Raw genomic sequence first — 144,179 nt, 5'->3', positions numbered from 1 at the left:
TGGGCTCCTAGGGGGGGTTCTTTACAGGCATGGACGGGGACGGGGGTGGAACTGAAGATGGCGGGGTGGGGTGTGGCAGGGCGAAAGCGCGGGCTTTCCTCTGTTTTCCCGCGCGCGGGGCAGAGGAGGGGGGAGGGGAGGAGTGCGGGGCGTGGCTAGCAATGGCGACCTTTCCCGCGCTGGAGCGGGGCCAGGGAGGAGTGGCAAGGGGGGGGAGGCCCCCCCCCCCCGAGCCGGGGGGAGTCGGAGTGTGGCAGGAGCAGCCGGGTCAGCGTGAACCAGCTGACTTACGGGAGTACAATGGAGGGTACATCGCGGCTAGGGGGGGTCCTAGCCTGGGGGGGGAGGGGGGTTAGGGAGGGACACCGGGTTGCTGCTGAAAAGACCAGAAACGAGAAGTGGAGGACTGGAGAGGTGGGGGGAGGGGGACATCGCCATGGGGAGCGGGTCAGAAGGGGAGGGTCGACCCGGGGCGAGCAGGGAACAGGACATGGCTAATCGGCAGGGGAGGGGGGCGGGTCGTCCCGCGACCCGGCTGATCACTTGGAACGTGAGGGGGTTGAATGGGCCGGTCAAGAGATCAAGGGTATTCTCACACCTGAAGGGACTGAAGGCTGATGTAGCAATGTTACAGGAGACCCATTTGAAGGTAGTGGACCAGGTTCGCCTGAGAAGGGGGTGGGTGGGACAGGTGTTCCACTCTGGATTGGACGCAAAGAACCGGGGGGTGGCGATTCTGGTGGGAAAGAGGGTGTCGTTCGTGGCGGAGGAGGTGGTGGCGGATAAGGAGGGTAGGTATGTGATGGTGAAGGGTAAGCTGCAGGGGGAGAAAGTGGTGATGGTCAACGTATATGCCCCGAACTGGGATGACGCGGGTTTTATGAGGCGCCTATTGGGCCTCATTCCGGGACTGGAGGCAGGGGGCTTGATCATGGGGGGGGACTTTAACACAGTGCTGGACCCCGGGCTAGACAGATCGAGCTCAAGGACCAATAGGAGGCCGGCAGCGGCAGAAGTGCTGAGGGGGTACATGGAGCAGATGGGAGGAGTAGACCCATGGAGGTTTGGTAGGCCGAGGGCGAGGGAGTATTCCTTTTTCTCCCACGTCCATAGAGTGTACTCCAGAATCGATTTCTTCGTGTTGAGCAGGGGGCTGATCCCGAGGGTACGGGAAGCTGAGTACTCGGCCATTGCGATCTCTGATCATGCACCACATTGGGTGGATGTGGAAATGGGGGAGGCGCGGGACCAGCGCCCGCTGTGGCGGCTGGATGTGGGGCTGTTAGCGGACGACGAGGTGTGTAAAAGGGTCCGGAAGAGCATTGAGAGCTATCTGGACTTGAATGACACGGGTGAGGTGCAGGTGGGGATGGTCTGGGAGGCCCTGAAGGCAGTGATCAGGGGAGAGCTGATCTCCATAAGGGCGCACAGAGAAAGAAAGGAGAGGCAGGAGAGGGAGAGGCTGGTGGGGGAGCTATTGGAAGTGGATAGGAGATATGCGGAGGCACCAGAGGAGGGGCTGCTGGGAGAACGGCGCAGCCTGCAGGTCAAGTTCGACCTGCTGACCACCAGGAAGGCAGAGACGCAGTGGAGAAGGGCACAGGGCGCGGTTTATGAGTATGGGGAAAAGGCGAGCAGGATGCTGGCACACCAGCTTCGCAAACGAGATGCGGCTAGGGAGATTGGGGGAGTGAAGGAGAGGGGCGGGAAGGTAGTGCAGAAGGGGCAAGAAGTGAACGGGGTCTTCAGGGATTTTTACAAGGAGTTGTATCGGTCTGAGCCGCCGACGAGGAGAGGGGGAATGGAGGACTTCCTAAACAAATTGAGGTTCCCAAGGGTCCAGGAGGGGCTGGTAGAAGGGCTGGGGGCGCCAATAGGGCTAGAGGAGCTAGTCAAGGGAATAGGTCAGATGCAGGCGGGGAAGGCGCCGGGGCCAGATGGGTTCCCGGTGGAATTCTATAAGAAAAATGTGGACTTGGTGGGACCGGTACTGGTACGAGCCTTTAATGAGGCGCGAGAGGGGGGGGTTCTGCCCCCGACAATGTCGCAGGCTCTGATCTCCCTGATATTGAAGCGGGATAAAGACCCCGTGCAGTGCGGGTCCTACAGGCCTATCTCGCTTCTGAACGTGGATGCCAAGTTGCTGGCAAAGATCCTGGCAGCTAGAATAGAGGATTGTGTGCCAGGGGTAATCCATGAGGACCAGACGGGGTTCGTGAAGGGGCGGCAGCTCAACACGAACGTGCGGAGATTGCTGAATGTAATTATGATGCCGGCAGTGGAGGGGGAGGCTGAGATAGTGGTAGCGCTGGACGCGGAGAAGGCGTTCGATAGGGTGGAGTGGGAGTACCTGTGGGAGACGTTGGAACGGTTTGGGTTTGGGGAAGGCTTTATTAAGTGGGTGAAGCTGCTCTACTCGGCCCCGACGGCAAGTGTAGTGACAAACGGGAGGAGGTCGGAGTATTTCGGGCTCCACCGAGGGACCAGGCAGGGATGTCCCCTATCCCCCCTACTTTTCGCACTGGCGATTGAACCGTTGGCGATGGCACTGAGGGGTTCAGGGGGGTGGAGAGGACTGACTAGGGGAGGGGAGGAACATCGAGTATCGCTGTATGCGGATGATCTACTGCTGTACGTGGCAGACCCAGAAGGGGGAATGCCGGAGATAATGGAACTATTAGCAGAGTTTGGGGACTTTTCGGGGTACAAACTAAATTTGGGCAAAAGCGAGGTTTTTGTGATACACCCGGGGGACCAGGGAGAGGGTATTGGGAGACTCCCCTTCAAGCGAGCAGGAAAGAGCTTTAGGTACTTAGGGGTGCAGGTGGCAAGGAACTGGGGGACCCTCCACAAGTTGAACTTTTCCAGGCTGGTGGAACAGATGGAGGAGGAATTTAAGAGGTGGGACATGGTACCGTTGTCGCTGGCGGGGAGGGTGCAGTCAATCAAAATGACGGTCCTCCCAAGGTTCTTGTTTTTATTTCAGTGCTTGCCCATCTTCCTCCCTAGGGCCTTCTTCAAAAAGGTGACGAGTAGCATCATGAGCTACGTGTGGGCGCATGGCACCCCAAGGGTGAGGAGGGTCTTTTTGGAGCGGAGTAGGGACAGTGGAGGGCTGGCACTACCCAATCTTTCGGGGTACTACTGGGCGGCAAATGTGTCAATGGTGCGCAAGTGGATGATGGAAGGGGAGGGGGCAGCTTGGAAACGAATGGAGAGGGCGTCCTGTGGCAACACAAGCCTGGGGGCCCTAGTAACGGCACCATGGCCGCTCCCCCCCACGAGGTACACCACGAGCCCGGTGGTGGCGGCCACCCTCAAGATATGGGGGCAGTGGAGGCGACATAGGGGGGAAATGGGAGGTCTGTTGGCGGCGCCAATAAGAGGGAACCATAGATTCATCCCGGGGAACATCGACGGGGGATTTCAGAGCTGGTACAGGGTGGGCATACGGCAGCTGAAGGACCTGTTTATAGAGGGGAGGTTTGCGAGCCTGGGAGGGCTGGAGGAGAAGTTTGAGCTCCCCCCGGGAAACATGTTCAGATATTTACAAGTGAAGGCATTTGCTAGACGGCAGGTGGAGGGGTTCCCCCTGCTCCCCAGTAAGGGGGCGAGTGATAGGGTGCTCTCGGGGGTCTGGGTCGGAGGGGGGAAGATATCAGACATCTACAAGATAATGCAGGAGGCGGAAGAAGCATCAGGGGAGGAGCTGAAAGCCAAGTGGGAAGGGGAGCTGGGAGAGCAGATAGAAGACGGGACGTGGGCGGATGCACTGGAGAAGGTCAATTCTTCCTCCTCGTGTGCGAGGCTGAGCCTCATTCAATTTAAGGTGCTGCATAGAGCTCACATGACGGGGACAAGGATGAGCCGGTTCTTTGGGGGTGAGGACAGGTGTGTCAGATGTCTGGGAAGCCCAGCGAACCATGTGCATATGTTCTGGGCATGTCCGGTGCTGGAAGGGTTCTGGAAGGGGGTGGCAAGGACGGTGTCGAAGGTGGTGGGGTCCAGGGTCAAACCAGGATGGGGGCTTGCGATCTTTGGGGTCGGGGTAGAACCGGGGGTACAGGAGGCTAGGGAGGCCGGAATACTGGCCTTTGCATCCCTAGTGGCTCGACGAAGGATATTAATTCAATGGAAGGACGCGAGGCCTCCAAGCGTTGAAACTTGGATTAACGATATGGCTAGCTATATTCAGCTAGAAAGGATCAAATTTGCCCTGAGAGGGTCGGTACAGGGATTCTCCAGGCGGTGGCAACCTTTCCTTGACTTTTTAGATCAGAGATAGACGTTCGGGGTCGTGGCAGCAGCAACCCGGGGGGGGGGGGGGGAGGGGGGGAGGGAGGGAGGGGGGGGTGGGGGGAGGGGGGGGGCAGCAAGGGTCGTGGGGGGACATGCACGACTGTAACGCGGGCAAGTCTGCTCGCTGCTCATGTCTGAAACTGTAGGCTGCCTTGTTTGTTAAGGTTGCCTGGGGGGGGGGGGGGGGGAGGACTGGTGCGCGCGAGAGGGCGGGCGAGGGAGGGACATTTGCCTAGAGGGATTGTGTTGTAAATAATTTAAAAATTAGTAGGGGTAAATGTTTGTATGGAAAAACTCTTTCAATAAAAATTATTTAAAAAAAAAAAAAAACAGAATGCACTAACTGCTCACTTCAAAAGTTCTCTACTAAACCAAAATATAAAATCCATATCTAACACTATCCTCACAGCCATTTAGTACTTTGAATGCCATACGCAGGTGACTCTTTCCCTCCACTTTTATTGAGACACTGACCTGTGCTTTAGGCCTGTAGTGCTGTTGAAGAACCTCAGCCACATTGTTTTCAAATGCTCGTAGTTGCTGATAAATATTCTGATGGAAAGCATCCAAGTTGTTTCGATCCAATAAACAGCCTTGAACTAGAACCTACAATGTACAGACACTCAGGAAGATTAGAAGGGTCAGCAAATACATAAGCAGCTCAGATGAGAGACACATCTGCAGGAACAGACTAAACAATGATTTTTGAGAACATGTTATGTCCATAAAAAAATATGAAATTCTGCAGACTCGATGCATGGTCCATGCCTGCTTATTCTATCCAATGGCAATCTCACAGACTCCCAGTTTAAATATAAAAGATAGAAAATAGGTTAAAGATCAATTTACATCAATTCGAACCAATAGATCCAAACCCAAATAATATAAAAGCAAAATACTGCAAATGCTGGAAATCTGAATTGAACAGAACATGCTGGAAAAATTCAGTAGGTCTGGCAGCATCTGTGGAGGGAGAAACAGAGTTAACGTTTTGAGACTCTGACTTTTCCTCAGAGCTCTGAAGGAGAGTCATGCAAACCTAAAATGTTAGCTGTTTTCCCTCTCCATAGAAACTGCCAGGCCTACTGAATTTTTCCAGCAATTTCTGTATTTATTTTAGGCCTAAACACAATGCTCGCTTACTTAGTCGGCACTTGAATGGTGATGATTCATTCATGACAAAAACAAATACATTTGGTATCATTTATGAATTGAAAATTTTCATCCTGTTCATCTGCACTGGATTTGAACTTGGGTCCAAATGGAAAAAAGAAGATGCACCTGCAGTGTCATCAAGTATCCAAAAACACCCTCATCCAGACTGATTCAATCTTAGAACTATGCTTTAGCTATCTGGCTCGCTGCTGTCCTGGGTCAAGTTCTATTTTTGTCTGTTAATCAAAGTAACAGTGACAATGGACAATATTAAGAATAGCCAGAGTCAGACTCCCCACTTGTAGAAAGAATAAATAGTAGCAGGAGAAAGAGATAAACAAAATAAAAGGATCTGATGCATATGTTGGATAAAATAATTTCCTTGAACTGCGTGGAGAGAAAATAATAATTAGTCCACATATGCAAACTTGATGCAGCACAGGTATGAAATCCGACTTCTCTATGAAATATATAGATCTCAACTTTAACAATAAGACCATTGGGACTTCCAGTGGCTGTCATGCAGTGAGTGATCGTACATAAGGTGGCTCCTGCCGGAGGTCGCATTCTTTGGCCCTTTCTGCCCATTTTGCAGGGATTTTGCTGGTGGAAAATGTGAGAATATATAAGACTATGGAATTCTCCTTCTGAATCGGAGGATCGTGGGACTGCCTGAAGGGATCGAGAGAACGCAGGCCATGAAGTATGTAGCCAAGATGTTTGAGAAGTTGGTGGTGGAGGGGGCCTTTGAGCATCCTCCTGGAGTGATTCGGACACAGAGGTAATTGAGGAAGAAGCCGAAAGCGGGAGAGCTGCTGAGAGCAATCATTGTGAGGCTGCATCTGTACTTGGATGAGGAGAGGATTCTGCAGTGGGCAATAGGTGAATACACTTGGGAAGGCCATACGGTCCATATCTACCAAAGCTTGGGAGTGGATCTGGCCAAGGTGCGAGCCAGGTTTAATAGGGCCAAGGCTCTATTTAGAATCAAGGTGTGGTTTGATGGAGACGTTTAACGAGTCGGCTGGCAAGCAGGAGCTTCCATGCATTGACATAGGCAGCAATTTCACTTATTTTGAAGAAGGATAAGGACCCAGAGGAGTGTGGATCATATCATCAGATATCATTGTTAAATGTGGATGCAAAGCTATTGGCGAAGTACATGGAGGATTGTGTGCCAGGGGTGATAGATAAAGACCAAGTGGGGTTTGTGAAGGGGCGGCAGCTGTCGGCTAACATTTGGAGGCTGTTAAATGTGATTATGATACCCTCGGGGTAGGGTCAGGAATCGGAGGTGATAGTGTCTATGGACATGGAGAATGTGTTTGACCAGGTTGAGTGGGATTATTCGTCAAGGTGTTGGGACAGTTTGATTTGGGCATTGGATTGGTTGTTCTACAGGGCCCCCAGGTGAGTGTTCACGCAAATAATGTTAGCTTGGGGTATTTCCATCTGCACCTGGGAACGAGACAAGGGTGTCTGTTGTCTCTGTTGCCTTTTCGTTGGCGATTGAGCAATGACACTTAGGGCTTCGGGAGGGGTGGCGGGGATGTCATGTGAGAGTACCCTTAAGAAATGGGTGTTTAAGGTGCCTTTAAGAAATGTTACTGCAGTGATGTCAGTGTGTGGGTGGAGCTGAGCTCTGGTTCTGCTTTTTAGTTTCACTTTGAGAAAAGCTTGGGTGTGTCTCTGTCTTTGTGGTTTCGTTTTTCAGTGTGTTGCAGCTGAAGTCAGACAAAGCAGCTGTACTGTTGATCTCTGCCATGAAGGACTATCTCTTGATCATTTGGTGAATTCAGAAGAATTATAAATGTTTCCAGTAGTGAATGTAAACTCTGACGTGCTTTAAATGTTTGTTAAGTCTTCTGGGTATTAAAAGAACAGCATACAGATTACTTAGTGTTGTATTCTTTGGGTGGTGTATTTGATTTATTGGTTGCTAAGATGTTCAGTGTCTGTTTTAAAAAGGGTAACTTGAGTTCATAGAATAAACATTGTTTTTTTTTAAATACTGGTCCATTTCTGCTTTACCACACCTGTAGAGTGGGCCGTGTGCTCCCCATACCACAATCTATTAAAAGTTGTGGGTCAGGTGAACTCCATGATATACTTTGGGATTCTCTAAACCCTGACCCATAACAGGGTATTGAAGGGGGGGAATGTAGCATTGGGTTTCCCCGTATATATATATATATTCCCTGTTGTTGTACGTCACGGACTCGGTGGAGAGTATGGATAGGGATATTGATGGAGTTTGGGTCACTTTCAGGGTATAATGTAGGAAAGAGTAAGGTGTTCCCAGTCAATGCTTGGATGCAGGGAAGGGGCTTGGAGACATTGCTGTTTCAGCTGGTCAAGTGAATTGTCGGTATTTGGGTATACGAGTATTTTGGTATTTGGGCCCAATTGCATAAGCTCAACCTGGCAAACATGGTGGAAGGTGTGAGGTAAGGATTTTACGGGTGGGATGTTCTACCATTTTAGCAGGCTGGGGGGGGGGGGGGGGGGGGGGGGGGTAACCCTTGGTTAGGATGGTATTTTGGAGAGGGGCAGGTGGAGAGGGGGTTGGCACTGACAAGCTTGCTGAATGATTACTGGATGGCAAACGTTGAAATGTTCAGTAGTGGGATATGGAAGAGAGGTCGGTGTGGGGCAGATGGAGGAGGCCTTGTGTCAAGGGACAAGCTTGAGGGCATTGTTATTGGCACCTCTTCCGTTCTCACTGGCTAGGTACTCCACGGGCCCAGTGGTGTGGAATCAGTGCAGGTAGCATTTTAAGATGGAGAGTATGTCCATCTGTGGCTGGACTCTACATTCAGGCTGTGGGAGTATGTGGGGATAGAGTGCTTTAGGGACCAGTTCGAGGGGGGTAGTTTTGTGCAGATGGGAGAGTTGGAGGAGGAGTTCCTGTTGCTGGGTTCTGGTACCTGCAAGTCAGGGATTTTGTGGGAAAGGAATTGACCATATTTCTGAGGTTGCCGCCCCCTGCATTGCATGAAAAAATTCTATCTGAGAACGAGATGGGGAAAGAGTAGGATCTTGGATAAATGCGGGAAGTTGATGAAAAGGGAGAGCTCCTCAGTGGACTTGCTATTAGGGCGCCAGAGAATGGGTTTGTTTTGAGGCAGAGGTTGGTCATTGCCTTCTTTAAGGAATGGTAAACATCAGCTGGGTGGGGGGGGATTGTTTTTTAGGATAATTTGAAAGTGGATTGGGCTGGGACATGGGGGGTTTGTATTAGCACTATGGTTTGTGGATCATGGCTATTTTTGTTCTGTGCTTTGAAAATGATTTGATAATGCCTTGAATAAAAATATTACTAAAAAAATAAATAAGATCTGGAGACATTTGTGGGGGGGCATGGCTGGCGGTGCATAAGTTTTTTTAAAAACTCTTTGTTTGTTGACTAACCTAATGTTGGTAACAATATAGTAATCAGCTGCATCAGACAGATAAATTCTTACAGCTAACCAAGTGCTCACCTGATGAGATTGGAGTCCTATGATAGAAGAATATGCAAGAATAGTTATGTAGATCTCTGGTTGAAACACTATATCTGTACCCGGGACTTTGAATGCTCGCAATAATTCCATTAAACATTTTGAGAGTGCATGAAACACTTCATCGAAAATCAGCTCCCCAGTAGAATCGTCCTGTGGAACAGTAGCAAAAAATCACTGAGGTGGACAAGAAATAGATACCCACATCAGCCCAATATCTAATTTCAAAGAAGTAATGTTCTTGTGACTGACAGTGGGACAGCAGGCGCAGCTACAGAAAAAGGGAACTTCCATTTATAAAGCACCATTCCTCTGCTCAGAACACCCCAAGATGTTGACAACCAAATTAGTTATTTTTGAAGCATTGGCAGTTATTGTTTTATTGGCAAAACCAGCAACTGATCTGCACATGGAAAGATCCCATAAACAAGACAAGCTATTTTTGGTTTTGATGGTCGAGGAAAATGTGGAATTTTCCCTCTTCTGCATTTCATCTGATCAGGCAGCCCTCAGTTTAATTTGTCATCTGAAAGACAGCACATTGGCGGTGCAGCACCACGTCAGTACTGGAATGAATCTTGAAAATCGCGTATTGTCACGATTAGGCTTCAAATGAAGTTACTGTGAAAAGCCCCTAGTCGCCACATTCCGGCGCCTGTTCGGAGAGGCTGTTACGGGAATCGAACCGTGCTGCTGACCTGCTTGGTCTGCTTTCAAAGCCAGCAATTTAGCCCTGTGCTAAACAGCAGTGCTACCAAAGTGACACTTAACCCAACCACGAGCAAACCCACAACAAAGCAAACCTACCCAGCAGAATGATTACCGCTCAATACATGCTTACTACATGGACATTACCTTTCAAAGGTGGGAATTCTCAATACCAGTTCTTTCCAATTCACCAGTTACGTGTGCGCCACATAGTGAGCCATCACACATGTGCCAGCCAATGACCAGCTCCAACAGGGGAGAATCCAACCAACTTCCCTTGACATTCAATAGCATAATCACCACTGAATACACCACTACCAACATGTTGGGGGTTACCATTGAGCAGAAACTGAACTAGAACGAGTCATATAAATGCTGCCATAGCAGGTCAGAGGCTGAGAATTCGGTGATGATTAACTCACTTCCTGATTCCCAAAGCCTGTCTACCATCTATGCGGCACAAGTCAGGAGTATGATAGAATACTCTCCACTTGCTTGATGAATGCAGCTCCAACAACACTCAAGAGACTTGATACTGTACCATCCAGGACAAAGCAGCCCGCTTGATTGGCACATTATCCAACACCTTCAGCATTCAATCTCTCCACCACCAACACACAGTGGCAGCAGTGTGTACCATCTATGAAATACATTGCAGCATCTCACCAAAGCTCTTTCAACAGCACCTTCCAAATCCGCAACCTCTAACAAGAAGGACAAAGGCAGCAGATACATGGGAACACCACTGCCTGAAGGTTACCCTCCACGTCACTCACCATTCTGACTTGGAAATATATCAGCGCTCCTTCACTGTTGTTGAGTCAAAATCTTGGAACTCCCTCTCTGACAGCACAGTGGGTGTACCTACATCACATGAACTGTAGCAATTCAATGTGGCTCACCGCCGCTTTCTCAAGGGCAATTAGGGATGGGCAATAAATGCTGGCCTCGCCAGCGATGCCCACATTCCATGAAATTATTTTTTTAAACCCACACAAATTTCTTCAACAAAACATTCTTTGCTGTCAAACCAAGTTTTCTATCACAATGGCCCACTGCATTTTATATCTTTCCTATATTTTTGATATTATTGAAAGTTTTGTATTTTAACATAGAAGGGAGCAGTAAAACCTATGCACATTTTACAAGTTTTGAACGTTTTAGCTGACGTTTGGTTACTTTAATTTCCCCTGTGCAACATTTTAATATTCTACTCCTGTGATATCAAGAGTGGAACAGTGGGCTGAGGGTAACACTATCAGTCCATAACAACACCAGTAGGATTTCACGAAGCCACAACAGGAGAACTTACAAAGGTAAAGGTAAAATCGCCATAGTCTCAGATGACCGTAGGCTGCTTTCCCCTTCTGAGGGAGAGAGCTGACTGGTGATGATTTAACCTGAGGATCACCACACCTCAGGCAAGGGGCAAGGTTGAGAAGGCGCAGCCTTCACCAATAACCTCAGTCAGTACGGGAGTTGAACTCGCGTTGCTGGCCTTACTCTTAAGCAAAGTTTCACAGCTGCATTTATATAGTGCCTTTAATGTCACAAAACATTTCAGCGCTCTTCGCAGGAGCGATAACATAAAAACTTGACATTGAGCCATGAGGTAATTAATATTAGCACATGGTTTAGTCAAAGAGGTAGGTTTTAAGCAATGCCTGTAAGAAGTAGTGAAGTGATAAGGACTCAGCAGCAAAAAGACATGAAGGTCTCCAGCAAGTTTTATGATCTCCCTTTATATTGTTGAAGGATATGCGCTAAAGCAATAGTGTAAATAGTGATATATACTAATGTGTGTAAAGCATCGGTAGGACATCTGCGAATGAGGAATGTGATATGCTGGCTCGGAATGGAACTTGGAAAATACCGGGCAGTTAATGTTGGAAATCCACATGACCCAGACATTATTCACACAGACTGAGACCAACTACAAAGAGCCAAAGTGGATTTAACAAATGATAATGACCACATGCGGAGGATCATTCTCGATATACCTGAATCAACTAAATTTCACAAACTGTCATTAAATTGTACAGCCCCTCAACTATATGAATGAACTTCTGTCTCAAGAAGAATTAATATAGACATTGCACAATAAATTAAATTGTTAGCCAAAGTTGCTAATGAAATCCACAATATTTATTCAAATGTTTGGATTCAATAGTGTTAAATTTAACACTCTCTCCACCAAATGTAACAATTACTCACCACAATCCCTGTCGACGGACTGAGGTCCAATTCAATAACAAAGCGATATCGTTGAGCAAGGAAGGTAATGTGGGTCGATGGTACCAGTTGGTAGTAATGAGCAGCAGCTGGTTCATCTGGTTGCCAGCCCTTCGGTAGGACACTGAGAATATCCAGTTCATTTTTGGAGTTGCGCTGTAATAAGAGGAAACATTGTCAAAGAACATAGAATGTACAGTGCAGAAGGAGGCCATTCGGCCCATTGAGTCTGCACCGATCCACTTATGCGCTCACTTCCACCCTATCCCCGTAACCCAATAACCCCTCCTAACCGTTTTGTCATTGTAAGATGGGGGAGGCAGGGAGTACTGGTACTGTCACTGGGCTAGTAATCCAGAGACCAACTGTTCAGGGGAACCGGACTCGAATCCCACCACGGCAGATGGTGAAATTTGAAATTGATGAAAATCTGGAACACAAAGTGCAATTGTCATAGAAACCCATCTAATTCACTAATGTCCTTTAGGGAAGGAAATCTTCCATCCCTACCTGGTCTGGCTAGCAAGCCACTCAAGAGTATTTCAGGGTAGGCAATAAATGCTGGCCCTATTACCAAGAATGAATTTTAAAAATCAAAGTCCAGTTACAACACCAACTGGAATTGTAAAAAATCTACATCATTCTTCCAGCACTACCACCCTAATACATCAAATTTCTCTCATTAATAGAGAACCCGGGCAGCACGGTGGCACAGTGGTTAGCATTGCTGCCTACGACGCTGAGGACCCGGGTTCGAATCCCGGCCCTGGGTCACTGTCTGTGCGGAGTTTGCACGTTCTCCCCGTGTTTGCGTGGGTTTCACCCCCACAACCCAAACAATGTGCAGGGTAGGTGGATTGGCCACGCTAAATTGCCCCTTAATTGGAAAAAATTGGGCACTCCAAATGTATTAAAAAAAGAGAAAAAAAAAAAGAACCCCTTTGGAGAAATAAGGCAAAGAGAGTGAAGAGTTTGATAATAGCTGTTGTATAACTCACTCAGAGCTTTAGTAAAAAGATCTGCCACAGAAACAGCTATTCCATCAGTTCATTTTTTGGTACATATCCAAATCAAATATTACTACGGAGATAATATCTAGAGACTCTGCCTGTTGGCTCAACGGCTACACACTCTATAATGTTAAACTGAGCCAACAAACCAAAGAGATCCCAAGTTCAATCTATGTATAATTGTACCAGTTAACCTCAGGAGCAGAACAATAGACATCAGTACCTCTGGGGTGGAGAACAACAGAAAAGTGAGAAGATTCACATTCTTGATTGGAAAGGAAATGTAAGAAGGTATGTCAATTAGTGAAATAATCTATGTCAACAAATCCTGAAACAACCTGCGTTCACAATAAATGTTCAGTGACAACAAGATTCATGGCCACCTTATTTTCCCCAATGTACAAAGAGTGCAATTTACATTTTACATGAAGATTAATATGGCAGGTTAGGTTCCCATTATTCCAGCAGAGCCCTCTATTCACCCATGCACCCACAAACAGGACTTAGAAAAATTCCCCAAACCCTTTCACTCACAAGCTCTGACTCTGACATTGGTCGAATGCTTTGATTGAGCTTGCTGAGAAACCATGCTAATCTCACATTGCGAGAAATCCGATACTCCTTCTTCATAAGCAGGAAAACTTGGCCTGCTTCTTCCACCTGTCAAAAAATATATATAAGTAAATACTGTGGAACTCGCGAAATTCCTTTAAATCATCAGAAGCTCTATTAGTGTTATCATAAGGGAACATGCCTTAATAAGACTAACAGTACTAAGTACCCCATCAGTTTGCAACAATGAGATTTGAGTAATTTTCTTTTTATAATTTCTCTTTATTTCACTTTCTTACTTTGGTCTTTGTATTAAATTATTGTAAAATTAAGGTCCCAGAAAGCCCATGTTATACATCACCAGTTGGAAGAGGACGAGGAAACCAAATGTCTATTTCCATCAAAATGCTGATATGTTCTCATATGCCGTCCCCTTATTTGTTATAAGAGTTCATTTCAAACCAAACAGGGAGCAGGCATCTTTCTTTAGCACAACACAATCATTTTGTGAAATGTCTCATGCTCCAGCATAGGCCAAGGTATATCTTAAAAGCTATCCTGCAGGTCTTCTGTGACACAAAGTTAATCAGTGTTAGGTGCTGGGAGCATTTCACCATCATAAGAATTATATTATTATTAACAGGGAAAATGTAACTCTATTTGAAATAAACCTTTAACATCCAGTTAGGAATTTCCAAACATATAACAGCCCAGGCCCACCAGCTATATAACCCTAGCATTATTTTTTTATTAATTCATGGGCTGTGCACCAGCATTTATTGCCCATCCCAATTGCCCTTGACCCGAGTGGCTTGCTAGACCATTTCAGAGGGCATATAAAGAGTCAACCACATTGCTGTGGGTCTGGAGTCACATGTAGGCCAGAGCAGCTAAGGATGGTAGATTTTCTTCCCTAAAGGACATTAGTGAACCAGTTAGTTTTTTTACAACAATCATCAGACTTTTAATTCCAGATTTCTATTGAATTCAAAGTTCACCATCACCCATGATTTGAACCCAGGTCCCCAGAGCAATAGCTGGGTCCCTGGATTACTAGTCCAATGACAATACCACTGGCTCTCTTGATCCTAAGCAATACATTTTTGACCGCATGCCCACTTACAGTACTTATGTAGTTTATAATCCTGTGCTGCAGATATTAATGCCTGCTCTTGCTATACAACCTATTCTATTTCAATCTGATGTATAGTTTGATGCATTAGTATCTACATGCTATATAGTCATCTCACTATAAAAATCATGATATTAGAGTTAAACCCCATAATTATTAAGATTGGTTTAAAGCTTCTAAAACCCAAAAATGTCAGTCAAAGATACTGCAGTGTGATACATGTAGCTAACTTTGGCTTGTGCAGGAAGCAATTCATATTTTGTCTGTACTGATAGGTAGCATTCACAGGGAAGCACAGTAGCTAGCACAGTTGCTTCACAGCTCCAGGGTGCCAGGTTCGATTCACGGTTTGGGTCACTGTCTGTGTGGAGTCTGCACGTTCTCCCCGTGTCTGCATGGGTTTCCTCCAGATGCTCCGGTTTCCTCCCACAGTTCAAATATGTGCAGGTTAGGTGGATTGGCTATGCTAAATTGCCCTTAGTGTCCAAAACATTAGGTGGGGTAACGGGGATAGGAACGAAGTGTGGGCTTAAGTGGGGTGGTCTTTCCAAGGGCTGGTACAGATTCAATGGGCCGAATGGCCTCCTTCTGCACAGTACATTCTATGAAATGTTGAGGAGGCACTTTTTTTTTTCTTTCATAGGATCCCACTGGACAGGCCAACATTTGTTGCCCATGCCCAAGGCAGCAACTTTTAGCAATGTACTTGAAGACATTAAAATAAAACAAAAACAGAAAGCGCTGGCAAAAGTGCAGCCTGTCTGGCAGCATCTGTGGAGAGAGAGACTGAATCAACATTTCAAGTTCAATATGACTCTTCTCTTGGGAACTGAAGGAGTCATATTGGACTGGAAAGGTTAACCTGGTTTCTCTCTCCACAGGTGCTGCTGGACTGGCTGAGTTGAACCAGCACTTTCTGACTTTACTTCGTGAAGACAGCCTGGAGTGATTTTTAAAAAAATATAATATATATATATATATATATATACACATACATACATATATATTTTTTTAAGTGTGTGGCACAGGTTCCCCTAACGTTGGTTTGCTGATGGAACCCCAGTTTACTGATGACACAGCACCTCTCCCATTACAAATAAACATTGCGTTGCAATTTTGATCCTCAAAACGAGGAGCATACTTTGCCTCTCCAAAACTCAGAGAGGGAGAAAGTGACTCCTGTGCAGGTGGAGTTGGCCAGGAGCAGGACGGAGTGTGTCTTGTGGCAGGTTGGGGGGCGGGCGGGGGGGAAGAGAGGGTGCCCACCCACACCTCTGCTGCCCATGCAGCCAGGAGCAGCTCCCTCAGCCTGTGCCCCCTGGCAGACTCCCTGTTTATACACACACACTGACCCAATCCCTCCCTCCTGCAGTTACCTCGGAGTCTCTCTCGCCCCCGGACATGCTCGCTGGCCGCTCTCATGCCCCTCCCGCCCCCGCCGACACCACCTTATCGATCAGAGCCGCCGCTTTGGCTCCCTGCGCATCTCCCGGCCCCGCCCTCCGGCTCTCTGACCTCCGGTCCCGGTCCACCCGGAACCGGAAGTGAGGGGGAGGAGAGCGGGAGCTCAAGCTGGAGATGCAGGTAAGCAACAGGAGAGGTAATTAATGGAGAGTGATAGGAAAAGAAGAGGGAGAAAGAGAGTCAGGAAGAAAGAGTGAACTGAGACAATAAATAGTGGATAGAGAGCAGAAGAAATAGAGTGGAGAGAGAGTGAAAACAATAGACAGTGGAGAGAGAGAGATGGAAAGCAATAGAGAGTGGAGAGAGAGTGAGCGAAAGCAATAGAGAGCGGAGAGAGAGCAAAAGAAAAGCAATAGCGAGCAGAGAGAGAGCAAAAGAAAAGCAATAGAGAGCGGAGAGAGCAAAAGAAAAGCAATAGAGAGCGGAGAGAGCAAAAGAAAAGCAATAGAGAGCGGACAGAGCAAAAGAAAAGCAATAGAGAGTGGAGAGAGCGGATGAATTAAAGACAGGTGGGGAAAGATGGAAAGGGATTGATTAATGGAGAAGTGGGGGAGAAAAACAGAGAGATGATGTGGCGATGCCGGCGTTGGACTGGGGTGAGCACAGTAAGAACTCTTACAACACCAGGTTAAAGTCTAACATGTTTGTTTCAAACACTAGCTTTCAGAGCACTGCTCCTTCCTCACCTGAGGTAACAGAGCTAACGTTTTGAGTCTGGATGACTATGTCTGAGCTCCATCAGCAAACATGATCTGATCATTATCACATTGCTGCACCCTCTTGCACAAATTGGCAGCTTCATTTTCTACATTGATTGAGGTACATAAGATTGAGGGCGAGATAGGAAGCAGCTGGGCTCCTTAGTAAGGGGGCATAACATTAAAATGAGGGGCAACAGTGCTAACCACTGTGCTACCGCACTGCCCACACCTCTCTTCCACCCCTCCAAAAAGCCTGCTCATCCTATGTGCCTTGTGGACCACCTTGCACTGGATAAGGGTAAGCCTAGCACACAACGAAGATGCATTCACCCTCCTCAGGGCCTCCAACTCCCTACTCAACACTTCCTCCCACTTACCCTTCACTACCCCTATCGGGGCTTCCTCCCAATCCATCAGTTCCTTGTAAATTTCTGACACTTTCCCCTCCCCTGCCCCTGTTCTTGATACCACTTTGTCCTGTAGCCTCTGGGACGGCAGGTGAGGAAAGGACGGTACCTGCCTCCGAACAAAGTCCCTCACCCGTAAATACCAGAACCCATTCCCGACGGGCAGCTCAAATTCCTCCTCCAAGCTCGGAAAGAAGCAATCAATGAACAGATCTCCAAACTTCTCCATCCCCGCCCGATGCCACCCCGAAACTCCCATCCATCATCCCCCCCCCCCCCCCCTTCCTGGAACAAACCGATGATTTCCACAAATCGGTGCCTAAACCGAGATCCCCTCCAGCCCCGGGTGCTGCCGCCACTATCCCCACACCCTCTGGGCCGTCGCCACCATTACCGGGCTTGTGGAGTACCTGACCGGTGAGAACGGCAGAGGCGTCGTCAACAATGCCCCCAAAAGGGGTGGCATGTGGCGCAGTGGCTAGCACTGGGACTGCAGCACTGAGAACCCGGGTTCAAGTCACTGTCCGTGTGGAGTTTGCACATTCTCCCCATGTCTGCGTGGGTTTCACCCCCACAACCCAAAGATGTGCAGGTTAGGTGGATTGGCCAAGCTAAATTGCCTCTTAATTGGAAAAAAAAATAATTGGGGTACTCTAAAAAAATTTTAAAACGATGCCCCAAAAGGGGAACCCTGCAAGAGGTTGCCTCCATCTGCTCCCACACCAACCCCTCCCCCACTACCCACTTCCGAATCATAGCTATTTTCGCCGCCCAATAATGATTCACGAGGTTCGGGAGACCAATTCCCCCCCCACTCCCCCCCGGAACCCGCTCCAGCAGCACCTTCCTTGCCTGCCCAAACTAACCCTGAAATCATCACGCTCACCCTCCTCAAGAAAGCCTTAGAAAGAAAAATCGGGAGATTCTGGAACACAAAGAAGAACCTCGGGAGGACCATCATTGGGCTGCTGCATTTCTGACATTGCAACAGTAACTACTTCACTTCTATTTCCAGCGCCCTGCAGTATATTTTGCTTTTGACATAAAATACCTGTGAGGGTGCTCTGGAAGGCCTTGGGAGAATGAAACGGGGTCTATATAAATGCAAGTCTCTTTCTTCTAAGGGAAAAAAAACTGTCTTTTATGCAGCACCGTTTCACTCCCTCAGGATGCTCCAAAACACTTGTTGCAGTACTTTATGGCAGAAGCAAAAAACTGCAGATGCTGAATATCAGAAACAAAAAAATGAAATGCAGCCCCTATTGCCAAACAGTACCGAAGAGGCCCATCAAGCCTACATCAATAAAACTACACAAAATCTACACTAATGCCACTTTCCAGCACTCAGCCTATAGTCTTGAATGTTCTGACATTTCAAGTGCTCACCCACGTACTTTTTAAAGGTTGTGAGGTTGCCAAGTGTAAATATGTGGGTTGTTAGTAAACATCAGGGAGTTGTCAGGAATGAGGCTCATCAGACACAAATTGATCCATTTCAACATAAAGTTGTTTCCTTGTGAGTGCAAAATTCAACACGTTTCACACTTTCTAAACAAAAACATCTCATCTCATTGATTTTCCAAGATTTGACAGAGGATGTCAAAAATTTTATCATCATTATTAATGGTATAGAGGGGAAACATTTCTCTTCAGTAGTTTATATTCTGTGAAATTTCTAAAATGTTTTATACAATGAGAGTCTGGCAGTGAAGTGAACCTTTATAGCATTATCTTTAGAAACCATATCAGTGAAGTTTGTCTGTGTTTGGGCTACGAACTATGGAAGTATCATCAGCCGTGTTGGACACACTTTAACTGATAGTAAACAACAGCATCTAAAATATATATGGCCATTGGCTGGAATAGAAAACCATTAGATGTATTAGCACAGCGATGTTTCTGGAAGTCAGAATGTTGCATCTGAGCTTTAAGTTTAGATATTCTGGTTGCATTGGTAAATAGATCCACAAGCACCAACACTATGGTGATTCCTGTCCTTCCAGATACTTTGGAGTGGGAAGTATGGAGGCTGTATTTCGGGTATCAACTTTAAAACCAATTTGACAAAAGGATCAGAGTATTGAAGTTGTAGTGGAGCAGATGTTAATAGTTTTACAATTTAAAATAATTCACTGACTCCTAATTGGGTCAGTTTGTAAAGACATTGTGTAACTGACCCATACTGAGCATTTCATATTTCAGGTTTAATTTTGGTTTGGTTCTGTGCTAACCAAGTTGGCAGTTGTCATAATTGAGCTGAGGGAGAGAATGTTAGCCATGGTTCCCAGTTCTTATCGCTGTCAGCAACTTGTATTGGTCATGTATTGACCACTTAGTGCCTCCATAGTCAAAGAGCTTGCCAGCATTTCCTGATCAAACAAGTGAAGCCGGGGTCACTTGCATAAGGCAAGGAGCGCCTCTGTAATCATATCCAAGAATATGTTAACATTGTCAGAAGAGAAAGAGGGAAAGAATTTGGCAAAAAAAAATGTTTAATCTGTGACTTTTCTATTTCTTGAGCAGTCTTTGTTTATTAAGATTTTTCATTGATGAGAGTCCGAATTTATGCTTTGAGCATACTTCCTGCAGATGCCTTGACAGTGATCAGTATAACTGGAGGAAGTTCTGTTCACACTAAATTTTTTTGTAGAAATACTATATCTTATTAAAATTCAATGGTGACTTCCCGTAGCCACAAGAAGAAAAACAATTGGAGGCATCTGTGGACGCCATTATCAGCCGGGTGGCTGACCTGAAAAGCTCTTTGGCAGCTTTCATCCTCAAGTTAGAGAATGAATTCGAACGAATGAACTGGTAAGGTGCCTCGCTTTAAAGAAAATACTTCCTTCTGTTCATACTATGCTGTGCAGTTGGATCACCCATCTCCTTGCAGTTGTCTGTATGTAAGGGTACATGGGAGATGTATTGACTACTGATGTTGGTTGAGTGGGCGGCACAGTGGTTAGCACTGCTGCCTCACAGCTCCAGGGAGCCGGGTTCAAATCCGGCCTCGGGTGACTATCTATGTGGAGTTTGCACTTTCTCCCCGTGTCTGCGTGGGTTTCCTCCCACAGTCCAAAAATCTGCAGGTTAGGTGGATTGGCCGAGCTAAAATTGCTCCTTAGTTTCCGACGGTTAGGTGGGCTAACGGGGATAGTTAGCTGGAGATATGGGCTTAAGTAAGGTGCTCTTTCAAGGACTGGTGTAGACTCAATGGGCTGGTTTAGCTCACTGGGCTAAATTGCTGGCTTTTAAAGCAGACCAGGCAGGCCAGCAGCACGGTTCAATTCCTGTACCAGCCTCCCCGGACAGGCGCCGGAATGTGGCGACTAGGGGCTTTTCACAGTAATTTCATTGAAGCCTACTCGTGACAATAAGCGATTTTCATTTGATTTTTCATTTTTCAAATGGCCTCCTTACAAAAAGAGGGCCGGCACGTTGGCAAAGTGGACAGCATTGCTGCATCACAGCGCCAGGGAACCGGGGTCAATTAAGAAAGTGACGGCTTTCGGTCACTTTGTGGAGTTTGTACGTTCTCCCCATGTCTGTATAGTTTCCTCCGGGTGCTCTGATTTCCTTCCACAATACAAAGATGTGCGCATTAGGTGGATTGTCCATGTTAAATTGCCCCTTAATGTCCAGCGATATGCAGTTTAGGTTATGGGGTTACGGGTGGATGGGGGAGTGTAAATGGGTCGGGTGCTCATTTGAAGGGTCAGTGCAGGCTCAGTGGGCCAAATGGCCTCCTTCTGCACTGTAGGGATTCTGTGACTCTGAATTACTGTTGAAACAAAACTGTGCATATGAGTTTTACACTTGGAACCAGTTATGCTGAGCACATTTAGTATATGGAAGTCATTGGTTGGCAAAAAGAGGATGAATCTCTGCTGGTTTCATGGGTTAACATTTCACAATGGGTTAACATTTTTAAAAAAACAGCGCACACGTGAGTGCACTGCACTAAAATACCAAAGAAGAATTTCAATCCCAGCATGTTACAGCTGGACTCGCACACATCTCGACTCAGGACATCTGTTCACATCTAATAGTGCCAAAACTACTTGCATGCAATGTTTTCTCAATGCACTATATTTCTCATTCAGTGGCATTGCCTCAGTTACTTTCTCAATTTGTCATAAGAATAAAGTCTGGCACATTTGTAATTATTTTCACAAGATATGTACATTCCAAATCTTTCACCTCTCACACCTGAGTTGGACTCCAGCCTCGGGACATGGATGATTATCTCATTGTGTTCCGCCATGTTACAATGTTAACACAATTTCACAAATTGGTGATCCGGTTGAGTTCTGGGGTGGTTTGCGTGAGAAAATTAAATGCCAAACTACAGCTACAGGGGGCCTTGGAGAGTGAGGTTATAGCTTTTTGTTGGGGTACAATAAAAGGTGTTTCCCCAGCTCCTAAACCAAACTATACTACTGTTGTGGCATTTAAGGAACTTTGGAATGTTGGCCTTTATTTTAAATGGAATGGACTATGAAAATATGGATGTCTTGCTAAAACAAGGCACTGCAATATTGTGAAAAGTTTTGGTCCCCTTATCTAAGGAAAGATATGCTGTCATTGGAGGCAGTCCAGAGAAGGTTCACTAGGTTGATCCCAGGTATGGCAGGATTTTCTTATGAGGAGAGGTCGAGTAGGTCGGGTCTGTACTCATTGGAGTTTAGAAGAATGAGAGGCGACCTTATTGAGACATATAGGATTCTCGGGGGCTTGACATGGTAGATGCTGAGAGGTTATTTCCCCTTGTGGGAGAGTCTAGGACCAGAGGGCATAATCTCAGAGTGAGGGGTCACCCATCAAGTCAGAGATGAGGTGGAATTTCTTCTCTCAATAGATAGTGAATCTGCAGAATTCTTTACTGCTGAGGGGCTGCATTTTTAAATATGTTCAAGGCTGAGATAGGTGTTTAATCAGTAAAGGAATCACGGGTTATGGGGGATAAGGCATGAAAGTGAGTTGAAGATTATCAGATCAGATCTGCCATGATCTCATTGAATGGTGGAAGACCCGATGGGCCGAATGGTCTTTTGTCTTCTGGTCTTACTAAAAAGTCACCAAATAAACTGATCTAAAAATTGGATAAAACCCCAAAAGTTTGGTGGTAGGGCCAGGGCACACTGGATTTTCTGGCCTTATTGCTTTTATTACTGGCAACTTGACATCTTGTCTACAACTAGCCAGTTGCACAGGGCCAACAAAATCAATTTGTGTCCACCTTAAGTGAGTCTGGAAGCTAGCTATGTGATGTCCAGTCATGGCCTGCTCCTTCCAGCACCAATTCAAGCTAGTATATTTTTGCTTTAAACCTACATTTTTTGTGATGGCCTACAACTTTATAGTTAGGTCATGGATCAACCTCAATCCCGAAAGCCTGCTGCATTCATTGTCTGCCAACCACTGCTCAGTTCGCAGCATGCTCACCTCTGAGTCAGAAGTGCTGCTCCAGACGGTCAGCACAAAAATCAAAGCTGACACACTGGTGCAGTACTGAGGGGGCGCTGTCTTTTAGATGAGGTGTTAACCAAATCCCCATCCGCCCTCTCAAGCAGATGTAAAAAACCCAATCGCACCATTTTGAAGAAGAGCAGGTGAGTTATCCTCAATGTCCTGGCCTACATTTATCCCTCAATCAACATCACAAATAGTTCATCTGGTCATTAACCCATTGCTGATTGTGGGAGCTTGCTGTCTGAAAATTCGCTGCCATGTTCAACAGTTGCTGCACTTCAACAGTGCTTTATTAGCTGTAACGCACTTTCAGATGTCCAATGTTTGTGAAAGATGCTATGTAAATGCAAGGATTTTATTATTTATGGCCCAGAACTTCCATGGAGTGGCGGCCATGATCTTGTTAAATAGTGGAGCAGGCTCGATGGGCCGGATGGTCTACTCCTGTTTCTTGTTCGTGTATAACTATATATGGCTTCTTTTTTCATATGAACAAATTTAGGGCAGCACGGTAGCATTGTAGTTAGCACAATTGCTTCACAGCTCCAGGGTCCTAGGTTCGATTCCTGGCTTGGGTCACTGTCTGCGGAGTCTGCACGTTCTCCCCGTGTGTGCATGGGTTTCCTCCGGGTGCTTCGGGTTTCCTCCCACAGTCCAAACATGTGCAGGTTAGGTGGATTGACCATGATAAATTGCCCTTAGTGTCCATAAAGGTGAGGTGGGGTTACTGGGATAGGGTGGAGGCGTGGGCTTAAGTAGGGTGCTCTTTCCGAGAGTCGGTGCAGACTCGATGGGCCGAATCTGCACTGTAAATTCTATGGAGAAAAAAATTTGAACTATCGCAGTTGCTTGACCCCCTTCTGAGCCTAGTCAATCAGACAGCCACTTTTTGTACTTCTACAAGAATCTGCATGGATGACCTTTGTCTTTCCATCTCTCTTCATTGTGTTTAGTCCGATAAAGGGGTGGTATAAGTATATTTTACTTCAGAGTACCAAATGAGACCAAGAGAAGTTTTAGTCCATTTGCTGTAGCTTGAGGCTAAGCCTCATAAAGCTTTTCCAAGTATCATCCGTACTGCCTTGATCTTCAACTTCCGGTTTCCAGTTCTGACTAATGGTTTACACAAAAACATTAACCCAAGTTTTCTTTTGGATTTACAGTACTTCCAACATTTTCTGCTTTTATTGCCATCCTGTCCCATCTACTGTAAGGTCTTGCCTAACCTCTGCTGCATTCACTTCCAGGCCTTCCGTATTGGATAACTTCGCCCTGGTATCTGGGCAATTGAACACCCTGAACAAGCTCTTGAAAAATGATAAAACACCACTCCTAAGAAATCAGGTCATCATTCCATTGCTGCTTTCTCCTGACCGTGATGATGAATTAATGGTACGTTATGATTTACTTCAGCCCGCTACATTAAAACAGAAATTACTGGAAATATGCAGCAGCCCAGGCAGCATCTGTGTAGGGAACCAGAGTTAATTTCCTTCCATCAGAACTGAAATGTTAATTCTGCTTCTATCTCCGCTGTGCCTCCAGACCTAAAGAGTATTTCCAGCGTTTTCTGTTTCAATTGCAGATTTTCAGCACCCACAATATTTTTCTCTTGCATTAGAGTGTATTGTATTACTTCACTGAGATCTAGGACTTCTCAAACCTTCACCTTCTCCAGCTCCAAAGTCTAAAACTAACGGTTGCAATTCAATCATATAGGCCTGAGATGAGGCAAAATTTCTTCACTCGAGGGTTGTGGATCTTCTGAGGATTATTGGTACTCAGTCATAGAATCCCTGTACTGCAGAAGGTGGGCATTCAGTCCATTGAGTCTGCTCTGACCCTCCAAAAGAACATCCTGTCCTATCCCCACAACCCCTCCTAATCTTTGGGCATTGAGGGGCAATTTAGCATGACCAATCCACCTAACCTGCACATCTTTGGACTGTGGGAGGAAACCGGTGTCCCTGAAAGAAACCTATGCAGCAAGGGGAGAATGCAAATTCCACACAGTCACCCAAGGCCGGAATTGAACCTGGGCCCCGGTGAGGCAGCGGTGCTAACCACTGTGCCACCATGCTGCCCAGCCAATGAAGATCAATAATTATTTGGCTACTAAAGAATTCAACAGATATGGGCATAGTTCAGGAAGGTGGAGATGTGGTATTGAAGCATAAAAAAATAAGAACAGGAGCCTGCTCTGCCGATCATTGCGATCATGGCTGAATTTTCTACCCGAATGCCATACTCCTGCGCTCTCCCCATACCCTTTGATGCCTTTAGTGCCTAGAAATCTATTTTTCTTAAATACATAGTGACTAGGCATCCACAGCCTTCTGTGGTAGAAAATTCCACAGGTTTGCCACCCTCTGAATGAAGAAAGTTCTCGTCATCTCAGTCCTAAATGACCTACTCCTTATCCTGAGACAGTGCCCCCCCCCCCCCACCCAGAGGAAAAATCACCTCTGCATCCAGTCATCCAGCCCTGTTAGAATTTTACATGTTGGGCAGCACGGTGATGCAGGGGTAGCACTGCTGCCTCACAGCGCAGAGATCCCAGATTAGAACCCGGCTCTGGGTCACTGTCCGTGTGGACTTTGCACGTTCACAGTGTGTTTGCGTGGGTTTCGCCCCACACAACCGATTGTGGTAGGTGGATTGGCCACGCTAAATTGCCCCTTAATTGGAAAAAATGAATTGGGTACTATAAATGGGAAGCACAAGTGGCTAGCACTGTGGCTTCTCAGCACCAGGGTCCCAGGTTCGATTCCCCGCAGGGTAACTGTGCGGAGTCTGCACGTTCTCCGTGTCTGCGTGGGTTTCCTCCCAAAAAGGTTAGATGGGGTTATTGGGTTACGGGGATAGGGTGGAAGTGGGGGCTTACGTGGGTCGGCGCAGACTCGATGGGCCGAATAGCCTCCTTCTGCACTGTATGTTCTAAAAAAAAATTTTTTAATTTACAAACATTTTACATGTTGCAGTGAGATCCCCTCTCATTCTTCTAATCTCCAGCCATAATCATACTAAATGCCAGGGACCACACGGCTCACAATTTTCATGTTCACCTGCCAGATTCAATAGCCTTTCACAAAATATCAACAGAGAATATTTGCAGTGAGTTGAGTGCTCCAGGTGCAGTTGGATTCCCTGTGTGCCCTTGGGTTTACAAGCAGGATGCTTTGATGCTGAGCACCTGTTTTGCAGGAATGGGTTGTGTACTCCATTTCTTTTTTAAAAATAAGCAGCACAGTGGAAAACTATGTGATAATATTCCAGCGAGCCTGATGATGAAGTATAGGACAGGAGCCCATCTTTACATGTTTTTATAGGCTTTTATTTACAGAGACCAAACCACAAGTCAGCCTGTCCCTATTTATCAAATTTTGTGGAGCTGATGGTGTCATGCACCATGTTAGTAATTTTGCCCACTGGTCTGTCCTATTTGCATATTCCCATTTTTAGTTCAAGTAAAAATACCATTTTGGAGATGTAATAATAATATTCTTTATTATTGTCACAAGTAGGCTTATATTAACACTGCAATGAAGTTACTGTGAAAATCCCCTAGTCGCTGCACTCCGGCGCCTGTTCGGGTACATTGAGGGAGAATTCAGAATGTCCAAATCAGCTAACAATCACGTCTTTCAGAACTTGTGGGAGGAAACCGGAGCACCAGGAGGAAACCCCCGCAGACACAGGGAGAACGTGCAGACTCCACACTAATGACCAAGATAAAGAAATCACTAAAATACAGTAATGATGTACAGTTAAATGCAAATTCAGCATTAAAAAATAGTGCTGTATACTACGCTTTTAAACTTGGGAGTTTGAATAATACAATTCGGTTTGAATGCCAATCAAAGGGTCATCATATTCATGTTCCATCACAACACTCTGGTCATATTTATTAGGAGCGGTTGTAGCTAGATAGGGTAGATGGAGGAGTCCAGCAGCGCGGATTCAATTCCCATACCGCCTGAGGTTATTCATGAAGACCCTGTCTTCTCAACCTTGTCCCTTGCCCGAGGTGCGATGATCCTCAGGTTAAACCATCGCCAGTCAGCTCTCCCCCTCCAAGCAACCTATGGTCACCTGGGACCATGGCAACTTTACTGTACCTAGTTAGAGAAACAAGTGAATCCCCGCTTAATGCCCACCACCTGTATTAAAATTAAGTGCACTTAATATATAATTAGCATAACAAATTAGGAGATTGGACAATCAGATGGACTAATGACAAGAGTGAAACTCTCTTTATTTGCATTCATGACAGCAACGATAGCTGATCCAAATTCAAACATGAAAGGGGAGATTTGATTATGCTTGATCTCCAGATGCCTTCAAGACCTGGCTCAGTTTGGTTGTTGGGTCTGGTTGGGGGGACGGATAAGGGAATGTTTGCTGGTGACCACCTGTTGTGCGCAAAGTTCAGAAGTAAACCATTAGTGGGCGGCAGGGTGGCTCACTGCTTAGCACAGCTGCCTCACTGCGCCAGGGACCCAGATTCAGTTCCAGCCTTGGGTGACTGTCTGTGTGGAGTTTGTATTTTCTCCCCGTGGATTTCCTCCGGGTGCTCCGGTTTCCTCCCAGTGTCCAAAATGGTTTGGTGCAGTTATGAGGATAGGGTGGAAGCATGGGCCTGGGTAGGGTGCTCTTTCGGAGGCTCAGTGCAGACTCGGTCTGAATGGCCTCCTTCTACACTGTAAGGATTCTCTGATTCACTGCCTGAGCATGCGGGCAGTGTTGCATTGTAGGTTTTCACATTCAGTCAAGCTGATGATAGCTTCCATAAATGACTGCATTTGATATTTATCTCTTTAGCTTTTAGTCTTGCTCACTAATACAGTCCAGGGCAGATAATTCATTCTGATTGCAGTAAAGTGCTTTTTGTAAATTATAAAGGGCTATATATTGTTTTGAAAGATGGAAATATGAAGTGCCAGGCCAACTTCACGTAGATTAAATTAATTATTTACTGACAACTGTTATGATTTGTAGAGGCAAACAATAAACATTGGGTAATAATTTATAATACATGTAAATATAGCAGCTCCTTAAAATCCACCACTTTCCCCCTCAGTGAGAGGTACTTTGGCACACGTTCCTGTGCTTGAGCAGAACCACAGAAATATTAGTAGTCATTATGAAGAGTTACCTGGTCTCAGTTCTTCCATGTAGATCCCCCTAATGGCATAACTCCTTGTGGTAAGACATGATAATTGCTTGTTATAATATACAACATTTCCTGTTTTAATGTGAGGGCAAATGCTTATTAAGTGGAATCTAAATTCTCCTCCCATGCCTAGAGACGCATGAAGCAAATGGAGCACATGCTTATGGGGGCAGCACCGTGGTTAGCACAGTTGGTTCACAGCTCCAGGGTCACAGGTTCGATTCCCGGACTGGGTCACTGTCTGTGCAGAGTCTGCACGTTCTCCCCGTGTCAGTGTGGGTTTTCTCCGAGTGCTCTGGTTTGCTCCCACAATCCGAACATGTGCAGGTTAGGTGGATTGGCCATGATAAGTTACCGTTGGGTGGAGTTACTGAGTTACGGGGATAGGGTGGAAGTGAGGGCTGAAGTAGGGTGCTCTTTCCAAGAGCCGGTGCAATCTTGATGGGCCAAATGGCCTCCTTCTGCACTGCAAAATCTGTGATTCTATGATGTCTGTTCCCATAGCTAGTTTTTCCTGGAACAGACCACTAGCCTGTTGCCAGAGGCTGTAGCTTGAGGGGATACCACTCCACAGCAAGCATGGCTGACTCTTACCACCTACCAAAAGCATATTCAAAGGAATTACAGGTTGATAATCAACCTGCTTGGCCATGTTATAAATATACCTTCCATGGCCATCAAGTCCGGGAGTGGGACTCAAACCCGGAGCTTCTGACTCAGGCACTGTGCTAGAAGACGTCCTTGTTAATAGCGTTTCAATCCCATTAGAACTGCTGAACACTGAAAGATCCTGTTGCAGAGAAGAACAAAGAACAATACAGCACAGGAACAGGCCCTTCGGCCCTCCAAGCCTGTACCGGTCACAATACCACCCTTGGCCAAAACCCACAGCACTTCTACTGCCGTATCCCTCTATACCCATCCTATCCATATATTTGTCGAGATGCCTTTTGAACACTGTTAATGTATCTGTTTCCACAACCTCCCCTGGCAGCGCGTTCCAGGCACTTGCCCGTCTGTGTAAAATTCTGCCTCGCACATCTCTAAACCTATGCCCTCTGGTGACTGACCCCTCCACCCTGGGAAAGAGTGCCTGCTCATCCATTCTATCCATGCCCCTCATAATCTTTTAGTCCTCTATCAGGTCGCTCCTCAACCTCCATCGTTCTAATGAAAACAGTCCGAGTCTATTCAGCCTCTCCACATAGCTAACACCCTCCAGACCAGGCAACATTCTCAGAAGCCTCCTCTGCACCCTCTCCAAAGCTTCCACATCCTTCTGGTAGTGTGGAGGCTTTGGAGAGGGTGCTGCCTCCCATTGTAATTCCTTTGTGGCACTTTCAATGAATTTAATAAAAGCAATCTTAGCACAGATTTCATAATATTAGATCACAGCATGGAAAAGTCCTATTGTAGGGCTGAGAAAGTTAACTGGCAATCTTGGCTCCATTTCCACATTGAAATCGCCATCTTTCATGGATTATTTGGAACATATCACCAAACTACGACAGAGGTTAGCACTATTGCTTCACAGCGCCAGAGTCTCAGGTTCGATTCCCGGCTTGGGTAACTGTCTGTGCGGAGTCTGCACGTTCTCCCTGTGTCTGCGTGGGTTTCCTCCAGGTGCTCGGTTTCCTCCCACAAGTCCTGAAAGATTGCTGTTAGGTCATTTGGACATTCTGAATTCTCCCTCTGTGTACCCGAACAGGTGCTGGAATATGGCAACTAGGGGCTTTTCACAGTAACTTCATTGCAGTGTTAATGTAAGCCTACTTGTGACAATAAAGATTATTATTACTTTCACACACAACATTGACTTGAACCAAGGCAAGGAAGAGATTTTCAGCTGACAATGTATTACTGGAGTCCTAAAACTATAACTCCATATAGTTAAAAGGCTGTGATGGCTACACCGTTTTATCTTCCCTTCAGAAGAAGTTGACGAATTGTGTACAGTTTAGTTCAATTGCATCAGTCTCCTTTGAATCAAAAAGTCTCAGGTTCAAGCCCAAGTCCAAGATTTGAACATAAAGTGCAAACTGATCATTCATATTGAGGAAGTACTACAGTGTCAGGGATGCTGTGTTCCTGATATGTTATGAAAGGCCCTGATCAACTACTCAGGACAACTTAAAAAATTCCGTGACACTACAGTGAGAATACCATGACAGTAGTCGACGAAGGCCAGGGAGGTTCTGAATTTTTCAACACTAGTCATTCAGCTCTTTGTCATTTGGGACCTGCAGTATGAATATTGGCTGCCGTATTTGCCTACAAAACAACAGTGATCAAACTTTATTCATTTACCGCAAATCGATTTGCAACATCTTGAGGATGAGAAAAGCACTACATAAATGTGCAATCTTTCTTTGTGTTAATTCAGGTTGGAGCAATTGGGAACTCTTTGAAAGATAGACCAAAAGTCCAAAATTAAGCTTCTGAACAAATTACCGTTTGTGGAGGGAAGAGGAGGTTACATTATACAGTTAGCTAGCAGGTTTGCAGTTCACATATCTGGTTGGAGTGAAGTAATTGAATTTTAAAATGAAATTGCACCTTTTACCCAAGGGCACTGGGGGAGATGTCAAAAATTTTACCACGTCTATGATCTTGTTTCTGCATCATTGTCTTCTTTTCATAGAAACTAACAGAGGGTCGAGTTCCTGTTTTCAGTCACGAGGTGGTTCCGGACCATCTCCGGACTAAACCAGATCCAGAGGTAGAAGAACAGGAGAAGCAACTGAGTACAGAGGCAGCACGCCTAGCACCTGATGTAGCTCAGGTATGGCTTATTTTCTGTTTAGAGGCATTGTTATTTGCTTGTAATCATAACAAATCCAAACAGAAGTTGCTAGCTGCAAGCAGGAAATGAGAGCTGACAACCTGAAGAATTCATAGGCTGTTGTGATGATAATCATATCTAATTTTATCAAAGAACCAGCGCTACATGATGAGCACAGAAACACCACTGCAGATAATTTGATACAAATGCAATTTGAAAAGGCCCTCGTCTGTCCCCAAATTGTAAAGGAGAGGAGTTGTTGAATCAGACAGTAAGTGTACTAAGCAGCCAGAAATATTAACGGTTGGAACATTGTTGATCAACTGCAGGTAAATAGAGGAAAGATTCTGACAATTGCAGTGTTTACGTTTTTTTTAAACTAGATTTAAGCTTTGCAGAGTGGGGTCTCTTGCTTTTCCAGATGTACATTAATGGTCTAGACCTTGGTGTACAGGGCACATTTTCAAAGTTTGCAGATTACACCAAACCTGGAAGCATTGAGAAGGGTAGTCTGGAGCTTCAATGGGACATTGGCAAGTTGCTGGAATGGGAGGGCAGGTTGCAGATGTTCAGTGCAGAGAAGTGTGAGGAAGAACAAGAAGAGACGATATATAATAAAGGGAAGAACTCCAAAAACAAGGGGGAGGAAACAGAGTGATCCGGTTGTATAAATCATTGAAGGTGGCAGGACAGGTTGAAAAAGAGCAGTTAATAAAACATTCAGGTTTATTAATAGGGGGCATAGAGTCCAAGAACAAGGAGGTTATGTTGAATTTCTATATGTCACTAGTTCAGCCTCAGCTGGAGTATTGTGTTCAGTTCTGGGCACCGCACTTTAAGAAGGAAGTGAAGTCATTGGAGAGAGTTCAGAAAAGATTCACAAGAACTTCAGTTATGAAGATCGATTGGAGAATTTAGTACTGTTTACCTAGGATTAAAGAAAGTTGAGAGGAGATTTGATAGAGGTATTCAAAATCATTAGGGGACCTGGACAGAGTGCGCCTGTGAAAGGATCAGAGGGCACAGATTTAAAAGTAAAAGAAGCAGAAGTGATAGGAGGAGAAAACTTTTTACTCAACGAATGGTTACGGTTTGGAATGCACTGCCTGAGAGTGTGGAATTAGATTTGTCTATCACAGGGAGAAGGCAAGGAACTGAGACCAGATAAATTGCTCATTCGGAGCTCTAGTGCAGACACGATGCATCTAACAACCACCTTCTGCACCATAACCATTGTGATTGAGTGTATTTAATTTGTTCAGTTAACATTCACCCATTTTCTGCATCTTAAATCGAATCAAGCCTGAAAGGGTGGTGGAATCAAATCCAATAGTGACTTGCAAAAGGGAATTAGATAAGTATACTTGAAAATGAAAGATTTGCAGGGCTATGGAAAAGGAACAAAGGACTGGGGCTAATTAGATTACTCTTTCATCGAACCAGCACAAACAATGGGCTGAATGACCTTCTGTTGCTCTGATTTGACCTCAATAACTACCACAAAGGAAGCAATAAACAACTTTTTCTGCTAAACTAAAACCACTTTCTTCCATCAGTCTTATCCATCTTCTTTTCCACTGCTGAAATCCACCTCAATGTCTTAAATCTGGCGGCACAGTGGTTAGCACTGCTGCCTCACCACTACAGAGACCTGGGTTAGATTCCAGCCACAGGTGAATGTCTGTATTGCGTTTCCATGTTCTCATGTCTGCATGGGTTTCCTTCGGTGGTCCGGTTTCCTCCCACAGTCCGAAGATGTGCAGTATAGGGCGGGGGAGTGGACCGATGTAGGTTGCTCTTTGTAGGGAGGTAGATGCGATGGGCTGAATGGCCTCCTTCTGCACCGTAGGGATTCTATGAATTCTATAATCATTAAAGGCCTGCCTTCTTCATAGAATTTACGGTGCAGAAGGAGGCCATTCGGCCCATCGAGTCTGCACCGGCTCATGGAAAGAGCACCCTACCTAAGCCCACACCTCCACCCTAACTCAGTAACCCCACCTCACCTTTTTGGACACTAAGGGCAATTAATCATGGCCAATCCACCTAACCTGCACATGTTTGGACTGTGGGAGGAAACCGGAGCACCCGGAGAAAACCCACGCGGACACAGGGAGAACGTGCATTCTCCACACAGACAGTGACCCAAGCCGGGAAACGAACCTAGGACCCTGGAGCTGTGAAGCAACTGTGCTACCGTGCTGCCCCAATTTATCTAAACTGGCCCTATCTACCGTAAACTGATGTTTAAACCTGGCCAAAGCATTCACGTTCTCTCTTATAAAAAGTTACATAATTCCAACGTTTCAAGACAATTCAAGATGAACTAGCTCCTTGTGTCACAGCAGGTGCCCCTGTTCAATCTTTGTACTCCACTTGCCTTGATGAGTGCAGTACCTACACCACGTGGACTGCAGCAGTGGCTCATCACAACCTTCTCACAGGTAATTAAGGATAGGCAATAAATGCTGGCTGGAAAAGCTCAAAATCATCCAGGACAAAGCAGCCAGCTTGATTGGCACCCCATCCACAAATATTCACTCCTTCCACCACAGGCGTGCACGGCCATCAGTGTGTACCATCTACAAGATCCACAGACGCACAAAAGATTCATAGAATTTACAGTGCAGAAGGAGGCCATTCGGCCCATCAAGTCTGCACCAGCTCTTGGAAAGAGCTCCCTATCCGACCCCACACCTCCACCCTAACCCCATAACCCAGTAACCCCACCCAACACTAAGGGCAATTTAGCATGGCCAATCCACCTAACCTGCACATCTTTGGACTGTGGGAGGAAACTGGAGCACCCGGAGGAAACCCACACACACATGGGGAGAACGTGCAGACTCCGCACAGACAGTGACCCAAGCCGGGAATCGAACCTGGGATCCTGGAGCTGTGAAGCAATTGTGCTAACCGCGATGCTACCGTGCTGCCCTATGCTACCGTGCTGCCCAATGCCAGCAGTGTACCATCTACAAGATCCACAGACGCATAGTGCCAGCAGTGTGTACCATCTACAAGATATACAGACGCACAGTGCCAGCAGTGTGCCATTTACAAGATCCACAGACGCAGTGCCAGCAGTGTGTACCATCTACAAGATCCACAGACGCACAGTGCCAGCACTGTGTACCATCTACAAGAGCCACAGATTTTACTGATGTTGGGTTCAACGTGTACTTTTCCTCATTGCAAAGCATTCAGATATCATCTTGCAAAGCATTCAGATATCATCGTGCAAACGAGGGACATAAGCTAAAGGCATTCTACCTTGGTTACTACAGTATAGAGTCAACTCAAGACATCTGATGAAAAAGTAATTGTTTCAAATAATTCTCAAAGATGCTTATTTTCTCCCACTACAGAAACACATCCAGGCATTGAACAAAATGTGTGGCAACCTACTTGACAAACTTAACAACGCTCGGGAGGAGCGGGAATCTGAGAGTGGAGGTACACTGCAGCTTGTTTGCTGTCGCCAGGGGAATAACGGGGAAGGAAAAGGCAACTTTGTAATTGTTTCTGTGATTTCATAATAGTGTCTGAAAAATTGTCGGAAATCCTCTTGCGTAGCAAAAATATAGCAAGGGATCTAAATATTAGTGAGTAGAATTATACCTTATTCAAAGTTTCCCCACTGGATTTTAATAATTTAATTTATCTATCAAAATATTAGTAATGAAGCCAGCCAGTATGGTGAAAACATTGAAACTGTGTCAATGGTGACCTACTATATATCCTGGTATCTCTGGAGGAAAACCAGTTACTAGCTGTTGACTAAAATAATGTTCCTAAACTGACCTACAATAGAGATTTATGTTCATGTTATTCAAATATTTAAGAACCTCTGAGGACTTGTCAGTGGAAAACAAGAGGATGCTTCCTCTTGGAAGGGGGGGTGGTGGGAGTCTAGAACTAGGGGACACAGTTTAAGACTGAGATTAGGAGAATTTTTTTCTGAATGTCATTAGCCTGTGTAATTCTTCACCAGAGTGCGGTGGAGGCTTGGTCTTGATTAATAAGGGGATCAGAGGTTATGGGGATGAGAAACATATTAGCCATGATTGAATGGCAGAGCAGACTCGATGGGCCGAATGGCCTAATTCTGCTCCTGACTTGTGGTCTTTAGACTCAGTTGGACAGATTTTTGATGGGGTAGTCTAGGTTTATGAGAGGGACAGACAGGAAAGTGAAGTTGAGACCACAACCAGATCAGTCCCGATCCTATCGGGTAGAGCAGGCTCACAGGGCTGGGTGCAATGCAACACCCTCAACAGAAAAGATGAATGCGACCAGTTCATGAGCCAATAAGGCAATGCAACAAATATACTCACTTGCTAGGTAACTATGACTATCCCACTGTTGACTCAGACAGTACCTATTTGTTAATATGAGATGAACTCATTGTTAACAAACAGTAAAAGGCTTTTAGGTGTTTGTGACTCCAAGTTAGACTGGTAACCAGTGTTCTCTCGAAATTTGTTTTTGGCATATGGCGTGCTAATTTCATATTTTTAACCATTTTGCATATGCATGCTACCTTACATGGAACTACTTCAAATGGCCTGTGTTACACTTTTCACATGGCTGTGTACCTCCATAGTTTAGCGGGAACATTGGTGAAAAAACCCATGTACCATATCTGCAATCAACGTTTTGCACATTTACCTTAGACTATTGGCCTTACTAACTCGCCTGCATTGAATAAAAATTTAATGAAGTAATTTTTTTAAATGGCAAGTTTAATTATTAAAAGGAAATCTGTAAAAGTGTAATAATGAGTCTGGATATGGCAGTTGAATAAAATAAGCCGTTTTAACATCAACTCCAGCAAGAGGCAATAATATATCTGAAAAATGGTGAGCTGGCACTAGAATTTGTGTAATAGCATACTTAATCTTAGAATAAGGATTCTAAAACTCATAGTTCATCCAGAGTGCATAGTCTAACTTTGACAAATCTAACATTGGAAGGCAAGATATCAATATGAAGAAGAGGCACTTTTAGTAAACATTAAAAATATTGTGATCAAGTTCAGCAAACAATGAAGTGTATTTATTGTGTAATGCTGGAGCCTTATACACTAGGAAAATTCAAGTTCATAGAATCCCTGCAGTGCACATGGAGGCCATTTGGCCAATAGTGTCTGCACCGACCTAGGCCCACTCCCCCGTAACCCCATCTAACCTTTGAACACTAATGGGACAATTTAACATGGCCAATCCACCTAACCTGCACAACTTTAGACTGTGGGAGGAAACCAGAGCACTCGGAGGAAACACACACAGGCACGGGGAGAAAGTACAAACTCCACACAGACAGTCACAGGCCAGAATTGGACCCATGTCCCTGGTGCTGTGATGCAGCAGTGCTAACCCAGTTGTGAAACATTGCATTGAACATTCTCTTGCGAAGGAGGGGAATGCGGACCAGTGTTCAATTCCTGATTTCTGACTAGTGATCACTCTGGAAATGCTTGTGCATGGACAGTGGGTGAGGAAAGGCGCAGGCCTGGCTTCGAGAAACCATGAGCAGATTTAACCCACTGATATAAACAATGGCCAGTTGGACCACACAATGGAGAGTAACCACTGTCCGTATTTCCTTACCCCAATATAAGCTCAGACTTCAAAATTAATGGGTTAGGAGAGGATTGGGAGAAAAATTATAATCAATTTACAAATAACTTCAGAAGGTCAATGGAACAGTAATTGACATTTTTATTAGAGGACCATTTCTATTAATGCTATAGAGTCAAGATTAAAATGTCTTGTCATCTAAAAGCAACAATACCGTTTAAAAACAAAAATAATTCAGTGTAAAGAAACCTAATGGCAATAAGAACCTTCCCTTTTTTCTTTCCCTCTAGCTTTGCGACAGAATAAGCAGACCTTTAACCCAGCAGATACTAATGCTTTATTAGCAGCAATTGGATTTGGGAAAGGATTGTCCAAACCAATCAGACCGCCCCAAGGTGGACCAGTCTCATCGGGTCAGTCTGTACCAGTTCCTGGTCTACAGGGGGGTCCAAGCATGGCACAGGTGTCAATTCAAAGTGGGACTAACCCACAGGGAATGCAAGGTCAGGTTCCACCACAACAAGGTCAGCCAGGTAAGTGGAAGACCTACTGTATCGATATTCTATTTTATAGCCGCACAATTCACAATTGTCATTTCTGTATATGTAGCCATGGTAATGCATATAAAAATTTGGCTTTTGAGACATGCGTAAGTTGCTGGAGAGAAGTCCAATTTCAGTTTAACACACCTGACTGCGTATTTGGCTGATACTTCCCACGTTTTCTTCTGTCAGTCATTTTTACGGGATGTAGGCATCACTGGTTAGGCCAGAATCCATTGCCCATTCCTAATTGCCCTTCAGAAGGTGGTGATGAGTTGCCTTCTTGAACCGCTACAGTCCTCGAGATGTAGGTACACCCACTGGGCTGTTAGAGAGGGTGTTCCAGGATGTTGCTCTGGCAACAATGAAGAAAAAGCGATATATTTCCAAGTCAGGGTGGTGAGTGACTTGGAGGGGAACTTCCAGGTGGTGGGGTTCCCAGGTATCTGCTACTCTTGTCCTAGATGGTAGTGGTCGTGGATTTGGAAGGTGCTGTCCAAGGAATCTTGGTGAGTTACTGCGTCTAGCACATGATGCAGTTCTGCAGGTTTTAACAGTAACTTTAACATTGATTTCAGAGAAAGTTTTTTTGAAAACATCTTTGTAAAGTCTTACTCGTTGAGCACTGAATAAACAACAACAAATGTCCCTTTAATGCCTTTTTGTAGGTATTGTATTGTAGGCAGGCTGGTAGTACTTGGAGTCAAAAGAGTGTGTGTCCAGTTCAGGTCTTGCTCCAGAAACTGGAGTAGTTGATTGCAGAGCACGAGAGATTGCTGGGTTTTCAGAGTTCATCTTTTGCATGAGATATTAAATCAATACCCACTTCCCAGCACTAATAAAGACTAACTGATTGTATACCTTATTAGGAGGGATCATGCAGTGTGAAAATTAGCTATTGGGTATATTCCAAGGGTTAGGAAATTTAAAAATTAATCCTTCACAGGAAAGAATGGAAATGGAGTGAAAAATGTTCACACTTGTGGGGCTAAATTTTATGGGCAAGACCTTCCCTTCGATAAAAAGTCAGGGGAGCCTGCCAAACAGAACAATAGCTGATGTACTTCATTATATAAATGGTTAATCCCTTTGCTTGGTGGTAATGGTAGAGTGGGGGATATGCCAGGCCATGAGGTTACAGATCGTGGTTGTGTATAATTCTGCTGCTGCTGATGGTCCACAACCTCGTGACTGCCCAGTCTGGAGTAGCTAGATTGGTTTGCAATTTAGCACAGTGGTAGTGCCACACAACAATTTGGAGAGTATCCTCAATTTGAAGATGGATCTTTGTCTCCATAAGGACTGTGCGGTAATCACTCTTACTGATACGGTCACTGGCATCTGTGACAGGCAGATTGTTGAGGATGATGTAGAGTATGTTTTTCCCTCTTGCTGGTTCTCTCACCACCTAGCATCTACGTCCTTTAGGATCTGGTCAGCTTGGTCTGTACTGTTGTTACAATGCTACTGCTGCGTTTGGTAAAATTCCAGTGGTGGCAACAAGCATGGGCAAGCCACTTGTTGGATTTTACATGCCTCTTTGCCAGCAGGGGGCTGTAAAATCCAGCCTATGGGATAAGATATTAAGCAAAACAGTGAAGCAAATAAAGTGGATTTGAGGAATATAGTGACAAGGCAATTGGTGTGTTTAGTAGTTGGAATGGGATTGTTAATGCTTCTATTCTCACGGCATAGAATTCAGTTTGCACGGTGGCACATTAGTTAGCACTGCTGCCTCACAGCACCAGGGGCCCAGATTCAATTCTGGCCTTTCGTGACTGTGTGTGGAGTTTGCACATTGTCCTGGGTGCTCCGGTTTCCTCCCACAGTTCAAAGATGTGCAGGTTAGATGGATTGACTCTGTTAAATTGCCCCTTAGTGTCCAGGGATGTGCAAGGTTGGGTTACAGGTTGGGAAGAGGACCTGGGTGGAGTGCTCTTTCAGAGGGTCAGTGCAGACTCGATGGACTGAATGGCCACCTTCTGCACTGTAGGGATTCCAGGATTCAGTCTGGGATTCTTGTTGTCATTGTTAGAGAGGACATGTAAATGTATTTGAGGGAAGAACAAGTAAATAAATATAAAGGCTTTTGATTACAGAAGATGCTGGATTTAGATCCTTGATTTCCAATGACTATGGATTATGACTGTACTTAAATTTCATTTTCTGTTTTTGTAGGAAAGATGCCAAGTACCATAAAAACCAACATCAAGTCTGCATCAATGCACCCGTATCAGAGATGAACCACTTCAGTAGAGTACGGGTCTGGAGAATAACCAGATCACATGCAATGAGAGTTACTCCACCAAGGAAAGAAAAAAGGATGTGGTCATCAATTGACTTTTATTGTAATGCCTGGAACAGCCCGTGGTGAAAATTTACTTTGTTGGCAAATTCAGAAGACCCTAATGAGCTCACACGTGTTAAATTACCAAAATAATTATAACACTGCACTTGGTGACTCATGATTTTGCACACAACATTATATTTTTCTGATGCTACTGAAACTTCCAGGTTCTTACAAGGGGCATAACGGTGATCATTAAAAACCTGGTTCCAGGGCGGCAGGGTGATTTGCACTGCTGCTTCACCGCATCGAGGCCCAGGTTCGATCCCGTGTGGAGTTTGCACATTTGTAGGTCTCACCCCCAAAAATATTCAGGGTAGGTTGATTGGCTATGCTAAACTCCCCTTAATTGGAAATGTTTTAAAAATCTTTCCAGTAGTGTCCTGGAGAAACTGTAATTAATGAATCATTTCTGTTAGGGGGAGTTGTCAGCTTTTACATGTTTTGCCAGGAAAAAGTTACTAAAACATGGGAATTCAAAATAAAGCTCTAATGTCACGGAGTGTGAACTCAGTTATTGTCAACCCTGCTCGTGGCATCAAGGAGCCATAACAAACTGGAAGTCTAGGGAGGGGGTGGGGAAACTCTCCAATGGTTGGCATCATCCCAAGCACAAAGTGTGACTGTTGTGGTTTTTGGAGGCCAATCGTTCTCAGTTGCATGAGATTACGGCAGAGTTTCTCATGGTAGAGGTCCTTTTAAATCATAGAATCCCTATAGTACAGAAAGAGGCCATTAGGCCCATAGAGTCTGCACCATCCTGTTGCAAGACCACCCGACCTAGGCCTATAACCCCAAAGGGCAATTTGGCATATCCAATCCACCGAACCTCACATCTTTGTGTTGGTGCCTAACCACCTTCCCTCCATAAAGGTCAGACTTGGGGATACGGCAGCAAGGCGGCACAGTGGGTAGCACTGCTGCCTCACTGCGCCGACGTCCCAGGTTCGATCCTGGCTCTGGGTCACTGTCCATGTGGAGTTTGCATTTCTCCCTGTGTTTGCGTGGGTTTCACCCCCACAACCCAAAAATGTGCAGGCTAGGTGGAGTGTCCATGCTAAATTGCCTCTGAATTGGAAAAAAATTGGGTACTCTAAATTTAATTTTTTTTTTTTAAAGTCAGACTTGGAGATATGTTGATGAAGGGACAGTGTTAAGTACCATTTGCAACAATTCCTACTGAAGTAGTCTGGGGTCTGTACAGCAAGGCCAGACTGCATTCTGGCCTGGACGGATCCTGCCCAGTCACAGGCAATGACCATCACACCTCTTTAACCTGGGGTTACCCCCATCTCTGGATCTGTAAAGACTTAATGCTTAGAATGCGAACATTAGCAGGTGATTAAGTCTTTACAGATCCAGAGATGGGGGTAACCCCAGGTTAAAGAGGTGTGAATTGTCTCAACCCAGGACAGTTGGTAGGATTTTGCAAGCCCAGGCCAGATGGTGGGGGATGAATGTAATGAGACATGAATCCCAGTTGAGGCCGTACTCATTTGTGCGGAACTTGGCTACAAGTTTCTGCTCAACGATTCTGCGTTGTCGTGCATCCTGAAGGCCTCAACCGGAACCTTGGATTCATGTCGCATTACATTCATCCCCCACCATCTGGCCTGGTCTTGCAAAATCCTACCAACTGTCCTGGCTTGAGACAATTCACACCTCTTCAACTTGGGGTTACCCATATCTCTGGGCTCCGAAAGCTAGTGTTTGAAACAAACATGTTGGAGTTTAACCTGGGGTGTTGCAAGACTTCTTAGTGTGCTCACCCAGTCCAACGCCAGCATCTCCACACATATATCAAGATTGAATAAATAATGGTCTTGCTGTATCCTTTCATCAAATTGTGTTTTGATCTCACTTCTAGCTGCAGCATCCAGCAAGTAACCCATCAGTTTAATAAAGAATTTTTGGCACATCAGCTGTTCTGCTCACGCAGCACATGAAGATGTGTAAATTGGTATAGGACAAATAAGGTTAATGAATGTGTGGTTTAAAGACTGGTGCGCGCATGGGGCACTGGCACCAGCACTAAAGGAAAGTGGGATCTGTACCATTGGGATAGTCTCGAGCCACATTCGTGAAGGGGGTTTTAAAACTAATAGTGTAGGGACAAAGGATCAAAAAATGTGGTAAACCACAGACAAGGGAAAAGAGAGGGTATTAATATGGGAAATTACAAAAACCACACCAGGAAGGGACAATACAAACCCAAGAAATCAGGAGTTAAATGCTACAGAAATAAAAAAGCAAAACTAAAGCTTGTGTGTCTAAGTGCATGTAGCATTTGAAACAAAATAGAAATTAAGAACAATCTGATATGGCTTGTAACCTGCATATTGAAGGGTATGTGACATTCATGAAAAAGGTGGATCTGTTAACTAATGAAGGTATTATCGCAGAGGGAGGACAAAGTTCAGAAAATCAGGATGTCGAAGTGGTTTGGATTGAGGTGAGAAATGATAAAGGCAAGAAGTCACCTGCGGGAGTGGTGTGCAGGCATCCTAATTATAACTACACACTAGGACAGAATATTAAAAAGAAATAATGAGAGCTGGTCAGAAAAGTACAGTTTAAAATAATGGGGAATTTTTAAAAATATATATTTTTTTGTTCTCCTTTTTCACATTTTGCCCCAAATTATACCCAACAATAATCAGTAACGAATGTAATGTCAATACCCATATCAATAACAACGATCCCATCCTCCCACCAAACCTCAGACATTGGCCCACATGTTAACATAAACAAATGAATAACAGGATCACCCAGTCACTATTAACAGAGTCCCCCTCCCAGCCCCCAACCCTCCTAATGTTCGATGTGATCCAATTCTCGAAAGTGCATAATAAATAACAGCCATTAATTATAGAACCTCCATCCTTCCCCTCCGTTCAAATTTGATCTTTCCAAGTGTTAAGGATTCCAGCAGGTTCCACCGCCACGCCAGGGCACAGGGTGGAGAGGTTGATTTCCACCCTAACAGGATCCGCCTTCGGGCAATCAACGAGGCAAAGGCTAGGACACCTGCCTCCACACCCATTTCCAACCCCGGCTGGTCCGACACCCCAATTATGGCCTCCCAAGGGCCTGGTCCAGTTTCACGTGCACCACTTTAGAGATTACCTTAAACACCTTCCAGTAATCCTCCAGCTTTGGACAGGACCAAAACATATGAATGTGGTTTGCAGGGCCTCCCCCGCAACGTTCACAAATCTACCACCTCAAAGAACAGGCTCATCCTTGGTACGCTCTATACACCACCGTCAGCTGTATCAGCCCCAACCTCGCACACGAGGTGGAGGTGTTCACCCTCCAGAGCACCTCACACCAGAACTCCCTCCTCCATACCCTCTCCCAACTCTTCCTCCCACTTTGCCTTGATCCCTTCGAACGGCACCTTCTCCCCCTCCAAAATAGGCCCGTAAACCACCGATTCTGACCTTCTCCAGTCCCCCTGTCGTCATCACCTCCTCCAGCAATGTGGCAGCCGGCTCCATTGGGAAGCTCTATCCTTTCTCGCCGTCTCGAACCTGCATCCATCTAAATATTTCTCCCTGCTCCAGCCCATACTTCACTCCCAGCTCCTTCAATCCTGCAAAACAACCCTGAAGAAATAAATCTTTAGTGTTCTAATTCCTTTCTCCTCCCATCTCAGAAAATTTCCATCCCTCTTCCCTGACTCAAATCTATGGTTCCCACAAATCAGCTTTTGCCTTGACCCTGCCCCCAACCCGAAGTGCTGTCTAAACTGCCTCCAAATTCACAACAAAGCTATTACTACTGGACTCCGAGTATCTCCCCGGGGCTGTCGGGAGCAGTGCTGTCGCTAGCACCTTCAATCCCGACCCCCTACCCAAACTCTCCTCCATTCTGACCCATTGGAAGTCAACCCCTCTGACCCAGCTCCGTCCCTTCTCCACATTCGCCGCCCACTATTAATATATCAGGTTCAGAAGACTCCAAGTCCCTGCCTTACCAAATGGCAGGCCCCCCCCCCACCCCTGTCGGAGACACCAAAATCATGGGGAATTTTAATCTACATATTAGACTGGGGGGGGGGGGGGAAATCAGATGGGCAAAGGTAGCTGATATGAGCAATTCATAATGTTTTGGGGATAGTTTCTTAGAACAGCACATTCTGGCGACAGCCAGAAGGCAGGCTATACCTGACCTTGTATTAATCCTATCCAGAGATAGGATTAGACCTTGGACGCCGGATTAGACCTTGGTTGCAGCAATTACAACAGGATTTGAATTTTACATTTGGGTTTGGGGCGAGAAGATTGCAAAGACTAGCAATTTAAATAGGCCAAAGATGGCATGAAACAGCCAGCTAAAGTGAACTAACAAATGAGATTAAAGCGATAGGCCAAGAGAAACACAGTGCAGACATTTAAAGGGATACTTCAGAATAGATACAAAACATTCAAGGAGGACTCTCCATCTGTGGTTAACTGATCGTATAAAGCATTAAAGCATGAAATTGCACAAAGGTGGGTGGGAGATCAGAAGATTGGACAGAACAGCAAAGAATGACAAGATTAAGGAAGGGGAAAAACTCTAGAGAAAGATAGCTAGAGATATAAAAGGTGCATTGTAAGAGGTTCTATAGATATTGTAAAATAGTTAAAGTGAGCATTGGTCCTATATAGAAAGTGCATTGGACAATTGATAATGGAAAGTAGGGAGATGGCAGATGAATTGAACATTGAACAGTATTTTGCATCAATCTTCACAACAATCTACAAGCAACATCCCAGAAAAGGCTGTAAGTCAGGAAATGGAAGAGCGGAAAAGGAGGAACTCAAATATTACAATCCCCAAAATAGTGGTATTTGAGCAAATACTTGGGGATCCCCAGGTCTAGATGGACTTCATCCTTGGGTCTTGAAAGAAATGGTTAGAGAGAAGAATTGATGTATTGGTTTTAATTTTCCAAAATTTCCTAGATTCAAAACGGTTCCATTAAATTGGAAATTAGTGGATATAACTCATTATTCAAAAAGGGAGGCAGAAAGCAGGAAACTACAGGCCAGTTGGCCTAACATCCATCATAGGGAAAACAGAAGCTATTATTAAAGAGGTTATAGCAGGGCACTTTAAACAGAATGCGAAAGGAAATCCATGTTTAACCGATTTATTGGAGTTCTTTGAAGGACACACATGTACTGTGGATAAAAGAGGAACAGGTGGATGTACTGTAATGTCTAGAAGGCATTGATAAACTGCCACATCAAAGGTTGTTTATAACATAAAAGCTCATGGTGTTAAGTCACCATAGTCTCAGGTGAACATAGTCTGCTTTCCCCTTTTGAGGGGAGGGGGTGTGTGATTTAACCGGAGGATCACCTACCATTAGGCGAGGGGCAAGGTTAAGGAGGCTGGGCCTTCATTACTAACCCCAGCAGATACCAGAATTGAACCTGCGCTGTTGGCCTTCTTCAACATCAAACCAGCTTGTTGCATCACAAACCAGCTGTTTAGCCATCTGAGCTAAACCAGCTCATGGTATAAGAGGGCAACATAACAGGTGGCATACGTGCCTTTTTCTGGTTGCAAGATGTAATAAATGGTGAGCCACAGATCAGTGCTGTGACCTCACCTTTTTACAATTTATATAAATGACTTGGATAAAGTGACCAAAGATGCGGTTGCATAAAAAGGTGCGAAAGTACATTGTAAGAGGACATGAGGAGGCTACAAAGAAACAGGTTTAGTGAGTGATAAAAAAAAGACCTGACAAATGGAGTATGATGTGCAAAAAAGGTGAAATCGCCCATTTTGGCAGCAAGAATAAGAAATTAGCTGAATGGCAAGAGAAGGGGGCATGGGTGTTCTAGTGCATGAATTGCAAAAGGCGAGTATGCAGCTACAACAACTAATTAGGAAATCTGCGGGATTGATTGCCTTTTGGAAATGTTGGAATTGTCGAGTTACAAGAGGTGACGACTGATACCTTAAGATCCTGAGGGGCCTTGACAGGGTGAATATGAATTAGGGGTTACTGTTTAAGAATAAAAGGAGTCGTTCATTTAAAGACTTAGATGAGGAGAATTATTTTCTCATATGCTCACAAATCTTTGGAACTTTTGGGCTGGCAGGAATCAGGGGTTAAGGCTTTAATCAGATCTGCCATGGCAGCACAGTTGCTTCACATCTCCAGGGTCCAAGGTTCGATTCCCAGCTTGGGTCACTGTGCGGAGTCTGCGTGTTCTCCCAGTGTCTGCGTGGGTTTCCTCCGGGTGCTCTGGTTTCCTCCCATAGTCCAAAGATGTGCAGGTTAGGTGGATTGGCCATGATAAATTGCCCTTAAAAAGGTGAGTTGGGGTTACTGGGATAGGGTGAAGGCGTGGGCTTGGGTAGGGTGCACTAAAGAGCCAGTGCATACTCGATGGGCCGAATGGTCTCCTTCTGCACTGTAAATTCTATGATCTTACTGAACAGCAGAGCAGATTCAAGGGTCCAAGTCGACTAATGTTTGTCTGACAAATGGCTTGGAATGTACCCAATAGCCATTCGTACTTTAGGGTCTGTATTAATAAAGAGATCCCTACGCATTGGATCAAAAAAAGCATAGTGAATATTTAAATGACACCCATACTGGGAAATCACAAAAAATAAAACACTTACATCCAGTGCTGCTGCTTTGCTCAATATGCACCGTCCGTCTGGAAGACTGAAAAAAAAATCTGAAAGCACCTCACATTAAAATCTCAATCTAGAATATGGGACTTCAATTTTAAGCACATTGGATGAGAAGGGTTCTCCAAAACATGACGATAATTGGATGACAATTATAAGCCCAAGAAAGAGATGATGAAGGCAAAACAGAAAACACAAGGGAAAGTAACACTGATAATTCTCCCACTGAAGGAAGTACACTTTAATATAGCCGAGAACGTTATTCTTTTATTTCGCCTTTACCATCGCACACTCGAGTTAAGATGGTGATCAAGCCCTGCTCCAGAAATTTAAGCACATTATCCAAGGTGACACCCCAATGCTAAGAGCATGTTACATGGAGTTCCTGCTCTCCCCAGTGGGTGTAATAGCTCATGCAATTTATTCATAGAGCAAGAGAATTCTCCTCAAGCGCTATGCAAGATTTATTCGTCAACTAACATCAACAGGTTTGGGTTTTTACTATGTTCATGGCATCCTTGTACTCTAGCTCAGTTGGCTAGATGACGGTGTGATACAGAATGGCATTGGTTCAGACCCCCATATCTGCTGTGGTAGCCAACGAAGGCCCATGTTCTGCCTTACGCTTGCAGAGTTGTGCTCCTCCCTCCAGCTATACATAACTGTCTCAAATGGCAAGAGCTGTCTATGGTCCTTTGCGGGCTATGGCTAATTACCATGCAACCCCTCATTGTCCAGGTGACATGCATGTTAAAACATACAAACAGCATTCAGGGCAATATGCAAATAGTTGAAACAAAAATTACTGATAGTAGGCTTTAAAGCAAAGAAAAGCACATGCCCTTTGGCCATTGCCCACAAGGGCTTACTACACAAATAGGCATTGGAGGTGGAAGCTGCGGCTCCGCAGATTTTTAATTTGCAAGAGGTATTCACAGTTAGTCCTATAACATTAAACCATGGCATAGGTTTTAACTGTTTATAATTGATGAAAGCAGTATAAACATGTTTACAGCACTGGTGCACCAGAAGGTATCCTTCCCACCCTTAGAATTGTCATGTAAATCACAAGGGCAGGCTCAGATTGTCAGATTTACTCTATTTTGACAGTGGCGTAAGGGGGGGTGGGGGAAAACCAAAAAAAAAAAAATTGTTGGTGGACCTGCTCCAGGATTCCCTGCCACTATGATCAAGTACCTACATGATCAAGTACCTAGCTGAGGCAAGACATTTAGAGGGCAGGAACACCCAAGCTGATCCTACAGCATCTCTCCTGAGCATAAAGTCTTGCTCAACATCTTCCCCAGACAGTTTAAACGGTGTGTGGATGCACATTTCTCCATTTTCTGGCACAGCATCACTGAAGTTGGAGATTGTTTCAATGGTGTAACAACATTTGTTAACTCTTGCTGACTTATCAGAGAAATACAAGATTAAAAAGTAGTTAGAACATAGAACGTTACAGCGCAGTACGGGCCCTTCGGCCCTCGATGTTGCGCCGACCTGTGAAACCATCTGACCTACACTATTCCATTTTCATCCATATGTCTATCCAGTGACCACTTAAATACCCTTAAAGTTGGCGAGTCTACTACTGTTGCAGGCAGGGCGTTCCACACCCCTACTACTCTGAGTAAAGAAACTGCCTCTGACATCTGTCCTATATCTACCACCCCTCAATTTAAAGCTATGTCCCCTCGTGTTGGTCATCACCATCCGAGGAAAAAGACTCTTACTGTCCACCCTATCTAACCCTCTGACTATCATATATGTCTGTATTAAGTCACCTCTCAGCCTTCTCCTTTCTAACAAAAACAACCTCAAGTCCCTGAGCCTTTCCTCGTAAGACCTTCCCTCCATACTAGGCAACATCCTAGTAAATCTCCTCTGAACCCTTTCCAAAGCTTCCACATCCTTCCTATAATGTGGTGACTAGAACTGCACGCAGTACTCCAGGTGCGGCCGCAGCAGAGTTTTGTACAGCTGCAGCATGACCTCGTGGCTCCGAAACTCAATGCCCCTACTGATAAAGGCTAGCACACCATATGCCTTAATAGCCCTATTAACCTGGGTGGCAACTTTCAGGGATTTATGTACCTGGATGCAGAGATCTCTCTGTTCATCTACACTACCAAGAATCTTGCCATTAGCCCAGTACTCTGCATTCCTGTTACTCCTTCCAAAGTGAACCACCTCACACTTTTCCGCATTAAACTCAATCTGCCACCTCTCAGCCCAGCTCTGCAGCTTATCTATGTCCCTCTGTAACCTATAACATCCTTCAGCACTATCCACAACTCCACCGACCTTCGTGTCATCTGCAAATTTACTAACCCATCCTTCTTAAAATGGTGCACCAGTCAACAAATTAGGTTTCTAAATGTGATACACTAAAATGGGCAGTGATGGAAAAGGGAAGACAATTCAATATCCAATAACCATAACAGAACCAGTTTGGCTTCACTAACCTGAACAGTGACTTTGCTAAATTTGTTATTGGGTTCAAAACAAACATAATTTATTTAGCACCTGTAATACAACAAAATATTCCAAGCGGCTTCACAAGAGAATTATAAAACAAAGACACTGAGCCACGAGCGTGGTCACAGAGGTCAGTTAAACAGCTCGTTATAAATAGGGGTAGCAAAGTTGAGGGAGAGAATTCTTGGTACAGTTAAAAATCAGGGATGCTCAAAAGACCAGAATTGAATTATTGGGGGGGGGGGGGGGGGGGGGGGGGGAGAGGAGTTGAGTTGGTTGGAGGAAATTAGACATGGGGAGAGGTGAAATCATAGAGAAGTTAATGATGAGTATTTTAAAAAGAGATCGCACAACCAACACAGGTCAATGAGTACAGGCACAAAACTGCTGAGAGTCAGGACATGCACAGCAGGAAGTTTTGGACGAGCTCATGTTTGCAGAGGGTAGAGGGAAACCAGCCAGGAGTGCATTAAGACCAGAGGTAACAAATGCACTCATTATGGTTTCAGCAGCAGATGAGCCATGGCACGGGCAATGTTATAAAAGCAGTCTTAATGATATGGTTGGCGAGTGGTCAGTCCACCTCAAGGTCAAATATAAACCGGTTTGTAACATTGGCATCACTGACTGTTGCCAGAGATAGGCACAAGGTTGGTGGAAGTGTTTGGAGTGGGGGACCAGAAATTATGGTTTCAGCCTTCCCAAAATGTAACTGGAGGTTTCTGCTCATCAATACTTGATGTCAGATCAACAGTCCGACATTGAACAATAACCCCAAGCAAAGACAGGTCAACCAGTGTGACTCTTCCTATTATTGAATAATAATCTTTGTCACAAGTTGGCTTACATTTACACTGCAATGAAGTTACTGTGAAAAGCCCCTAATCGCCACATTCCGGCGCCTGTTCGGGTACACGGAGGGAGAATTAAGAATGCCCAAATAACCCAACAGTACGTCTTTCACGACTGGAGAGGAAACCGGAGCACCCGGTGAGTGGTTAACATGTGCTTCATAACTCCAGGGTCCCAGGTTCGATTCTTGGCGTGGGTCACTGTCTGTGCGGAGTCTGCACATAGAACATAGACATAGAACAGTACAGCACAGAACAGGCCCTTTGGCCCTCGATGTTGTGCCGAGCAATGATCACCCTACTCAAACCCACGTATCCACCCTATACCCGTAACCCAACAACCCCCCTTTAACCTTACTTTTAGGACACTACGGGCAATTTAGCATGGCCAATCCACCTAACCCGCACATCTTTGGACTGTGGGAGGAAACCGGAGCACCCGGAGGAAACCCACGCACACACGGGGAGGACGTGCAGACTCCGCACAGACAGTGACCCAGCCGGGAACCGAACCTGGGACCCTGGAGCTGTGAAGCATTTATGCTAACCACCATGCTACCGTAACACATCCTCCCAGTGTGTGCGCGTGGGTTTCCTCCCACAGTCCGTAGATGTGCAGGTTCGATGGATTGGCCATGCTAAATTGCCTTTCGTGTCCATAAAAAGGGTGAGGTTACTGGGATAGGGTGTAGGTGTGCAGTGAACTTTCTAAGGGCCGGTGCAGACTAGATGGGCCAAATGGCCTCCTTCTGCACTGTAAATTCTATGAATGACTGAGCGGGCTTCAAGGGCTGAATGGCCTCCTCCCGCTCCTATTTTTTCTTTTCTGTCTTTAAAGGCTCAGGTTGTGGCAAGTTAGGAGCTGGTAATGAAGTTTCCTCCCCACTCCCCAAACATAGGCTGGAAAACCTACATCAAAATCCACAGTAGGTATACTGCCAGCTCACCAAACCCTACACAAGTTTGAGAGGAAACTATATTGAAGTCCAGGATGATAAGGCTTTTGTTTATCTCTCATGCTTCACAACCAAGTGTTCCCACACAAAGCCTATCTTCAATGCATCAGGATAACCTACGTGGGCCTGTAAAATGAGGTTCATTGTTATGTATTTTCCAGGTTAACGGATCCCAAGTCTAGAAGGAAAATATAGAAATTCTAGCAGAATTATGACATGAATTATGAAAATATCCTCAAAGTGAAGTCTCAAGCGATTAAATTGGAGGAAACAAGAATGAAGCGCTCAGCAACCGTGGTGTAAACGTGAAGCAAAATTTCATTTGGGGTAAACTGTTTGAAGAACCAAAGAATGAGCCTCTTTGTAATTTGTAAATCCATCAAGAGGAGAGAGAAAATAATGTCTTGTCAGCTGCAAATAATAACACCAAGAAAATCAGACCAAACATTTATGTTTTGAAATTGAATTTATTTCAGAGTCAGAGAATTCCTTTTGGAACTTGCTCCTGTGATATCATAATCCCAGAGATCTTCCTTCACTGTTTTTATTAAAAACTCATGGGGATCGATTTTGACTGAAACAAGCAGCAAGATTTGCAAAGAACTAAAGATATATCTGCATTGCTTTCCATGTACAGTACTTTGTATCGCTCCTAAATGGAGCTTAATGCGGATGAGGAGTGCTATTGACGTTTATGCCCTGGAGCTGCTTCACATGACACTCAGCTCCAAATGCAGCTGGCACCTACTGAAGAGAAACCATACGTATATACAGCACCAACCTGCGTCCTTTTAATCTTGCAGCTTTAGATTGGAATAGTAGGGCAGAGGTGAAAGTCTCTTCGGACAAGAGCAAGTGAAAAAGGAGTAGATATATATACACTCCAAGCTCCTATACTCAAATGTGTAGGTTGGAAGTTGTTACTCCACTATACATTGAATAGACAATCTGGTTACAGCATCTATTTCAGTCGATCTCGCCTCTCCAGGGACCAATTAGAACTCACTTTGGGGGGGAATGGTGAGCACTACCCCTCGACTCGCTGGTTATTCAGTCCCCAGTAATGACAGATCAAGAGGAAAGGGATACTCATGGGACTCACTGCCTACAGGGTATTTAGCAAGTACTGGACGTTTAAAGCTGACTCTGCTCCCTGCCCACCACAAAACATTAATAAAAAAATTATCTCCCCGCCACATTAACACTGTCCCACCTAGCAGCTTTTATTTATTTAAAATATTGGGGTTTCCTTCATTCCCAAAATATACAGCAACTTTGCTAGAATCAAGTAAAATACCTAAAATGTCTACTTGTGTTAGTATAATGTTACATTTTATAGTGACAGATAGTATAAATTACTAAAGACAGGTCCAACCAGGTGGGCCATTTGAAGGAAATTTTACATGGCCTTCACTGCTTAGTGATGGTGGCTAGACTAGACAGCATAATGGGTTTAATTGTTCGCAGGTTTTCGGAGGAAGGGTTAAAGGCAACATCGTTACACACTTTAGTTCTTTGCAGATCTGGGGTATTGTTAAAATGCAACACTGGCGGCGATTGTAAGATGGTAGAGACTGGAAAATTGCACATATTCAACTCCTCAGGATGTCCGTGGATTAGGCTGAGGCAGACGAGTGTCGAACAGGCCTTCTCTCAAGTCAGAGGCCTTCTCTCAAGTCAGAGGCATGGGGGTCCATTTCCCAAGTCACAATCTGGGTTATCCTTGTAACCAATGTCAATTAAAGTAGTGCAATGATTTCAAACAATATCCAGAGTTGATTAACCATAAACCCATCATTTGTTAATTACACAGGATCCTTAAAAATATTTAGTCAACAGCTTTTTCCAGGTTGAATTTCAACTTGGTGCCAGAGCTGATTAAATCGACTGCATGAAATTCTTAAGTCCAAGTTCAAAACCAGATAAATCGCTGCCCCCTCCCTCCCGAAAACTTTCCAAAAAACAAAAATACAATAATTGGTTTTATTTTTAAAAAAGTTATTTTCCTGTTAATTGGTCTTCACTTTGCCATTCATCACCTTCCCGTTTTCCAGCAAATGCCCACCATTCTCTGCTGCTGGCTTTCCGTTCTTCATGACTGCTCTCAGTTTCTCATCTCGGACTTTGGGCAGCCTCCTGCCCTTTGTGTAGGCCTGGTACCAGAAATTGGAGAAAAGGACAAAAAAGAATGTTCCATACATCCACACGAGATGGATGAAGATGGGGAACTGGTAATCACAGTGATCCATGAAGTAGTACTGGGTGACATGCAGTGAGACGACAACAAACTGGACCTGAAAAGAAAAATAGAAACAAATAAAAAAAATAGCAACAGGTACTGCACCTCAGTTCAGGGAACAACACAAACAGCGCCGATTGTAAACAGTTCAACTCAGAGGGACACCGAAAATAATATCACCATCGCAAGAGTCAAGTACAAGATCATAGAATTTACAGTGCAGAAGGAGGCCATTCGGCCCATCAAGTCTGCACCGGCCCTTGGAAAGAGCACCCTGCTTAAGCCCACACCTCCATCCTTTTCCACATAACCCAGTAACCCCACCTAACGTTTCTGGACACGAAGGGCAATTTTGCATGGCCAATCCACCTAACCTAACCTGCACATCTTTTGGACTGTGGGAGGAAACCGGAGCACCTGGAAGAAACCCACGCAGACACGGGGAGAACTTGCAGACTCCGCACAGGCAGTGACCCAAGCTGGGAATTGAAACTGGGACCCTGGAGCCGGGAAACAACAGTGCTAACCACTGTGCTAGTGTGTCGCCATCAATAGATCTTAGTCCTGGCATTACCACACACCTTGGCACTGCTATCTATACCATTCAATCCATGTTGCTACCCTGCTTAAAGACATTAAACTCCCCTCTCAACTGGCTGTTAAAAATCTAGTGGCACTTCAATGGCAAGGACATTCGCCCCAGCATCCCAGTCAATGTTTATCCCTCAAATTTGTCAGATGGTACAGTACCCACAAGAATTTACCAAAAGACAGTGAATTATGCTCACTGATTGAAGAGGATGGTGGGATGCATATTCAACAGAAATTTTTTTTTTTTTTTTTTTTAAAAAGGAAAACGGTGTGGAAATAATGATTCTATCCAATATATCCGATTATTTGGTCATGAGGTCACTGATTGTGGCACCTTGGGTGCCCACATTTAAAAAATGAAATGAAAATCGCTTATTGTCACAAGCAGACTTCAAATGAAGTTACTGTGAAAAGGCGCCTTTTCAGGGAGGCTGGTACAGGAATTGAACCGTGCTGCTGGCCTGCCTTGGTCTGCTTCAAAAGCTACCTATTTAGCCCTATGCTAAACCAGCCCCTAAACCATTTCCTACCATTACAACAGTTACACTTCAAAAACAATGAGTACTTTGGATGTCCAGAAGCCATGAAAACGTGAACTTGCCCCACTTGGTAGAAATAGAAAAGCAGCAGAAGGGGGATCTGCGTGCCCTGCTACATGAAACACAAAGTGGTTAGCATGCAAGTATAGCAAATGATTAAGGCGGCAAATGGAATGTCGTTTATGGAATATACACTGGGATGTTTTGCCACAGTTATACAGTTTTGGTTTCCTTATTTAAGAAAAAGGGTATAAGTGAGTAGTTAAAAGCTGTTCCAGGAAGGTTCACCTGACTGGTGTGGGAAGGGAGGGTGGTTCTAGGAGGAAAGATTGGGCCTCTATCCATTGGAGTTCAGAAGAATGAATGAGAGGTGATCTTATTGACACAAGATCCTGAGGGGACTCAACAGGGTGGATGCTGAAAGGAGGTTTCTTCTTGGAAGGCAGACTAGAACTGGGAAACTGTTTAAAAATAAGGGGCGGGATTCTCCCTTCTGGGGACTAAGTACCCACGCCCACCAGAAAATGGGCGAGAATCACTCTGGACTTTTTCCTCGAAGGTCCACGGTGATTCTTTGTTTTCCAGGGGGCTAGCAGAGCACCGGTGTGTGTCCCGCAGCTCTGGCTGCTGGCGGGACCCTGCTAGCCAGACCGCGTGGCCCCCGCCCATGGTGGAGCCACACAGCGGGCCCACACAGGAAGGTAGGTCCCTCCCAAATCACGATTGCCTGCCGAACAGTTGGCCCCGATCGCAGCCCCCCCCCCCCCCCCCCCCCCCCCGTCCGCCACCATGAGTCCCAGCTCCACCGGGTGATACCACATGTAAACCACGCTGGCGGGAGTTCAGCCGGTCAACCGCGGAGGCATGTTCCAACGACCCCCGACCGGCACTGCGTCAACCACGCGTGCTGGACTTGGGGGGGGGGGGGGGGGTCCACGGAAGTGCCGTCGTGCTGGATTTCCGGCGTGAACGGCTATTCTCCGCCCCGGACAAGATTCCGGCGCAGAGGGTGGGAAAATCTCATCCACGGAGTCTCCCATTTAAAACGGAGATAGGGAGACATTTTTTTCTTAAGAGGATCATGAATTTTTCAAACTCTTCCCCAGTGAGTAGTGGAGGTAGGGTTAGAATCTAGATTGACAAGGGAGTCAAATGGTTGGCTCATGCCCCTAATTTATAGGTTTGTATTGAAGGTCTTGGATAAATCCAAACATTTTCCTCCTCACTACTGGATTTTCTCATACAGCGTTTTCAGAGCATGTTTACTGAATGAACAGTCACAAAAGAATCTCTGAACCGATGGATGCACTACAAACACCCTTGTCCCATTCCAAATTAGATAGTGGGTGTTCCTATACTTTCCCATTCTAGTCTCAAAAGAAAACACTTGTAGCTCAAGCAGCTCTTCCTCCCTTATGCCAGAATAAAGGTCTGCACAAAAGACCAAGAACAAAGAAGGGATACCACACCTCATCCCCTTCTCATAAATATCCAAATACTAAAACTGTGACACTGACCAGTTGGATTGCAGTCATATACTTTTTCCACCAGAGGTATTTCTGAAAAGCTGGACCTGCTGCAGACAGTCCGTAATAGAAGTACATGATGACATGGACAATAGAGTTCACCATGGCATGGAAGGATCCCATACCACCTACAAGAAACACAAATCAGCCATTAAGAACAATGGTATTCATCTAAAATCAAACAAATACAGTAACTGGTCATTATAAAAGCACCTTTAACATATACAATATCCCAATTGCCACAATATCCCAATTGCCACAAAAGGCAATATCAGAGTAGGTGACTAAACAATTGGTTTGAATGGGTAGGTGAAGAAGAGTGCCTTAAAAAGGAGAGGGGTACAGAGGTTTAGGAGGGAAACCACAGCTTACAGCATAGACAGCCAAAGGCACCATCAAAGAGTCCAGATTTGAAGAGCGAATGAAGGCAGAGAAGCAGCTAAAAATAGGTTGAGAATTGTTTTTATGACATAAACACTATTGCTTAACTGGGGATCACTGTCGGCAAGCACCGGGGTGTTAAGAAAACATGACATGTGAGAGTTAGGACAGAGTTTTGGGTAACTTAGACACCGTCATGTAGAGCTTTGGGTACCTGGTCCAAACTTGACTCCCCACCACCAGGTCCAAGGCATGATGGAGTGATGAAAGATGTGAAGGAAGGTAATCTGACTGTTTTTCTTCCGCAAGACAAAGAAAACCTAAAAACAAAAAGACAGTAAGAGAACATGTCAACCCAACCAAGCATGCGTCTTGAACAGAAAAAAAAAAAATTTGAAGCACGATTATTCTGTTCAAACCAGGTTGAAGCAATGAGATTCAGTTTCTTAGATTAAAGCATGGATCGGCTTAGATTCATTAGTGGTCTCACACCGAAGTATAAAACTTTGTTGTGGAAAATTGGCAGATGTTACAATGATTACTTAATACAGAATGTGCGCTGTATTCACAATGTCTCACCCCCATTTAACCTTCAACATGTACACATTAGTGTTTTAATTTAAATTCAAGGAAATTAGTAATATGGTGCCACAAGACACTGATGTTCCCACGTCCTACAATCACAATGAGTGCACAGCTTCACCAACCAATCCAACTACACAAGAGAGTTTTGGGGAAAATGGTCGAGTGTGATGGGTTGCTGTTTGATGGCAAGATAAAAATTTGATCTGGCAAATCTTCCATTTCTCTTCCAGCCTCTCATTTTCAAATTCAGATGAGCAAAGAACCAAATGATCAGGGAAAACTCTCAAGAGGGCACAAGTCCTCTGCCCAAAAGATCCGCTGCCTGCAAGCAGCCATTGTCCCTCAGTTCTAGCACTTCCACCACCAAAGATTCACTGGTTCCACCATTGGGCGTGGCTCAAAGTCCAGTTGCCACAGGTTCAGGTAAAGACCATCCCTTTCAATATTTTCTTCTCTCCCATTAAACAAGAAGTCAGCAAATACTCCTCCATCAAAAAAGGACGTTTAGAACAAAAGTAGGAGTTTAAATTGGGGGTCACTTGGACGTGTTTTGGATACAACCAACCAAACTCGAAATTTACACTGTAATCGCTGGCTGAGTGATGAGCAATTTTTAACACACAAATCGTGTTCACAATCTGGAATACAGTGCCTGAGAGCAGGGTTAAGACAAATTCAATTGTGGCTTTTGGAAGGGAATTGGATAAGCACCTGAAGAGATTTTCTTTTTTAAATCTTTGTAGGGATACAGGGAAAGGGCAGAGAATTGGGACTGGCGAAGTTGCTCTTCCAGAGAGCTGGCATAGACAGGGGGCAGGGGGAAACCATTTGAGTGTTTTTTAAATTGCTCATCACTCAATCAAATTAGAAATAGTTCTCTGGGGGATTTACATTTTCCATTTAATTTCTGGGTACTCAAGTAATGGATTGCCAGTAATTACATTTTTTTTCTGATTTGACGATGGGCTGAATGGTTACAGGCTATTTGTCTCCTTGCTAACCTTTGCATCTCCTCGAAGGCCTGCAGGCAAGTACAATTAGCATATACTCCCAATAGGGTTTTGTGAGCCAGCCGGCCAACTTCTAACACATTTGTTTAACTATGTAAACGTTTTGCACTGAATATAAATGGCACAATACTCAGCAATCTTTTGCACTGAAAGCATGAGCAGAAACATGTAGGACTGTTTCCAGGCAAAGATTAATAGAATGTGGATTGTATTCCATAGAAGGAGACTAGTAGAGGAGTTAACCATCGGAGGAAAAATATTAAAATGGCAGGGTGATAGAATTTGTAGCAGGCACTGACAAAGGCATATGATGAGATAAATATTTGCAGAGGGAATCATACTTACCGTATCAAACAGTTCAACAAATTTGGAAAATAAAAACAACCACGCCACACGCACCATCTGGGGATGGAAGAAAATACCAAATTTAGAGTACGCACATAGAAAGTACGACAACCAGTTGAAATCAGAACCGGCTTCAGGGGTCAAAAGATTATCCTGCATCACAAACCAAGGAGTCAAGTGATAGGAGCAGTAATTATTATATATATTTTTTAATTAAACATTCCACCTCTCCTCAGCCCCAGAAGACCAGTTATTCAAATACTTGATACAAGAGAGGGCTGTTTGATTAACAGTCAAGAACCAGTCAGAAAGTCGCCATTGTTTCCTTTGAGACTGGTGGAATTTCCGAGAATACTTATTAACCTGTATTTTCTTGCACTCAAAATGCATGAAGCAAGACATTCTTAATTGGAATATTACACCTACAAAGGAAATATGATTTGTTTTTTATGCCTACTTTCCCAATACCACAGTTCTTACCTTTGAGGCCATATGGATCAAATATGTTTCCATGTCTGTCTGTTGATTATGTAAATATAGAAAAATAAAAGTTGGTGCCAGCGCAGTTGGTGACACCAAGTACTGAAAATCTGAAGTAACAAAGTGCAAAAGAATGCACTCAGCACTGTTGTAATAGGTCTTCGACAGGGCTGTGTCAGTGGTGTTAAGCTCCAGGCTAAAGTGAAATGGAGGCTGGATCAGGACTCTTCCAAAGTAATGGCATGCCGCTATCCCTTAAAGGTATACTACAACAAGAACGTCAGGCAGCATCTAGAGCAGTGGTTTGCAACCGGCATCTGCAGAACACTGGTATGTCAAAAATTAATGCAAGACATATCACGGTAGCATGGTGGTTAGCATCAATGCTTCACAGCTCCAGGGTCCTAGGTTCGATTCCCGGCTGGGTCACTGTCTGTGTGGAGTCTGCACGTCCTCCCCGTGTGTGCGTGGGTTTCCTCCGGGTGCTCCGGTTTCCTCCCACAGTCCAAAGATGTGCGGGTTAGGTGGATTGGCCATGCTAAATTGCCTGTAGTGTAAGGTTAATGGGGGGATTGTTGGGTTACGGGTATACGGGTTACGTGGGTTTAAGTAGGGTGATCATTGCTCGGCACAACATCGAGGGCCGAAGGGCCTGTTCTGTGCTGTTCTATGTCTATGTCTATATCGTTTCATCTTAAAACAATATACACAATCCAACCAAAACTACAAGCTATCAAAAAATTCCAAATGCAAGTAGCCATTGGGAGAAATGGAGATGATTGGTGACTAGTCCCCACAGAAACCAAGCAATGGCATTTGCACGCTTTTTTAAAAATTGATGAGACAAAGAAGACACGAGCAAGATGACCGTATCCACATTTTTTTGATCCCCTGAAGAAAAGTTTGATTCCTCTGCTTTCAATCATTGATGAAACAAACATGAAAATGCATCAACTCGAAAGGCCAGGGGTTCCGACGTCTGAACAGAGTCTATGTGTGGAACACACTTCAGGCCATGAATAGTTAGAAATAACGGTGTCGAGCAGATTCTGCAAATGTGGCTTGTGCTGTCGAAGATGGCGTATTCTGTGGTGTTTGATCTTTACTTAGCACCTGTGCTGCAATGGCTGATCCAATTGTGGCCTCATCTCCCTTACTGATCATTTCCATGGATCGAGAATGTCAATTAGCCACAGGAGAAACAGAAAATAAACAAAAATTGGATCGGGGAAGGGCAAAAGAAAAATATGGTTACATTTTTTTTTTTAAATACATAAGTATGGGAAGGGGATTTTTTTTAAATATATGAACTTCCAGAAGACGAATTCCCTCATTGAAGACTTAGAATGGAGGGCATGTTATAGAACATACAGTGCAGAAGGAGGCCATTCAGCCCATTGAGTCTGCACCAACCCACTTAAGCCCTCACTTCCACTCTATCCCCATAACCAATAATCCCTCCTAACCTTTTTTTGGGAGACCAAGGACAATTTAGCATGGCCAATCCACCTAACCTGCACGTCATTGGACTGTGGGAGGAAACCGGAGCATCCAGAGGAAACTCACATAGACATGGGGAGAACATGCTGACTCCGAACAGACAGTGACCCAGCGGGGAATCGAACCTAGAATCCTGGTGCTGTGAAGCCACAGTGATAGCCACTGTGCTGCTCATATAGACCATATTAGTGGGAGTGGTAAGAGAGGAGATGAACAAGGATGTGACTGGGTGGATATTTTGGGGCCTCATCCACCACTTTTTTAAAAAATTATTTATTAGATGACCAATTGGAAATTTACAACCAAAGTTCGCTGATGAGAATGGTGGGCAGCTAAAACTAGATTACATATCTAATAGAGAAACAGGTTGGAGGAGCACAGTGACACCCAGGGTCAGGCCAACCGAGATGGTAATTGGGCACAAATGTAAAATTCTCAGTGGGAAAATAAAGTTAATTCATTTCCATAGACGCAACTGATGATTCATTTCCGCAGACGCTACTGATGGAGAGCAAAGGGATAAAGCCCATTATGTAATCTCCAAATTGTTCTATTCAATAGTTACACAGCTCAGAGTTAAACTAATTAAATTAGGCACCAAACACATTTGATCAACATAAAAATTAATAAAACTGGCATTGAATCAGCAACTGCAAATCAACTTTATTTCAATGCAGTCTCTATTCCATTAAATAAAGACCCTATGGGGTTGCCACTGAGCAGCTTGCCTGGCTACCAGAGCTGGTTTGTGAAGCAGAGGGACACCAGTCTGCAAGGGTGTCAGAGTTCCCAGGAGAGCCGTTTCCACACAAAGCTGCAGGCCCCTCAAAAATGAGCTGCTTTGGAAGGTTTAAAAAAGATAGAATACTTTTATTTGAAAAAGTGGTGCATGCCTATCACCATCGCACATGGTAGTGTGCTGGGTTATGGGAGGGTTGTTCAAAACAGCAGCAGAGGTAATGTTTATTGCAGTTGCCACGGCAAAGGGGAGTTCCACGGGATGATTCAGTCGCCAGATGGGTGTGATACACGAGACAAATTTGAAATTTCGAACGCAAGCAAAGAAAATGACGGAAAACCCAGTATTGTCCGAAAAGCAGTTTGAAAAGGCAAAAAAAATACGCAAGGATCACCGCCAACAAGCTTAGAACAGGCATTACTCAGAAGGTCGAAGGAGGTTTGGATTTGAGGTGTACAAAATTTTGAGGGGCATATGGGGAGAAATGTTTCCCGTTAATATAGGGGTCAATACAGGGAGGGGGTGGGTGGAAAAAGAGGGTTGATTTATGGCAAGGGGATTAGAGAAATAGCTTTTTTTCACCCTGGATGGTGGGATTCTGAACTCACTGCCTGGAAAAAAACCAAAAAAAAGTGGTGGGGGGGGGAAATGTGCAAACTCCACATGGACAGTGACCCAGTGCTGGGATCTCAGTTGTGAGGCAGCAGTGCTAACCACTGTGCCACCGTGCTGCCCCCAGACACAATTTGAATTATTATCATCGGCTAAAGTGTGGGCCAGTTGATGTTTGAAGGGTGTATTTGGTGAACAAGGCGGCCAGTCACTTTTTAGCTCATCAGCCGAGGTGGCTGGCAGCGCCTTGAGAGATTGCACAGGACTCGAGTGACTATTTGGTTTCCGCCCCGCCCAAAAGGTCAATGTGCCTTGTGAAATATTTGTTTGAAATTTCTATAAATCGCAGCCCAGAGTTTGGCCATGATGAATCTTAGGGCCCAGAATTCGGAACTGTTTTGGGTTGATGCAGATGGGTAAATCACCTGGCCCTGATGGTTTCCCATGAATTTTATAAGTTTGCAGAATAATGGTCCCTATAATACATAGAAACATACATGGAAGATAGAAGCAGGAGGAGATGTTGGCCCTTCAAGCCTGCTCCTCCATTCATTATCATGGCTAATCGGCTAATCATCAAGTTGAAGACCCTGATCCTGCCTTTCTCTCCTTTTCCCCTCCCTCTTAACCACAAGAGCTATATCCAACTCAATTGCATAAATGTTTTGGCCTCAACTACTTTGTGTTAGTAAATTCCACAGGTTCACCACTCACTCTCGTGGGTGAACCCACCTCAGTCCGAAAAAGGTTTAGCCCTTATCCTCAAACTATGACCCCAGTTCTGGACTTCCCCCACCATGGGGAACATTTTTTTGAATCTACCCTGTCTAATCTGGTCAGAATGAAAAGTTAGTAGATCCCCACTCACTCTTCTACTAAATGCCAATGAATATAATCCAACCGATTTAGTCGCTCATATTACAGTCCCACCATACCAGGAATCAGCCTGATAAACCTTCACAGCATTCCCTCCATAGCAAGAACATCCTTCCTCAGATTTAAGGACACCAAAACTGCACATACTACTCCAGTGTGGCCTCACAATAAAACATCCCTATTCCTATACTCTAATCCTCGCACTAGGAAGGCCCACATATAATTTGCTTTATTTTCTGCCTGCGCACTTACTTTCAGCGACTGATACACAAGCATGCCAAAGTCTTGCTGAGTATTCACCTCTCTCAATTTACACCCATTAAAATAATAATCTGCCTTCCTATTTTTGCTACCAAAGCAGAACCTCATTTATCCATATCTACTGTACCTGCCATACATAGTTATGGGCCAGGGTTCAGAGAACCCCAAAGTGTATCATGGAGTTCCCCGACCCACAGCTTTTAATAGATTGTGGTATGGGGAGCACACGGCCCACTCTACAGATGTGGCACAGCAGAAATGGAAAAGTACTTTTTAAAGCAAAACAATGTTTATTCTATGAACTCAACTTTATGTTTTAAAACATAGTGAACATCTTCACAACCATTAATTCCAATACAACCCCCAAAGAATACAACACTAAGTAATCCTTTAAGCTTTCCTTTTAACATCCATAAGACTTAAACACCTTTCAACAGAAGCACATTAGGTTTAAAGTCACTACTGTCATTAGTTTTAAATCACCAGGATCGATTTACAGTCTTTAGATTAACGAGAGAGATTCATACACCTTCTGGCTGTGACTGCAGCTATCCAGCTCTGAAAACGAAACTAAAACACATCATGCAGCCTGCTCAAAAACAAAAGTAAAAAGCTAACAGACAGCCCAGCTCCACCCACTCTGACATCACTGCAGTAGTAAGCATCATTTCTTAAAGGTACTCTCACATGACAATATGCCCGCCCACTCAGCCTGTCCAATTCCCACTGAAGCGTCTCTACATCCTCCTCACAACTCACCCTCCTACCCAACTTTGTATCATTTGCAAATCAGGAGATTATACATTTAGTTCCTTCCTCCAAATCATTAATATATAATGTGAACAGTTGGGGTCCTAGCACAGATCCCTGAAGTACCCCACTACTGCCTGCTAAAAAGATCCATTTATTCCAACTTTCTGCCTCCTGTGCTAACCAGCTTTCTATCCATCAAGACAGTACCCGTAATCCCATGCTGAGACTTTGTCGAAAGCCTTCTGAAAGTCTAAATAAGCCACATCCAGCGGTTCACCCTGGTCAACTCTACTAATTACATGTTCAAAGAATTCTAGTAGATTTGTCAAGCACAATTTCCCTTTTTGTAAATCCATACTGACTTTGTCTGATTACATCACTGCTTTCCAAATGCTGTGCTACGAAATCATTTGGACTCTAGCAACTTCCCCACTGCCGACTGGTTTATAGTTCCCGGTTTCTGTCTACCTCCCTTTGAATAGCACAATTATATATATTAGCTACCCTCCAATCTGTAGGACCCATTCCAGAGTCCAAAGACTTTTGGAAAATGACCACCAATGGATCCACTATTTCGAAGGCCATTTTCTCAATTACTCTGGGATGAAGATGAACAAGCCATGAAGATTTACCCACCTTCAATCCCATTAATTTTTCCAAAACCATTTCTTTACCAATACTAACTTCCTTCAGCACATCTTCCTTTACAGAAGCAAATTGTACAAATTCAGTTCTCAGCCATGTTTGTTCCCCATTATAAATCTCCTCTCCCCCCCCCCCCCCCCCCCCCTACTTGACTGAAAGGTGCCTACATTTTTATAGTCAGTTTTTATGTTGCCCACTAGTTTACTTCAAATTGTATATTCCCCTACTTAAAAATCAATGTCTTGGTCCGTCGCCTTGAATTTGAAACTTTTCCCAATCCTCTGGTCTATTGTTTTTTCATGCTAATTTGAATGCCTCGTCAAATCATATCATCTCTAATTTCCCTTTTAAGCTATGGTTTGACCAGTTCTTGCTACTTGTGCCAAATAGGAATTTTTTTTAAATTTTTGGAGTTCCCCTATTCCTTCCTTGAATGCTTGCCATTGCCCTTCCTTTCAATAATGTTTCCCAGCCAACTCGTGTCTCGTACCACCATAGTTACCTTTATGGAGATTCAGGACCCTGGTCTCAGAATCAGCTACCTCACTATCCACCATGATAAAATAGTTGTATCATATCAAGTCACTCATCCCCAAGGGTTCTCTCACAACTAAATTGCTAACTAATCCTCTCTCATTGCATAACACCCAGTCTAAGATGGCCTGTTCTCCTGTTGGTTCCTCAACATATTGGTCGAGAAAACCCTTCCCGTATACACTTGGTGGCGTGTATATAGCCAATCATGTTCATGGAGGGTAGAATATAAGAGACCAGTCAGAAGAGTAATTAAATGGTCACATTTAAAGGAGGTAATGAATGCATAAATTAGTGTTTCAACAGCACAGGAGATATGAAAGGGGAAAGGTATATTGGGCACGGGATGGATATAGGTCACTTCAGAGGAGACAAAACAGTACAGGGTGAAATAGTCAGCAAATGTTCTTCAAATCAGACCATGAAAAAACAGTTAAAGAACATCAGAAGAACAGCAAAAGGTTCAGCACTTACACGAAGAGCTGTGGGGCTATTTGAGTAATCCACTGGATCACACTGGAATGTATATCCTGTAGCCCAACCAGCCATCAAAAACTGTGGGAAGAAAAAGAAAATTCAGGATTAACATTTTCCAAAAAAAACGAACAAACATTTAATTTCTCAAGAACATGACAAAGAAATAGGAGCAGGTCGTATGGCACAAGCCACCATTTAACACGATCATATTTTTTTTTTTTTAAATAAATTTAGAGTACCCAATTCATTTTTTCCAATTAAGAGGCAATTTAGTGTGGCCAATTCACCTACCCTGCACATCTTTGGGTTGTGGGGGCGAAACCCACACAAACACAGGGAGAATGTGCAAACTCCACACGGACAGTGACCCAGAGCCGGAATCGAACCTGGGACCTCGGCGCCGTGAGGCAACAGGGCTAACCCACTGCGCCACCGTGCTGCCCCATTTAACACGATCATGACTGATCTTGGTCTGCCCAAGTTACATCTGGGCTGTCCTATAGTTCAAAAATTTTGCACTTCTAATCTCCATACTTTGCCCCATTTGCTGCTGAAACCCTCCATCTCTAGAGGTGACTATTAGAGAGATTAGGTTTGTATCCACTATGGATTCAGAAGAGCAAGAGGCAACATTGATCAAAATCTTAAAGATCGGGGATGTTTTGACAGGGTGGATGTTGGAAAATCTAGAACTGGGGATCACCATTTCAAAGTAAAGTCACACGTTCAAAACGGATAAGAACCTTTCTTTCGGGACACGAGTCTCTGCTTCACATTTTACCCTCCATAATTTGCAAAACTCACATGGCAAGCCCTGTTCCCCAATTTCCCTAGTGAATATTTCCTAAACTGGTATCTGGTTAAGCAACGTCTAAATTACCATTTAGAGGTGGCATGATATTGAGAAAACTGTAAAATCATGGGCGCTGTTTGATTGAATGAATGATGTGTTTGGCAAACTTATTAGTTGCGATGAGCAAGGTGGATAAGGGGAACTAATAGGTGTTGTGCAAGGTTCGTGATTTCTAAAAGGCATTCAATAAAAGGCATTGCATAAAAGTTTATTGCACAAGGCAAGAGCACATAGCGAGGTTGGGAGTGTAATCTATTGGCATGAAGAGGGGATTAGCTAGGGCAGCATGGTGGCACAGTGGGTTAGCCCTGCTGCCTCAGGGCGCTGAGGTCCCAGGTTCGATCCCGGCTCTGGGTCACTGTCCGTGCGGAGTTTGCACATTCTCCCCGTGTTTGCGTTGGTTTTGCCCCACAACCCAAAGATGTGCAGGCTAGGTGGATTGGCCACACTAAATTGCCCCTTAATTGTAAAAAATGAATTGGGTACTTTAAATTTTTTTTTAAAAAGAGGGGATTAGCGAACAGAACAGTTGGGGTAAATGGGTTAGTGAAATGCCACAGGTACCACTTCTGGGGGCCTCAATTATTTCCATTCTAAATTAATTACCTTCATGAAGGGACTACTACCCTGTATTATACAGCCTAATTTGAAGATAAAAAAAGGTAGGTAGGAAAGCAAGTTGATGAGGAAGATATAATGCCCGCAAAAGGGAAATGGTGAGTGGGGAAAGTATAATATTCAGAGATCATGCACTGTGGTAAGAATATAGAAGTAACTCTTAGAAAGAAAATAGGGCGTGGCTACAAAATGTTGTTGAGGAATCTGGCTGTCTTGTGCAAGAATCACAAAATTGAGCACACAGGTACAGTAAGTATTGGGAGGACAAATGGAATGTTGGCCCTTTATTGCAGGAGTGTATGAAGCAAATGAACTTGTGCAACAACTGTACAGGACATTTGATGATACCAACGGAGAGTACTCTGTGCAGTTTGTCATGTGAAGGAGGGACATACTTGCATTGGAAACAGTTGAAAAGATTCACAGGGCTCATTCCTGCGTTGAAGGGTTTGTCTAAAGTTGAGCCTATACTCATAGGAGTTCAGAAGAATGAGAAGGGACTATAATAAAACATTAGACGATTGGAGGGGAATTGACAGGGTAGATGCTGAGAGAATGTTACTGGGTCTCATTTCAGAATAAAGTGGCTGTCCATTCAAGATGATGATAGGGGTGGATGAGAGGATTTCTTCTCAGGATCATCTGTTTAATTTACTACTCCTGAAACCTGGTCGCTGTATGTATTCAAAAGTGGAGGTAGATTCTCGAATGAGGTAGATTCTCAAATGAGGTAGATACAAATATTTATGGGGATCAGGCAGGAAACAATGGTCAGCCAGGATCTTATTAAATAGCCAAGCAGGCAGAGGGTCCATTCAGTGGATCAGCTTGGATAGAAAGTCTGACTAGAAACAAACAAAAAAAAAAGCCATAGATGTATTACTCTGGAGCTGCTTCAATACAGAGGAAGTTATTAACAAGCATGTGACTTGGGCAGCACGGTGGCCTAGTGATTAGCACAACCGCCTCATGGCGCTGAGGTCCCAGGTTCGATCCCGGCTCTGGGTCACTGTCCGTGTGGAGTTTGCACATTCTCCCCGTGTCTGCGTGGGTTTCGCCCCCACAACCCAAAAATGTGCAGAGTAGGTGGATTGGCCACGCTAAATTGCCCCTTAATTGGAAAAAATAATTGGGTAATCTAAATTTATAATAAAAAAAAAACAAGCATGTGACTTGCCAAGTGGCAATTACATCTACCCTTAATTCATAGGGAACAAATGTCACTGTAATAATTAGAATATAGCCAGTCTTTCAATAATTAGAATACAGACTTCCGGTGGCTGTGATGGATCAGTAAGCCACACATTTGGAAGCTCCCGTTTTAAAGAGATTTTTCGGCTCTTTTGAGAGCCCAAAACGGAAATTTTTCGACGTCTCCCAGTGGGGGAAGGTGTGCTGAACGACTTTCCCTGCAGTCCATGACTCGAACTCGGAGTGGAAAGGGGGAAAAAACAGCAGCAGCTCCTCAGAAAAAACGGGGGAAGGGATCCAAGATGGCTGCCGGAGGAGCCCCAGAGGATTGGAGGCTGTGGGCCAAGGAGCAACAAACTGATCTCCTGCGCTGCTTTAAAGAACTCAAGGATGAAGTACTGAGCTCTCTGCAGGAAACGAACAGAAGGCTGTCAGAGATTCAGTCCACCCAGGGTGCTGCCATCAAGAAGTTGCAGACGCAGGCCATTGAACGAGAGGAGGAGGCCGTGGTCCTCGTGAGTAAGGTGGAGGGGCACGAAGCACTCCACAAGAAGTGGCAGGAACGCTTTGAGGAGCTGGATCACCGCATGAGGCGGAAAAACCTGCGGATCTTGGGCCTTGCAGAGGGGCTGGAGGGATCGGACCTGACAGCCTATGTGGCTGTAATGCTGAATTCGCTAGTGGGGGCCGGATCTCTCCATCTGCCCTTGGAGCTGGAGGGAGCGCACAGGGTGCTAGCCAGGAGGCCCAAGGAAGATGAACCCCCGCGTGCGGTGCTGGTGAGGTTCCACCGGTTCAGTGATCGGGAGTGCGTGCTGCGCTGGGCCAAGAAGGTGAAGAGCAGCAATTGGGAGAATGGGGTAGTGCGGATCTACCACGACTGGAGTGCGGAGGTGGCTAAGCGGCGGTCCGGATTTAATCGGACGAAAGAGGTGCTTTATAGAAAAAAGATAACATTCGGAATGTTGCCGCCCGCGCGCCTGTGGGTAACTTATTTGGATCGGCACCATTATTTCGATTCCCCGGAGGAGGCGTGGGCCTTCGTGCGGACGGAGAAACTGGACTTGAACTAGGGGTTGGGGGTTGCGAGGTCGGCTGTAAGATATTAGTGCTGGATTCTGCTGTTGCTGTGTTCTCTTTTTCTTCTGTTGTTTTCTTCTTGTTTTAGTACTTTTGCAATTTTGATATGGTTATTTACGGAGGGGTTGTTCTGCTATGTTTTTGTTTTTGTGCTTGGGGCATTGTTTGGGCTGTGTATCTTGCGGGGAGGGTCGGGGGGGGTATGTTGTATTCTATGCCGGAGTGGGGGTATGGAGTGGGGCTGATATTTGGGAGCTGCGTCAGAAGGGTGTGGTGGGGCAGTGCAAAAGCGCGGGCTTTCCTCTGGTTTCCCGTGCTGCGGGGCTGGGGGGTGGAGATGGTGACGGGGGAGGCAGGGCCTTAACTGGTTCTTCCCTGCGCTGGAGCGGTGCCAGGAGGAGGGATAGATTGGGGGATGATCCCACTTCGGGAGGGGTCGGGCTATTGGCGGGAGTTTCCGGGGTCAGCAGAAGTTAGCTGACCCACGGAAGTACAATGGAGGACGGTTCGCGGCTGGGAGGGTTCCTAGCCTGGGGGGGAAGGGAGGGGGGGAAAAGGGGAATACCGGGTTGCTGCTGGTAGGGTCAAGAAGGAGCTGGTGGGGGCTGGGGGGACAGAGGTGAGGGGTTGTCGCTATGGGGACGGGGTCGAGCAGGGGGTGCTGGCCTGGGGCGGGCAGTCGACGGGCTATGGCTAGTCGACGGGGGAGGGGGGCGGGACGCCCTCTGATCCGGTTGGTCACCTGGAATGTGAGAGGGTTGAATGGGCCGGTGAAGCGGTCGAGGGTACTGGCTCACCTGAAGGGGCTAAAGGCGGATGTGGCAATGCTTCAGGAGACCCACCTGAGGGTGGCGGACCAGGTCCGCCTGAGGAAAGGATGGGTGGGGCAGGTTTTCCACTCGGGGTTGGATGTGAGGAACCGGGGAGTGGCGATTCTGGTGGGGAAAAATGTGTCGTTTGAGGCATCGGAGGTGGTGGCGGATAAGGGGGGTAGGTATGTGATGGTTAGGGGCAGGCTACAAGGAGAGAAGGTGGTACTGGCTAGTGTGTATGCCCCAAATTGGGACGATGCGGGCTTTATGAGGCGTATGTTGGGACGGATCCCGGATCTGGAGGCGGGAGGTCTGATCACAGGGGGGGGACTTTAATACGGTGTTGGATCCTTCACTGGATCGGTCCAGCTCTAGGACGGGTAGGAGGCCGGCGGCGGCCAAGGTACTGAGAGGGTTTATGGATCAGATGGGTGGAGTGGATCCATGGAGGTTTGTGAGGCCGAGGGCACGCGAGTACTGTTTCTTCTCCCACGTACATAGGGTCTACTCTCGGATAGATTTCTTCGTGGTGAGTAGGGGACTGATTCCGAGAGTGGAGGAGGCCGAGTATTCGGCCATTGCAATCTCCGACCACGCTCCGCATTGGATAGAGTTGGAGATGGGAGAGGTGCGAGACCAACGTCCGTTGTGGCGGTTGGATGTGTGGTTGTTGGCGGAGGAGGAGGTGTGTAGGAGGGTCCGGGCAAGTATTGAGGGGTACCTTGAGGTGAATGATACGGGGGAGGTTCAGGTGGGGATGGTCTGGGAAGCCCTGAAGGCAGTAATTCGTGGGGAGCTGATATCCATCCGGGCACACAGGGAGAGGAGCGAGAGGGATAGACTGGTGGGAAAGATGCTGGAGGTGGACAGGAGGTATGCAGAGGCACCAGAGGAGGGACTGTTGGGGGAGAGGCGCAGCCTGCAGGCTAAATTTGATTTGCTGACCACTAGAAAGGCGGAGGCACAGTGGAGGAAGGCACAAGGGGCAGTGTACAAACATGGTGAAAAGGCGAGTAGGAGGCTGGCTCATCAGCTGCGTAAGCGGGATGCGGCTAAGGAGATTGCTGGAGTGAGAGATAAGAATGGGAATGTGGTGCGGAAGGGGGTAGAGGTGAATGAGGTCTTCAAGGATTTTTACGGGGAACTGTACCAGTCGGAGCCAACGGGGGAGAGGAGGGGAATGGAGAGGTTTCTGGACGGGCTTTCTTTCCCGAAGGTGCAGGAGGAGAAGGTGGAGGGGTTGGGTGCGCCGATTGAGCTGGAGGAGCTAGTTAAGGGGATCGGGCAGATGCAGTCAGGGAAGGCACCGGGGCCGGATGGGTTCCCGGTGGAATTTTATAAAAAGTTTGTGGACCTAGTGGGCCCCTTGCTGGTGCGGACACTCAACGAAGCGTGGGAAGGGGGGACTTTGCCCCCGACGATGTCACGGGCGCTGATCTCGTTAATTTTAAAGAAGGACAAGGACCCCCAGCAGTGTGGTTCATACAGGCCCATATCTCTCCTCAACGTGGACGCTAAGGTGCTGGCAAAAACCCTGGCCACGAGGATAGAGGACTGTGTGCCAGGGGTTGTGCACGAGGACCAGACAGGTTTTGTGAAGGGAAGGCAGCTGAACACGAATGTGCGGAGATTGCTGAATGTCATTATGATGCCGGCGATTGAGGGGGAGGCAGAGATAGTGGTGGCACTGGATGCGGAGAAGGCCTTCGATAGAGTGGAGTGGGGGTACCTATGGGAGGTGTTGGGGAGGTTTGGATTTGGTGAAGGGTTTATTAGATGGGTGAGGCTGCTATATGAGGCCCCGATGGCGTGCGTGGCCACGAATAGGAGGAGGTCGGAGTACTTCCGGCTTTACCGAGGGACCAGGCAGGGTTGCCCCCTGTCCCCCTTGTTGTTTGCACTTGCAATCGAGCCGCTGGCGATGGCATTGAGAGATTCAGAGAGGTGGAGAGGCTTGGTGCGAGGTGGAGAGGAACATAGGGTGTCGTTGTATGCCGACGACCTGTTACTGTATGTGGCGGACCCGGTGGGAGGGATGCCGGGAGTGATGGAGTTACTAGCCGGGTTTGGGACCTTCTCAGGTTATAAATTAAACTCAGGCAAGAGCGAGGTGTTTGTGGTGCACCCTGGAGACCAGGAGGAAGGAATTGGTAGGCTCCCGCTTAGGCGGGCAGGGGAGAGCTTTAGGTACCTGGGGGTGCAAGTGGCCAGGGACTGGGGGACTCTCCACAAGCATAACTTTACCAGGCTGGTAGATCAGATGGAGGAGGAGTTCAGGAGGTGGGACATGCTGCCATTGTCGTTGGCGGGGAGGGTGCAGTCCGTCAAAATGACGGTGCTTCCGAGGTTCTTGTTCCTTTTTCAGTGCCTGCCCATATTTATCCCCAGGGCCTTCTTTAGGAGAGTGACTAGCAGTATTCTGAGTTTTGTGTGGGCACATGGGACTCCGAGAGTGAGGAGGGTGTTCCTGGAGCGAGGAAGGGATGGAGGTGGGCTGGCACTGCCCAACCTTCTGGGGTACTATTGGGCAGCCAATGTGTCAATGGTGCGTAAATGGGTGATGGAGGGGGGAGGGGCGGCGTGGAAAAGAATGGAGATGGCGTCATGTAGAGGTACGAGCCTGGGTGCCATGGTAACGGCACCGTTGCCGCTCTCCCCTAAGAGGTTTACCACGAGCCCGGTGGTGGCGGCGACCCTAAGAATCTGGGAACAATGGAGACGGCATCGGGGGGAAACAGGGGGCTCGATGGAGGCTCCACTGGGTGGCAACCATCGGTTCATCCCGGGGAACACGGATGGGGGATTCAGGGGGTGGCAAAGGGCGGGCATCAGCAAATTGAGGGACCTGTTTATTGGCGGGAGGTTTGCGGGCCTGGGGGAACTGGAAGATAAATTTGGCCTTCCCCAGGGGAACATGTTCAGATACCTGCAGGTAAAGGCGTTTGCTAGGCGACAGGTAGAGGGATTCCCTTTGCTGCCCTCGCAGGGGACGATGGACAGAGTGCTTTCGGGGGTGTGGGTAGGAGAGGGGAAGGTGTCTGACATCTATAAGGTAATGCAGGAGGTGGAGGAGTCGTCAGTGGAGGAGCTGAAGGCTAAATGGGAGGAGGAACTCGGGGAGCAGATAGAGGTCGGGACTTGGGCGGATGCCTTGGAGAGAGTCAACTCTTCCTCCTCATGTGCGAGGCTTAGTCTCATCCAATTTAAGGTGCTGCACCGGGCCCACATGTCCGGGACTAGGATGAGTAGGTTCTTCGGGGGTGAGGACAGGTGCACCAGATGTTCGGGGAGTCCTGCGAATCATGCCCATATGTTCTGGGCATGCCCAGCACTGGAAGAATTCTGGAAGGGGGTGGCGGGGACAGTGTCGAGGGTGGTTGGATCCAGGGTCAAACCAGGGTGGGGACTCGCGATTCTTGGAGTTGCGGTAGAGCCGGGAGTGCAGGAGGCGAAAGAGGCCGGTGTCCTGGCCTTTGCGTCCCTAGTAGCCCGTCGAAGGATTCTGTTACAATGGAAGGATGCAAGGCCCCCAAGTGTGGAGACCTGGATCAGTGACATGGCGGGATTTATAAAATTGGAAAAGGTCAAATTTGCCCTGAGAGGATCAATACAAGGGTTCTATAAACGGTGGCAGCCTTTTCTGGACTTCCTGGCTCAGAGATAGGTAACTGGGTCAATAGCAGCAGCAACCCGGGGGGGGGGGGGGGGGGGGGGGGGGGGGGGCATTATTGTAGTGTTTATTCTGTAACTTTATAGTGTGTTAATTTGCGTTGTTGTTAAAATGCTGGGTTGTTCATGGGGATGGGGCGAATGTATATGATTGTTAATATTATTGTTATTTTCGGTATTTTACTAAGGTGCGTCAATGTTGTATAAAATCAAAATTTCTCAATAAAAATTATTTTAAAAAAAAATAATTAGAATACAGCCATGGTCTTTCAGATATCCTCCATGTACGCAAATGTTAACTTAGCCACTTGACGTACACTTTTTCATTCACGAGATATGGATTTATTATTCATTCCCAATTTCCTTAGAGATAGTGGTGATGTAACCACGGTGATCCACATGTTGTAGGAACACCTCCAGTGCTCTTCAGAAAGTAGAAATTCCAGGATTCTGACTCCACAACAGTGAAGGAGTGGCAATATAGCTCTAAATCAGAATGGTATGGGTATGAATGGTATGAACTTGCAAGTGGTAATAGTCCCATATACCCCCGACTGCCCCTGTCCTTCTGGATGGGAAGAGAGACTTTTCTGATTTGCAAGGCATTGTCAAAGATCCCCGATATATTAATGCCCTCTTCAGTATTTAAGCACCTATCCAATATCCCTTTACTCTTATTCCAGTGCATGACCCGCAGTTGCAAATGCTTTCATTGGTGTATGTGGAGAGCAAGCAAGTAACCCAACTGTTGTATCCCTGTCTCTTGTGATGTTATATCAATAGTGAGATACCCGGTTTCATTGTGGAGCCTCAAGCCAGGATGCCTCCTCAATATTTCACAAAACTATAATATTCATTTATGAATGGTCAGCAGGGGGGCAGCACGGTGGTGCAGTGGGTTAGCCCTGCTGCCTCACGGCGCTGAGGTCCCAGGTTCGATCCTGGCCCTGGGTCACTGTCCGTGTGGAGTTTGAACATTCTCCCCGTGTTTGCGTGGGTTTCGCCCCCACAACCCAAAAGATGTGCAGGGTAGGTGGATTGGCCACGCTAAATTGCCCCTTAATTGGCAGCCCCTGCCCCTGGGCAGCAGGGTAGCATGGTGGTTAGCATAAATGCTTCACAGCTACAGGGTCCCAGGTTCGATTCCCGGCTGGGTCACTGTCTGTGTGGAGTCTGCACGTCCTCCCCCTGTGTGCGTGGGTTTCCTCCGGGTGCTCCGGTTTCCTCCCACAGTCCAAAGATGTGCAGGTTAGGTGGATTGGCCATGCTAAATTGCCCATAGTGTCCTAATAAAAGTAAGGTTAAGGGGGGGGGGGGGTTGGGTTACGGGTATAGGGTGGATACGTGGGTTTGAGTAGGGTGATCATGGCTCGGCACAACATTGAGGGCCGAAGGGCCTGTTCTGTGCTGTACTGTTCTATGTTCTATGTTCTAATTGCAAAAATATGAGTTGGGTACTCTAAATTTTTTTTTATATATAAATGAATGGTCAGCAGGTCTGTGGGGCAAAATATTCCTCAGCAATGTGTGCAGTCACAAGACAATATTGCAGCAGCTTGCTATCCACAAAGTTCACCATGAAACTAAATCAAAGAATTATTTGGATCAGGTGCTGATCCAAACTCCAACTCGGGCAGCATCAAGTTGAGTAATTTGCGCATCAGGTTTAGAGATGTTCCAGTAGTTGTAAAATCTTAAATGCAATTATACATCGAATGAAAAAAAAAAAGTGTTCAAAACATTCAAGACCCTGCCTGCCATCTAGGCAGAGCTCTCCAACCAAACAAAGCAAATAAATAAATACATACCTCATACACTATGTATATCGAGAAAAACACCAGTGCAAAGTTATAGACAACCATAATCTTTTTAAGGTCAAAGGGCTTCCTGCCAGCCATGAGCCTGGGTCCTAGCGAGAGTACAAAATATACGTAGAACAATAGGATAGTAGTCATAGGGACTGGAGATACCATTAGGGGATATTCTTCAATCCTTGGATCTGCAGAAGAGACATGTGGAAAAATTATAAGCACTTATAAACCCTGCATCACAATCAATAATCAAATTTAATTTGTATTCTGGGCAATTAAAGTTCCAGACAAAGGGGGGAAAGTGTCAAGCCTAAGCACAGGAAAAGTCCTTCGGACCATCAAGTCTGCACCAGTCAAATGACCCAACTATTCCAATCCCATTTAACAGCACTTAACCCATTGCCTTGCACACCTTGGGATCCAGGGTCTCTGCCTCCACCACCCTTTCAGGCAGAGAGATCCAAACTCCCGCCACCCACCCTCGTAAAAAAAGGTTTTTCCTCACATTTCCCTCCAAACCTCCTGCCCCTTACCTCAAATCTATCTCCCCTGGTCATTGATCCATCCACAAAAGGGGAAAAGTTTCTTCTCATCTACTCGATGACCCTCCTGCAACTTCCTTCCATTTACTTCCCTGTCCCAAAGCAGGGAGTCACACTGGGGAATTGGAGCAGCTCTTCAAGTGTTTCACTTGGCTGGGAAGGCAGGCACTCCCCACCCCAGGAGTATTTTGCCCGAGACATGGACATACAGATTCCTCGATTGGAGATCAGCTAGTGGAGCACTGGGATAAAACCTAGTCAAACTCCTGGCCCTACTCGGCATTCTACCTTAATGGTGCGTTTAGCCACCAAATCACTGGCAAGCTGCCCAGAATAAATTTTTTCTAAGTATTAAAAAGGTCCCTGGGATGCATTTTGAAGTTGGTGGTCACTATTCCAATTGCTGACTTGGCAGCTGTCATATCCCTTCATACCAAGTAGTCCATATTAGTTTTATTAATAATGCCAATTATGTTACACACTTCCAATCACTAAATGGAGTAACAAATCTTTTAGTCAGATCAGGCGCAACTCAGCAAGAATTCTCTTTGTTGGAGATCATCAATACTGCTAAACAAATCCATCATCGAGATGCCAAACGCAAGAGGTTAGTAAAACTTCAGAAAACAATATTCAACTCGAATGGCTCCTTGGAGCAAGTTAAATTAATCAAAATGTCTCACCTCCTTTCAGGAGATACTGATATATTTGGGCAGCTCGTGCCCCCACCGCTGCCAACATGGTTACGTCTAAAGTAGCACTTCCAAAGCCTAGGGACAGAACAAATAAGGCAACAGTTATTGAAAGGTACAATACAAATATGAAACTTACAGGGGTGGAAAATGAAAAGGGACACTGATCCAAAAAGGGGGAGGTGTTTTGTGAAGAAAGGAATGAGAAAACGGGAATGAGAATTAGGGCCTGGACAGACAAATGGTCGCTAGATAGTGAGCATGAAGAAATTTGAAAAGTAGCATATGAATTTTTTTCGGTCTGCTTGGGGAAATGCAAACAAAATGCAGATATGAGGAACGGTTGAGGACTCTGGGTCTGTACTCGTTCGAGTTTAGAAGGATGAGAGGGGGAGCCATGATTGAATAGCGAGCGGTTTCGATGGATCGAGTGGCCTAACTCTGCTTCTATTTTTAATGGTCCAACAAACACAGCGGTTTTATGCAAGATACAGGCAGCAGATATACTTCGATGAGCTCAAATTTATGGAGGGTGAAAGATGGCATGATGATCGCTTTGCAATAGTTAATTTGAGGCAATAAAGGCTGGACGGTTAAGGCAGGGCAACATTATTATGGGGGTAGAAGTGATGGAGGGTGGGAATCTAGGATTGGAAACTCAGCTCAACTTCACAAGATTTTTTCTTAAAAAGTACTTTTTATTGGTTTTGCAAAAACATAGGGCAGCATGGTATCATAGTAGTTAGCACAGTTGCTTCACAGCTCCAGGATCCCAGGTTCGATTCCCGACTTGGGTCACTGTCTGTGCGGAGTCTGCTCGTTCTCCCAGTGTCTGCGTGGGTTTCCTCCCACAGTCCAAGGATGTGCAGGTTAGGTGGATTAGCCATGATTAACTGCCCTTAGTATCCAAAAAGGGGAGGTGGGGTGACTGGGTTATGGGGATGGGGTGGAGGCATGGGCTTAAGTGGAGTGCTCTTTCCAAGAGCCGGTGCAGACTCAATGGGCCAAATGACCTTCTTCTGCACTGTAAATTCTATGATTGTCAAGGAATATCAGTTTAGTCATAACAAAATATTTACAGACTGGGTTATATGAAGCACAGGTGCAGGGGCCCTCACTTTCAGCCCCCGGTAATTGATTACCACAACCATGCTGATATAACTTGTCCATGTTGAAACAGGCTAGTGCATTGTTTCCACATCCTCGAATGGACCATGGTTCCACACTCACCACCTTGGACATGGCCTCGAAAAAGGCGGTTCGGTAACAAGTCTGGGACACGCTGAGAACATGTGGGCGTGGCCAGCCAGGCCTCCAACACATTTATTTTTGTCCTCCACCACTGGAAAACCCATCATGCATGTTCTGGTGTGCCCAGTGCACCACCTTGTAGCCATGTTAGACTCAGCCCTGCACATAAGGAAGAGTTTGCCTTGTGCAACGCTTCAATCCAGATTCCTCACCCTATCCCCATGCCCAGCTCTTCTTCTCACTTCCCGTGTCTCCGTGTCACCCGTATCACATCCAAGTTCCACGCAGTCTGTACAGAGTTGGCTCCATGTTCAATCTGGTATGATTGATTAGTCTACTTTGGTGAGGCAGCCTTGGGAGGGTGAAATTGGCAGGGAAGATGAACCTAAGCAATACATTCATCTGGTCAGCACTCTCCCGGCTAGGCAGAGCAGGAGTGAATCCTATCTCTGTAGGTGACCATGTAGCGGGGGAGGTACTCTAAGAGCTGGTGGTGTTCATCAATACGCTCACCATGGGAGCTTCACTCATGGTGAAAACCCATATCGTTCCAGTACCATGGACCTTCTCTGCATCTAGGGAGATGATTATGTCTGATGTGTCCTCCCCAGATGGGGTCATAATCACGTTCACGTTTAGCGGAGAACTGATCTTCTATGATCACAGCTGGGACGCAATCCTCCAGTCGCACCCAGAGTCTTTGCCAGGACTTGGCAATGTGGTGGCTCTATATGACCCACACGGGATCAGTGATCGAGGCAGCAGGATCCATCCTCATAGGTGTGTGTTGGGGGAGGGGAGAGGGGGTGGGGGGGAACAGTGATGCCTTTCATGGAAGTCCACTGGGAATCTGTCCAGACCCAGTGCCTTCCCTGATTGCATGGAGGAGTTGTCGAGACCCGGTGCCTTCCCTGATTGCATGGAGTTAATGCTCAGACTTCTCCCAGTTCTAATGGCTCTTCCAGCCCTGGCTTTCTTTCCTCCCCCATATCTGGTGTGTCCAGCCTGTCAAGAAGGGTCCTTTGAGCCAGCTCCCAGTAAAAGGCAAGTTGCAAAGATCTCATCGATCTTATCCGACACTCACAATTTATCACTCCTGTCCTTCAAACCTGTGCTCTCCCCTTGTGGCTGCCTGCTTTCTCAGCTGTTGAGCCAGCAGGCGGCTGGCCTGGTCTCCCTATTCATAAAAGTTCTCCCGCTTTCCCAGTGGAGAGCAGGTTAAAATTCCATTTGTAACTTTTTCCTCTCCGCCAGGAGTTCCACAGTCGGGGCTGCGGAGTAGCGTCGATCCACCTCGGTTGTTGGCTAGCCGCCCTCTCTTTCCCCTCCAAGAGTGCCTTGTATGCCATTACTTGCAGTCCCGCCCATCTACAGGACCACGTGCTTCAGCCAGCTCAGAGCAGCTGGGCGACCCAGTCAAGTTTCTGTCCTGTTGAGCACTCGGTAGTCCGACAATTCCCAGGTTCTGGTGGTGAGACCGGTTCTCCTGATCTTCCACCTTCCCCTCGTGTTCTCTGGGTTGCTTCAGTGAGGCAATCTGATCGCTCTGGTCTGTGGCCGCTTGCGATCCCTCTCGGTCCACCATATTATGCTCCACGTGTCTGCAGTCTGGATGTTCCCTCTCCGGACTCTCGCTGCTTTAATCATCATTTCTTTCTGGCTCGGTGGCTGGTTTGAAGGCATTCCCTTGGGTGGCTTTGGTGTCCGATTTTTGGGTTATAAAAAAGGGCCTAATTTGAAGTTTCCTTCCATGCCCGCACAGCCACCGCCACCGGAGGTCTCAAGGAAACTGTTGCAAAGAGTGGAGGGAACAGCTGGTAGCATAGAGCAAATGGGCTTTATCATTGTATTTGGGTGAATAGTGAGCAGTTCGAGCGTAAGAGAGCAAAGTCCAATAGGTGCTCGGTGTCCTGTCAGATATAGAGCAATAGATGGTGAAGGCATTCAGAGAGCATATGATTCTCAAACCTGCAACAGGTGGATTTAAGGAAGCAGAGGAGAGCCAGACTGGAATAGTGGAATGATTGGTGTCCAGTGAATAAAAACAGAGGCAAGCATGTGTGAAGTGGATGAAGGAGAGGTTAGAAAACAAATGGCATTGTCATTACTGAAGATGGGAGGATGAGGATGATTGCAGGAATAGCACCTACCAACAGGCCAGAAAGAGATAACATTAGATAAACATTCTCGTTTGGAACAGAAGACAAGATAGATTACAGCTGCACGACATAGATTACGGCTGCAACAAAGTTTACTTATTAACAAAACCACCCAAAAACAAATACACAAAAAGAAAAGATAACAAAAACTAAACTCCACAACAGTGGAGGGTGACTAGCTTCTTAAAAAAAAAGAAGAAATGAATGGCTGCCATTGTAGATAGAACCCCTCTACTGACCCTCTAATAGTGTACTTGTAATATTACCCAACCAAGCAGAGGCAGAGTAGGAGACTTCCACCCAAGCAGAACTCGGCAAGGCAAAGGAGGTCATCTATCTTCACCTCTAGCAATTCTGATGCCCCAAATATGGCCGCCAGCAGACATTGATCCAAATCTGCACAGAGTATCTCTGACATGTGTTGAAGAAAGAGGCCCAGAAGCTTACCAACTTGGGACAGGACCAGAACATGTGCGTGGTTAGCCTGCCCCAAAGAACAGCATTCACACTTATCCTCCACCCCAGAGAAGAATACACTCATTCTTGCTTTAGTCATATGCATCCCGTGCAAAACCTGGAATTAAAATCAAACTGGCCGAGCACATGAAGAGGTGGAGTTGACCCTGTGAAGAGCCTCACACCCAAGAATGGAACCCAAAACACTCTCCCATTTATAGTCTTCACCTCACTCAACAGCACCTTCTGTTGAAAGGATCCATCTTCATCAAGGAGGGTGGTGCCAAGGGAAAGGAGGGAAAGTCTTGCATGTTTGAAAAAGAAAAAAAAAGAAAAAAAAAAATCACATTTGAAAATACTGGAATCAGGCAGTTGGAATTTCTCTGCCAGTCCCTTAAAACTAGCCAATTTCCCCTCCACAAACAGAGAGTTCTACTTTGAGATGAGGCTTTGTGAAGGCTGAAGGACTGGGGTTTGGCTTTGGACTGAGGGGGAGGGGGAAGCCAAGTGTGTACAGATTTTATTTCAAAATTCAGGTCGTTTATTGTGTGTGCATGTGTGTGTGCGCGCGGTGTTTTTTTGGGTTGGTTGATGAGAACGGGTAGTTTACCTTTGTTATGGGCTACAATTGGATACAAAACAGGGTTATGGCAGTTTTCTAGAGTGTAGTTCTTTTACACTGGTTATGTTCGTTTTGTCTTTGTTTTCAGGGACTGGGTCCTGGACAGGGGACTCCACACTAGCAAGTGAAGGTTGGCTAGTGGGAGGTGTGTGGTGGGTTCAACGGCAACAAAGGGACAGGACAGGACAGACCTGCAAAGCAGGACCCAGGGTTATGAAGACAAATAAAAATGGGGTGGGAAGATTGGTCACCGTGCTAAGGAGCTCGAGGTTGTGGAAGGGGATAATGAGGGCGGGTAGGATAGAGCCGAGGGACACCGAAGATCTGTTATTGTACATCTCGGAACTGAGTACGTCGGTGGGGAGTGTAATGGAGCTGCTTCAAAGCGTCAGTACGTCTCGGTATAAACTGACCCTCGGCATGAACGGGTATTTCATGGTCTCCCAGCAGGGGGAGGGGGGGGGCGCTGCCATTAGGCGGCAACCCACTTTAGATACTTGGAGGTGCAGGGTAGCTTGCGATTGGGGTGGGTGGGCTCCAAAGATAATGTTGTAACTAGTCTGGTGGGGTAGGTGATGGCGGATTTGTGATTTCACTTGTTGATGGTGGACTGGTGCAGGCAGTTAGAATGAATGTTATTGCGTCCAGTACCTGTCTGTCTTTTTACCAAAATCCTTCTTCAGTGTGGTGGACAAAGCTTCAGGCAGGCAGTGGGGGTTCTACAATCCTGGGTCTTGTTATTATCCACTTTCAAGAGATGATTGCCATTGAATATTGTTGGGGGGGGGGGGGGGGGGGGGGGAAGAGAGGCTGCTTTTTTTTTATATTGTTGGGGTGATTTTGTTTAAGTTTCTCTTTTTGTTTGGCAAAAAGAAATCTCACTTCAAAAAGAAAGAAAAGGCTGGCCAATGTGGTAACAAGGGAACGGTAGCGAACTATTGGCCCAGTGTACATATTTGTGTAAATAAAAGTTACTCTACAAACTTGTGCTCAATTCTTTGTGGCCCTCAACGCCACCCAAGGAGGAGGCCAATTTGATTTTAACAAAAAAGGATGTGGGGCGAAAAATAAGGAGACACTGAAAGAAGAAAAAAAAAAAATCTCAGGATCACCTTCATTTAATAGTCTCAACCCTATCCGCCAAGGATAGAGAAAGGTTATTCCACCTCGGCAACTTTATCTTGATACCGTCAACTAGACTCGTAACTTATTTTATGAAGCGAGGCCCAGTTCTGGGCCATCCAGACCTCCAAATAGCAAAACCTAGTCTCAGCAAGGCGATAAAAAGGCAACATCTCAAGCGGGCCTCTTCTCCCCAAGGGTGGGGTTGACCGGCAAATATTCAGCCATGGCCAAGTTCAACTTGTAATCAGAGGGGGTTTCACACTTCGGACCCAGGTTCGATCCTGGACCCAGATCACTGTCTGTGTCGTGTGGAGTTTGCACATCTCCCAGTGTCTGCGCGGTCTCACCCCCACATCCCAAAGATGTGCATGTAGGTGGATTAGCCATGCTAAGTTGCCCCTTAATTGGGGAAAAAAAAAATAGGCAAAAAAAAAAAAACTGAAGGAATATTTTGCCTTCTGGACCGATAAGCATGGTGGTTAGCACTGTGGCTTAACAGCACCAGGGTCCGAAGTTCAATTCCTGGCTGGGTCACTGTCTATGCGGAGTCTGCACGGGTTTCCTCCGGGTGCTCCGGTTTCCTCCCATTAGTCCCAAAAGACGGGTTAGGTTATTTGAACATTCTGAATTCTCCCTCCGTGTACCCATACAGGTGCCGGAATGTGGTGACTGGGGGCTTTTCACAGTAACTTCATTGCAATGCAAGTCTTCTTGTGGCAATAAAGATTATTAAAATTAGCCTCGTCACTTGGCCACCAAATAGGATTTCCTGTGAGGCATCGGATCAAATGTGCCTCGTGCCTCTTCCAGATCTTTTGTTGTGGCTCCATGACGTTCCAGTTGACAGGGTACAAGAAAGCACCTTGGGCAGGAAACCCCAGAGGCTGACTCCACCATTTTATCTGTCGACAAACTCAGGACTTGTCAACTTCTACTGTCCACCTTCCTTCCCTGGACTTTTCTGGGAATTTCAGTTATACAGGATCCTTATTCCATTAGCTATATGGGTTTGTAAAACAAAACACCCCCGATACTAAGAAAAAGGGCCCAAAAGTACCATCCTCTAGCAGGAGCCACCTTGTGCTCGTTTCCCCCTACATTTCACCAACCAAAAGTCCAAAATTTAATTATTTTGATGCTGGCAGCAACACCATTGGCATTAAAAGGAACATCCATCAAAAAAAATTCGAATTTTGTTTTTTTAATAATTTTTTCCACTTAAGGGGCAATTTAGCATGCCCAATCCACCTACCCTGCACATCTTCTGGGTTGTCGGGGTGAAACCCACGCAGACACGAGGAGAATGTGCAAACTCCGCACGGACAATGACCCAGAGCCGGGATTGAACCTGGGACCTCGGTGCCGTGAGATAGCAGTGCTAACCACTGCGCCACCCGGAATTGAATATTGTGTGTATATGAGTGAGCGCCATGTAGGTATTGGAATTCACCTTAATGCAATAGAACCCCCATCCCAGAAGATTCATTAATATGTCTTTTGCTATTTAGTTTAACACTGCAGTTAGAACCACAGGAGGACATTCAGCCTTTTGGTAGAACAATCCACAGCTAATTCCACATCCACAAGATTCCCATTAAAAACAAACAGTCTCCCTAGACCACTGGGCTTCAAAACAGTTAAAGGAATGCTAAACCAATAGTCAACAAGCTTGTACTAACCTTTTTAGGTACAAGTTGTGTCCACGGATTCAAACACCAAGAATGGAGCTGGGGACACGACAATTCAAGGGGCTGACAGCTGTCTCCTGACCAGTGGTTAGCTAGAAACCTGGACAAAATATATTTCAAATGAGAACAGGGTAGGCTCGATTTCATTTTGTCCAGTACAGTTCACTAATGGACTTAGTACAAAATTGATCTTGCACATGTATATCTCCATCTAACTCACTTCGTCCAATCCACACATAGCCCCTGATTTTTAACATTTACTCCATGGATGGACTATGACAGAATTGTCAAAGCTTTTCATCTTTCACTCAATGAAAAAAAAAGTCAATACAAGAATGCTGAATTTCAAACAATCACCATTTATACCACAGGAGAAAAAGAGGGTGCCCATTGATTAGACAGTGGATTCACTCAACTGTTGCCATGGCATATGTGAAAACCGTAAGTACCCCAAGCTAATTGAAAAAAGTTCAAGGCTTGAAAGTATTCCTATGATTTTCAGACAATGGGCCCCTGCTTCTAAACCGGTCACTCCGCATTGGAACATGACTGTTTGTTACAAATAGATATTAGTGGAGTGATCAGCAAGTGTCGCGCATGGCCTGAGTGGCAAAAGTGCCAGAAGTGGGGTGCTTTTGGGGAAGTCAACAAGGTAAAAGATTACATATAAATGGAAGGAAGGAAAATACAGATCAAACTGGAGGAACAGGAGACAGGACAGGTTGGCAAGGTGGTTATGAAATCCTTTCTTAGTAGAGGGATAAAATGAAAGCAGGGAGAGGCCACAACTCGGCTGGTCTCCTCATTACAGAACCAATATAAATTACTCGAGATGGACAGAACAGCACAGCAGCCGAGAAGATTGGAGTGCTGCCAGGAGTTAAATTGCAGCTATGAGAAAAGAATGGATAGGCTTGGGTTGTTCTCCTTGGAAAAGAAGAAGGAGGCAGCCGAGGGAGATTGGATTGAGAGGCACAAAATTGAGGGACCTGGACAGAGTGGATGGGAAAGATCCATTTGCTTTAGCAGACACTAGGGGCATAGTTTTAAAAGTGACCGGTAGAAGGATTAGGAGGAGAGATGAGGAAATAAGTTTCCACTCAAGAACATTGGGGTCTGGAACTCACTGCCTCACCTCATTAATAACATGCCTGGATTATGCAGCTGAAGTGCTGTAACCTGCGGGTTACCAAGCAAAGTCTGAGAGTGTCAGCCTTTGGTCCAATTGAGTGTTTTTTTGTTACACAGGGAACAACGATCTGGTCAGGATAGTTTTGATGCATTATTTCTGCATCAAGCTTTCAAGGTGAGCAAATGGCAAGGGCTCTATTTTCAAGATTGCTGATCAGGCCAATCTTATGCTACATGCAGTATATGTTTGCAGGAGAAGAGCCCTAGCAGATTTCCAAGTAGGCCATCTAGGAAAGGGTGCACAGATTGCTCCCATCTCAAAAACAGTATTTGTACATGTGATGTGGCGTATTCAAAATTCTTCCAGCTGGATATTCAGATCATAAATGTATTATCTACATATCAGAAATATTTAAGAGAGGGGCAGCATGTGGCACAGTGGTTAGCACTGGGACTGCAGCGCTGAGGACCCGGGTTTGAATCCCAGCCCTGGGTCACTATCTGAGTGGAGTTTGCACATTCTCCCCATGTCTGTGTGGGTTTCACCCCACAACCCAAAACATGTGGTTAGGTGGATTGGCCATGCTAAATTTGCCCCTTATTGGAAAAATTTAAATTTAATTAATTGGGTACTCTAATTAAAAAAAAAAAGGAATATTCAAGAGGGCAAATGGGGCTCACCTACATTGTCCACGAGTGACATAATGCAAATGTCAATGGCTTTCCTTCAGCAGCTCATAAGCTTGTCTGTAATTAAGCACAAGGGCATTGCTGTCTTGAAGAAATCACTCACCAGGTACCTGGGAAAACTCACCAAAAAAACTGGCTATATATTAATGCAACAATTTGGCCAGTTCATGCTGTGCAGAACTCAAATAGGGCATCATTCCACTGGGCTCAAGATTCTCAAATGGGACCCTAGCCATTTGCGTATCTTACAAGCTTGACGCAGAAAAGAGAGCCTCAAAGCCATCCTGTGGGACAACAGCAATCCTGATCAGAAATACAAAAAATGCCCCAAGGCCACCACTTCAGACCTGGAAGTCGACTTAAAAACTACCCTTGAAAGGCTACTACTATGCCTACCAGAGTCAAGTTATGTATTAATTTCAGTGCAATTGTGACATGTACACAGCCATAAACATCAAACAGCAGGTTCCTTCAGTTACTCATAACACATATAGGAGTACAACACCACCCTACCAACCTGCTCTTGCCAAGCCAAAAACAAAAGTTGGTCAGATTGGATTCCGTGATTGGGCTAAAATTTGGAATTCTTACATGCCCTGGTGAGCACAAAACACTTCAGCAACAAGTCTCTTTGTCTCTTTTCAGCAATATTAAATTCAGTATTCACAAGCAGACAAATGAGGACAGTCTTAATCCTGGTTACTCCAAAGAGTTAGACATCAATTCTGTCCAAATTGTACCACAGGACTCAGATCTATTATTTGCTCCCGAAATGGTCCACCTTCCAGCCACGTGAAGACATTAAAACAGCTGCTGTTACATACAAGGCAAATCCCCAATGCCAAAGAGTTAGAGCAGGGTCAGAGCAGGTTTAGCACAGTGGGCTAAACAGCTGGCTTGTAATGTAGAACAAGGCCAGCAGCGCAGGTTCAATTCCCGTACCGGCGTCCCCGAACAGGCACCGGAATGTGGCGACTAGGGACTTTTCACAGTAACTTCATTGAAGCCTACTTGTGACAATAAGCGATTTTTAAGGTGGCATGGTGGCACAGTGGTTAGCACTGCTGCCTCCCAGCACCAGGGACTGGGGTTCGATTCCAGCCTTGGGTGACTGTCTGCACTTTCACCTCATGTCTGCATGGGTTTCCTCCGGGTGCTCCGGTTTCCTCCAACAGTCTAAAGGTGTGCAGGTTTGGTGGATTGGCCATGATAAATTTGCCCTTAGTTTCCAAGCTGAAGTTCTTGATTTATGGGGGTAGGGTGGGGCTGTGGCCAGGTAGGGTGTTCTTTCTGAGGGTCAGTGCAGACTTGATGGGCCGATTGACCTCCTTCTACACTATGATACGTTGATGAGCTGGAGTCTGAGCTTTGGATGCTGCAGCACATCAGGGAGGAGGAGAGTTACTTGGATGTTGTGTTTTGGGCAGCACGGTAGCATTGTGGATAGCACAATTGCTTCACAGCTCCAGGTTCAATTCCGGTTTGGGTCACTGTCTGTGCGGAGTCTGCACATCCTCTCCAGGTGTGTGTGGGTTTCCTCCGGGTGCTCCCGTTTCCTCCCACAGTCCAAAGATGCGCAGGTTAGGTGGATTGGCCATGATAATATGCCCTTAGTGTCCAAAATTGCCTTAGTGTTGGGTGGGGTTACTGGGTTGTGGGGATAGGATGGAGGTGTTGACCTTGAGTAAGGTGCTCTTTCCAGGAGCCGGTGTGGACCTGATGGGCCGAATGGCCTCCTTCTGCACTGTAAATTCTATTATAATCTCTCAAGGCCCATGGTAGTGCTAGGGCAAAGGTTAACAGTGAATATTAAAACAGTTGAAGGGAAAACATAAAGTGAAGTACTGAAACCTTGGCCATATTTAAAATATCAGATGCAACAAGGAGGAAGGAATAACAAAAAAGGAGTTGTGTTCTGAATGGACCAATTAAGATGGGCCACAAGGTGTATCCAGTGGTTCAGTTTTTCGTATCAAACCTTCAACCACAAGCATAAAACTTTGCAGCTCTACACAAAATGTACAGAACCAAATCATGGGCGATTAGTGCAGAAAAGTGGTTGTTTTATCTGCACGGCTCTACTTATTGCATCTGCTGATGCAAACTGGGAGGGTAAAAAGTTTAGAAACTTGCAATGTAGTTTACTGCCCATTTCCAGTACCCAATAAATAAACAAACAAGTCTGCATCTTACAAAAATCTAAACATGCAGTTGCAGTACAAAAGCAGGCATTTTGCAGAGAGAAAGCACAAGTTCAGAGAGTTCACACCAAAAAAAAAAGTGCAAACAGGAACACTAAGCAAAACCACATGGGGTGGATCTGTATAAAAATCATGGGTGGATCCAGATCATTTATGTCACCCGCTTCAAAAATAAAAGTGAGTCATGTCCTATATTTCCAATAAGCTAGGAAGTTACATCACTGAAACACAAACCTAGCTGGTTAAAACTCAGTAAGTTACATCGACAATGACCACCAGAAATTCCCACTCCCAATCCTTGGCTCTGCTCACTGCTGAATGGATGCTACTGGGAGAGGAGAGGTTAATCTTACTGTGCCTAGCAGCTATCCAGCAAGGTATGCTGAAACACGTGCATGGCCAGGGCCAAATTTGGCATTCAGATTTCCAAGTATAATAAACTTGCAAACTATGACCCTCTCCCTCCACACAGTCAGCATAGGGCAGCACAGCAGCATTGCGGATAGCACAATTACTTCACAGCTCCAGGGTCCCAGGTTCGATTCCGGCTTGGGTCACTGTCTTTGCGGAGTCTGCATATCCTCCCAGTGTGTGCGTGGGTTTCCTCCGGGTGCTCTGGTTTCCTCCCACAGTCCAAAGATGTGCAGGTTAGGTGGATTGGCCATGCTAAATTGCCCTTAGTGTTGGGTGGGGTTTACTGGGGATAGGGTGGAGGGGTGGATCTTGGGTGCGGTGCTCTTTCCAAGAGCCAGTGCAAACTCGATGAGCCGAATGGCCTCCTTCTACACTGTAAATTCTATGATAAAAGAGAACGTGAAAGAAAGCGAGCGGGTCCAACAGAAGGTTTTTTTTTAAATTGAACAGCATTAATTACATGATTAACCAAATCAGAGCTCTGTGGAAAAGCTAACACTGAAGGACTCTAGTAAAAAAGAAAACACACCAGAGCTTTGTCTGGGAATCGAGGAGGGTAAATAGGGTTTACCTAAAAAAAGCAGTGCAATATCATTACAAATATACCATTGCTAGGATACAGTCCCAAAATCCTAGTAACTAACAGATTACAAACACAAATTACCAGTCATGTTTGTCCAGAGGAAACTTACTAATTGACAGAAAGTTTGTATATATAACACACACACACACATTTTCCTCACCTTAAGAAATAGCACTCCATTTCATAGATCAGTGCAGGAGGAGGCCATTCAGCCCATCAAGTCTGCACCGGCCCTTGGAAAGAGCACGCTACTCAAGCCCCACACCTCCACCCTATTCCCTTCATCCCCGTAACCCCACCTAACCTTTTTGAACACTAAGAGCAATTTAGAATTGCCTAATTCTAAACCTAACCTGCACATCTTTGGACTGTGGGAGGAAACCAGCGCATTTGGAGGAAACTCTCACAGGCACAGGGAGAACGTGCAGACTCTGCACAGACAGTGACCCAAGCCAGGAATCGAACCTGGTACCCTGGAGCTGCGAAGCAACTTTGCTAACCACTATTCTACCGTGCTGCCCATTTGGTTCAAGATTTCAAACCTGCCCTCGTCAATTTTGAGCCCCCCATACAAATCTCAACAAGAGTCTGGAGTGCAAAGACCCAGACTTCAGGAACGAGTGACAGAAACATTGCTGGAAGCCAGTTTGATGGTCGGTGAAAAGGTGCCAATTGTTCATTTGTACTTAAACCTATTCTATTGGTTTGGGGAAAATGTGAAGACCCCACCTCAAAAAAAAAAGGTACTCTGCCAATAATACACTAACTTAGTTACCAGAAGCACAAAATTAGCCTGGAAGCCATTTCAGACAGCCTTCCTGATCATGTGAGGCAGTACTAGTTTACACTCACTCCCACAAAAGTGGTTGCAGTATTTTACAAGAACCAAAAAACACTGGCTAAAGTTAGAAATCTATCTAGATATGGAAGTGACCATTAGCAGAGCAAGGTACAAATACCAACAGAGATTGTTATTTTATGCCATTTACAGTTTCCAGATCTTTTCATGGGGAGGAGGGCGGACGCCTTACCTCCCTGTTCGCCCACCGTAGAATCCTGCCCAGCTGGCGGGCAGCAGCACCACCCAAAGCTTCAGACTAACTGTCCGACCTGTCGGGAGTTTGTCCAAATGGAGAAAATCAAATTCACCATCGGTGGGACGGAAGAGGGCTTCCACAGAACATGGGACCAATACATAAATAAATTAGTGGCCAGGGAGAAATAACCAGGACAAGATAGAAAGAGAGAGGAAAGTGAGGGAGGACCGGGAGGGCGGAGAGAGGAAGCAAGATGAGGTAGCAAAGCCCAGTGGGAAAGAATTGGGGGAGAGGCTGGGGAGAACCAAAAAAAAAGAAGGATTGGGGAGGAGGAAGGAGCCAGAAAGGAGAACAAAACTGGTGGGGGGAGGGGGGAAAGAGAGGAGAAGAGAGGAGAAGACCGCAGCACTGCAAGAGAACGCAAGGAAAAATGGAAAGCCAGCAATGGCGATGCAGGAGGCAACTGCATCGAAGAATGTAAATAGGATTAGGGGGCACCACCCAGGCACCCTTTCCACCCTAGTTTGGTGTTCTGTAAAAAAGGAGAAAATAGAAAATAGAGCCCTGTCCTGTTATATTTCATAGATCATATATATGCAAAATCCAATAAAATTCCTCTTCTTAAAAAAAAAATTGTACAGGGAACAGACTAGTACCAGCCATCCTCACCGAAACACCATTCACACAGAATGCTTGTTTTGTGAACACTAGGGGTAAGAGAACAAAACCAGAATCAGCCTGGATTCACACACCACATTAGTCAGTCAGTCAATCATTTACACAGTTTACAGGGACATAAAATGTAAAGAAATTAAAAAAGGTTAACCTTTTGATTGCCAAGTCCAGTAAAGATGGAAAGATCAAGCAAGTGCCACTTACTTGGGGTGAAAAAAGGCAATTTTATGCCAAAGATTGCATCCATTAGTTGATTGCATTGCTATTATGAATGTTACAAATGGTAGTGAAAGGCAGGGAAATAAAATTGTTTTAGGTACACCTGACATTTCCAGCATAAATTCAGACAAATCCATACAAAAACCGATGAGGCCAAAGCAAGTTATGATCTTTCGTGCTAGTTTTAAAGCTGGCCTTACCTATAAATTGGCCAGAGTCACGATCAATTTTAATCGTGGCGAGTTTTGCTAAATACATATTTGTGGGGCAGACTTCCGGTGACAGCGGGCGGGAGGCAGCTGAACACTGGAGGGCTCCCGTTCGGGAACGGAATTTTCGGGGTCTTAAATGCCCGGTCCCAGGGGCAACAGAGGCTGCAAAAGCAGTAAGAAGGCACAGAGAGGTGAAATGTCCAAGTTGGGGGGAAAAAGTGGTTAATGAAAATCCGCTGGGGAGTGGAAAGGTCAGCATGGGGGACTGCAAGCGAAGCGGAGGCTGGGGCACCAGGGGAGGCCGCATTGCTCACAGCAGAAGAAATGACCAAGGTGATGGCCGTGGAACTTGGAAAAACAGTTCACAAAGCACATGGAAGCGATTGCCCTGGTGAGGGCGGCTGTATCGAGCGCAGTGGCAGAGGTGCGGGAGCAAGGTGAGATACTGATGCGGGGGCATGAGAGGGAGCCGAGTGTGGGCATGAGACGGAGACCGAGAGAGATTATACAATGTGTTTTGTTACGGGAGTTAGAAAGCTCTGCGGCTTCTCCCAGAGGAGAGCGCCTCATTGCACTAAAGCAGAGCATTCAGAGATGGGCGTGGATGTTGTAAATTAAATTTAGTTTGTTATCCTTTTTTTTCATTACTATTGTGGACAAATATCACATCAGGAATCACTTGATTAGTACCATGTGATCAACGACCACATGATCAAATCTCCAGAATGTCAAAATGGAGTTGGCATCTAGGTTTACTCAGGTAGAAGACTAGGCACCGATTAAAAATGCTAGTGGTGATCAGCTCATTTCAACAATTAGATGAAAATACGTTTACCAGTCAAATGTTACCGGATTGCATTTTACATTTGGTAATAGGAAACGGCAAAATTCAGTTCACAAACCATATAGAGTACAATTGTGCTGATCATGCTGATGGGTTAGCGTGCTATTTGGAGTACATATATAGTAGAATAATTGAAATGTGAAATAAAGCTCAAAAACACAGGAGCATCATAAAATGGCTATCACTTATCATATGGATGGGAGTTCCAACTCACATTTACCAAATTGGATTTCGTTTTGGCAGAGTTCATTAGCTTAACTTCAGCAAGGATAATTTGAACAGTGCATTATCGATAATTAATTTCACAACTTCTCTAAACAGAGATTACAAAAAACACTACGATTGTATAAATGATGGTCCACCAAAGCATGGATTGGGAGAACTGGATGCCAGAATACATTGCAGTCCACAAGCAAGATGGTGCCTGGTCACTCCCTGCTCCAACCTTTGGCTCTGCCATGGCCCTAACAAACTCTAGGAACAGTTCAGCCTGAACCAACTTCAGAGCAAACATCAGGTGTAGGTAATGACACTGCTCAGATCCATCTTTACATGCCCCATCACCACCTTTTTTGCCTTCCAACCAGACCCTCTAGTTCTTCTCCTCTTTCCTCCCCCCCCCCGGACATCTTCTTCTCTCTCGGGACAATTCGCAGTTCACAATAGAAAATAGGAGTCCGCCATTCAAGACTGCGCTTCCCACATTTTCCCCATATTCCTGGAACCCAATTTCCTCAAATACATTGCGACTTGACTGCCATAGCCTTTTATTGGTGGGTTCACCACCCTTAGACGATGAAATTTCTCATCTTTGTCCAAATGACCCGAGACTGTTACCCCTTGTTCCCCCAGCCATGGGAACATCATCCCTGCTTCCAGTCTGTCTAGCCCAGTCAAAATTTAAATTAGATCCCCTCATTTTAAATTTCAAAAAAATAGACCCAGTTGATCCAAACTCTCCTCGCATGACAATCCTGTATTCCCTGGAATCAGGCTCAGTTACCGCACTCCCTCTGTGGAAGTTTCGGCGACTGGTGTACTAGGACATCCAGGTCCCTTTGTACAGCAACATTTCCAAATCTACTATTTAGATACTCTGCCATCCGTTTCTCCAACTTCACACATCCAAATATATTACCTCAATCCCACACAACAGTAACAGAGACTTTATAAAGTTGCAGGGTCCCTTATTGCATCCTCACTGTCAGCAACCAGAAAATTAATTGTTCCTCTTTCCAGATGCGACCTAACCAGAAAGTTTCCTGCATTTTTGCTATTAGCTCAAGAGGCAATGGCGTTGTGATATTATCACTGGACTAGTAACCCAGAGACCCAGGGTAATGCTCTGGGCATCTAGGTGCGAATCCCACCAGGCCCAGGTCAGTTGGTGGAATTTGAATTCAATCAAAATATCTGGAATTAAGTCCAATGACGACCATGAAACCATTACTGATCATCATGAAAGCCCATCTGGTTCAGTCCTGTAGGGAAGGAGATCTGCCATCCCTACATGTGACTTCAGACCAACAGCATATGGTTGACTAACTGCCCTCCAGGATGGGCAAATGCTCACCCAGCCAGTAATACCCACATCCCATGACCGATTTTAATATTTCCCTCGTATTCCCATGCAAAATGTAATAACAAACCTCACTGGTTGCACCAGACGATCAAGTGTTAAGCATCACCTGGTGTTGGCATGGCAGACGCCACTGCATTTACTACGGAGGAAGACAGTGTAGGATAAATGCACAATTTGCTGGCCAGTTGATCTTTGGTTTCCACTCCCTTCTTCCAAAATCAGCAGCCATAGGTTATGGCCATCAGTGACTGATACAACTGAGAGACTATATTCACCACATCGCAAGTGCCGCCCTTGTAGCGGATGTATGGACATCCTGGGGCTGTGACCCAGTGGTCAGATGATCATTATACAGCTTGTGTATAAAGCCATTAACAATCCGATGAAGATGTTCATTGTCAAGTGCTTATGCTGATATCATCAGAGTCTGCCAAGGTGGAGAACGGTTCAGTCGTCTTCTCTCCTGCCCAGGTCTCCCAGGTACAGGGAGTGTGTTGAAAATGCAGTTTTCAAGGTCATAGAATAGAATTGGTTTACAGTGCAGAAGGAGGCCATTCGGCCCATTGAGTCTGCACTGGCTCTTGGAAAGAGCACCGCACCAAAGGTCCACACCTCCACCCTATCCCCATAACCCAGTAACCCCACCCAACACCAAGGGCAATTTTGGATATTAAGGGCAATTTAGCATGGCCAATCCACCTAACCTGCACATCTTTGAACTGTGGGAGGAAACCGGAGCACCCGGAGGAAACCCACGTACACACGGGGAGGATGTGCAGACTCCGCACAGACAGTGACCCAAGCCGGAATCGAACCTGGGACCCTGGAGCTGTAAAGCAATTGTACTACCCACAATGCTACCGTGCTGTCCTACCAGTCAGGTTGCTCTTGTTCCACAGTTTTACTGAGTGTGCATGCAAATCTCAAGGTCACACATTTAGTGAAGCAAAGATCACCTTGGTTCCCTTTCACCTATTTCAGTGTCTCAGCCACACAATAGTTCAAAAACTTTAGTTCTATGCAGATCTGGCTTTTGGAAGCAGGACACACCCAGCTATTTATTTGGTAACCTAGCAGATCAGTTTCACAAGCCTTCCATTCAAGAGAGCAATGGATTCCATGGTAAAGATGTCAGCTTCCACATTAACCCTGGAGTTTCCCACTACCAACCCCCTACATCTTCACACTCTCTCTCTTTGGTCAGTCTCATATCATATCACACAGCTGCCAAGTAGCCTGTCCTAAACATTAATGTGGCTTTTTCTTTCACCATGGGGTGGCATGGTGGTTAGAGCTGCTGTCTCACGGCACCAGGGTCCCAGGTTTGCTTTGTTTGCCCCAGTCTGCATGGGTTTCCTCCCACAGTCCAAAGATATGCGGGTTAGATGGATTGGCTATGCTAAATTGTCCCAGTGTCCAGGGATTTGCAGGTTAGATTATATAGTGGAGATAAGGCAGTGCAGACATGAGTCAGGTGGTTCATTCAAAGGGTCAGTACAGGCTCAAAGGGCCGAATGGCTTCTGTCTGCACTGTAGGGAATCTATGATCACATGTCCAAAACATAACATATATTTACAACTGTGTAAAAATTGTTCTTTCTATCCTGGGGCAACAAATCGAGAATTGATCCCCTCGTCTAATGTCTTGCCTCCATCCTGGGTTATACAATGCTTCTTCAGAACATGATAATGCTCCCTCCATTCCAATGTAAATAAGCCAGCATTAGACTGTAGGAGGTCAAGGTAACTGAATATACAGGAATAAAGTCTTGCAGGCACACAGTGATATGTGGAGTCACACCAATACATTTACAGAATTCCTACAGCACAGGCCATTCAGCCCATCGAGTCTGCAGCAACCCTCCGAAAGAGCACTCGTCCTAGGCTCACTCTCTTCTCCTCCTCCTCCCCCCCCCCCATCCCCAGAACCATGGCCAATCCGCCCAACCTGCATATAGTTGGCCTATCGGAAACTACAATCTCCGACGAGCCACACAAGTGATAATTCCACCCACCCCTGCCCCACAACAAAAATAAATGCGGCAATCTGCAGTTCTCACAAAAACATACAGACAACATATTACGGAGAACGCATTAGATGCTTGGCAGGGCAATTATGAAAGCATAGATTAGCATTCGCTTACAAAACCACATTGCTGCAGTCCTTCTTTCCATTCCACTTGTGGTCACTTCAAGGTTTTTTGTTTTAAAGAAACATGTCTCCTTCTGTAAAGGAGGACACTTCACCCAGCAGGAGAGGTAGCCATGTTCACAAGACAATCAAGCACCGACAGTACCGTACCGCTGCCCCAGCACTGGTTTCACAACCGAAAGATAAACATAAATCTTTACGGCAGATCTCGATCTCAGTCACAAGGCCTCGTGAGATCTGAAAGCACAATATTATTTCTTCAAGAGGTTTCCTTTAATCCATACTCCAGCTGGATAGAGCCCGAAAATCAAATCGTGCACCATTTTAAAGCTATAAATGCTCATTTAAGTTGAATAAATAATCAAACAAGTGATTTAAAGTGGATCAGGGGGATAGAATTACAGGCAAGCTCCCAATGCTCCCAAGACCACATTTGGCAGAGACGGAATGACACACACCTGCTAGTTACTGAACAGTGCGAGACAACGACAGAGACAGACACACAACTAAAGGACCAATTTGTGGCAGCAGTGGACACATTATGGTCACTAAACACCCATTACACACGGACACAAACCTATCCAGCATCATCCAGCAACTTGGGCCCAGGTGTAGACAGACTGTCGATCTCTCAGTTTGTCACTAGGGGCCAGCCTCACACACCTCCAAGGAGTGAGGAATGTCTAAAATGTGGAAAAACAGGTTTGGGCTGATCAGTTAACACCCTCCACTTACAGTAACTGCAACAGCCCAATACAGGTGCACTACTACTCACCTTGTTATTTAAACTGGGCAACTAGGCATTATTTGGCAGTCAGCCCACTCTTAAGCACACACATACTGAATCTTGCTCAACTAAATCCTCCCACAAATCAATAGAGAGAAAAAAAAAGTGTCCTTCATTCAACTTTTAACCTTCTCACAGGAAAGGTCTCTACCGAGAGGTCCACAAGTAAAACAAAACCAGAGTCAGAACTCGAATCTTCTATACAAAAGAAGAAAAAAAAGAGTGCAAGTTAGACTGGACCACGCTGATGGCCCAGATGAAACTCCTAGTCTACATGCACCTGCCCCAACTGCATCACCACAATTGGAGGGCTAAAATTAGCCATGATTTGGCAGTCCTGAATGACATATGCAAGGACAGAAATTGGACTTGGTTGCAGTGTTAAAGACTCTACAAGTGAACACCCGAAACTAGTCAACCAATGCCTAAAAACAGGGTCAGGGAGGGTGTGGAAATATCATTTTAAACTAAGTTACCCTGACTTGTGCAACATTTACAACCATTCCTGGACTAGGTGTACTGCTTGGATCAGTAGCACTTATGACAGAAATCAGAAGTTCAATCCCCAGTTCAGGTCTAGGCAGATACATATTGGCACACATTTTGGAGAGATCCTGCCCTGCCAGACCAAGGATTGTCTTTCTACATAAAATAATTTCTACTCTTCAGATAGGCAGAAATCCCATGGCACTATTTCAAAAGAGCAAAGCTTTTCTCAAGACTCCTGGCCAAATATTAACCCTCAACCAAACTGGGGTTGGCGAGAGGGCAGAGAGAGAAGTTATTCTGGTGATCACATTGCTATTGGAGAGCTTACTGGTGCACAAATTGGCTGACATCCACCACATCACAACTGTGGCCACAAAAACTTCCCAAAAAGTGCTTTACAGCCAATTAAATCTTTAGACTCCCAGAGAAAAGTTCCTTCTTCACAAGAATCCATACCAACAGACAAATAAGGATCAGATATCTGCCTCATGTGAAAGAGTCAGAAAATTAAAGTGAAGTAAAACACAACTAGAAACTTGAGCAGAACAAAGTTATGCAGCTCGCAACAGCTTTCTAATCAAAAATCACTGGAAATGTCAATGCTATATGGGATTATTTTTTTTTTTTAAAAGGAGTTTTATAATCCGGCACGAAACAAAAAGCAGCTAGGCAGCAATATCCGTGTAGTTCTGACCACCCATTTTAGAGAAACTTGTTCCCTCCACTGCGAGGCTGCTCCATCACAGTCAGTTCCTGTTTTGAGCAGCAGACTTCCTTGCCCGTACACAGCAGCTCCCAGCCTTTTGCGTTTGCCCCATACCCACCCCTGCAGCTTTACAGTTAGTCAGTTAGTTCCTGAAAGTCGGAGGAGAGCTCTCACCAGATTTCAGAAGTCCTCTTGGTGGTCTTTTAAAACAACTGACCCCTCCCCAGTGTCCCTTGACCACCTGTCAGAGACGGCAAGTGGGGAAGGGAGGGGAGCGGTGAGAAGGAGCCTGGTACAACTCAGTGCCAGAGGCCCACCCCTGCATGAATCATCCATTCAGTGGCAAATTTCTTAAACAAACAGTCCCAGTTAGCAGTGTGTGTGTGTTGTGTGTGTGGGCCCCACCCCATTCCGCTCTGCACAAATCCACTTTCGCATAAACAATTCATCTATCTGGACTCCCTCCCCCTCGGAGAGAGAGAGAGAGTTAACTGCCGAGGTGCCAAAAAAAGAGGAGGAAAAGTCACTCCTCCCTCCGCTCAGGGAGGATTAAAACCCGAAATCCCCCCCCCCCCCCCCCCCAGCCTTTCGCTCATTTGCGCAGGCACCAGTTTCCGATCATGGCCCTTTTTTATATCACAACACTGTTGCATGTAGCGGCGGCTGTGCTATAAATAGGAGGCAGCATTGCTGCCAGGTACCCTGAACTACAGTCAGTCTCCCCTTCAAAAGTAACAATGTCTCTGCTGCTGCCGAGTCTGAAAAGTTGGCATCTCTACCAGTATAATGAGGTTCTTCACCAGCTGCCAAATAAACCACCTTCAAAGCATGCAGAATCTTACCAAATTTTTTTTTGTGCCAATCTAGAATTTATCCCACTGTATAATTGGAACCAACTTCACACCACTGAAAACCCTCAGAATATTAATCAACTCCTGAACGGATCATTATCCCCCCCCCCCCCCCCCCCCTCTGGGATGAAGTGCCATTTCGACACCCTGGCACTGGCCTCAACAAATCTGGCAATTTAAACTGCAAATCAACATAATTTCATCATCAAGGAAACCTTGATTTCAACTTGGACTCGTATTCAGTTTACAGCTGGCCACCACAAGTCCTAATCTTTGTCATGACCAGATGGGGAAGGGGTTGGAGGAAACCGAGACACTGGCAGCAACAAATCCAGTCCATCGACCCTGCAGAGTCCTCCTTGCTAACTGTGGACTTGCGACAAAATTGGGAGAGGTGTCTCAGACAGTCAAGCAACAGCCCAACAGTCATACTCACCGATCATACCTTCCCGGGGACCCATTTTTACCAACTGGCCAAAATTACGGGACTCAACCCGGCCGACCTTCACGACCCGCGCCGGCCGACCTGCGCGACCCACCATTTTCTCTTACCCTGTTTGCTGCTGACAAAAATGGAGGAAATGGGTTTTGGGTCCCTTTGGCCCTTGTACACGCTCCTCAAATGGAACCTGTTGGATGAAGGTGAAGCCTTTGGAAAGTATGGAGTCACCATCTGTCCAAAGTTCTGCATTTTATTGCGTAAAATTTTATCAAATCAAACCCCCCCCCCCCCCCCCCCCCCCAAACTTGTAAAAACAAAAAGCTGCGACCGTTAAAAAAAAAAGCGGCCGGACTGCGCATGCGTGCCCAATCATCGGCGCGCATACGCATAGTTTTGTGCATGCGCGCCCCTATGTGCATGCGGGCCAATGATCATGCGCGCATGCGCAATGCGGCCAAATTTGTTTTTACATGTTTGCAGCCATTTAAGGCCGCTTGCAGACGGCGTTATTAAAAGTCGGCTGCCGCACGGAGATTTGCGCGATCTGGAGTGCCGCGAAGGATGGCTCCACGACCCTCCCGCGATCCACCCGCGTGTCGCGCCCCCGAGTTTGACAATCGCTGCCTTACATACAATGCCCAGTCACCACTAACACCATCCCTGGGTATGTTGTGCCATCAGCATGACAGACCCAGCAGAGATGGCAGCACAGCACAGTCCGGGGTGGGTTGCCCTAGGAGTCCTCAACATTGACTCTGGACCCCATGAAGTCTCATGGCTTTAGGTCAAACATGGGCAAGGAAACGCCTGCTAATGTCCACCATTAGCTGATGAATCAGCACTCCATGTTGAACTTGGCAGAGGAGAGGGTGGTAAGGGCACAGAACATATTCTGGGCAGTCCATCACCCAGAATGGCTTGGTAGCACCGCTACTGATCGGCTCTAAAGGACACAGACTGGATCTGTAACAGGTAGTGAGGAAAATACAGTAGTCCTCATCCTATCCAACCTGCCTGCTGCAGACCATGACAGATCGGTAGAGTGATCCCTGCACAGCCTTGATGAAATCCCATCTACACATTAAAGGATACCGTCCATTGTGTTTGTGGCACTAACCAAATGGGATAGATTCAAAATAGATCTAGCAAGTCAAAACTGGCCATCCATGAGGTGCAGCTGGCCATTAGCAGCAGTACAATTGTTTTGGCTACAATCTGCAACCCCATGACCTGCCATATCCCCCACTCTACCATTACCACCAATCCAGGGGATCAACCCTGGTTCAATGCAGAGTGCAGGAGGGAATGCCAGGAGCAGCACCAGACATACCAAAGAGGCACCAACCTGAAGCTACCACACAGGACTATTTGCAGGCCAAATCTTTTTTTAAAAAATTTTTTTATGTATCCAATTATTTCTCTCCCCCCCCCCCATTATGGAGCAATTTAGCATGGCCAATCCACCTAACCCGCACATCTTTGGGTTGTGGGGGGGTGAAACCCACGCAAACACGAGGAGAATGTGTAAAGTCCACACAGAGTGACCCAGGGCTGGGATTCGAACCCGGGTCCTCAGCAACGTAGGCAGCAATGCTAACCATTGAGCCACCATGCTGCCCCACATGCCAATCATAAACAGTGATTGACAGAGCCAAGTGATCCCACAACCAATGAATCAGATCTAAACTCTGCAGTCCTGCCACAAGGAGGAGGCTCCACAAATATCCCATCCTCACCCCAGCACATCTGTGCAACAATCTTCAGCCCAAAGAGCTAGTCAAGCTGTTTCAGTCCAGTTACAACACTGGTATTTACCTGCAATATAGAAAGTTACCCAGCTAGGCCATGTTCACAAAGAACAAATCCAACCCAGCCAATTACCACCCTCTCAGTCTACTTACTCTCAACCATCAGCAAGGTGATGGAGGGGGTCATCAAATAACACCATCAAGTTGCACTTAGCAATAACCTGCTCAATGCTCTAACCTGCTCAATGCTCAGTTTAGGTTCTGGCATGATCACTCAGCTCCTGACCTCATTACAGCCTTGGTTCAAACAGAGACAAGAGAGCTAAATGCCAGATGTGACGAGAGTGACTACTCTTGACATCAACACAGCATTTGACAGTGTATGGCATCAAGGAGCCCTAGCAAAACTAGAGTCAGTCAATGGGAATTAGGGGAAAATTCTCTACTGGTCGGATAAAAAGGAAGATGGTTGCGGTTGCTGGAGGTCAATCATCTCAGCTCAGGAGTTCCTTCACCTGTTTCATCTATGAGCTTCCTTCCAACATAGTTAAGATGTGGGGACGTTCATGGAGATTGCACAATGTTCGTTCTCCCCGTGTCTGCGTGGGTTTCGCCCCCACAACCCAAAAATGTGCAGAGTAGGTGGATTGGCCATGCTAAATTGCCCCTTAATTGGAAAAAATAATTGGCTAATCTAAATTTAAAAAAAAAAAGAGATTGCACAATGTTCAGCATCATTTTCAACTGCTCAAAACACTGAAGTAGTCCACTTGTAAATGCAGCAAGACTTGAATAATATCCATTCCTTTACCAACAATTAACATTTGCACCACCTCCAATAAAGGAGAATCAAATCATCGCTCCTCGACATCACTGAATCCCCAACTGCCAATTTGACAGTGTATGGCATCAAGGGGCCCTAGCAAAACTGGAGTCAGTCAATGGGAATTCCAGAAATGGAACTGGACTAGCCACACAAATACTGTGGCGACGTGAATAGGTCAGGGACTAGGAACTCTGCAGCGAGTAACTCACCCGACTCCCCAAAGTCTGTCCACCATCTGCAAGGCACAAGTCAGGAGTGTGATGTAATACTCTTCATTTAGCTGGATGAGTTCAGCTCCAATAACACTCAAGAAGCTCAACATCATCCAGGACAAAGCAGCTCACTGAATTGTTTGCGGAAGGGATGCCATTCAATCCCGACACACAGTAACAGCAGTGTGCACCATCTACAAGATGCACTGCAGGAACTCAGTTTCCTTAGGCAGCACCAACCAAACCCATGACCACAGCCATCTAGGATACCTGGGAACACGATCATCTCGAAGTTCCCCTCAAGTCACCATCCCTCTACCGTTGCTTGGCCAAAACTGGATTTCCTTCCCCAATAGCACTGCGGATGTACTTATACCACAACTGCAGAAGTTCAAGGCGCCAGCTCACCACCACATTCAAGGGTAATTAGGGATGGGCAACAAATGCTGGCCTAGCCAGTGAAGCCCACATCCTGTAAAAAAATCTTTTTCACAAACTGACCTCCCACCTCCGCAATACCAAGGTTTACTTTTCGAACGAGGAAACCGAAATGCATTTAACTATTTAGACGACTAGTAATAAAAGCAGCCAAATCAAACACTAGGTCAAAAGAAAAAGTAAATTAACCACTAAACCAGAGAAAGACAATAATACAAGCATTTGACCCTCGTGCAGTCATTAGGGCCAGCACACATGTGGATACCAGTGCAAGGGAAATTAGAGTCCAATAAGAATGTGATTAATGAGATCTTAATTGCACATGAACATACAAATTATGAGCTTTCCCAGTTTGAAGGCGCTAGAGGACAAATTTAATCTGCCGCCAGGAAACGCCTTTAAATATCTGTAAGTACGAGCCTTCCTGAAAAAACAGGTAGTGGCCTTTCCGACGCTGCCGCCACTGAGGATACAGGACAGGGTGGTCTCCGGCACCTGGGTGGGGGAGGGAAAGGTGTCGGATATCTACCAGGAACTACAGGAGGCGGAGGAAACCCCGGTGGAGGAGCTCAAGGGCAAGTGAGAGGAGGAGCTAGGTGAGGAGTTGGAAGCGGGTCTGTGGGCAGAGGTTCTGGGCAGGGTTAATTCCTCTTTATCATGTGCCAGGCTCAGTCTATTTCAATTTAAGGTGGTCCACCAGGCACACATGACAGCAACAAGAATGAGCAAGTATTTGGGGTAGAAGGCAGTTGTACGAGGTGCAAGGGCAGCCCTGCAAACCATGTCCACATGTTTTGAGCATGCCTGGAGCTTAGAGTGTTCTGGCAAGAGTTTGCGAGGGCAATGTCCAAGGTGCTTAACACACGGGTGGTGCAGAGTCCAGAGATACCGATCTTTGGAGTGTCAGAAGACCCGGGAGTTCAGGGGGCGAAAGAGGCCAACGTCTTTGCCTTTTGCCTCCCTAGTAGCCTGGAGACGGATTTTATTAATGTGTAGAGACTTGGGTTAACGACATGGCTGGGTACTTCAGCCTCGATAAAATAAAGTTTGCCTTATAAAGGGTCTATGCTAGGGTTCTCTCGTAGGTGGCAGCCGTTCGTCAACTTTCTCGGGGAAAATTAAAATGCCAGCAGCAGCAATAACTGGGTGGGGAGAAAAGAGGGCTTCATTGGGATGGTGTGAAACTGGGTCGCATAGGGTAATGTCTATTTAATTGTTATTGGATATTCTCTTTTTACACTATGTTAATATTCACTCTGGTTTGTTTTGTTATTATTGTTACTACTGTTTTATTATGAAAAATTCAGCAAAACCTTAATAAAAACACTTTTAAAAAGAACATACAAAATTATGAGCATGGGTATACCATTCTGCCCTTTTGAGTGTTGTCATTCAGTAAGAGCGTGGCTGGTCAAATTACATCACCTCGGGCAGCACGGTGGCACAGTGGTTAGCATTGCTGCCTACGGCGCTGAGGACCCGGGTTCGAATCCCGGCCCTGGGTCACTGTCCGTGTGGAGTTTGCACGTTCTCCCCGTGCCTGCGTGGGTTTCACCCCCACAACCCAAAGATGTGCAGGTTAGGTGGATTGGCCACGCTAAATTGCCCCTTAATTGGAAAAAAATAATTGGATATGCTAAATTTAAAAAAAAAAATTACATCACCTCAACCTCACCTTCCCACCCATCCCCACAATCACCCCCCTTGGTCAACAAGCACCTACCACCACCTGAGGATTTCCAAAGACTTTCAACCAACCAGCGTCCTCATTGGTGTTAATGGGTGATTTTTTTTTTGAATGAGTGACCCAGTGACCCCTATCCACCCGGTCAGTTTCAATCAAGTTGTTATACAAGTTTGACCTATCCAACCTTTCCTCAAAACAATGCACACGTTTCAAGTGCTAGTTGCTTCCAACCAATTTACATTCCTCTTTAATAAGGAGGCCAATACTGTACACAGTATTACAGATGCGATCTCACCACAAATCTCATTCCCTTTAATTGACAACATTTTAGTAGCTTATATCCTTTCATAAATTTATTCTTCTACCCATGTGGTCATCAGCAAATTTAGCAACTATACCTGGATTCCTTCATACAAATTATATAACTTTTGGGCTCCCGACAAAAGCCAAATAGCAATGACTTTTCTGCCAGTTTCCTGTTAGATAGCCAATCTTCTATCCATGCCAAATGTTACCCCCCTATACCACACAGTGGCCGATTTGTGTCAGCTGGCATCTTGGATGCAGTCAGAAGTAGAGGTTGCAATTATCTCAGTTTGCGTTTCTGTTAGAGTTGGCTTTCTGGACATTGCGCTGGTTGCCGGCAGCCTTGCCTGAAAATGCATCACATACGAGGGGGGTTTTGGGAGTGCCCATGGCAGCCATGATTTCAATATCCGACATTTGCACTCATCTTAAATGGTCTCAGGATGAGACCAGTTAATGTCAACAAGTTGTCAGATTATAGAAAGAAGACGTTTTCAGGAGCTTCACCTTGGGAAAGTTTTTTTTTTTAAAATTTGAGTACCCAATTCATTTTTTCAAATTAAGGGGCAATTTAACGTGGCCAATCCACCTACCCTGCACATCTTTGGGACGTGGGGGCGAAACCCACGCAAACATGGGGAGAATGTGCAAATTCCACACGGACAGTGACCCAGAGTCAGGATCAAACCTGGGATCTCAGCGCCATGAGGCACTAATGCTAACTAGTGTGTCACCATGCTGCCTACCTCAGGAATGTTGCCTTATATTTTCAGTTTGCTCTCAGTTCAAATTGCAACAGTTTAAGGGATATAGCTCTGTAACAGCATCAAGCATCCGACCCTACCCTCATGTTGCACAACTCATCATTTTATGTCTTAATATTCCTACTAATGGAAAGTTAATTTAATTGTCAACACTATTAGCATGTGAAGGCCAGACTTGGTAAGGATAGGAGAATTCTTCGCAATATAAAAAAAAGGGGGAAGGGGGGTGGGAAACAAGTGTCATGGTCACCATCACAAAGAATAGGGTCAGAATCATCCCAGAAAAAAAAAGTCTCGGCAATGTCCATTTCAGTCCAAGATCGCAGCGTTGGATCTGCTGATGCCAATGGTGGATTATCCACTGTATTTCGCAGCACTGAAGCACACAGGGATCACTGGTAGGGCAGCCTCTTTGCCCACCCTGCTGAGACCCTAGTTCTACAGTAACGCAGCACGGTAGCATGGTGGTTAGCATAAATGCTACACAGCTCCAGGGTCCCAGGTTCGATTCCCGGCTGGGTCACTGTCTGTGCGGAGTCTGCACGTCCTCCCCGTGTGTGCGTGGGTTTCCTCCGGGTGCTCCGGTTTCCTCCCACAGTCCAAAGATGTGCGGGTTAGGTAGATTGGCTATGCTAAATTGCCCGTAGTGTCCTAAAAAGTAGGGTTAAGGGGGGGGTTGTTGGGTTACGGGTATAGGGTGGATACGTTAGGCTTGAGTAGGGTGATCATTGCTCGGCACAACATCGAGGGCCGAGGGGCCTGTTCTGTGCTGTACTGTTCTATGTTCTATGTTCTATGTAATCCAAGGGCCCTTTGGAGAGCTCACGCTCTCAAGAGGCTCGAGGAGAGCCCTGGCCACAAAATGAACCCACCATCTTCATTTGGTTGATGTCTGACCAAAATGTCCACCTACATCTGTCCCACACCACATGCATGGTGGCAGCAGCTTTGACCACTCAAGACATCCTGTGCTCTCTGCAAACTGCAGGCATTAGCATAACCTGCACTCCCAGGCAGAGTGGTTTGCTTGGACCAGGAGGGTTAATGTCCCATGCCTATAAAACTATAATGCTGGGTGTTCAGAGCACCGCACTTTGGAGTGATCAGTGCCCACCTGTTGCCAGAGAATCCTCAAACCAGTTGCCCAAAAGGTTCTGCAGCCCCATAAAATGCAGGTTGATATTGCAGGAACAGTCATTGGAATTAGTGTTGCTGGAGCCTTGGGAGGTGGAAGGGATATACTTGCGTCAGAAGCCAGGGTAAGCATGGCAATGCAGCTATGAACTCAGCGGAGGAAGAACGCTCAATCTCAAACACTTTGCCAATGTCTGGCATTTCATTTCATTTCCATTTGATGTATGGCCCAATGCCCCCCCTGCCACCGCATTGCTGCCGTCACCCTGGCACTACAAGCCAGCTCCAGCTGAAGTCACTGGAGACTTCCAACCACCCTCAATCCACAGAATCACTTTGGGACCCTTATGAGCGCGGCAATAGGTTCTGTGCAGTTCCCCTCCCAAGTTTAGGCCACACGTTTGAATGATGGTGGTGAATCACAGAATTCACACTGCTGGGGGAATGATTATGTTGCGTGTGCACCATAACAAAGATGCAAAATGGGCAGCACGGTGGCACAGTGGTTAGCATTGCTGCCTGCGGCGCTGAGGATCCGGGTTCGAATCCCTGCTCTGGGTCACTGTCCGTGAGGAGTTTGCACATTCTCCCGTGTCTGCGTGGGTTTCACCCCCACAACCCAAAAGATGTGCAGGATAGGTGGATTGGCCACGCTAAAATTGCCCCTTAATTGGAAAAAATAACTGGGCACTCTAAAGTTAAAAAAAAAAACAAAGATGCAAAATTATATATCCAGCAGGAAACACGGCAGAGGAAACAATCGCATCCTGGGGAAACTGTCTCGGGCTGAGTAACATTTTCCATTTGCATTGCCATATCATCACAAATGGGAACAGTAAATTCCAGCCTAGATTTCAAATTCTTACATAAATGCACCAATTGCCATGGTGGTATTAGAATCCATGTCCCCAGAGATTATCCTGGACCTCTGGATTGCTCTAGTACCATTCTAGCTTAAATGGCTACAGTCATTCTATGAAAAAGCAGGGAATACAATAATGTGGCAAAGAAGAAGTTTACTGTCAATGGCCCAGTTTGTTGGAGCTCCTGTGCTCCTTGCTTCAGGTGACTTGGACAACCTACAGCAGTGGCCACTCCCCACCTCCCACAAAAAAAAACATAACAGCGGCGGTGCCTTCACAAGATCCTCCAAATCCAATGACAATGAGAGAGAAAGAGAGAGAGAGAGAGAGAGAGAGAGAGAGACCGAAATGACCCACACCTTCTCCCCACTCCTCAGCTCAAATGACAGAGGTCTGGATGGTGCTCAAATTGAAAAAAAAATAGAATTTTAATTGCTCAAATATCTAGCTTCGGGGGCATTAAAAAAAAAAGTTAGAGTACTCAATTATGTTTTTACCCAATGAGGGGTAATTTAGTGTGGCCAATTCACCTTCTCTGCACACCTTTGGTTGTGGGGGCGAGACCCACACAGAGAAGGGGAGATCCCACACGGACAGTGACCGGAATTGAACCCAGGTCCTCAGCACTGATGCAGCAATGCTAATCACTGGGCCGCAGTGCCGCCCCTATAGTCATTTCCACAAATCCCTACACATCACACCTACATTGTGGTTAGCAAACCACACCTACATTTTGTGGTCAGCAATCATTAGGGGATAGTCATTTATTGATGGCCTTATCAGTTCAAATGGGCCCCTATTCCTGTCACAATACATTCATTCTGCAGCGTTTCCAGCATAACGATTGAAGTGGATTTTACCATTAGAACACTAGATGACTCATGGGCGGAAACCAAGCACTGCCACACACCTGTTGTCAAGTGGATCGATCAGCTCCATGAATAGGAGGTTTGTTCTTTAAGTTAACAAAATCGATCATGTTCAACTGGTTGGTGCAGTTTCTGAACAGCTCCAAATTGTGTTTCCATGGAGAGAAAAAAGGACAACCCTTTTGAACAGTAGGTTTGAATACTTGAAAGTATTGCCCCTGGAGTCTGCAATTGTAATCCGTCAATACCAAGATGAATTACACACAAGCGACTTTCAAGGGAGAGTGCTACTTCTATCACACGAGAGTGAGGAGAGAGAAATAAATGATCTAAATAGCAGCAACAATGAGAAGTTTGCCTTGATGGGCGGCACACACTAGTACTGCAACTTTAGAGAATCCCACTTGTGCACAAATCCAAAAGCTTGATACACCCGACTGGTCGGAGCAGCCCCCGACGAGTATTCTGTTGGGTCTCGTCACACAGAAACGTGGGCTAATTCCTCAGCAATAACATCCGCTAATGTTGATTTGTTTAAAAAACAGTACTTCTCCCAGGATTTGCTCAGGTGTATAGCCCTTTAAAATCAGCAAGAGTGTAAAACCACCTCTTCCCCAAACCAATGACGCATTTGGCTCTTTCACTAGCATTCCCAATTTTGGGAAGGGAAGATTTTTGTTCCTACAAAAAAATTCCAACATTTCTGGTTGTGTACAAGAACAAAATTCTCACCCTTAAAACATTCCATAACCTAGCATTTAGATGTTCCAAGAGCCGTATAAAGTTACCTCCAAATTAGAGCAAACATTTCCTATCTCATCGCAATCTACGTTACATACGAGGAGCTTAGTTATTTCTCCAATATTATTTACTCACTGATTTTATCCCATGACATTGTTACTTTTCCCCTTTCTCAAGCTATGAACCACTTCACTCCCACCATGTACGCCAAACCCTGGCAGAATGTTTCATTTTACAGACATTAATCTCTGTACTAAGATTATGAGATCACAACAAGAATAGAAGGACTTATTTCTGCTTTCAGACCTGGTGGCAATAATCCAAAAAGAGGGTGTGGGGGGAGGTCAGCTACAACATATTTATGCAAGGGATTATGCCAGGGGATCACAAATTGTTCCATGGCATGTCCAATGAGGCTCTATGAACCTAATAACCAACTATTGGACATTTGGAAAAATAAACATTCCCACACGTCTCAAAAAAAAAACAAGGAATTGTCGGGCAGCACAGTGGCTAGCACTGCTGCCATCGGCACAGAGGACCCAGATTCAATCCCGGCACACTGTGTGTGGAGTTTGCACATCGCCCCAGGTCTGCGTGGGTTTCACCCCCTCAACCCAAAGATATGCACATTAAGTGGGTTGGCTATGCTAAATTGGAAAATAAATTGGGTACTAAAAAAATTAAATGGGTCAATGATTAAGCATCTGAACTTAAACGGAAATATGTCCCTTTTCCAACTGCAGTTGTCACAAGAGAAACCTGGTTTAGTTCTACCTTTGTAATGTTTCTCTAAACTACCATAAATCGGGTGCGAAAAATGGCAGCTTTCCTATAACTGGCAAATTCCACTGGTTACACGCAAGGGGTGTTGCTTAGCCAAGATGCCTGGACGGCTGATTAGGGAAGTGGAGTGATGCCAACAGCGCAGGTTTAATTCCTGTACTGGCAGAGGTTATTCATGAAGGCCCTGCCTTCTCAATTTTACCCCACATCCAAGGTGATCCTCAAGGTTAAAATCATAACCTTAGGTTGCTCTCCCAGGATAAAGGAACAGGTAGCTGCTGGGATTGTTCCGGTGTACACCTTTTGTGCACAAAAATCAGATTTCAAATAGATCAGAGATTTCAAAAAAAGAGTAATTATGCGATCAGCAATCTCTATCACATGCTCAAGATTCAATGGGACTGTTAAACATTGTTGCTTAGTCAAGACACGGGGGCTCAAGACACGGGGGCAACTGTTGATGGCTGCACATCTTAACACAAGTGTGTTACGTGTAGGGGGTGTGAAGACAATCACTGTCAGTTGTCTGTTTAACACTGAACTTCTGGGGTCGAGTGCATACAAATTGTTTCCAATCCAACCCAAGACAGTTCAATCGGTCCAGTCATACAGATGGGTGGCACAGGAGATCGAATGAATATGCTGGCACGGCCTTGGAGTCAAAATCAATGTCGTAAAGTTGAAATAGGATGTCAAGTGCCATTTGTCATAACACAATGCTGTGAAAGTCAAGGACTACTGATAAATTTGACTAGGGGCTTTTCACAGTAACTTCATTGCAGTGTTAATGTAAGTCTACTTGTGACATTAAAAAGATTATTAAATTTTGATACACAACTAACCTCAAAAATAAAAAAAAGTGCACAAAACAAGCGATTGCAACTCTCCGTTGATGTTCTTTCAGACTGCCCAGAAGAATCAAGTCCCTGCTCGAGAGTGTAACATAGTCAAATTGAAACCATTTAAAGAAGGGTTTAAGCTCAGAGGACTGGTTGTATAGATATGCTTGTATCCTCTTGGATACAAGAGTGGATATAAGAGTATACCCTCATTTTTTTTTAAGCCAAGTTTTTTTTAAAATAAAACATTTCACCCCCTTTTGTAATGTCAGATAACAAAAGGCTGCACACAACTTTGAAAGTAACCCAACTATTTCCGCACAACTTGACAAAGTTCACTTTGTTATGCACAGAACTTGCATTTATGAAGCACTTGAATGCAGAGAAATACTCCCAAGGCACGGAGGAAACAGATTCTGTACCAGGGAGGGGCAGGAACAAGAGTTAAAAGCAGACAACAACAAGGACTCCCAGCTCCACCTCGAACACCATAATCCCAGCCATGTTCATATCAAAACTCCAAAACCTCGGCTTCCTGACCCATCGACAAAATCAGCAAGGATAAACAACACCTCCACGACAGTTCTCAATGCCGGGACCCCGCAATGCCCTATTACACGACTGCGGCAAAATTTGGCTTCAACTCCATCTACAAGTTTGCTTGTGACACGACCTCAGTGGGTCGGATCTCAAACAACAATGAGTCGGGGGGGCAGCATGGTGGCGCAGTGGTTAGCATTGCTGCCTCACGGCACCGAGGTCCCAGCTTCGAATCCCGGCTCTGGGTCACTGTCCGTGTTGAGTTCGCACATTCTCCCCGTGTTTGCGTGGGTCTCGCCCCCATAACCCAAAGATGTGCAGGCTAGGTAGATTGGCCATGCTAAATTGCCCCTTAATTGGAAAAAATAATGAATTGGGTACTCTAAATTTATTTTATTTTTTTAAAACAATGAGTCGGGTACAAGAGGAAGATAGAGAACCTAGTGGCGTGGTGCAACTATAGCAAACCCTCTCTCAACCTCAGATGATCTATGACTTCAGGAAGCGAAGTATCGCACACCCCTGTCTGCATCAAATGGTGCTGTGAGAGAGAGAGAGAGGAGGAATTCAGCTCCTGGTTGGTTGCTGTGGTTTTCTTTTATCTATTATTTTATTTAGCTAGCTTTGAGCCATATTCAGGAATGTGTAATCAACTCTTTGGAACGAACACAGGACACTCCTGCAATTTACAACTCTTCTAACACTCTGGGCTGTTTTGGTGATGTAGCTTTGAGCATGTTTAAAGCATGGTGGCACATTTGATTAGCACTCCTGCCTCACACCACCAAAACCCCAGGTTTCCATTCTCCAGTGTCTGAGTGGGGTTCCTCACACAGTCCCAAAATGCGCAGGTTAGGTGGATTGGCCACGCTAACCCTCAATGTCCAGGGGTTACTGGTATAGGGTGGTGGGCTACAGGGACAAGGGAAACTAAGCAAGGAGTTTAAAACTCATCCAGACAATGGATAAAACAATCACAAATTGCCATCACTTATGCAGAAAGATGTACAGTGTCAAGATCTAAATAAAAATGTTTTCAACAAAAATAAATTTTAAAAAGGGGGGGCAGGAAAAGAATGGTGGTCAAGAAGGGCAGAGCAAGTGGCTCCTCTCCACTGGAGAGAGAGTTGTGAATCAGTTTAGTATGATCGAGAAGGAAATAGGGGACAAGATTGGAGAGGGGGGGGCATGATGCAGACAGAGAAATTAGATGTGTGGGTTCAGGTCTAGGGCAACAGGAAACAGAAAAAGAGATAGTTCGTAGTGGAGAATGCAGCCAGTGTTGTTTGCTTTCCAGGATTATCTTTTGGCAATGGAGACAAACCTTGACCCAGTCAGAACTGGCAATAACTAATCCAATTATGAATCAGGTAAGCAGCAAATGATGGGAGCCAGAGAGAAAGAGACTATGTGGGAGTGAGAGCATGTTGCACTGGGGACAAGGCGCCTCCACAGCCTGTTCACCACTCGTGAAGTAGTAGTCTGTCATCTCAGTCAGATGTGGCCAACCCCCCCACCCCCCACCCCCAATATCCAAAATTCTTTAGGTTAGCTGATACAAGCCCGCTATTCAAAACGCGAGATAGAGAACGGGGAACTAGTAGGCCAGTGAGCCCAACATGTCAAGTAGGGAAATTGCTAGAATTCATTATAAAGGATTTCATAGCACAGCATCGAGTTTGACCAGGGAGTACAGGTGGTGTGGTTTATTTAGACTTTTCACACGGCTGAGTGGGGATATATGCGCAGTATAAATGTGGATAAATTGGAGGTAACCCACTTAGTAGCAAAATCTGACGGCCGATTATTATTTGAATGGGTGTAAATAGAGAGAGGTGGATACTTGGGCGAGACCTTGGTATCAGTTGCTGAAAGCAAGCATGCAGGTACAAGAGGCAGTAAAGGCAGGTACAAGAGGCAGTAAAGGCAGCAAATGGTGTGTTGGGCAAGTGTAGGAATGGGGGATGGTTTTGCTGCAATTGTTTAGGGCATTGGTGAGGCCACACCTGGAGAGTATTGTGTGCAGTTAATCTTGCTACGGGGAAGGATTTGAGGATAAGAGATGAGGAGAAATTTCTTCACCACCCAGAGAGTGGTGAATCTGTGGAATTCACTACCACAGAAAGTAATCGAGGCCAATAGTGTAATCTCCAGGAGGAAGGAATTAGGGCGACACCGTGGCACAGTTGCCACACGACGCAGAGGTCCCAGGAGAGATCCCGGCCCCAAGTCACTGTCCATGTGGAGTTTGTACATTCTCCCAGTGTTTGCATGGGTCTAACTCCCAGAACCCAAATACGTGTAGGGGAGGTGGATTGGCCATGCTAAATTGCCTCTTAATTGGACATTAGATACAAAGAACATTACAGGACAGGACAGGCCCTTCGGCTCACCAAGCCTGTGCCGATCCAGATTCCTTTGCCTAAATGATTTGCATCCCTCCATTCCCCATCTGGTCATGTATCAATCAAGAGAGATCTTTAACGTCGCTATCGTACCTGCCGCCACCTTGTTCCAGGCACCCACCACGTGAAAAGGTTTCCCCGCACATATCCCCTAAACTCTTCCCCTCATACCTTGCAGCTGTGCCCCCTTGTAATGGAGTCCTCCATCCTTGGAAAAAGCTTGATGAAAACAAATACAAGTTTATTCAACCTCTCCTCAATAGCCAGTACCCTCCAGCCCGGGCAGCATCCTGGTAAACCTTCTTTGCACTCTTTCCAAAGCATCCATGTCCTTCTGGTAGTGTGGCGACAAGAACTGCACAAAATATTCCAAACGTGCCTTTAAGTTTTATACAACTGTAGCGTGACCTGCTAACTCTTGCACAATGCCGCGGCCGATGAGGGCAAGCATGCTCTATGCCTTCTTGACCAACTTATCCACTTGCATGGACATGGGCATGCTCACATCCTTCCACTTTTATACCTTGGCAAAAAAAAGGAGACAACTAGACTTGCCGAATAGACTCATACAGCCAGAGGTTTGGGCAAGACTGAGCCCCTCAACAGCTGCTATGCCAATCAGGGAAGCAAAGACTTTTGGCATTAATTACTGGAGTGCTGGTGATGACATGCACCTAGTCCTAAAAACACACGTTTGTGGACAATTAAAGACCTAGCTGTTGCCAGAAGACCCCTTCCTAGTTGAAGTCCATTCAATTATGCACAGAAGGTAGAGTAAGATTGATCCTGGTGAGGTAAGGAGAAAAGATTTTGTACAGCAAGGAGGAGCCAGGGAAAACATAAGACCACAGGGTGCAGTGTAACATACACAAAATTAGGTATGTTTTTTTTTTGGTTGTTTTAAGTTAGAGGATATATCCTTCAGTGCATTAATTGGTGTTAAGTTTCATCACAGGAGGTCTAAAGTGGAATCTGTGGTGTTTTGCAGTCATTTGGGAAATTCAAGAGAGGGCAGTCTCTAGGGGGGAAATTCATGGCAGTGTCCTCTATCTATCACTCTCCTCCTCACAGTTCACAATACTCCATTGTCTTATCTGCAGGCTGCAAAATTGCACTGTTATATACCCATTGCCAAGTTATTCATTTTGATCAAGAAAGGTGGCGGCTAAGAACCCCTGTGGAAAACCACACAATAAAAGCAACATCCACCCCTATTTGGTTTCCAGTCACCATTTCCATGGGCTTCAACTGTTACTGGCAAATTCATTGCATTACACTTTCCGATGGCCATATACATCACCCAAAAATTTGCTTGAGGAAATTAGTGCTGGCTTTCTTCAGTTACGCTACATATTGTCCAGGTGACTTATCATTTCTAAAAGCTTTCCACTAGCAAGGTTAAACCGACTGTCCTGAAGTTTCAATATTTATTCTCAATTCTCCAGGTCAAGCAGCCTTTTCTTTCCTGCCAACACACATGGAACTACAAGAAATCTGAACTAATCGCCCAAGACCTTGGTGGTTAATGGCCGGCCTTCACACTGCTATTTGCAGACCTTTCAGTTACAGAGTTGAAATCTAAAAAAAGTGAAAACCCTACTTGTCACAAATGTGTGACACTTGGGGCTACTAATGGCCAAGCCTTCAGAAACCATTCTCAGACAACGGAAAGAAATGCTGGCCATCATTTGGGGCTGCAGTGGTTAGCACTGTTGCCTCAGTGCCAGGGACCCGGGTTTGATTCCAGCAGAGTGGCTTGTGGAGTTTGCACATTCTCCCAGTGTCTGTGTGGGTTTCCTCCGGGTGTTCTGCTTTCCTCCCACAGTCCAAAGATGTACAGGTCTACAGAGACGGATGTACTGGTCTACAGAGAGGGTATATGTGGATTGGCCATGCTAAATTTTGCCTTAGTATCCAAAGGTTAGACCGAGGGTCGGTGCAGATGAGATGGGCCACATGGCCTGGGATTCTATGGTAACAAAAAACATTCTCTGGTCAATGGATAGGTGTGAGAAAGGGCAGCCATCCTCACCACCTCTATAAGCGTAAAACATGCTAGTAAAAATGACTTTTGAAAAAAAAAATTTACTTTTGAAAACAGTTAGTAGTTTACCAATCTCTTATTTTTACCCCATTTTATCAACTGGACAGCTCGTACATACAAACACACATTTATCTTTTTTCCCTTTAGTGAGAATATAATCGCAACACTACCGAAACCACCTTTCAGCTTTGTTTGCCAATCTTTTATTCTAGACAGGTCAAGCCATCAAAACTGACCCTCCTGTTTTTGGGAAAAAAAACCACACTGTAAATTTGTTCCCTTCCCATTCCCCAGAAGAAAATCCAGCAAGGTTTCCTTCCTCCGTCTGGAAAGATACAAATCAAGAAAATTCTCCTGAACACAGGATTGCTGTCCCCTCGCTGTCATTTATGCCAGCCTATATTAGAAGAACTAAAATTCTTTCACTACACTAATTTCCCTGCAAAAACGGTTCCTCCATATTTACCTTCAGCTGGAGTCTATAAAGAATACATCTAGTGGCCTTGACCCATGATATCCTTGCATCATCCCAGGATATGTAATCTCAATTCCTAGCTCCTAACAAATAAGAAAACTGTAATATGTTCAAGCAAAATAACATCTAGTTCCTATTGAAAAGATAGGATGTAATAAAAAAGTTTAATAATCGCTTCTTGGCCTTTTGGCTAAGATTGAGCGTAGATTGAGCCTTTTGGCTCAGATCTGGTACGTCTCCTTTATGGGGACCATGAATCGGATTCAATTTGAATTGGTTTTTAGAGCAGGCAAGGAGCAGGATTAGGGGTTTGCCTCTGTCCACGCTCTGATCCCTGGCTTTGTAACTAAGATAAAGTAATAATTAAAAAATTAAAAAAATAAAAATGAAACAAAATAATAGTTTAATAAATGCAAATTGTACCGACTCAAAGCTCCCATGAGATTTTGTTTTTTAAAAAACCTCGCTTGTGTTGTTAATGCATGCATTTGAGTCGGGGATTTTAAAAACATTTTGTATACAGACTGAAACGGGAGCAATGATGCTTTTCTCAACTGATCAGTTAAACACTGTCCATCTGATTTGTGCCAGTCTTTTTGGAGTAGAGTATAAGAGTTGGCAAAAAGGCACTTTCATTTGACAGAATATTGGAGGTTAGAAGCATCCGGTCATTTTCATTAAGTGAAAGAGCACAGCAAATCTTAAATAAAAGCTGCTTGGAACACTGTTCAGAAGACGCAATGAGTATTAGAGGGCTACTTCAACAGGATAAAAAAGTAAAATGAGTGCATTTTTGTTTTGAAGGCCAGAGAATGAAAAAGTTGCACGTTTTGAAATAATGCATGATCAAAGCTAAAAATGGTTTATTTCAAAAATGCTAGCTTGGTCTTGTTTTAGAAGGAGTGGAGGGGTGATCAAAGTGCTAATAATTAATATTAGTGTGGTTATTTCTAGTGGAACAGGGAGGTACATATATAAACATGTAAATTAGGAGCAGGGTAGGCCATTCAACCCCTCGAGCCTGCTCCACTATTCAATAAGATAATGGCTGATCAGACTGTGGTCTCAATAGGTTAGGCCATGCAGGTGTGAAACATTAATTTCTCCAGGCAAATGAGGAAATCTGAAATTCTCCCTCCCTGAAGACGATGGATCAATTAAAGACCGTTAGGCATTGGAGAAAGCTTCACAGTTAGCAAGTGGATCGGCCATGAAGTTAAACAGGATGCTGGAACAGACAAGTGGCTGATGGTCTTCACTTATTCCTATGAATACAAATGCTTATAAACAACTGAAGAGATTGAAGTAACAGGTCAAACGAAAGAAAAAACAAACAAATGGTCAGTATTCCAACCAAGAGACTACCAATTGCTGCAATCCATAATGTCACAGCATAATGCTTCCTGAAGATAGAAAATAGGAGCAGGAAATAATTTTGGCCTGCTTGTATGGGGTCAGGGGATGGTTTAGCACAGTGGGCTAAATAGCTGGCTTGCAATGCAAATCAATCCCCATACCGGCCTCCCCGAACAGGCGCCGGAATGTGGGGACTAGGGGCTTTTCACAGTAACTTCATTGAAGCCTACTTGTGACAATAAGCGATCATAGCTGGTCTTCCAACACAATAACTCCTCTCCCCCCCCCCCCCCCCCCCCCAACAGTGATTTTAACAGTAGCAAACACCGGAGGTTCAAATTTCTCATCAGTCCTAAAATGTTGTTTTACTGAATCCTTAGACCGTGACCCCCAATTGGGAATATCCTTCCTGCATCTATCCGGTCTAGTCTTGTTGGTTTCCCTTCCCCCCCCCCCCCCCCCCCCCCCATTCTTCTGAACTCGTGTACCGGATCTCTCCTCATACATCAATCCCGCCATCCCACAAATCAGTCTGGCTGCAATGTCCTCAGATAAGGTGACCAAAACTGCACACAATATTTCAGGTGTGGCCTCACCAAGTCCTTGTATAATTGCAGCAAGATATATTTGTTCTTGTACTCTAATCGTCTCGCTATGAAGGACAACATATGTGGATAAGCGGGAGGTCATGCATTTGGGTCAGAAAAATGGGACGGCAAATTATCTAAATGGGGAGAGACTTCAGAGTGCTCCCGTTTTAGAGGGATCTGGGAGTCCTTGTTCATGAGTCACAGAAAACCAGCATGCAGGTACAGCAGATAAAGTGTTATTGCAACTGTACAAGGCATTGGTGAGAACACATGAGTATTGTGCACAGTTTGGTCTCCTTGTGAGGAAAGATGTAATGGTACTGGAGGAAGTTCAGAGGAGGTTGATTCCAGAGATGAGGGATGTGTCGTATGAAGAGAGATTGAACAGTAAGAATGAGGGGAGATAAAATTGAGGTATACAAGATGACACAGTACAGATAAAGTAGACGTGCAGTGGATGCGGTTTCTTGTGGGGCATTTGAGAACAAGTAGTCATAGTCTTCAGATAAGAGGTAGCGGAATGGGAATCTCATACTCACTTGCAACAGTTGTGAGCAGACCATCCAAGAAGTCACCATGATAGTTCGGACTTATAGGTTGCAGTAATAATATCTAAAAGCTGCAATAACCTGGAAAGGAGTGGAAAGTTTGCCACCCTTAGTGCATATCCGAGGGAGGTTATCGGAGGCTGCCTGCCGTTTTCAGTTGATGAGCCAGAAGACGACTGGCCTTCAAACATAAAATGTACCCCTGGAGCGTTGTAACTGATGCACAGCCCTGCCAGTGGGCACCCAGCTCGAACTGAGTCTGTAAGTGGTTTCCTGTTTGCCAGCAGCAGCAGCCTGCTTCTCCAAGTTTACTGTCTTGCGAGTGACAGCATCTCAGTTAGGGGTAACACTGACAGAACAACAACCATTAGGGTAGACTATAAAATCGGAGGTGATGAGAGTGGAATTATCTTATTAATTAAATTTGCCATGCCCAGGGGAGCACGGTGCGCAGTGGTTAGCATTGCTGCCTCATGGCTCGAAGGTCCCATCCCGGCTCTGCGTCACTGTGTGTGGGGTTTGCACATTCTCCCCGTGTTTGCGTGGGTTTCGCCCCCACAATCCACAAATGTGCAGGATAGGTGGATTGGCCATGCTAAATTGCCCCTTAATTGGAAATTTATATATTTTTTAACATTGCCATGCCCCTGCCAACCTGCCCGACCCAACTCTTACGTAACCTGGTTGGGTAATTGACACCCAAGTGGGTTACCTGCAAGACAACATTGGTGTTTAGGCTGGACAAATGCCCCACCATTTTACTGGGCCATTGAGCCCCCGAACATTCCAGGTAACCAAACAAATTGGTGCCTATTCGCAGGACCATACAGTGCCCAATGCAAGAGGTCTAACAGAGTCTGCATCTACCAGCAAATCAGAAAACAGTCCTTCTCACCAGTCACCCGAAGGCAAATCAGGGAGGTAACCATTCCAAATCAGACAATTTTTTAGACAAGGTGGTTTTCTCTCCATTGAAGGCAGTTCTGCACTCACGATCTTGGCACAGCCTGATGCGAGTGGCCCTTCCATCTCGCGATGCTCGGATGGCATGGTGGTGCAGTGGTTAGCACTGCTGCCTCCAGGCGCCGAGGACCCGTGTTCGATGCTGGCTCACTGTGTCGAGTTTGCACATTATCCCTGCGTCTACGTGGGTCTCACCCGCACAACCCAAAGATGTGCAGGATAGGTGGATTGGTCACATTAAATTGCGCCTCAAGGGCAGCACAGTGGCATAGTGGGTTAGCCCTGCTGCCTCACGGCGCCGAGGTCCCAGGTTCGATCCCGGCTCTGGGTAACTGTCCGTGTGGAGTTTGCACATTCTCCCCGTGTTTGTGTGGGTTTCGCCCCCACAACCAAAAAAGATGTGCAGGGTAGGTGGAGTGGCCACGCTAAATTGCCCCTTAATTGGAAAAAGTTAATTGGGGTAGTCCTAAAATTTAACAAAAAAAAAAATGCCTCTTAAAAATGGAAAAAATAATGAACTGGTATTTTAAATTTAAAAAAAGAAATCGCGATGCTCTCTAACCCAGCAAAGGACTGGTTTGACAGCCTTATTTGTACGTTCCAAGGCCAAACAGATAGAGGCCAGGGCCTTCTCAAATCTATCTACCGCCAAACTTTGACAGTGTTTCCTTGCCAAAATGAAGATCCTGGGAAAAGGAAAGCCCACTTGCAGAAGAATCCTGCAAGGTTTCAGACCGTCAACCAGATTTCAGCTAGTGCCCCCAGCTGCCACTCCAGCTCAAACCTGGGCTTCCAGGATCTGCAGCCAGAGATATTTCCTGCACACAAGCTGGCTCCAGGCACTGAAGTGTTCCCGGCTTCCCACAGAGCAGGAGAACCACATTACGGCTTTTGAGCTCTTTGCCATGACTTTCCTTTTTACTCTTCCAGCCCTTCTTTCCTGGTCCTTGTCAGAATATAACCCATACAAATTATAGACTTGGGGGATGACGGAGAAACACCCAAGATTCCCGAAATACTCAGACACATTGAATCACTCAGCTTGCTCCAGCCACCCGAGACTAAACCAGTTTAGCAAATGGAATATATAGATTTTTTTTTTAAATATGCTTCCTTTCCCTCATCTCCAGGAAGCCAATGCCTTTCACTTTAAATTAAGAGAGCTGTCTGGAATGTGATAAAGGCAGGCTCTGGAATGTGATAAAGGCACAAGTGTGAGTCCCTGCTCCAATCTGCAGAAAGTGTGCTAGGCGGGTGAAAGGGGACAGCCTTCCTCAAATCTCCCTCACAATGTTTTAATTGTGCAAATTGAAAGAACCTCCAGCAGATGGCATTTCTATAAAGGCCACACGCCCTCACAGTTCAAGTCAGGCTACAGCAACTTAATTCCCATTAATTCCACATGTCAGAACCTGGATTTAAACAGCACACACACATCACTGTCACTTGCCTAGAATTAAAACAAAGACACTTTCCTCCCTCTACCCAAAGACTTGACAAATAAAGTGACCTGTATCCCACCGTCCCAACCCGCACATAGCTACAACCCATAACAAAATGCCATCCCAGCCAGTGAGGATTAAAGACATCTCTACAAGAAGCATCACAGGGCTCAAGGATTTTTGGTGGAGGCCTTTCTCGGATGCTGTACATTGAAACTGCTGCTCATCTGCCCAGCCTGCATCAATTCTGCTGCTGTTTAAAAGTGATGGAGGGTCACAAAGACAGCCCTCCATTAGCATCATTGCCCCCTGAAGACAAAAAGGTGGAGAGTTTGATTTTCTTGTTCCCATTTTGAATGTTAAGTGATTGCAAGCTGCAAGTCTCTTTCCCCCACTCCAAATCTTTCTGGCCATTAATCTTGTAATGTTTCCCTCTAATTTAAGATAGGTTTCTGCCAATATTGAAACCCGAATGTTTCTTTTCAATCTTTCAAACAAACAATGCTGAAGTTACCCTCCCATGCATGCATTTCTCCAAAAGTGCATTCTACATTCCTTGAAGCCCACTCCACTGCCTTCACATCAGGCCCAGCTCCAGACTGAAATATGTAATTTATTGCATCTTTTCCACACTAACAGTACTCCTCAGTGATGTGTTGTTATGCGCGCAGGGATCCCATAGCCCTCTCCTGTGCACACAATCCCCCATTTCACATGAACTTAGGTATATAGTTATATATTTGTGCACATAGTATTGGTATGACCTCCAACCAGCAGGTGGCAGACATCCATCACGTGATCAGAGCCTCCTGCAGTTGGTAGTAGGATGTTAGAGGGGATAGTTGCACTTAGTTCCAGAATGTATTTAGTAGTTACTGCCTGCATAGTTGTTATTTTTCCACGTGTTTGTCAACAAATCATCTTTCTAGTTAAACAACTAGGTGTTCTGTGTATCTCATTACAATGGCCATGTTATGGGCCAGGGTTTAGAGAACCCCAAAGTGTATCCTGGAATTCACCTGACCCACAACTTTTAATAGAGAGATTGTGGTATGGGGAACACACAGCCCACTCTACAGGTGTGGTACAGCAGAAATAGAAACTTTTTTTAAAAAAAAACAAAACAATGTTTATTCTATGAACTCTAGTTAACCTTTTTAAAAACATAGTAAACATCTTAGCAACCATTAATTCAAATACAACCCCCAAAGAATACAGCACTAAGTAATCCTTTAAGCTTTCCTTTTAACATCCATAAGACTTAAACACCTTTCACCAGAAGCACATTTAGGTTCACATTCACTACTGAGAACATTTATAATTCTGAATTCACCAAATGATCAAGAGATAGTCTTTTAATGGCAGAGAACAGCAGTACACCTGCTTGGTCTGGCTTCAGCTCCAACACTGAAAACAAAACTAAAACACACCCTGCCGCCTGCTCAAAAACGAAAGTAAAAAGCTGACAGACAGCCCAGCTCCATCCACTCTGACACCACTGCAGTAGTAAACACCCATTTCTTAAAAGGTACTCTCACATGACACATATCACAGAACACAACAACATGGTACCAGGAGTGTAGAACAGGATAACGACAAGAGAAGACTAGGCAAAATAGGCTAAGGGACGAAAAGAGAAGAATATTCTTCCACCTACCTGGTGAACTACAGCTCTCTGCAACTCACGACAGTGAAGTGCAACTCATGACAGTGAAGTTCAAGATGGAAGGTTTAAAAGGCACCCAAGCTTCAAGTCTTGGGGTAACGTAGATGAAAAGTGGCACATTTTTAATCTTCAAGCAACAATTTAGACTATGTTTCAGCCATTGGCCTGCAGGCACAGCCTGATGAATGCGTATTGCGTATCTGCTTATGGTGGCAAGTCCTCCAGCAACAGAAATACACAATACTAGATACCTTTGATAATGAGGTGAGGAGGAAAGCAAGAGCTATGATGAGGTGATAAAAGTACTTTTATGGCATTGCTCTCAGAAGAAAAGCAAAACATTTGCACGATACATATTTTGCACGAGTATCCAAAAACAAAAGGGCACATTTCTGACTTGAGGCTGAAGGCCCAGTCCTGCAATTTCAGTAATCTAAAGTCATGATCTGCCATGCGAGTGAGCTGGCTGCACAGCAGATCAGTGCACTCAGTTTGAAACGTCAATGTGGAAGATGCCAGCACCATCAGCACCGTGACGCAGTCGGAAAAGCGGCCGATCATATCTGCCATTATGTCAGCAATGTGGCAAGAGACTTGCCACAATGATGTCCTGCACGTGGAAAAATCTGTGACCAGGGAGAGTCATTTCACTAGGCGATGTACCTTACGTTCAATAGTTCACCAAACAGAATCACTTATGGAAATAATTAAATATGCATGGATGACCTGGTTGCTGTGAATGTGACCTCGATGGAGATATGAATAGTCTGACCAGCAAATGTGGTCTCGCAATTTGCAGCCACAAGTGATGCGATTGTGAAGACCATAGAGAATAGATGGACAATTCTGGTGATGATTAATGGCACGCTTACAACATGCAAGCTCAACACAGGAGTGAGGGCAAATATCATTGACAGCATGGAAAACACTGAAAATCAAGCCACAAATGTTCCCAAGAGCTGTACTCCTGAAGGACTACAACGGTCATCAGATCAAAATGTTAAGGAGCATGTGAGCTTGCAATCATTGGCAAAGTCAAAATATGCATGACGACATTCTCCACAGTGGAGACACGACGACATTCTCCACAGTGGAGACACGACGACATTCTCCACAGTGGAGACACGACGACATTCTCCACAGTGGAGACACGACGACATTCTCCACAGTGGAGACACGACGACATTCTCCACAGTGGAGACACGACGACATTCTCCACAGTGGAGACACGACGACATTCTCCACAGTGGAGACACGACGACATTCTCCACAGTGGAGACACGACGACATTCTCCACAGTGGAGACACGACGACATTCTCCACAGTGGAGACACGACGACATTCTCCACAGTGGAGACACGACGACATTCTCCACAGTGGAGACACGACGACATTCTCCACAGTGGAGACACGACGACATTCTCCACAGTGGAGACACGACGACATTCTCCACAGTGGAGACACGACGACATTCTCCACAGTGGAGACACGACGACATTCTCCACAGTGGAGACACGACGACATTCTCCACAGTGGAGACACGACGACATTCTCCACAGTGGAGACACGACGACATTCTCCACAGTGGAGACACGACGACATTCTCCACAGTGGAGACACGACGACATTCTCCACAGTGGAGACACGACGACATTCTCCACAGTGGAGACACGACGACATTCTCCACAGTGGAGACACGACGACATTCTCCACAGTGGAGACACGACGACATTCTCCACAGTGGAGACACGACGACATTCTCCACAGTGGAGACACGACGACATTCTCCACAGTGGAGACACGACGACATTCTCCACAGTGGAGACACGACGACATTCTCCACAGTGGAGACACGACGACATTCTCCACAGTGGAGACACGACGACATTCTCCACAGTGGAGACACGACGACATTCTCCACAGTGGAGACACGACGACATTCTCCACAGTGGAGACACGACGACATTCTCCACAGTGGAGACACGACGACATTCTCCACAGTGGAGACACGACGACATTCTCCACAGTGGAGACACGACGACATTCTCCACAGTGGAGACACGACGACATTCTCCACAGTGGAGACACGACGACATTCTCCACAGTGGAGACACGACGACATTCTCCACAGTGGAGACACGACGACATTCTCCACAGTGGAGACACGACGACATTCTCCACAGTGGAGACACGACGACATTCTCCACAGTGGAGACACGACGACATTCTCCACAGTGGAGACACGACGACATTCTCCACAGTGGAGACACGACGACATTCTCCACAGTGGAGACACGACGACATTCTCCACAGTGGAGACACGACGACATTCTCCACAGTGGAGACACGACGACATTCTCCACAGTGGAGACACGACGACATTCTCCACAGTGGAGACACGACGACATTCTCCACAGTGGAGACACGACGACATTCTCCACAGTGGAGACACGACGACATTCTCCACAGTGGAGACACGACGACATTCTCCACAGTGGAGACACGACGACATTCTCCACAGTGGAGACACGACGACATTCTCCACAGTGGAGACACGACGACATTCTCCACAGTGGAGACACGACGACATTCTCCACAGTGGAGACACGACGACATTCTCCACAGTGGAGACACGACGACATTCTCCACAGTGGAGACACGACGACATTCTCCACAGTGGAGACACGACGACATTCTCCACAGTGGAGACACGACGACATTCTCCACAGTGGAGACACGACGACATTCTCCACAGTGGAGACACGACGACATTCTCCACAGTGGAGACACGACGACATTCTCCACAGTGGAGACACGACGACATTCTCCACAGTGGAGACACGACGACATTCTCCACAGTGGAGACACGACGACATTCTCCACAGTGGAGACACGACGACATTCTCCACAGTGGAGACACGACGACATTCTCCACAGTGGAGACACGACGACATTCTCCACAGTGGAGACACGACGACATTCTCCACAGTGGAGACACGACGACATTCTCCACAGTGGAGACACGACGACATTCTCCACAGTGGAGACACGACGACATTCTCCACAGTGGAGACACGACGACATTCTCCACAGTGGAGACACGACGACATTCTCCACAGTGGAGACACGACGACATTCTCCACAGTGGAGACACGACGACATTCTCCACAGTGGAGACAGACGGCGAATCATTCATTGGAGTGAAAGCATGTGAAGAGCTTGGGCTCGTCAAGCAGGTGTAAGTTGCAGAAAGCATGGCACCCCGCCGACATGAATCTATTATGAAGGACTATCCGGAGGTGTGGCAGCCTCCCTGTACCCAAACAGGCGCCGGAATGTGGCAACTAGGGGCTTTTCACAGTAACTTCATTGTAGTGTTAATGTAAGCCTACTTGTGACAATAAAGATTTTATACACACTGCATCCAGCTGGAGGAGAATGTGTGTGCAGGCACCATGTTCTGGTGAAGGAAAAACTGACGGTTGAGCTACACAGAATGACGGCTCTAGGAGTCATCAAGCACATAGAAGAACCCACCGACTGGGTTAACTCCATGGTGGGTGTTAAAAAGAGGAATGGGAGGGGGGCCTTGCATAAGCTTAACCTCAAGGCTGGTGGAGCAGGAGTTAAAGAGATGGGACATGTTGCCGCTGTCTCTGGTGGGTAGGGTGCAATCAGTCAAGATGACGGTGCTCCCGAGATTTCTGTTCCAGTGCCTCCCCATCCTTATCCCAAAGGCCTTTTTCAGGCAGGTTAACAGGAGCATTACGGGGTTTGTGTGGGCGCACGGGACCCCGAGGGTGAGAAGGGTGTTCTTGGAACGGGGCAGGGATGGGGGGGCTGGCGCTGCCCAACCTCTGTGGGTATTATTGGACTACCAACGCAGCGATGGTGCATAAGTGGGCAATGGACGGGGAAGGGGCAGCATGGAAGAGGATGGAGATGGCGTCCTGTGTGGGCACGAGCCTGGAGGCGCTGGTAATGGCGCCGCTGCCGCTCCCTCCAACGAGGTATACAACGAGCCCGGTGGTGGCGGCTACCCTCAAAATTTGGGGGCAGTGGAGACAGCACTGGGGGGGGTGGGGGGCCTCGATGGGGTCCCTGATGCGGGGGAACCACCGGTTTGTCCCGGGGAGAATTGATGGCGGGTTCCTGAGTTGGCACAGGGCCGGTGTTAGGAGGTTGAGGGACCCGTTTGTAGACGGGAAGTTTGCGAGCCTGGGTGAGCTGGAAGGGAAGTTCGGGCTCCCCCCCGAGGAACACCTTTTAGGTACATGCAGGTTAAGGGCGTTTGTCAGGCGGCAGAGTCCCCTCTGTTGCCGCCGCGTGGAGTCCAGGACAGGGTGCTCTTGGGGGTGTGGGTTGGAGAGGGGAGGATCTCGGCAACGTACCAAGTGATGCAGGAGGTAGACGAGGCCTCGGTGGAGGAGCTGGGTGAGGACATTGAGGGGACGTGGGCGGACGCCCTAGGAAGGGTGAACTCCTCCTCTTGTGCGAGGCTTAGCCTCATACAGTTTAAGGTGCTGCATAGGGCTCACATGACCGGGACAAGGATGAGGCGGTTCTTTGGGAGCGAGGACAGGTGTATTAGATGCTCAGGGAGCCCAGCAAACCATGCCCATATGTTCCGGTCATGCCCAATGCTGGGGGAATTTTGGAAGGGCGTAGCAAGGACGGTGTCGAGGGTGGTAGGAACCAGGGTCAAACCGGGCTGGGGGCTCGCAATATCTGGGGTTGCAGAGGAGCCGGGAGTGCAGGAGGCGAAAGAGGCCGGCATTTTGGCCTTTGCGTCCCTAGTAGCCCGGCGGAGGATTCTTCTTCAGTGGAAGGATGCGAGACCCCCAAGCGTAGAGGCCTGGATCAACGATATGGCGGGGTTTATTAAATTGGAGAGGGTGAAATTTGCCCCAAGGGGATCAGTGCAGGGGTTCTTCAGGAGGTGGCAACCATTCCTGGAAGAACGGTAGAAATAAGGCCGGCAGCAGCAGCCGGGGGGGGGGGGGGCAATTGGAAAAAATAATTGGGTACTCATTTTTTTCTTTTAATAGAGGAATGGCGATCTTTCCATCATGCCATGGAGCACATAGTGGAAGGGATACCAAGCATTCGCATTTATGTCGATGATATTATAAACTGGGGTCCACACGAATTAGTATGATGAAAGGCTTCTTAAGAGTCCTACAACGAGTAAAACAAAATGGCAAAGCTTAATGAAACTAAATGCCAAAACGGGGTTGATACCATCACTTAAGCAGACAGGCTCTCGGCACAAGGTGTGCAGTTGGATAACAAAAAAGTTAAGTCATTCTGATGATGCCACTTCCCACAGACAAAAAAGGGCGTCTTGCGCATCCTAGGGCTGATCAACTTCATGGGCAAGCTTCGGCAGGTATGCGCAGATTTAAAAAGGCCCTGGTTTTGAAAAATTACATGATTGCGTATGTGCTGCCGATGTTTCTGGTCAAGACCGACCACAGGCCACTTGTATCCATTGTGCAAAAGAATTTGTGCCAAATTTCCCAGAGAATACAGCGTCTAATGATGAAGCTCAGTGCTACAACTTTGACCTGATCGATACGCCAGACAAGGGTTCCTGCTCGGGGTACTAAAATGTGCGCTCAAAAATCGAGTGAGGCAAATGGCCTTCTGCAACACCACAGGATTGTGATTCCTTATTCTTTGAGGCCACACATGCTCAAAAAGCTTCATGAAGGGCACCTGGGCATGAGAAATGCAAGCACAGGGATACCATCTATTGACCAGGCATCACCCAAGACATTGCTGGCATGGTCAACCACAGTGACAGTCAGAAATTCCACTGCAGGAAAGCAAAGAGACGATGCACGTAGGTGAAAATATCGCAATCCGTGGCAGAAAGTGGGCATGGAACTGTCCCACTTCAATGTGAGAGGCTAGCTCTCAAACTATCCAGAGATTGCACAGTTGGCAAACTCCATTTGCTTGGTTTCACACGCGATCTTTGCCCGGCATGGTATACAAAGAATTATGTCGGACAATGGGCCTGGATTCAAAAAACATGAATTGGGCTGAATTTACCCGTCACTATGACTTCAGGCACAACCTCTAGTCCTCTAGATCCTCAATCGAATTGGAAGGCAGAAAATAGTGTGCACATAGCCAAGAGGACATCTATTTGCGCTAAGCTATCAGTGTCAATGGACTGTCGCCGGCACAGCTGCTCATGAATAGACAGCTACTGACGACCCTACCTTCCATGGTAACTCCCCCTATAAATAGACAATTGAAGCGAAGCTCCAGCCACTCCATCCAAGGATAACCTCAGACTGGAGAATGCCAATGATGGTGAAGACTGGCAAAGGTTTTGCAACAGGCAGGTCCACGCATTTCTGGTTCTTACTGAGGATGGTACAGTCTTGCGAAGGAACCAAAGAGCGCTCTTAAAAGTACAACGGCCTTTCATGCAGAGTCCAGCAGAGGAACTGGTGTGTAATCCCAAACCCAAAGAGAACACAGACCACCCAACAGAGCCAACGATCAGAGAAACCGATGCAGGAATGCCAGTGGCAAATGAGGGTGGTACATGATCACCGATTCAGCCATCACTCAGGAGATTGACCAGACAGCATCGCAAGCCTGACAGACTTGAACTTGTAATCAATTATGTACAGTGTGTTCAAGGTTATCAGGCATATCAGCTTGTTTTAAAAAGTCCCACTTGTACTTGGACCAGAGACACCAAACAGTTGGTTGTAAAACTTGGGAGAGGATAGTCTCACTTAGTTCCAGTAGAATTCATTGTAGTTATTATAGATTTCATAGAATTTTCATAGAATTTACAGTGCAGGAGGCCATTCAGCCCATCGAGTCTTGGAAAGAGCACCCTACCCAAGGTCAACACCTCCACCCTATCCCCATAACCCAGTAACCCCACCCAACACCAAGGGCAATTTATCATGGCCAATCCACCTAACCTGCACATCTTTGGACTGTGGGAGGAAACCGGAGGAAACCCACGCACACACGGGTAGGATGTGCAGACTCCGCACAGACAGTGACCCAAGCCGGAATTGAACCTGGGACCCTGGAGCTGTGAAGCGATTGTGCTATCCACAATGCTACCGTGCTATTGTCTGTAGTTTTCTGTTAGCTATCTTTCCACGTGTTTGTTAATAAATCATCTTTCCAGTTAAACAACTATATGTTGTGTATCTAATTACAATGGCCATATCACAGAACACAACAAACTACATCCGGACAGGAAACATACAGTATGTAAACATTGTCCTGTTCCAAAGCTACATTACATCATTTAAAGAAAATACAAAGTCTGTTCCAATGTCCAAAATGATTTTTAAAAGTTCACAAAAGAAAAATAAAGTATCATAAAAAAGTCACAATACTGCAGATGCTGAAGCAGAAAACACTAAACTGAAAAAGCAGGCCTGACAACAAATTTAGTTTGACAAATTATAGCACATAATACCAAATCCCCCATAATATTGTTAGCACCTGGTGAAGCAGGTGATATGGGAAAAGTTAATAAACTGGTGAACCATGGAATTCCTTGGGTGGATGTATTAATCCAGGTGGCACAAAGCAGATTTATTCCAAATTCAAAAGTAAAGCTGCATCGGTGGCACATATGTCCCTGCTCCAGAACACCCGGTCCGTGTCTGGAACAACATTTAAAGGACTTAGTAACAAGTCCTCGTTGGGCAGGCCTCCATCCATTACCATGGGAACCTGGACTCCACGAGCCCCACAAGGATGGCTGAGTGATTCCCTATGGTCCTGGAGGGTCATCACAGGGTGGTATTAATTAGCAAGAGGGCAATGTTAGAATTGAGAGAAACAATACCAGGCTTTACCCAGTACTACCACACAGGGAAATAGAAAGTAGGCCATCTTTCAAACAACAAAAGGGCAAAGAATGGCTCAAAAAGTACCACATGACACGTAATGCCTGCTCGGAATAATGCCTGCTCTGAAAAGCACATCGACTGAAGATCCGAAAGAACTGCAGAAGCAATTTTAGCTGCATCTTAGTCACAAGCTAAAAGCCTAGAGCAATCACACCACAAGGATCTTTGTTTCTTTTATTTGATGAGAGTTCCTAACATCCTGCTGCTAGTTTCAGTCATGAGAAATTAGACCCAAGCTGCAGGTGGAATGAGGGCAAAGAGTGTGGAAACTCAAGCTCTTTTCCAGGGTACCTTGGCACAATGCACTAGTCAAACCATCTCAAATGGTGCAATACCAGAACTTCCATTTCCAAAATCAGGCAATGAGATGGAATTGTTTATTTCCACACAACTTTGTTCCAGTTGGCCCAGGGGAAGTTTTGATAGATGAGAAAACAAAAGTTGCCAACCCTCTAGGATTAATAGTCTACTCATGAGGCCATTGTAGAGAAGAACATTTCAGTTTACCTGCTCCATACAATTATTTGAAAGTCTTAACATTTTATTACTTAAAGTGCATGCCAATGGGCATCTACTTCTGTATCTGCAAATATTTCTTTAGCGTTTTTTTTTTAAAAACAGGCATCTGTTTTCCTGCAACAATTAGGCCATTGTGTTCTGATGGATGAGAATCAAGCATGCCCAGTCTACATCGTCAAGTAAACCTGGTCAGACACTACCATGCAAAATGCCATTCCTAAGAGGGGGTTCTCCCATTTACAGACTCACCATGAATGCCACTAATCTTATTTTCATGGTGCAATTCACATATGTACATCTAAACTGGAACAGGGAGCGGTTGGGATGGGGGGGTGGAAGGTGGAAGGAGGGAAATAATCAGATGGCTCCTCACCACGGACAATGGGTCAGATCAGATGGCTTTCGCCGATGCTTCATTGTTCTATGAAGTCTTGCGATAGTACAAAACTGGGTTATGATTAGTCAGCTCAAGAGTAAATCAAGCAACCACATTGTATTGGTCTACTCAAGAACACCAAGTAATGGCCAATATTCCTCTCAATTGACGACATTTGCTCAGTTGCTCATTTACAAATAGTGGGCACTTGCAGATAAAATGTTGAATCAGTTATGAATTATTGGAATGTGATAAATTGCTATCTTATTCTTGCAACTGTGAAACCTAGAGGTTCTGGAGTTTCTTTTTATAATTGCCAGCTTTACATTATGAAATGAAAGCACCTTCAGCACTCTCACGAGAAGACTGAACTATGATGTGTTGTGTTTGGAAGAGGTAAAGTTATTAGCCAATCTGTTGAGCTTAAAAAGGTACAGGCTGCTGTAATCTTGCATAGTATCCAGGCTAGGCCCCAATGCACTGTTTCAGTACTCACTTCGCTCTCTCTCTCAAGACATTACCTGGAATAGAGTACACAGTTTTGGTCTGCTCACCAGAGTGTACAGATTCAGTACTGACACCTGGAATGAGAATCTCTCTGCCATAGGGGAATCCCAATAGTCTAGGCTCACATTCCCTGGAGTTTAGACAAACAAATAATCTAAGTGAAACAAAAGTCTTCTTACAGGATTCCATGGGATAGATGCTCGGAGGATGTTTATTCTGGCTGGGACTGCAGCTGCAGAGAAAGCTGTAGGTGCTTAGTCATGAGACAGATTAGCATTTCCCCAACATTCCTGTGCACTCATTCTCAAGTGGACCGATATCAGTGGAGTAAATTTGCCACTTTATTTTGGAAGCAATTATCTTGTGCTAGATCAGTGCTATCACAGCTACCACCAAGTTGTTATTACTTCTCAAAACAGTCTCTGCAACTTATTCCTCCAAGGTGATAGCAGGCTTGGCATTTTTTGGGAATAACTACCATCTTGTGGTTAACAGCATGTAAAGGAAGCATAGTGCCACAGTGGTGAGCACTGCTGCCTCACAGTACTGAGGACCCGGGTCACTGTCCCTGTAGAGTTTGCACATTCGCCCCGTGTTTGCATGGATCTCACCCCCACAACCGAAAGAGATGTGCAAGCTAGGTGGATTGATTATGCTAAATTGCCCCTTGGAAAAAAAAATTGGATATTTTTAATGTACCAGCCATGTGGAGCAGATTACATCAATTGGAACAGATCTAGGAAAGATGGTATTTCCCTGAAGATTATTCATTGGTCAATGAATAATCAAGCAATTTAGGGGTATTTTTCCTAATGCCAGACTATCTCCTATGAATTGGTTAAACATCATTTCAAACCAGGGTTATGGCACTGGATCAATGTCCAGTCGAGGAAAGACGAATGCTGGTTCATCTATGATTTGCAGCAGGTGTGCAGATAATGGGAGGGCAAGATTCTGGCGTCAGTGTGGAGATTAGAAGCTATCAAAATAAAGAAAGAGGAAAGGAAAAACCATCTGTGCCAACTACACTGGGACAGGGAGGGTAGGATCTTCGGGAAACTGAATTGTGCTCAGTGCACTGGGGAGGACAGAAAGCATATGGAAGTAATTGGGAAAGAGGCGCGCATGGAACAGACTGGTGATATTAAGCAGCTTAAGAGGGGAAGGAGGTTAGTTATGGGACAGTAGACAGAGAAGACATGGGTGTGGAAAACATTAATTTGAGTTGCAAGTGGATAAATCACATTGCTCTTTAAAAATAGGAAACGGTTAAAATAGAACTTCATGCGAACACAGCACAAGCGGTTTGCTGCTGCCGACATCATAGTCTGCAAGCTCAATTAGTTAATTGAAAGTCTCAGGTCTCTGATCACAAATCTTGTGATTTGTGTTGTAACGTTGCCAAGGTTTCCACGGGTTCAGTAGAAGACTACAGATGACTCAAAACACTTCAGTACATATCCGGTCACCTCCCCTCAAAGCAAAACTGAATCCAGGCTGGGTTACAACTAAATGCGGAAATAAGTTTTTACACATGTAAAGCCAGAGTTAGGATCTACAATGCAGGAGGCTGCCTTCATATTACCTCACTGCACATTCCAAAGACAAGGTACAGACTTTCCAAAACTCAGCATCACTACCAATATCAAAAAAAAAATCAGTGTTCATCATGCAGCACAGACCTTTTGTAGTGATAATCTTTTTCCTTTCAACCCTTCACCATGTCAGAGTGAACAAAAAAAGGTTTGTGCACTACTGTAGTAATAATTCCCTCACCCTTTGAGAGACTTGCCTCCTCACCCTGCCCCATAACAAAATTACACAAGTCATGCTTCAGTGAATAATTGAGGATTTTACAGGAGCACATTTACACCTCCTGTAGCTCCATCTCCCATTACCATCTGTCACTTTACATGCCTGCCTCCCACCCCATTTTGTTCTATATTCCCCTCCCTGTGTTGGCTAAAAGAAAAGTTTCAGTGCTGGCAAAAAGTCAGCCCACTGAAATATTAAGTGTTTCTCTCCACAGATGCTGCTGGATTTGTTGAGCACTTCCAGCAGTGTTCAGCCTTTAGCAATTCTTACTGTTTGCCAACCTCTAGGATGCACATCAACTAGAAACAGCTCAAATAAATTTACAATGCAAAAGAATTAGAATGGAGCAGACTTGAAAATGTCGAATGGTCATGATCCACACAAACATTATACCCTCAAAACATGCACTGTCAGTGTGCTTCTGTATCGCAATAAGACCAACAGCCTTAGAATATATACACTGAAGCAAGAATGGAGTTGGCATGTTTTCGAAAAGCCCCGTTCCCCCTTAAAGCTAAGAAGGCTGTGCTTCAAAAGCATACTACCGCAATGTTGAGTTAGTGAATGGGCAGGCAATATGCTGCGAGGATTGTTTTCCTATTGCACATCACTCCCAACTTGGGAGGGGGGGGGGGGGGGGGGAGAGATCTCCTTGGGATTGCACATCACTCCCAACTTTGATTGGGGGGGGGGGGGGGGGGGGGGTCCCCTTGGGCCTCAACTACATTTAGGAATTTGTTAACAAGAGGGGGGGAAAATTATAGATCACATTCTGCACTGGCCACCCACTCCCAGTCGAGTAGTTAAAAGCCAGTTTTAAATTAGTGATTTAAAAGAGCCACATGTTAATGATCAGAATTAAATATCCTTCATTCAACTCTTCAAAGAGAGTTCACCTCAACAACTGAAACCCAGTCAGTCATTTACAATTTAACTACCATCACCACCCTTCCTCACTGCAACAGTCAGTTTAATTGGTGCCGCACTTCCCCACGTTCAGGCTCAAAAAGCTACTACAGTTGGGAGGGATGTAGAAGAACATTTTTTTAAAAATTTTTAATGAGACCACAGAACAAAATAAAGACTTCCATGACTCAAAAAACAAAATGCATATGTGGAGTGGAAGTAGGATTTGGGCCACCGCTGTGATTCCAACTGGAGCACAGCCAGCTGACATCTTCCTCCAATCAGGTGAATGAATGGAAGGCACTGGAGATTTATAGGTACCCAGAAGATGACTCTTGGGCGAAAGAGAGAAACTGTTATTTCAGCACCATTTGAGGTTTCTGGTGCCATTAGCCATCATTTCCAGAGTCACAGTCTAACAAAATGTCAACTGGAGTTGGCTCAGGGAAGCGCTGGGTTTGAAGTTCTCATTATAAAATCTTTCATCAGACCCTGCTGCCCTGTCATTAACATCTGTGGAGAGATCAATTTTACCAGATACCCTTACTGTTGCTCCAGCCATAGGACCTAGTTAATGTCCAATCCGCAAGAGGAGCTGCGATAAAGGGCGTTTTTTAAAAAAAAATTTGACTGCAAATTGAATACTGGAATAAACCACAACTAAATTTAAGGACACAGACTAGCAACTATCAAACCAAAGTTCCTGTTGAAGTATCTGAGAATTTTGCAGCACAGAAGGCTACTTGGATCATGCAGCAAGTTGCTTTTTGAGCCTCTGCCATTTCCTTGGCCACTCCTCAATATTTAAGTAGCATGCCATTCCCACAAGTTTGATTTGCATTATATCCTTACTGATATTAGACCTTCGTTATTCCAATTATACAACCTCTTCTTTCCCACTTCATCCAATAGCAAAACAATGAAAACAATTTTCTTCTTCACCTCCAATGAGCTCCATTGTATGTTTAGACATTTGTCATTTCCTTTCCAAGTGCCCCAGCAGTCTTTCTTCATTACCTTGCTGGTTTTACCGATTGTGTTTCCTATTTACATTTGTACTCATCTTGGCTTTAAAATCAAGCAGAGAATTGGTCTTATACCTCCCAAGCATTATTTTAATTGCCCCTTCATCCAAGGAATTCTAGCATTGCTGCAAAACAGGGACCTACTTCCGAGGATTTAATACAAGACACCATATCCTTCTAACTTCAGTAATTTAGTTTAAAGAGATATCATCTATGCTTAATGAACGGCTCACCTTCATGAGCAGAGGAGATAGCAAGAGAGGATACCACCACAACGAGCTCCAGTAGTAAGCCACAAATTTGCATACAAATGAATACAGAAGCCAATGTTTAATAGCCAAAGCCACCAATTTGTGGTTTTCAAAAGATAAACATTTGTGGATTATTCTTAATTAAACATCCCATCGCAAAAAGTGTAATTTGCTATTCACGAGACCAGTGGGCCTCAAATTGATAAGACAATTCAGTCTTCAGTCGCCAAAGTCCTATGTTGTAAAAATTGAATTTCAGTCACAGGGAACAGTGATCTCATTGTAACATTCCAACAGAGACGCCTAGTCAACTGTGGGATGCTAAATGATTTTTCTTCTGCCTATTATATTTGATTATTATAAAAAAAGATTAGTATAATTATATAAGGCATGCTGGAAGTTGCCTTAGAAGAAAAAAAGGAAACATTTGCAATAGCACCCTTCATATTCAGGCCATTGCAAAGCACTTCACATCCAGTCAGTTTATCACAACAGCCAATTAACAAAATACTAGAACAGCAATGACCACAAAAGATGGACTTCGTAAAACACCACCTCAAAATCAGTCAATGAGGAATTGGACTAGTAATCCAGAGATCCAGGTTCAAATCCCACCATTTGAATTCCATGGTGGGTGGGTGGGGGAGAAAAGGAGGAGAGAAACACAGCTAGGCTGGTCCAACTGTTGTTGGTTCAAGATCCATTCAACTTGTGCATTAAGAACAGGACAAAACTTTAAGTTTTAACTTAAGTGCATTAAGTTAACACAGTGCAATAATGGAGTTCCGAGTTATTATTGAGCATTTACTTTCTATGTCCAACGTAGCAAAGGAAGTTGCCTCATGAGCCCATTCCTCCACTCAATTCACATATGATAATGATTTTTGCTAGCCAATTAATGATCTCTCAATTATCATGGCTAAAATTTATACTGTACTCTCTATCCCTAGACTCAAGTCAGCAGAAGTTCCACAGGGAATGTCTCATGAGTTTCCTCGGTCTAACACAAGTTAAGGAGCATTGCAGTACTGAGGCCAATACACACTTAGGGTAAGGGCCAAGTTTCGGGCCAAAGGTTGGTCACTGGTACTTACAGACGTGATCATGTCAGGGTTTATATAGCTGTAGCATAAAACTGTATTGAGCGGACTACATGCAAAAGCCAGGACTCCATTAACCTCAAATTAATATTTTCAATAACTGTTCATGTGTACCTGGGCCATCACCCACCCCCTGTCTCGCTCGGCTTCCACAGTTTTAGATAAACATTTAGAAATGCCCCAGAAAGGGCAGCACGGTGGCCTAGTGGTTAGCACAACCGCCTCACGGCGCTGAGGTCCCAGGTTCGATCCCGGCTCTGGGTCACTGTCCGTGTGGAGTTTGCACGTTCTCCCCGTGTCTGCATGGGTTTCGCCCCCACAACCCAAAAATGTGCAGAGTAGGTGGATTGACCATGCTAAATTGCCCCTTAATTGGAAAAAATAATTGGCTAATCTAAATTTTAAAAAAAGAAATGCCCCAGAGTAATCTCATTTGCCCAAGTCAAAAATCTAAATTTTCCACTTCTATCGATATGGCTTACAATACTAACCAACAATGATAGCATGGTCATGTCCAAAGTAGTCACAAGTATTGCAAGTGGTAGAGGCCCCAGTACAGTACCTTGTGGAAGTCAATTAGATTACCCTGCCACTTATTCTACTCGTCACCTGCCACTCAAGAAAGCCAATTTCCCAAATAGGGTCAATTACATGGGTTTTAGCAGTTTTTTTTATGGAAGGACTTTTTATTGTTTTCTGGAAAGCCATGGACTAGTTTCACTACTCGAAATTTTATTAAAAATGTGACAAATTAGGGATAGTCAAGCAGACTTTGTATTAAAAATTTATTCCAGCTCTCTTGGTAATTGTCTTTTGAATGAGATGTAAACTGAAGCTTCTTCTGCCCTCTTGCAAGATCCGATGGCACTTTGAGTTGGTTATTTCTATTTCACAACATTTCAAAAAGTGCTTTGCATTGTTCAAAGGTATGATCATCCAAGTGATAAATATTGGCAAGGCCATCAAAACTCCCCAAATCTTCTTTAAATAGGCAATGGGCTTTTTCCTTAAATAAATAAAATGCTCATCGTCTTTTATCTGAAAGACAGTAGGTCCAACAACAGCATGAAAATACATTTTAAGAGCTCCCAAGCTACAAACAGATTAGCATGCATTTAAAAGGTGGTGCCAAAAGAGATTGGCAAGTTGCTTGTGTGTTTTGTAAAGGTGGAGAGACTGGTTCTCGATAATGGTGACTCCAGGATGTTGATGGAGCATTCAAATGTTAATATAGTGGTTGCCCAAAGATTGTTGCTCATGCTGCATGCAGGCAAGAACTTCATATCTGAGGATTTGCAAATGGAACTTGACACTGCACAGTAAGCATCCCCTATTCAGACCTCATGATTAGGGAAGATTGTTGATGATCCAGAAGATGGTGGAGCCTAGGATTGTTCCCAGGAAACCATGCAGCAATTACATGCGGCTGAAAAACAACTTTCTTTTGCTGGAGTTCCTTAATACCACTCGTCATTCACCATCCCCTGGAGTTCAGCTCTTTTATTTTGGTCCATGTTTAGCCAAGGCTGTAATTCTCAAGTTAGTGGTTCTGGTGGAACCCAAATGAGTACCAATGAGCAAATTATTGCCAAGTACATGCTGCTCAACATTGTCTATGACCCCTGCTGTTGGGAATACACTTAAGCAGGTAATTAAATTTGTCCTTTTCTGTGCACATGATATACTGGGAAATATTTTCACTTAGTTGGGTGGATGCCAAGTTGTAGCTGTACTGAGGGGCAGTGTAGTGGCACAATGTTTAGCACTGCGGACCTAGGTTCAATCCCAGCCCACTGACCGTGTGGAGTTTGCACATTCTCCATGTGTGTGGGTCTCACCCCCACAACACAAAAAGGTGCGTAGGGTAGGTGGATTGGCCATGCTAAATTGGAGGGAAATACATTTTTTTTTTAAAAACACACATGGTACAGAAGCCAGACTGGGTATGTCACACCAATGAACTAGATGGATTTTCAAACAAATCAACACGGCTGTCATGGTCACCATTACTGAAACTAGCTTTCAATTGAAGAAATTCCACCAGCTGCCATGGAACTTAGAACCCACATTCCCCAGAGGATCAGCCTGGGCTTCTGAATTACTAGTCCAGTCACATTACCACCATCACCTCCCATTAAACCCGAATCTTCAGAACTACAGGCAGGATGTTGTGGGAGCCCTTAACTCTATCCATGCACTTGGTCATTTGGTATCACGAGGCAGAAGACAGGCTTCTGTGAAATAGTAAATTGGATAAAGACAGACTTCTGCGGGCAGCACGGTGGTGCAGTGGTCAGTACTGCTGCCTCACGGCGCCGAGGTCCCAGGTTCAATCCCAGCTCTGGGTCACTGTCAGTCAGTGTGGAGTTTGCACACTCTCCCAGTGTTTGCGTGGGTTTCACCCCCACAACCCAAAGATGTGCAGGCTAGGTGGATTGGCCATGCTAAATTGCCCCTTATTGGAAAAAATTAATGGGCACTCTAAAAAAAACTTTTTAAAAGATCCTGTGAGATCAGGAGTCAGGGTTGGATCATCCACTAACACTTTAGGCCAAAAATGGTTTAAAATTGCTTCAGCCTAGTCATTGGCACTGATGTGCTGTACTCGAACATCATTCAAGATGTTTGTAGACAACCTCCTCTCGTTATTGGCTAAAATTATTCACAACTATTCACAACCGGATGCGGTACGACTGCAGAGCTGAGATCAGATTGTTGAATGCAGGATTACTCAGCGCGTATTGTACGCTACTTGCAGTAGCGTTCAGGGTGGCATCCTACAACTCATTCAACCAAGTTTGGTGGCAATGATAGAGAGACGCCATGTCATAGGTTTAGAGTGTATGGTGAAATGCAACTTTGCTGCTGTGAATGATAATCAGGGCCTTATGGGAGCATGGTTGGCAGGAAGGTTTTTTTGCCCATGTTTGACCTGACTGGAGACTCCATGGGGACCAATTTCTGAGACTCCATGGGGACCAACTTCCTCATGATTGCACCACCTCTAGTGAGTCTGTGCCGTGAGTGGGTTAGAACATGCCCAGGAATGTTGGCTGAAAAGTACAATTTTGCAAGTGTACTGCTGGTTGGAGTTATAAATTTGGGATGGGAGGAGTTTTTTTTATTACCAGCTGATGTAGGTAAAGTCACAGACTAAGGAAGTACAGCACGTGGCCAATGTGTCTGCGTAGGCTATTTCAAAAGAAAAGTCTCATTCTCCGGCTCCTTCCACAAATAGTGAGGAAAAAAAGAACTGCAATTTTATTTTGAATCTATATCCATCATCTAAATCAGGCAGTGCAAATTTCAAATCCTAAATCACTGATACATGAAAATACAAATTAGCATTGTTAGGCCATGTGGCCCTTTGAGCCTGGTCCACCATTTTCTCAATTCTCCATAACCTTTGATCCACTTAACTATTCAAATGACCCTGTCTCCACAAACTGTTAAATAAGATTCCTTACTTAAACTGTGTCCCCTAGTTCCAAGTCTCCCACAATGGGTGACGTCCCTTCCACTGTCAGTCCCCTCAGGGTCTTGTATTCAATATCACCTCTCATTCTGCTAACTCATGAATACAGGCCTATCCTTTCCTCATGGGGTATTATCTCCCACACACCCACCCCAGAAATCAGCAAGAGAACCATCCTCTAGCACAGTGGTTAATAATAATAATAATCTTTATTGTCACAAGTAGGTTTACAGAAGTCAATGCGAGAAGCTCCTAGTCATCACATTCTGAAACCTGTTCTGTACACAGGGAGAATTCAGAATGTCCAAATTATCCAACAGCACATCTTTTATGGGAGGAAACTGGAGCATCTGAAGGAAGCCCACAAAAGTTATACAAGTAGAATGTGCAGACTCTACATAGACAGTGACCCAAACCGAAAGTCACGCTTGTTAGGTGAATTGGACATTCTGAATTCTCCTTCAGTATACCAGGACAGACACTGAAGTGTGGTGACATTGTGACATGGGGATTTTCACAGTAACTTCAATGTAGTGTTAATGTAAGCCTACTTGTGATGATAAAGGATCTTTATCTTTACATGCAGGCCAGACCAGGTTAAGGACAGCTGATTTCCTTCCCCAAAAGGACACTAGTGAACCAAATGGGTTCTTACGACAATCGACAACAGTTTCATGGTCATTAGACTTCAGATTTTTATGGAATTCAAATTTTCCACCATCTGCCGCGGCGGGATTCGAACCCAGGTCCCGAGAGCATTACCCTAGGTTTCTGGTTTACTCTCCCAATGACAATACCACCCCAATCTGTTACAACCACCACACAATCTTATCCAACATTCCTCAATGTTGTTTTCTTCTTATCACCATACAGTACACATCGCTTTTAGGTCAACAATATCAAGCAACATCAAGCAACATGGTGATTTCTATGTTCAAAGCACAAGGGGAGAGAAAGAACAGGCAGATATACTTCCATTACTGAAGATAGTAGTATTGATGCAAACAAGTGCGTGCGCACTGGACATAAAAATTAAACACCGAAAATCTAAAATTGAAAAGCCCATTCTCTCACACCCCAAAACTGGTGTCCAATGATCTGGGGAACTCTAGTCAATCGTGTCAAGACAATTCAAAAGTGAACTTTTAAAGAGACGATTAGAAAATTGATTGGTGATCAAACTCCCAAGCAGGTTTTAAGACTGGGCGAACATTCTTAACCTCATGGGATGTGCACAGAGAACTGGGTTGCAAGCTCTCCAAAAGCTGTCATTGTAAACATTTCTCCCAGAGCAGGAATTTCTTGCCTCACAAGACCCACCGCTATTTCCAAACCAGTTTGGAGGACAGCCCTGCCCGGCCAATCCCTCGCCCGAGGATCAGTGTTTTAATCACCTTCGCCGCATATAGCAAAAGGGTGGTGCTTTGAAATGAATGAGTGTCTCCAACACACACAAAAGTGTAGTTGGGATATCAGGGAACGGAAATAAAAACAGATGAATTTTGCTTTTTTTTAAAAAATATTTTGAGCTATTGTGGGAGACCTCTTTACAATTGTTGGGGAAAAGCCTAATACTTCCAAAAGCGACACAGAGGAACAACAATTAAATAAAGACACAGAACCGCATGGAAGCCGAAACCCAAGTTACAAGGACTTAGGACAAGTTTTTGAGTTGCACTCGCGTCAAAAAAAATAGGATTAGGTGCTTGATGGCCGGCACAGACACGATGGGCCGAAATACCCCTTTTGTGCTGTAAAAAAAACTGAGCAAAAAAGAGGGGGGGGGGGGGGAATACGAGATTAGGTTTTAAAACGCGCCACTTTTTTGCTCATGGGGCCGATCAGATAATCAGGGAAAGCGGCCGGTTTCCCCACTCTGCAGACTCCGAACCGAAAGCTCAGTCCCATTAGACACCCCCCCCCCCCCCCATGGCGGGAGGCGGGGGGAACCAGAGTCTAACTGAGGGGGAAGGGGAGGGGAAAAGGAGAAAGACACTCGGCCCCGGCTGTAGAATCAACTCACCGGGAGCTCCCGCACTCGCCGCAGTTTCGGGATAAAAGGAAGAAAAGCCAAAGTTTAACTTGTCTCGCCCAACCCTTCGATCAGCTGATGGAGCGACAGCCCCTGAGCTCAGCGCAGGGAGCAGCCGGTTGGATGAAGAGAGATGAGATCAGTCAGGGTTTGTGGGTGGGAGTGATGGCAATCTGAACATTCATTTGTTAACGGGGGGAGGGAGAAAACACTTCCAAAAAAAAAGCAGCGTGTAAATTGACAACTTGTGACAGACATGAGGGAGGAAGAGAAATAGAGGTGGGGGGAAGGACGGAGAGCTCCCTCTCGGTCTGTCAGAGAGAGAGAAAGCTCAATATTAAAGCAGAAGTTTCTAACAGCGCCTGACATTCCAAGACCCTCACTGATCTTTAGTCGACGAAAGCATGTAGCTTCCTTCAAATTCACAGTATAGGCGCTTTTAGTGGGTGGGGGTGCACGGTGTATTTATTAACTTCATTGCAGTGTTAATGTAAGCCTGCTTGCGACACTCAAAAGATTAAATAAAACCAAGCGACTCGAGTACGGAAATGATTCAGCTAAAATTTTTTAAAACGGGTTGCTTCGAGGTGGTTATTGCTAACTTTTTATAACACAGAACTCTGCAGTCCCAGCGACAAGGGTGTGTGTGTGGAAGAGCTCTCACACTTGAAGTAATAAACGAAGGCGATGGGTGAACAAAGATCATTAAGTAGCACCGAAATGCCAAACTATCTAATTAGCAACAGTTTGTGTCGTGCAAGTATTGTCACAATCACTCTTCAACACAGATATTAGATTCCAGCAAAAAAAAAACACCAAATGTTTGGCTGAACATAATTTGGGTTTGGTCAACACTGCTTTTCCTGTTTAATTTCCATAAATCTCCCAACTGGCACTTGAGACCAGTCAAAATCGTTAATAATTGTGACATCTTGAAATCTGGCCCAGTTAAATACCATTAAAAATAAAACTTCAACCCCACAAGAAAGCCATAAAACAATTAAACTACTATGAAGAAAATAGCTTACTTTCACTCCTTTGCCTTTACATCCATGGAAGACACTTACTTGAAGAGATGTACTCCTGTGTCAGTAGGAACAAAACCTCTGCTAGAGCTTCAATTACTGGATGTTCATTCTTCGGCACAGATCTGCTGCTATCTTGGCAGCCTTTTACCTTTGGTTTCACCAATCACCTCTGCGGAAATTCTAACAGCCAGCCCAGCCCTGCATTCTTTTTGTTCTTGGGACGTAGGCGTCGCTGGCTAGGGCATGCATTTGTTGCCCAACTCTAATTGTCCCTGAGAAGGTGGTGGTGAGCTTCCTTCTTGAATCACCACACTCTATCTGGTGGAGGTATAACCACAATGCTGTTAGTGAGGGAGTTCCAGGATTTTGAACCAGCAACAGTGTAGGAACAGTGATATATTTCCAAGTCAGGATGGTGTGTGGCTTGGAGGGGAACTTCCAGGTGGTGGTGTTCACATGCATCTGCTGCCCTGGTCCTTCTAGATAGCAGAGGGCACAGTTTTGGATGGTACTGTTGATAGACCCTCGGTGAGTTGCTGTAGTGCATCTTGTAGATGGTTCAGACTGCAGTCACTGCGCACCAGTGGTAAAGGGATTGAATGTTTAAGGGGTGAATGTTTAAGGTGGTGGACGTGGTGTCGATCAAGCGTGCTACTTTTTCTTGGATGGTGTCAAGTTTCTTGCGTGTTTTTCAGTGGTTGGTTACCGTCGATTGTTATGGGGGGGTCGGGCGGGGGTGGGTTCTGCGTTTGGGTAGGATTTGTTTTTGTATTGATGGGGTTGTGTTTTTTCTTTTGTATGGTGAAGATGGTGAAAATTTGTCGAATAGAAATACTTTTTAAAAATAAAATTCTTGAGTGTTGGAGCTGGTTAGAGCACCGAGACAAGGGGTTGGGTTTTTTCTTTTGTATGGTGGAAATTTGTCGAATAGAAATACTTTTTTTTTAAGTTTCTTGAGTGTTGGAGCTGGTTAGAGCATCTAGACAAGTGGAGATTATTGTGCATGATGGACAGTCTTTGGGAAGTTATGAAGTGAGTTATTCACTTATTGTCCACTTATTATGAAGTGAGTTATTCACTTCACAAGTCTCTTGACCTACTCTTGTAGCCTCACAGTTTGCTCGGCTGGTCCAGTTAAGTTTCTGATCAAAGTAACCACTATCTGTTGATGATATGGAGGTTCAACAATAACAATGCTGTTTAATATCCAGGGGAGATGGTTAGATTCATCCTTGATAGAGATGGTTATTGACTGGCAATTATGTGACACAAATATTGTTTGCCACTTATCTGCCCACGGCTCACTGTTGTCCAGGTCTTGCTGCATGCAGACATGGACTGCATCAGTGTCTGAGTTGTGAATGGTACTGAACACATCGCAATCATCATTGCACATCCCTACTTCTGACCGCTTGTGGGGGAGGGGTGGGGGCAGGTCATTATTTGTGGGCAGCACGGTAGCATGGTGGTTAGCATAAATGCTTCACAGCTCCAGGGTCCCAGGTTCGATTCCCGGCTGGGTCACTGCCTGTGCGGAGTCTGCACGTCCTCTCCGTGTGTGCGTGGGTTTCCTCCGGGTGCTCCGGTTTCCTCCCACAGTCCAAAGATGTGCGGGTTAGGTGGATTGGCCAGGCTAAATTGCCCTTAGTGTCCTAAAAAATAAGGTTAATGGGGGTTGTTGGGTTACTGGTATAGGGTGGATACGTGGGCTTGAGTAGGGTGATCATTGCTCGGCACAACATCGAGGGCCGAAGGGCCTGTTCTGTGCTGTACTGTTCTAATTCTAATTCTAATTATTGTAGCAGCTGAAAATTTTGGGCGTCTTTTGCAATCCCTTTAGTGGTCCACTGACCTGCGCATAGGCTTGGCAAATTCTTTGCATCATTCTCAAATGTTTCATTAGGGTTTTCAGTGCTCCAGGATTGTTTTGGCATTGGCAGGAATTAAAGATTAATCTCCAGAACACTACAACAAAGGACAATACAACAAAAAACATGGTCAAAACAGCCGAGGTGCATTAAAATAATTTAAGTGGGATTTCTTGCATTTTCTTTGTACTTTTATTTGTAAAAGAAAATGTTGAAGATGGAATTAAAGACTATTTAGGGGCAGCACGGTGGCACAGTGGTTAGCACTGCTGCCTTACAGCGGCGAGGACCCGGCTCCGATTCCGACCCGCGTCACGGTCCGTGCAAAGTTTGCACATTCTCCCCGTGCCTGCATGGGCTCATCCCACAACCCAAAAAGATGTGCAGGGTAGGTGAATTGGCCACTCTTTTGAGGTCCACCAACAAAACAGAAGAAAGAAAACAAACTGAGGGACAAAGCAAA

General features: G+C 45.5%; 3 protein-coding genes across 12 annotated transcripts in view; 1 reads left to right on the top strand and 2 right to left on the bottom strand.

The window, feature by feature from the left end:
- szt2 (SZT2 subunit of KICSTOR complex) overlaps window positions 1-16,050 on the bottom strand; it is a 300,727-nt gene extending 284,677 nt beyond the window's left edge. For all 3 annotated transcript variants that reach the window (XM_038793974.1, XM_038793973.1, XM_038793972.1), the window contains exons 1-5: window positions 15,965-16,050; window positions 13,439-13,564; window positions 11,877-12,050; window positions 8,937-9,107; window positions 4,774-4,905 (exon numbers count right to left, since the gene is read on the bottom strand). In XM_038793974.1, coding sequence (XP_038649902.1) covers window positions 4,774-4,905; window positions 8,937-9,107; window positions 11,877-12,050; window positions 13,439-13,564; window positions 15,965-15,991 — 630 coding nt within the window. In that variant the 5' untranslated portion in view covers window positions 15,992-16,050. The remainder of the gene's footprint in view (window positions 1-4,773; window positions 4,906-8,936; window positions 9,108-11,876; window positions 12,051-13,438; window positions 13,565-15,964) is intronic.
- Window positions 16,051-16,102: 52 nt separating this feature from the next.
- med8 (mediator complex subunit 8) lies at window positions 16,103-39,560 on the top strand. 3 transcript variants are annotated; one of them, XM_038793970.1, is made up of 7 exons: window positions 16,103-16,172; window positions 19,853-19,974; window positions 23,880-24,024; window positions 30,447-30,587; window positions 33,956-34,043; window positions 36,460-36,702; window positions 38,890-39,560. In XM_038793970.1, the coding sequence occupies exons 1-7, from the start codon at window positions 16,167-16,169 to the stop codon at window positions 38,952-38,954; spliced, it is 810 nt and encodes a 269-aa protein (XP_038649898.1). In that variant the 5' UTR covers window positions 16,103-16,166; the 3' UTR covers window positions 38,955-39,560. The 3 variants fall into 3 exon arrangements, with proteins under 3 accessions (XP_038649898.1, XP_038649899.1, XP_038649897.1); XM_038793969.1 differs by lacking the exon at window positions 16,103-16,172 and adding an exon at window positions 16,604-16,648; XM_038793971.1 differs by lacking the exon at window positions 19,853-19,974 and having other exon boundaries at window positions 16,113-16,172.
- Window positions 39,561-50,438: 10,878 nt separating this feature from the next.
- LOC119964457 (elongation of very long chain fatty acids protein 1-like) lies at window positions 50,439-142,006 on the bottom strand. 6 transcript variants are annotated; one of them, XM_038793964.1, is made up of 9 exons: window positions 141,849-142,006; window positions 82,645-82,753; window positions 75,344-75,430; window positions 74,116-74,306; window positions 64,082-64,162; window positions 57,208-57,264; window positions 55,482-55,587; window positions 54,878-55,014; window positions 50,439-52,285 (listed from the first exon to the last, which is right to left on the bottom strand). In XM_038793964.1, the coding sequence occupies exons 3-9, from the start codon at window positions 75,399-75,401 to the stop codon at window positions 52,001-52,003; spliced, it is 915 nt and encodes a 304-aa protein (XP_038649892.1). In that variant the 5' UTR covers window positions 75,402-75,430; window positions 82,645-82,753; window positions 141,849-142,006; the 3' UTR covers window positions 50,439-52,000. The 6 variants fall into 6 exon arrangements, with proteins under 6 accessions (XP_038649892.1, XP_038649893.1, XP_038649890.1 ...); XM_038793965.1 differs by having other exon boundaries at window positions 141,888-141,986; XM_038793962.1 differs by lacking the exon at window positions 141,849-142,006 and adding an exon at window positions 140,812-140,949.
- Between the last annotated feature and the right edge of the window lie 2,173 nt (window positions 142,007-144,179).

Source organism: Scyliorhinus canicula, chromosome 4 (genome assembly GCF_902713615.1).
Source record: "Scyliorhinus canicula chromosome 4, sScyCan1.1, whole genome shotgun sequence".
Classification (NCBI taxonomy): Eukaryota; Metazoa; Chordata; class Chondrichthyes; order Carcharhiniformes; family Scyliorhinidae; genus Scyliorhinus; species Scyliorhinus canicula.
The sequence above is the reverse complement of the archived record's forward strand: the minus strand, read 5'-3'. Positions and strand labels throughout refer to the sequence as shown.

What these genes read in the sequence shown, in the direction of transcription:
- med8 (XM_038793969.1), top strand. Translation starts at nt 16,619, where the DNA reads ATGATGTGGCGATGCCGGCGTTGGACTGGG. An exon ending in GAATTCGAACGAATGAACTG is followed by an intron (nt 19,975 to 23,879) that starts GTAAGGTGCCTC and finishes ATTCACTTCCAG; the next exon opens with GCCTTCCGTATTGGATAACT. An exon ending in GCGGGAATCTGAGAGTGGAG is followed by an intron (nt 34,044 to 36,459) that starts GTACACTGCAGC and finishes CTTTCCCTCTAG; the next exon opens with CTTTGCGACAGAATAAGCAG.
- LOC119964457 (XM_038793964.1), bottom strand. Translation starts at nt 75,401, where the DNA reads ATGTTGGCAGCGGTGGGGGCACGAGCTGCCCAAATATATCAGTATCTC. An exon ending in ATAGCCCCACAGCTCTTCGT is followed by an intron (nt 57,265 to 64,081) that starts GTAAGTGCTGAA and finishes TTCCATCCCCAG; the next exon opens with ATGGTGCGTGTGGCGTGGTT. An exon ending in TTGTTGAACTGTTTGATACG is followed by an intron (nt 55,588 to 57,207) that starts GTAAGTATGATT and finishes TTTTGTTTTTAG; the next exon opens with GTTTTCTTTGTCTTGCGGAA.